Source organism: Solanum dulcamara, chromosome 11 (assembly GCF_947179165.1).
Source record: "Solanum dulcamara chromosome 11, daSolDulc1.2, whole genome shotgun sequence".
NCBI classification, from domain to species: Eukaryota; Viridiplantae; Streptophyta; class Magnoliopsida; order Solanales; family Solanaceae; genus Solanum; species Solanum dulcamara.
This window is the reverse complement of record NC_077247.1, coordinates 47,586,260-47,727,251: the sequence shown is the minus strand read 5'-3', so window position 1 is coordinate 47,727,251 and position 140,992 is coordinate 47,586,260. Positions and strand designations below refer to the sequence as shown.

At 33.6% G+C, this 140,992-nt stretch overlaps 8 protein-coding genes and 2 long non-coding RNA genes across 13 annotated transcripts; all 10 read left to right on the top strand.

Annotated features, from left to right (window-relative positions):
• The first annotated feature begins 13,586 nt into the window (after positions 1-13,586).
• On the top strand, positions 13,587-15,842 carry LOC129874760 (uncharacterized). The gene is made up of 3 exons (XR_008762955.1): positions 13,587-13,832; positions 14,728-14,769; positions 15,591-15,842. It is a non-coding gene; the product is annotated as an uncharacterized LOC129874760 (long non-coding RNA).
• A 5,121-nt stretch (positions 15,843-20,963) lies between these two features.
• Positions 20,964-23,182, top strand: LOC129874646 (uncharacterized). Its single transcript, XR_008762934.1, has 3 exons — positions 20,964-21,209; positions 22,105-22,146; positions 22,968-23,182. It is a non-coding gene; the product is annotated as an uncharacterized LOC129874646 (long non-coding RNA).
• A 19,858-nt stretch (positions 23,183-43,040) lies between these two features.
• LOC129874575 (VQ motif-containing protein 4-like) lies at positions 43,041-44,262 on the top strand. Its single transcript, XM_055949877.1, has one exon. The coding sequence runs from the start codon at positions 43,255-43,257 to the stop codon at positions 44,050-44,052; it is 798 nt and encodes a 265-aa protein (XP_055805852.1). The 5' UTR covers positions 43,041-43,254; the 3' UTR covers positions 44,053-44,262.
• An 11,544-nt stretch (positions 44,263-55,806) lies between these two features.
• On the top strand, positions 55,807-62,165 carry LOC129872921 (nonsense-mediated mRNA decay factor SMG7-like). Of its 2 annotated transcripts, XM_055947876.1 has the most exons (7): positions 55,807-56,013; positions 56,130-56,152; positions 57,137-57,262; positions 57,353-57,946; positions 58,120-58,242; positions 58,403-58,614; positions 59,847-62,165. In XM_055947876.1, the coding sequence occupies exons 3-7, from the start codon at positions 57,200-57,202 to the stop codon at positions 61,816-61,818; spliced, it is 2,964 nt and encodes a 987-aa protein (XP_055803851.1). In that variant the 5' UTR covers positions 55,807-56,013; positions 56,130-56,152; positions 57,137-57,199; the 3' UTR covers positions 61,819-62,165. The 2 variants fall into 2 exon arrangements, with proteins under 2 accessions (XP_055803851.1, XP_055803852.1); XM_055947877.1 differs by lacking the exon at positions 56,130-56,152.
• A 1,050-nt stretch (positions 62,166-63,215) lies between these two features.
• On the top strand, positions 63,216-65,737 carry LOC129873259 (uncharacterized). The gene is made up of 3 exons (XM_055948316.1): positions 63,216-63,426; positions 63,512-63,669; positions 65,244-65,737. The coding sequence occupies exons 1-3, from the start codon at positions 63,346-63,348 to the stop codon at positions 65,338-65,340; spliced, it is 336 nt and encodes a 111-aa protein (XP_055804291.1). The 5' UTR covers positions 63,216-63,345; the 3' UTR covers positions 65,341-65,737.
• Positions 65,738-65,805: 68 nt separating this feature from the next.
• Positions 65,806-90,513, top strand: LOC129873258 (uncharacterized). 3 transcript variants are annotated; one of them, XM_055948313.1, is made up of 17 exons: positions 65,806-65,893; positions 73,610-73,707; positions 74,050-74,162; positions 74,256-74,524; positions 74,940-74,988; positions 75,071-75,170; positions 83,399-83,448; positions 83,550-83,777; positions 84,112-84,255; positions 84,402-84,443; positions 84,669-84,735; positions 85,350-85,459; positions 85,561-85,707; positions 86,268-86,423; positions 88,979-89,095; positions 89,199-89,396; positions 89,941-90,513. In XM_055948313.1, the coding sequence occupies exons 2-17, from the start codon at positions 73,635-73,637 to the stop codon at positions 90,088-90,090; spliced, it is 2,013 nt and encodes a 670-aa protein (XP_055804288.1). In that variant the 5' UTR covers positions 65,806-65,893; positions 73,610-73,634; the 3' UTR covers positions 90,091-90,513. The 3 variants fall into 3 exon arrangements, with proteins under 3 accessions (XP_055804288.1, XP_055804290.1, XP_055804289.1); XM_055948315.1 differs by lacking the exon at positions 89,941-90,513 and adding an exon at positions 86,880-86,944 and having other exon boundaries at positions 89,199-89,317; XM_055948314.1 differs by lacking the exon at positions 86,268-86,423 and having other exon boundaries at positions 89,941-90,512.
• A 538-nt stretch (positions 90,514-91,051) lies between these two features.
• On the top strand, positions 91,052-94,718 carry LOC129872953 (30S ribosomal protein S5, chloroplastic). Its single transcript, XM_055947911.1, has 2 exons — positions 91,052-91,782; positions 94,279-94,718. The coding sequence occupies exons 1-2, from the start codon at positions 91,115-91,117 to the stop codon at positions 94,526-94,528; spliced, it is 918 nt and encodes a 305-aa protein (XP_055803886.1). The 5' UTR covers positions 91,052-91,114; the 3' UTR covers positions 94,529-94,718.
• A 339-nt stretch (positions 94,719-95,057) lies between these two features.
• Positions 95,058-96,015, top strand: LOC129872955 (uncharacterized). Its single transcript, XM_055947912.1, has 2 exons — positions 95,058-95,297; positions 95,476-96,015. The coding sequence occupies exons 1-2, from the start codon at positions 95,205-95,207 to the stop codon at positions 95,854-95,856; spliced, it is 474 nt and encodes a 157-aa protein (XP_055803887.1). The 5' UTR covers positions 95,058-95,204; the 3' UTR covers positions 95,857-96,015.
• A 10,705-nt stretch (positions 96,016-106,720) lies between these two features.
• On the top strand, positions 106,721-109,310 carry LOC129875103 (late embryogenesis abundant protein 76-like). The gene is made up of 2 exons (XM_055950537.1): positions 106,721-107,073; positions 108,535-109,310. The coding sequence occupies exons 1-2, from the start codon at positions 106,882-106,884 to the stop codon at positions 109,189-109,191; spliced, it is 849 nt and encodes a 282-aa protein (XP_055806512.1). The 5' UTR covers positions 106,721-106,881; the 3' UTR covers positions 109,192-109,310.
• Positions 109,311-121,924: 12,614 nt separating this feature from the next.
• LOC129873585 (dof zinc finger protein DOF1.1-like) lies at positions 121,925-122,916 on the top strand. Its single transcript, XM_055948708.1, has one exon. It carries the CDS (start codon positions 121,925-121,927, stop codon positions 122,852-122,854), a length of 930 nt encoding a protein of 309 aa, XP_055804683.1. The 3' UTR covers positions 122,855-122,916.
• The last annotated feature ends 18,076 nt before the right edge of the window (positions 122,917-140,992 follow it).

Below are 140,992 nucleotides of genomic sequence, written 5' to 3'. Positions count from 1 at the left end.
AGTCAAAATTAGATTTACTTTATTTCAGATACACTATAACCAAGTGGATTTGCATATATCTAGATGCAATGACTCTCTTGCTTGCCTTCTCCTATCTTGCTTGCCTTTCTCCCTAAGTATTTGTATTTCAGAATATATTTAGTATCCCATATACATGTATATAATGTGATTCACATGTATTTGAGATACACTGAATCTCTCGCTCGCTTCTCTCCTATTTCGCTTGCCTTTTTCCCTATGTTAAGTGTATCTGATAGTAAAAATACATGTATCTAGGTGTATTTAACTTAAAAACTGGTATAAATAATTAGTTTGATGATATGTGATAATTTCCAACTATATGAAGAATTAATAAATAGGAAAAAATACATAATTACATATATTTTACTACCATGTTTATTATTATTATCAATATTTTCAAAATATTACGTATCTTACCATTAATTAAGAGTTTCCTACAATATATAGAGGAAGATACACTTATTTAAATGCATTTTTGCTACCAGATACATTAAATAGGGAGAGAGGCGAGCAAGGTTCCTATGTATCCAGATACATGCAAATCACACTAGATACACTAATTATAAGAGAGAGTGGCGAGCAAGATGGGAGAGGGGCAAGGGAGGCGAGAGAGATTTGTTATGTATCATAGATACATGTGAATTCAGTTGGATACAATGTATCTAAAATCAATTACATCTAATTTTGATCCCATGTATTTGGAGATATGCATGTCTGGACATATCTGAATGTATCTGGACGCACAAAAAATTCATAAAATATGTAATATTGTAAAGTAGTGTGTATCTAAGTAATTAACTCATAAACTAGTGGGGTTTATGTAAGTTCTCCTAATAAACATAGTAAAAATATTTGTGTAATTAGATAATGGGAAATTTAAATATTTGTGTAATTAGATAATGGGAAATTTACATAAATATACAATATTAAGAAAATATTACCATTTATAGCAATAAATATTTTTTTTCAGTAAACACTTATAATACATTTATAATACAATTTTAATACATATTGCAGAGAACTATTTATAAAACATATATAATACAAGTTTTATAGATGGATAATATATTTATTACATATTTTAATTGATTTATAATACATTATATTAGTTTCTTACTACACAAACATAATATATATTTTAAAACACTTATAATACATTTATATTGTATGCATAATTCACTTTTAATACAAGTGTAGGTTTATCATAGTATTTCTATATATTGCTATAAATGGTAATAAATAAAAAATATCACTAAAATCGATAATTAATTTTTAAAAAGCACTCAATCAAATAATTTTTCCTTAGATAATTTCCCCATTTTCTTACTCTAAAGCCCAAAGAACCTAGAGAGATCTGACCCATGAGTGCATCGTTCAAGCATAGGCTTATATTAAGATTCCGCCCAAATGTTAACATTGGGCCTATTATGCCCTTGCAAATCGTGGACAGGATTCCCAGCCCACGAATAAACTTGTACAAACCTAACGTCTAACAACATAAATCAAGCCGGCAATGCAATAGAAGAAGAAATTTATTAGTTTAAAATTGTGGGTTTAGGAAAATGACTTCTCTATTTTGTTATTCTTTTTCTCTAATCTAATTTATGTAATATACCTTTGTTTTTGAATAGTTATAAAAAGAAAAGTTACCTTAAATAATTTTAAATAACTTAATTTTAAATTTATCCTAGGAAAATGATTCGTAGTGACACAAATATTTAACGGTTATTTTAGATTAAAATTTTAATTATTTTTTGCTTTCTTAAATTTTGTTTCTAGTTAAATAGCGACACATAAATTGAGATTGCAAGTATCTTACAACATTTTCTCATCAAACCAAACAAGAGTGTTAGATTGAGAAAGATTTTGATGATTGACAAAATGAGGAACTGGCAACTTGAAGACTTGGGAACATAAACCTTGGGAGGTTTGTGTTGAAGTTTAGGGATTAGGGTTAGTTCCTAGGATTGCAAGAGTTATAATTTGAAATCATAACTTGAAGTTGATTCAACAGTCACGAATGATTGTTGATTCATAGGAATTAGAGTTTATAATTCCTTAGGTCACATAAGTTTGTAATCTTAAATTGTTGAGGCTTAAAGTTTAGTGAAGTTGAAGTTAAACCCTACAGAGGTGTAGGTCGTGATTTTTTACCCTTTATGAGTCGGGGTTTTCCATGATAAAGTATTGTATTACTACTTTATTTGCTTTTCATAACGTAGTTCTTATAATCCGCAAAGGAATAGATAGAATATACTTGTTCTTTAGACAAATCCGGGGGTAATAAGAATTTTAACAATTGGTATCAGAGTAGGTTATCTCAACAAGAGTCTGACCATTCAAGGTAAGTTCACTATGAATTCTGCACCTCCTCTTGGACATAGTGAAGGACAACACATCAACAGACCACCTCTATTTAATGGACAATACTACTTATGGTGGAAGACACGAATGAAAGACTTTCTTCAAGCTCAGGACTATGAATTATGGATCATAGTTACTGATAGTCCTCTGATTCTTATGATGAAGAACATTGAAGGAAACAACATCGCAAAGCTCAAGGCTCAATGTGGAGAAGCCGATTATAGAATGCTCAAAACGAATGCTAAAGCCAAGTGCATTCTTGTATGTGGACTCGGACCTGACGAGTTCAATCGCATCTCTAGATGTACCACTGCAAATAAAATATGGGACACACTGGTTAATACGTGTGAAGAAACTACTCAAGTTAGAAAATTCATAAATGCAGACTATGCACTCAATATGAAGCCTTCATGAAGAATGGGAAATTACTTCAGGATATGATCACAAAATTTACTATAGTGCCAAATGAACTGGTGTCTTTGGGAAAAGTATATATACTACTGAGGAACAGGTTGACAAGGTATTCAGGACTCTGCCTAGGTCATGGGAGATAAAAGTCACAGCAATCTGAGAAGCTAAGGATCTGACAAAATGACACTAGATGAGCTTGTTGGGAATCTAAAGAATTTTGAGATGAATGTTGATAACCCTAAAAGGAGCGAAGGAAATAAAGATAAGAGCCTTGCCCTCAAGGCAATTGAAAGTGATGAATCTGATCTAGATGATGAGGACATAGCCTTGATTAGCAGGAACTTCAAGAATTTTTTTAATAAGGTGTGAACTATAAAAAAATACCTACGTTAAATAAAGAAAAGAACGAAGAAAAGGAATAAGATGGCGGATGAATCTTGAATTAGCTAGAACTAAATATGAGTTTGAGAGGGCAAATAAATGGACTCAGTCTTCTATGGTTGTAACTCAACTCAGTAATAACACACGCAGTATAAAAAATATAATAGGTTTTGAAAAAAAAATACTAACAAGACCTCTAATCTTTGTAAACTATGCGGTAATATTGGTCATTCAAGGATCTCCTGTCTTAAATCTAGAACCAACATAACAGAAAGAATTGTCATAAAAAGAACAATCATAATTAAACCACATCAAAGTAACCGGTACGTGCAAAAGATAAAACCTAAAAATAACTTACCAATCTGAATAAACAGATATCTTATTCATCATTTTGTTCGAAAAAAAGGACCCAAGCTAGTTTGAATTTCTAAATCTAACCTCTAAATTAACAGAAAAAGTGAGAGAAAGCAAGGAAGATTGATACATGAATAGTGCTTGCTTAAGACAGATAACTGAAAATAAGAGGAATCTCCTCTCACTTGTAGAAGAAAAGGGTAGAATGATAGTTATTTGGAGGTGAAAAAAACAAAAACAAGAAAGGGGTTAAATCAAAGAGATTGGAAATATAGGATGATGATGAATGTTACCAAGGATCTCTGAATCAATTATGTAGAAACAGGTGAAACAACTATATCTCGCCTATGGTGTATCTGACACCAAAAAAGATGCAAAAGTGATAGTCACCTTCTTCACTACAAAAATAAAGTTAGGTTTGGAAGGAACAAGTACAACAGTAGAGCCGAAATTGCATAGAGGATGAATTAAATCTCTCTTATATCTACCTATCAGATTGCATGATATGATATTCAGTTTGGGCCAATATGCTAGATTTCAAAAAAATTCTAAGTAACCTCACTTGAAGGTAGTCAAAAGAAACCTAAGGTATTTAAAGAAAATGACTGACTTCGGATTGTGGTATCCAAAAGGTAACAACTTTGAGCTTGTAGGCTATGCATATGCTGATTATGTAGGTTACTTAATAGATATAAAATCACCATAGATATTGCACAATTCTTGGGATCATATCTGATCTTTTGGGAAATAAAGAGGCAAAATTATGCGACATTATATTCCTCATGTGCAAAATCTCTCTGGATCAAACAACAAAGAATTTTAGGGTGAACATAGTTGTTCCCAATCATCTATGACAATACAAGTGTTATCAACATGGCCAGAAATTCAGTTCAGCATAAAAGGATAAAGCACATTGAGATCAGACATCATTGCTTAAGAATAATGTGGAAGATGAAAATCTCCATGAATTTTTATGCCACAGATAAATAACTAGTTGATGTTTTACTGAGGCACTGAAAAGGGAATACCTTGAATGTAACAGATTGGAATTGGGGATGATTAAGACCACACAAGTATCCCTTAGTAATCGGCTAACGAACATTGTATATATTGCACTCTGATTTTAATTTTATGTTCAATCTTGTACATTAATTTGTGTGTCCCTATAATGCTTTTAAGTTCAAGCTATTCATGTACCATAACGTTGTATTTGCATCTATCACAAGACAATGCCATAACAAAACTGGAGCATAATTCAGCTTTATCTAGAGATCTAAGTTATGTGCACTATAATTGTTCATAATTAAATATAAAAACAATGCAATTGAACCTGTTCCTAGTACTTGTCCCAAGAAGGTAATCATTCATTCTCTATGCTCTCTTGATTTCATTCTCTAGAAAGGAAAAATGATCCCATCAAAAGACGAGTCTTTATGACAAAATTCGTCAATGTATTAAATTAGACCTCTACCCAAAATAAAACCCTTTCTCTCAAACGACTCTCACTACTATCAAACTACTATCTCATTAAGGTCCTTTTTATCCTCTTCTTAATCTGTTTCCATACCTCAAACCCTTCTTTTTGAGGAATTTCATAATTGAGAAATCTTCTTACTATCTTATCTATTTTTGTCTGAAAAATTATGAAACTAATGTTCTTCAAGAAATTGATCTGTACTGATGGATTACTATATATGTTTCTTATTGACACTCTTGGAGCGTCTCACCTTGATGGCATCTTCAGGTTGTGGGTGAAGTTGCTTCAGTGGATGACGCCTTTACTTTGGTGCTTTATGAATTAGATGATGTGGTATGGAAATTAGGTAGTGCTAATTCTTTGAGGAAATTTGTATTTGGTGAATTTAAAGATCTGAGAAAGTCATAAAGGATGCACATTGTAAGGGAGAACACTCTGGAGACCCCAATTTAAGTGCATCTCGTGAAGGGGAATCATGGGGGACCCCTCAGTCAAACCTAGTTCTTCTATTGGGATCCATATAGATAGAGATCTAGTATTGATATCATAAATTATTATGGATGGTGCTGCATCTGGTAGTATCACATCTAGGAAACATATTGGGTGAACATGTTAGTCTACAAAGGATGATGCTGAAAAAACAATTGTTGTTCCTTCTGTTAATCCTATTGAATTGTAGATGAGAAGATTGTGGTTGATGAAAATAATATAACATGCAAAGGTGTGTATCTTTCAAAATGATCACAAAAAAAGGACGTGTTCCTCCCAAAATTATTGTTACATTCCGTATTTTTGCATTTTGGATTATTCGTAAGCTAACGATTATAAATTCAAGGACTTTTAATTTTGAATTTTAAAAGGACATGATTTGTTGTAGATGCCAAGTTATATGAATAATTTATGTGTAGTAAAATACATCTCAAGAAGGACCCTTAAGCCAAATCAAAATAGAAGCCATCAAATATGTTTTTCTTAAAGTTACGTTTCGGGTAAGCTGACTTCGGAAGGCCATAACCTCTTTATAATTTGAGAATTTGGGAAAACTCTCAACATGAAAGTTGTAGATAATTGAAATATCTTTCCAACCATAAGTCGTGGGACGAAATGTGATATCGGAATAATAAGATATAGACGTTTTAAGTCTGACAGGCCAAACTAAATAGTGAATTCGGCCCAACCCAATTCTAATTCGGGTCAGGCCCAATACCCACGAAATTAAATCTGATTTTTTGTAACTATTCCTTCATACTTTAGATCAACATAATTCTGGAAATTTCCAGAGAGAGAGAGAAAGGGAGTTCTTGAGAGAAATCCCAAATCCGACCAAAATTCAAGTCCCGAAATCCGAAGCTCATGAAGAGAAAATTGTTGTACGTCGCGTTGGCTTCAATTTGAGCTAGAAATCAGCCAATAAGGAGAAGATTTTATGTGGTGCTGCAAATTTAAGGCAATATTAAAGTCTCCTTTTCATTGTTAACAAGTTTAGTTAGAGTTTTAACGGATTAGAACGGAGAAAATAGTATTATAAACTAGTTTGGTGATTTGTTGAGAGTTATGGGTTAAAGGGTTGTTTTAGGTAGATTAAATAGATGGAATTATCTTAGTGATGATGTATAATAATGGTTGATATTGTTTTGATGTTGTTGATGAGTTGTTGTTCTTGAATTTGGAGGAAAAAGGTGTATGAAGATTGTGAATGTTCAAACCCGTTTTTGGAATTGAGTAGCTGGTAGTAATTTTGGAATATCTCATTGTGTAGACCTTCGATTTTAGATATTAAACATGTTTTGGAAAGCTAATACACGTACCTACAACTCTTATGTTTATGTCTTAGTCTATATCTGCTGTTATTAGGTCGAAAACTGAGCATGAATCATAAGACAAATTCTGTCCAGATTCTGGATTGAAAAATCCTTCATGTATAGCTGTTCGTATTTTGATGATATCTCTTTGTAAAACATAATTTTTGAGTTGATTTCTTTTGCATTGGAAACTTAAGACAGAGATCTAAATGTTTCATGAAGGTCATAAAGTCCAGTTTTACCGTTTTCATTTTCAAAATTTAGATACAACGTGAGGTACTTGACTTTCCGAATTTACTGCTTTGGTAACATGAGTCGGGTGGAAATATTCTAGGCTTATTGTCAATAATAAATCTTATTTTGTGTCAATATTTTGGATTGTTGATGTTGATTGATGATTATATGGCTGGTTTGAAAGTGGGAAAAGTGAGCGGTATAGGGGAGGTGTTGTCCAATTTTTTTTAGAAATAACCTACTAACGATAGACTACGTTTTATTCTTGTCCATAGCTTAACCATAGTGCTTAACGTTTTAATATAGGTTGAGACAATATTGGACAACATATACGTATAAACGCTAAAGGTATGTAAAGTTAATATTTTCTTCTTTTGGCATGATCCATATGAAACGAACGAATGACGTATGCTTAAATTCCAAAGAAACTCTTATTCGTAGATATACTCGGATGGCTACCGTTCTTGATTTTCAAAATTTATATTGTTATGTCTTGACTCATGTGTATGATTCCAGCCATCCTAGTTGGTATAATTCATGTTGTGGTATAATTCATATTTTAGTATAATCCATAATTGGTGTGATTAATAATGACTATTGTCTTGGTTTTCAAATGATGGACTATTTTGCTTATTCTATTAAGTCTCCGATAATGATCAAATTTCACAAGATTGCTAATGATACCTTATTCGTGCATATTGTTATGGTATTATTCACCGAGTCCTACGATAGGCCGGGTATGTTATCATGTATGGATTCTACTACATTATTCACCGAGTCCCTTACTAGAGGGCCGGGTACGTGATATGATAATATGATATTATGATGATATGACGATATGATTATGGCACCGAGTCCTATAATAGGCCGGGTACGGTATCAGTGTACACTACTCTATTCACCGAGTCCCTTGCTAAAGGGCCGGGTATGATATATATATACATATAACGATATATTGATATAATTGTGACACCGAGTTCCCTAACGGGCCGGGTATGATATATGATGATGATATGCATGTATTCATTTCATAAGACACAGGTACAGTGATTAGCTCCTGAATCTTTATTGCAGATGTGATCTCCTTTACGGTATTTTATGCTTTATATACTCGGTACATAGTTCGTACTGACCCCCTTTCTTCGGGGGGCTGCATTTCATGCTTGCAGGTACAGATACTCATTTCGGAGAGCCGTTAGCTTAGGATTCTACTCAATGAGTTTGAAGTGCTCCATTATCTCGGAGCCCAAACTTTGGGTACTAATCCTTATAATGTATATATTTGTGTATTTAGGGGTACGACGGGGCCCTGTCCCGTCATATGCTATTGTTAATCCTCTTAGAGGTCTGTAGACACATGAGTGGGTTGTATGTAGATGTTGTCTGGTGTACTAGTATGGCTTATGTTTTTGGATATTTACATTCGGAGTGAAAGCCTTGTCGGCTTACGTATTATGTTATGTTATTTTTGACAATTAAGACTCCCCAAGAAATAGCTAATTTTGGTATATATATAAGTGACCGTTTGAGACAACGTGCTACCCATATAAATTCTATATCGTGTTTAATTGTCGATTGAAAATAGATAATATGTGTGTATACGAGTGTCCAATTCGGACACTAGTCACGGCCTATGAGGCTAGGTCGTGACAAAAGTGGTATCAGAGCAGTTCATCCTCGGAGTGTCTACAGACCGTGTCTAATAGAGTCTTGTTTATCGGTGTGTTGTGCACCACATCTATAAACAGGAGGCTACAGGACATTTAGGACGTTGCCTTTCTTTCATATCTAAGATCGTGCGATAGAGCCCAGCCATAGGATATGAAATTCTTTTTTTCTATCTTTTGATTTCAGCTGAAGAACAACATCGATAGAAAAAAGCGATTGATGATATTAGAAGCTACATAATATACGGGTAAGTGATGATGCGAAAGAGGTATGGTGGATAAGGTAAGCATATTGAAATAGGATTGAAATGTAAAGTTGAAAATTGAAAGAAAAAGTAGACAGGAAAGTGTAACAGGTGCAGTTCGAGTCGGACATAAGAGGTAAGTCCATCATTTTCATACTGTTGTTGATATTGGGCGCCCTGTGTGGCTGCGATATGATATGAATATATATATGTTGAACCTGTGAGGCATTGTTGGTATTTTCTACATGCAGATTTTGGGATAGTAAGAAATACAGAGGAAACTCTGGCCAATTTTTTTTTTCAGAAATAAAAAAAAATAGAAAAAAAGAGAAAGTGGGACATAAGTTCATAATATATTTTGAAGGTTGATACCCATGAGGTAAATTTATTGTGTTGTAGTAAAGAGTTAAGAAATACCCCATGTCATCATTAAGGGACACCATTCTTATTTGGAAAATTTTATTTCGGAAAAAGCCTATTTAGAATTGATTTGAATGAACCAAGATAACTTCCAATCGCATGTTTGCCTTAAAAGAAGCTTATGTTGAAGGAAAAAAAAACATCTCATAATTAAGTTTTACTTCCATAGAGAAGTACAAGGCACTCAACAATTAGTTTGTGAATTAAATAATTCATTCAAAATTTAAGAATAAGCCTGGAGGTAAACCAGGTGCATCAAGCACTAAGAGGTCCGGTGGTGCTCATTGGATTCTAGCTTCCTTTTGGTGGTGGTTGAAGAATGCCTTATGATAATATTTTATTAGTCCTTAACCAATTAATTGGAGATGGAACTGGTGAATGAAAAACATAAACTTATGGAATATTCAGGATCATGTATTTCATGTGTTGTTCATGAAATGCTAGGATGATTCGAAAGGGATTGTGATACTAAGGGATAATTTACAAAAAGGTTAAGTACGCTTACTCCATCGAGTATAATTGACCCTTAATAAGAATCGTGAATAAGGTTAAAAAATGTTACACTATAGGATTGAGTAAGAACAGAATATAATGTGAGTATGATGAGAATCGTTATGAAAATAAGTAAAGTCTAGCGGAAAAGTGACTAAAGGATATGATTTTGAGTAAGATTAAAAGTTAGTATTGGGTACACGACAAGGGTGAAAGCGTATAAGGCATAAAGGAGTATTGTGTATATGTGACTTCACCTCGAAAAATAGTGAGATCCTTAGATGATAGGAAATATAGATTTGCAAAAATAACGGATGTATTGTGAGTTTACTAGAGGAACATGTTATATCTATTGAGATAAAGATAGCGTTATAAGAAAGCTTGGAACACTGATCACTAGAATATAAGTGCTACCGAATGGAGAATTTGAAACGATTATAAATACTAGCTAATTACTGATTAGAATGAATAGAATGTGGCTTTGAATGAATTGCTACATTAATTATATCATTTGAGTACTATTTATTAGACGAGATTTTGTACTATATATCGGGAATTCTCATCACCTTGTGACTGTGTTAAGGTTTCGTACATGGGTAATCTAAGTTATTGATGATATAAAGAAAGACAGAGATAATGTTTGGAAAAGAATCGCATGAATTTGAAAATTTGAAATGGGGACATAGAGTAGAATATAAATAGATAATGATATGGGTACACCCTAAAGGGGGAAAGTGGATGAGAAAAATATAAGTGTAAGATGAAATTAATTGACACTGCAACACGTTAAGGTGAACACCTAAACTTCATATGAGATCCCATGCTGGAACAAGTTAGAAAAATTTGAAAGTCGGCAATAAATGGAAAAAAAAAACCAAGATGATATTTGAGACAGTGCTGAGAATTATTGGTAAAGATCTTGGATAGTGTGACATCAAAAGATGGATGCTTATAAAAAGGACGAATACAACATGAGAATAGTAACAAGTAGCTTGAAGATATTATAAATAATAGCAAGGTTATACTGGATTAGAGGTTGAGATGTTGGCAACGTAATTATCGGCTAATAAGATTGGGATATACAAGTAGCAAAGGAGAGAAATCTCTCATATGGTAGAATATGAGAAAACTTAATAGTAAGTAAAGGAAGGGATGCAAGTATGACAAAATAGACAGCAAGTGAGTGTTAGTACAATAAGAAATTTAGAGCAGAATAAGCCAAGAGAAGGAAAGACTATGATTAGAATTGAATACACGTCGTACAAATTCTACAAGATTGGTTATGGAGCCTATGAATATTGGTATGCTAAGGGTGATATCAAGTGATTACTTGATAAGCAGAATAAGAATTTAGTAACCACAATGCGATTGCAATATTTCGGATACATCAAAGAAAAGTATAAGATGGTTTGAGGCAAAACTATAGAGATATAATTAGTATTGGGGGCAAAAGCCATAGGTGAGTCATGATATCAACTGAAAGAGGTAAGAGAAAATATAGGGACTGCATAAAGACTAACGTGGCGACGTTTAGGTATTTTCTAGGCTGATTTAAGCACCTAAACATATTCGTATAAAGATTGCAATAGTATATGTGGTAAGAGAAGTAAGAGAAAATTTGAGTAAAGGGGCAATAGAAAAGTTTGAGTCGAAAATAGAGAAATGACTCAAGATATTATGCCTAAAATATTGCCAGTTAAGGTAAAGGAAATTATGAAATGACTTAACCGAGACAATTAGAATAGGTGGGTTACTGGTTACTGGATGACGGTAAGGTTATAAGATGAAGGAACCTTAACACTAATTGATAACCAACCCAAAAGATCAAGATCAAGAGGTAAAAACAAATGATAGTTAAAGACCTTCAAGTGAAAGTCAGAAAGTTACACATGATGCCGAGGATTCCAGAATACGGATTGTGATAGTAGGGTAAAGAAAGAATATTGGAGTACCAAAATATTACCCTGGTGAAATTTCGATTTACTAGTAGAACTTGGAGTGCGTTATAATGAACTAAAGCGAGTCGACAAACGGAGGAGGTCTATGAACGGCATAATTAACTAAGAGAACACTTGAGAAAATATTGGGAAGCAATCAATATGAATTTTATTACAGGCTTACCTCGCACTCCACGGAAGTATGATTCCATATGGGTGATTGTAGATAGACTGACAAAATCAACCCACTTTCTTCCGGTTAGAACTACATATTCAGCGGAGGACTATGCAAGGTTATATATCAAAGAGATAGTAAGACTTCATGGGATTCCCATATCTATTATCTCAGACAGAGGGGCTCAGTTTACAGCTAGCTTCTGGAGATCATTTCAGAAGGGATTGGGAACACAAATAAATCTTAGTACAGCATTTCACCCTCAGACTGATGGGCAGGCTGAACGCACTATTCAGACGCTAGAAGATATGTTACGGGCCTGTATTATTGACTTTAGAGGTAGTTGGGATGACCATCTGCCACTTATTGAGTTTGCCTATAATAACAGCTACCATTCTAGCATTCAGATGGCACCGTATGAGGCTTTATATGGCAAGTGCAGGTCACCTATTGGCTGGTTTGATGTTGGTGAGGCTAAGTTAATCGAACCCGATATGATTCAACAAGCTGTTGATAAAGTGAAGCTTATTCGGGAAAGGTTATTAGCAGCCCAGAGTCGACAGAAATCATATGCAGACAATCGACGTCGACCCTTAGAGTTTCAGGTTAGTGATTGGGTGTTTTTGAAGGTGTCACCCATGAAGGGGGTAATGAGATTCGGTAAGAAAGGAAAGCTTAGCCCGCGCTATATTGGCCCTTATCAGGTTACTCGTAGAATAGGCAAGGTTGCATATGAGTTGGACCTACCATCTGATTTGGAAGCCGTGCACCCTGTTTTTCACGTGTCGATGCTTCGCAAATGCATTGGTGATCCTTCTAAAGTATTCCCCATGGATGATATCCAGGTGACGAAGAAGCTTTCTTACGAGGAAAACCCTATAGCTATACTTGATCGCCAAGTCAGAAGGTTACGTACTAAGGATGTGGCTTCCGTCAAAGTATTGTGGCGAAATAACAATAGAGAAGAGATGACCTGGGAAGCCGAGGAAGAGATGAAGGATAAGTATCCTCACTTGTTTTCTACGCCTACAGGTAATCTAAACCTCTCGATTAATTATATTGATTGACATATGAAACTATTTGTTGTTGCAAAAAAAAAAAGACTATTCCCCCAAATTTCTTATAAGACTTTATGAGGCGGGTTTAACATTCGAGGACGAATGTTCTAAAGGGGGGAAGAATGTTACATTCCGTATTTTTGCATTTTGGATTATTCGTAAGCTAACGATTATAAATTCAAGGACTTTTAATTTTGAATTTTAAAAGGACATGATTTGTTGTAGATGCCAAGTTATATGAATAATTTATGTGTAGTAAAATACATCTCAAGAAGGACCCTTAAGCCAAATCAAAATAGAAGCCATCAAATATGTTTTTCTTAAAGTTACGTTTCGGGTAAGCTGACTTCGGAAGGCCATAACCTCTTTATAATTTGAGAATTTGGGAAAACTCTCAACATGAAAGTTGTAGATAATTGAAATATCTTTCCAACCATAAGTCGTGGGACGAAATGTGATATCGGAGTAATAAGATATAGACGTTTTAAGTCTGATAGGCCAAACTAAATAGTGAATTTGGCCCAACCCATTCTAATTCGGGTCAGGCCCAATACCCACGAAATTAAATCTGATTTTTTGTAACTATTCCTTCATACTTTAGATCAACATAATTCTGGAAATTTCCAGAGAGAGAGAGAAAGGGAGTTCTTGAGAGAAATCCCAAATCCGACCAAAATTCAAGTCCCGAAATCCGAAGCTCATGAAGAGAAAATTGTTGTACGTCGCGTTGGCTTCAATTTGAGCTAGAAATCAGCCAATAAGGAGAAGATTTTATGTGGTGCTGCAAATTTAAGGTAATATTAAAGTCTCCTTTTCATTGTTAACAAGTTTAGTTAGAGTTTTAACGGATTAGAACGGAGAAAATAGTATTATAAACTAGTTTGGTGATTTGTTGAGAGTTATGGGTTAAAGGGTTGTTTTAGGTAGATTAAATAGATGGAATTATCTTAGTGATGATGTATAATAATGGTTGATATTGTTTTGATGTTGTTGATGAGTTGTTGTTCTTGAATTTGGAGGAAAAAGGTGTATGAAGATTGTGAATGTTCAAACCCGTTTTTGGAATTGAGTAGCTGGTAGTAATTTTGGAATATCTCATTGTGTAGACCTTCGATTTTAGATATTAAACATGTTTTGGAAAGCTAATACACGTACCTACAACTCTTATGTTTATGTCTTAGTCTATATCTGCTGTTATTAGGTCGAAAACTGAGCATGAATCATAAGACAAATTCTGTCCAGATTCTGGATTGAAAAATCCTTCATGTATAGCTGTTCGTATTTTGATGATATCTCTTTGTAAAAAATAATTTTTGAGTTGATTTCTTTTGCATTGGAAACTTAAGACAGATATCTAAATGTTTCATGAAGGTCATAAAGTCCAGTTTTACCGTTTTTATTTTCAAAATTTAGATACAACGTGAGGTACTTGACTTTCCGAATTTACTGCTTTGGTAACATGAGTCGGGTGGAAATATTCTAGGCTTATTGTCAATAATAAATCTTATTTTGTGTCAATATTTTGGATTGTTGATGTTGATTGATGATTATATGGCTGGTTTGAAAGTGGGAAAAGTGAGCGGTATAGGGGAGGTGTTGTCCAATTTTTTTTAGAAATAACCTACTAACGATAGACTACGTTTTATTCTTGTCCATAGCTTAACCATAGTGCTTAACGTTTTAATATAGGTTGAGACAATATTGGACAACATATACGTATAAACGCTAAAGGTATGTAAAGTTAATATTTTCTTCTTTTGGCATGATCCATATGAAACGAACGAATGACGTATGCTTAAATTCCAAAGAAATTCTTATTCGTAGATATACTCGGATGGCTACCGTTCTTGATTTTCAAAATTTATATTGTTATGTCTTGACTCATGTGTATGATTCCAGCCATCCTAGTTGGTATAATTCATGTTGTGGTATAATTCATATTTTAGTATAATCCATAATTGGTGTGATTAATAATGACTATTGTCTTGGTTTTCAAATGATGGACTATTTTGCTTATTCTATTAAGTCTCCGATAATGATCAAATTTCACAAGATTGCTAATGATACCTTATTCGTGCATATTGTTATGGTATTATTCACCGAGTCCTACGATAGGCCGGGTATGTTATCATGTATGGATTCTACTACATTATTCACCGAGTCCCTTACTAGAGGGCCGGGTACGTGATATGATAATATGATATTATGATGATATGACGATATGATTATGGCACCGAGTCCTATAATAGGCCGGGTACGGTATCAGTGTACACTACTCTATTCACCGAGTCCCTTGCTAAAGGGCCGAGTATGATATATATATACATATAACGATATATTGATATAATTGTGACACCGAGTTCCCTAACGGGCCGGGTATGATATATGATGTTGATATGCATGTATTTATTTCATAAGACACAGGTACAGTGATTAGCTCCTGAATCTTTATTGCAGATGTGATCTCCTTTACGGTATTTTATGCTTTATATACTCGGTACATAGTTCGTACTGACCCCCTTTCTTCGGGGGGCTGCATTTCATGCTTGCAGGTACAGATACTCATTTCGGAGAGCCGTCAGCTTAGGATTCTACTCAATGAGTTTGAAGTGCTCCATTATCTCGGAGCCCAAACTTTGGGTACTAATCCTTATAATGTATATATTTGTGTATTTAGGGGTACGACGGGGCCCTGTCCCATCATATGCTATTGTTAATCCTCTTAGAGGTCTGTAGACACATGAGTGGGTTGTATGTAGATGTTGTCTGGTGTACTAGTATGGCTTATGTTTTTGGATATTTACATTCGGAGTGAAAGCCTTGTCGGCTTACGTATTATGTTATATTATTTTTGACAATTAAGACTCCCCAAGAAATAGCTAATTTTGGTATATATATAAGTGACCGTTTGAGACAATGTGCTACCCATATAAATTCTATATCGTGTTTAATTGTCGATTGAAAATAGATAATATGTGTGTATACGAGTGTCCAATTCGGACACTAGTCACGGCCTACGGGGCTAGGTCGTGACAAAAGTGGTATCAGAGCAGTTCATCCTCGGAGTGTCTACAGACCGTGTCTAATAGAGTCTTGTTTATCGGTGTGTTGTGCACCACATCTATAAACAGGAGGCTACAGGACATTTAGGACGTTGCCTTTCTTTCATATCTAAGATCGTGCGATAGAGCCCAGCCATAGGATATGAAATTCTTTTTTTCTATCTTTTGATTTCAGCTGAAGAACAACATCGATAGAAAAAAGCGATTGATGATATTGGAAGCTACATAATATACGGGTAAGTGATGATGCGAAAGAGGTATGGTGGATAAGGTAAGCATATTGAAATAGGATTGAAATGTAAAGTTGAAAATTGAAAGAAAAAGTAGACAGGAAAGTGTAACAGGTGCAGTTCGAGTCGGACATAAGAGGTAAGTCCATCATTTTCATACTGTTGTTGATATTGGGCGCCCTGTGTGGCTGCGATATGATATGAATATATATATGTTGAACCTGTGAGGCATTGTTGGTATTTTCTACATGCAGATTTTGGGATAGTAAGAAATACAGAGGAAACTCTGGCCAATTTTTTTTTTCAGAAATAAAAAAAAATAGAAAAAAAGAGAAAGTGGGACATAAGTTCATAATATATTTTGAAGGTTGATACCCATGAGGTAAATTTATTGTGTTGTAGTAAAGAGTTAAGAAATACCCCATGTCATCATTAAGGGACACCATTCTTATTTGGAAAATTTTATTTCGGAAAAAGCCTATTTAGAATTGATTTGAATGAACCAAGATAACTTCCAATCGCATGTTTGCCTTAAAAGAAGCTTATGTTGAAGGAAAAAAAAACATCTCATAATTAAGTTTTACTTCCATAGAGAAGTACAAGGCACTCAACAATTAGTTTGTGAATTAAATAATTCATTCAAAATTTAAGAATAAGCCTGGAGGTAAACCAGGTGCATCAAGCACTAAGAGGTCCGGTGGTGCTCATTGGATTCTAGCTTCCTTTTGGTGGTGGTTGAAGAATGCCTTATGATAATATTTTATTAGTCCTTAACCAATTAATTGGAGATGGAACTGGTGAATGAAAAACATAAACTTATGGAATATTCAGGATCATGTATTTCATGTGTTGTTCATGAAATGCTAGGATGATTCGAAAGGGATTGTGATACTAAGGGATAATTTACAAAAAGGTTAAGTACGCTTACTCCATCGAGTATAATTGACCCTTAATAAGAATCGTGAATAAGGTTAAAAAATGTTACACTATAGGATTGAGTAAGAACAGAATATAATGTGAGTATGATGAGAATCGTTATGAAAATAAGTAAAGTCTAGCGGAAAAGTGACTAAAGGATATGATTTTGAGTAAGATTAAAAGTTAGTATTGGGTACACGACAAGGGTGAAAGCGTATAAGGCATAAAGGAGTATTGTGTATATGTGACTTCACCTCGAAAAATAGTGAGATCCTTAGATGATAGGAAATATAGATTTGCAAAAATAACGGATGTATTGTGAGTTTACTAGAGGAACATGTTATATCTATTGAGATAAAGATAGCGTTATAAGAAAGCTTGGAACACTGATCACTAGAATATAAGTGCTACCGAATGGAGAATTTGAAACGATTATAAATACTAGCTAATTACTGATTAGAATGAATAGAATGTGGCTTTGAATGAATTGCTACATTAATTATATCATTTGAGTACTATTTATTAGACGAGATTTTGTACTATATATCGGGAATTCTCATCACCTTGTGACTGTGTTAAGGTTTCGTACATGGGTAATCTAAGTTATTGATGATATAAAGAAAGACAGAGATAATGTTTGGAAAAGAATCGCATGAATTTGAAAATTTGAAATGGGGACATAGAGTAGAATATAAATAGATAATGATATGGGTACACCCTAAAGGGGGAAAGTGGATGAGAAAAATATAAGTGTAAGATGAAATTAATTGACACTGCAACACGTTAAGGTGAACACCTAAACTTCATATGAGATCCCATGCTGGAACAAGTTAGAAAAATTTGAAAGTCGGCAATAAATGGAAAAAAAAAACCAAGATGATATTTGAGACAGTGCTGAGAATTATTGGTAAAGATCTTGGATAGTGTGACATCAAAAGATGGATGCTTATAAAAAGGACGAATACAACATGAGAATAGTAACAAGTAGCTTGAAGATATTATAAATAATAGCAAGGTTATACTGGATTAGAGGTTGAGATGTTGGCAACGTAATTATCGGCTAATAAGATTGGGATATACAAGTAGCAAAGGAGAGAAATCTCTCATATGGTAGAATATGAGAAAACTTAATAGTAAGTAAAGGAAGGGATGCAAGTATGACAAAATAGACAGCAAGTGAGTGTTAGTACAATAAGAAATTTAGAGCAGAATAAGCCAAGAGAAGGAAAGACTATGATTAGAATTGAATACACGTCGTACAAATTCTACAAGATTGGTTATGGAGCCTATGAATATTGGTATGCTAAGGGTGATATCAAGTGATTACTTGATAAGCAGAATAAGAATTTAGTAACCACAATGCGATTGCAATATTTCGGATACATCAAAGAAAAGTATAAGATGGTTTGAGGCAAAACTATAGAGATATAATTAGTATTGGGGGCAAAAGCCATAGGTGAGTCATGATATCAACTGAAAGAGGTAAGAGAAAATATAGGGACTGCATAAAGACTAACGTGGCGACGTTTAGGTATTTTCTAGGCTGATTTAAGCACCTAAACATATTCGTATAAAGATTGCAATAGTATATGTGGTAAGAGAAGTAAGAGAAAATTTGAGTAAAGGGGCAATAGAAAAGTTTGAGTCGAAAATAGAGAAATGACTCAAGATATTATGCCTAAAATATTGCCAGTTAGGGTAAAGGAAATTATGAAATGACTTAACCGAGACAATTAGAATAGGTGGGTTACTGGTTACTGGATGACGGTAAGGTTATAAGATGAAGGAACCTTAACACTAATTGATAACCAACCCAAAAGATCAAGATCAAGAGGTAAAAACAAATGATAGTTAAAGACCTTCAAGTGAAAGTCAGAAAGTTACACATGATGCCGAGGATTCCAGAATACGGATTGTGATAGTAGGGTAAAGAAAGAATATTGGAGTACCAAAATATTACCCTGGTGAAATTTCGATTTACTAGTAGAACTTGGAGTGCGTTATAATGAACTAAAGCGAGTCGACAAACGGAGGAGGTCTATGAACGGCATAATTAACTAAGAGAACACTTGAGAAAATATTGGGAAGCAATCAATATGAATTTTATTACAGGCTTACCTCGCACTCCACGGAAGTATGATTCCATATGGGTGATTGTAGATAGACTGACAAAATCAACCCACTTTCTTCCGGTTAGAACTACATATTCAGCGGAGGACTATGCAAGGTTATATATCAAAGAGATAGTAAGACTTCATGGGATTCCCATATCTATTATCTCAGACAGAGGGGCTCAGTTTACAGCTAGCTTCTGGAGATCATTTCAGAAGGGATTGGGAACACAAATAAATCTTAGTACAGCATTTCACCCTCAGACTGATGGGCAGGCTGAACGCACTATTCAGACGCTAGAAGATATGTTACGGGCCTGTATTATTGACTTTAGAGGTAGTTGGGATGACCATCTGCCACTTATTGAGTTTGCCTATAATAACAGCTACCATTCTAGCATTCAGATGGCACCGTATGAGGCTTTATATGGCAAGTGCAGGTCACCTATTGGCTGGTTTGATGTTGGTGAGGCTAAGTTAATCGAACCCGATATGATTCAACAAGCTGTTGATAAAGTGAAGCTTATTCGGGAAAGGTTATTAGCAGCCCAGAGTCGACAGAAATCATATGCAGACAATCGACGTCGACCCTTAGAGTTTCAGGTTAGTGATTGGGTGTTTTTGAAGGTGTCACCCATGAAGGGGGTAATGAGATTCGGTAAGAAAGGAAAGCTTAGCCCGCGCTATATTGGCCCTTATCAGGTTACTCGTAGAATAGGCAAGGTTGCATATGAGTTGGACCTACCATCTGATTTGGAAGCCGTGCACCCTGTTTTTCACGTGTCGATGCTTCGCAAATGCATTGGTGATCCTTCTAAAGTATTCCCCATGGATGATATCCAGGTGACGAAGGAGCTTTCTTACGAGGAAAACCCTATAGCTATACTTGATCGCCAAGTCAGAAGGTTACGTACTAAGGATGTGGCTTCCGTCAAAGTATTGTGGCGAAATAACAATAGAGAAGAGATGACCTGGGAAGCCGAGGAAGAGATGAAGGATAAGTATCCTCACTTGTTTTCTACGCCTACAGGTAATCTAAACCTCTCGATTAATTATATTGATTGACATATGAAACTATTTGTTGTTGCAAAAAAAAAAAGACTATTCCCCCAAATTTCTTATAAGACTTTATGAGGCGGGTTTAACATTCGAGGACGAATGTTCTAAAGGGGGGAAGAATGTTACATTCCGTATTTTTGCATTTTGGATTATTCGTAAGCTAACGATTATAAATTCAAGGACTTTTAATTTTGAATTTTAAAAGGACATGATTTGTTGTAGATGCCAAGTTATATGAATAATTTATGTGTAGTAAAATACATCTCAAGAAGGACCCTTAAGCCAAATCAAAATAGAAGCCATCAAATATGTTTTTCTTAAAGTTACGTTTCGGGTAAGCTGACTTCGGAAGGCCATAACCTCTTTATAATTTGAGAATTTGGGAAAACTCTCAACATGAAAGTTGTAGATAATTGAAATATCTTTCCAACCATAAGTCGTGGGACGAAATGTGATATCGGAGTAATAAGATATAGACGTTTTAAGTCTGACAGGCCAAACTAAATAGTGAATTCGGCCCAACCCATTCTAATTCGGGTCAGGCCCAATACCCACGAAATTAAATCTGATTTTTTGTAACTATTCCTTCATACTTTAGATCAACATAATTCTGGAAATTTCCAGAGAGAGAGAGAAAGGGAGTTCTTGAGAGAAATCCCAAATCCGACCAAAATTCAAGTCCCGAAATCCGAAGCTCATGAAGAGAAAATTGTTGTACGTCGCGTTGGCTTCAATTTGAGCTAGAAATCAGCCAATAAGGAGAAGATTTTATGTGGTGCTGCAAATTTAAGGTAATATTAAAGTCTCCTTTTCATTGTTAACAAGTTTAGTTAGAGTTTTAACGGATTAGAACGGAGAAAATAGTATTATAAACTAGTTTGGTGATTTGTTGAGAGTTATGGGTTAAAGGGTTGTTTTAGGTAGATTAAATAGATGGAATTATCTTAGTGATGATGTATAATAATGGTTGATATTGTTTTGATGTTGTTGATGAGTTGTTGTTCTTGAATTTGGAGGAAAAAGGTGTATGAAGATTGTGAATGTTCAAACCCGTTTTTGGAATTGAGTAGCTGGTAGTAATTTTGGAATATCTCATTGTGTAGACCTTCGATTTTAGATATTAAACATGTTTTGGAAAGCTAATACACGTACCTACAACTCTTATGTTTATGTCTTAGTCTATATCTGCTGTTATTAGGTCGAAAACTGAGCATGAATCATAAGACAAATTCTGTCCAGATTCTGGATTGAAAAATCCTTCATGTATAGCTGTTCGTATTTTGATGATATCTCTATGTAAAAAATAATTTTTGAGTTGATTTCTTTTGCATTGGAAACTTAAGACAGAGATCTAAATGTTTCATGAAGGTCATAAAGTCCAGTTTTACCGTTTTCATTTTCAAAATTTAGATACAACGTGAGGTACTTGACTTTCCGAATTTACTGCTTTGGTAACATGAGTCGGGTGGAAATATTCTAGGCTTATTGTCAATAATAAATCTTATTTTGTGTCAATATTTTGGATTGTTGATGTTGATTGATGATTATATGGCTGGTTTGAAAGTGGGAAAAGTGAGCGGTATAGGGGAGGTGTTGTCCAATTTTTTTTAGAAATAACCTACTAACGATAGACTACGTTTTATTCTTGTCCATAGCTTAACCATAGTGCTTAACGTTTTAATATAGGTTGAGACAATATTGGACAACATATACGTATAAACGCTAAAGGTATGTAAAGTTAATATTTTCTTCTTTTGGCATGATCCATATGAAACGAACGAATGACGTATGCTTAAATTCCAAAGAAACTCTTATTCGTAGATATACTCGGATGGCTACCGTTTTTGATTTTCAAAATTTATATTGTTATGTCTTGACTCATGTGTATGATTCCAGCCATCCTAGTTGGTATAATTCATGTTGTGGTATAATTCATATTTTAGTATAATCCATAATTGGTGTGATTAATAATGACTATTGTCTTGGTTTTCAAATGATGGACTATTTTGCTTATTCTATTAAGTCTCCGATAATGATCAAATTTCACAAGATTGCTAATGATACCTTATTCGTGCATATTGTTATGGTATTATTCACCGAGTCCTACGATAGGCCGGGTATGTTATCATGTATGGATTCTACTACATTATTCACCGAGTCCCTTACTAGAGGGCCGGGTACGTGATATGATAATATGATATTATGATGATATGACGATATGATTATGGCACCGAGTCCTATAATAGGCCGGGTACGGTATCAGTGTACACTACTCTATTCACCGAGTCCCTTGCTAAAGGGCCGGGTATGATATATATATACATATAACGATATATTGATATAATTGTGACACCGAGTTCCCTAACGGGCCGGGTATGATATATGATGATGATATGCATGTATTCATTTCATAAGACACAGGTACAGTGATTAGCTCCTGAATCTTTATTGCAGATGTGATCTCCTTTACGGTATTTTATGCTTTATATACTCGGTACATAGTTCGTACTGACCCCCTTTCTTCGGGGGGCTGCATTTCATGCTTGCAGGTACAGATACTCATTTCGGAGAGCCGTCAGCTTAGGATTCTACTCAATGAGTTTGAAGTGCTCCATTATCTCGGAGCCCAAACTTTGGGTACTAATCCTTATAATGTATATATTTGTGTATTTAGGGGTACGACGGGGCCCTGTCCCGTCATATGCTATTGTTAATCCTCTTAGAGGTCTGTAGACACATGAGTGGGTTATATGTAGATGTTGTCTGGTGTACTAGTATGGCTTATGTTTTTGGATATTTACATTCGGAGTGAAAGCCTTGTCGGCTTACGTATTATGTTATGTTATTTTTGACAATTAAGACTCCCCAAGAAATAGCTAATTTTGGTATATATATAAGTGACCGTTTGAGACAATGTGCTACCCATATAAATTCTATATCGTGTTTAATTGTCGATTGAAAATAGATAATATGTGTGTATACGAGTGTCCAATTCGGACACTAGTCACGGCCTACGGGGCTAGGTCGTGACAATTATTCTTAGTCAAAGCTTGTCAATGAGCCTACAAATAGTAAAAGGAATGATTATAGATCGCCTTCTTTTGAATATCTTGGATAAAAGGCACTCTTGATGCTCGTACAACATAGATTATGAACTTTAGTAAGCGGAAAGTGCTTTGAGGCAGGGTGATTATCGATTTTGGGTATTAAAGATGAGTGAATTATTGGTTCTCCAAAAGCACAGGGTTGATCGAACAGTAACTAAACTTTTTCTTCCAAGGCACATGGTTTATCGAACCAGTTCTTTCAACACTACACTAAATGAAAAATTGACTGAAATGACAGTCATCTGTGCCATTTACCAGTATGTCATGGATCAACTACATACGAACTATGATCTTGAGTATGCATGCATGGAAAAGGAAAATACAATGCCTCAAAGATGAGCTTGCATAAATCAAGGTTGCCTTTGAAACTGAGATGCCTACTAAATTTTGGTAATCTAAAAGGTGATTTAAGCTGATCAAGAAGCATTCTCCCCCTCATGTCATGTTTCATCTTTTCTTATTACCTAGTCACTTTAGCCTTTGACTTTCCAACATTAATTCTTTTATCACAAGTGCTTGCTTCTATTTTTAATTCTGATTACATTTGTGGTGTACATGCTTTTGATGAATGTTAATATTGGGTTTAGTTTCTGATTCATGTCTATCTCTTGTATTGGTGCAAATGCTTTGCTATAGCTAATTGAGTTCTTGCTTTTAAAGTATTTGTGTGGGTGATAGTTTTAGTGTTCATGAGTGTCGAATTTGCTTCTATTAGTGTGTTGTATGCCTTCACAGTGTTTTATGATGTCAAAAATGGGAAATGCATACTTATGTATTATTTATAACCCAATTGATCTAACTTAATTCTCTAATTTGTTAACTTTATTTGTTAAACTTTAAGAAACTAACATAAACAGAGGTTGAGCTATGCACATAAGAATCAATGGTTTGTCATCATAAAAAAATAGGAATTTGTTAGTTCGAAAAAGATTTTGATGATTGACAAAAAGAGGAACATGTAGCTACTATGTACACAAGAAGTAATGCCTTGCCGTCATCAAAAAGGGAGAATTTGTTAGATTAAAAAAGATTTTAAGGATTGACAAAAGGTTGAACATATGAAAGGAACAGGTAGCTATAACATGTTCCTTTCAGACCGAATCCAACTAAGATTAGGAGAAAGTCAACCACGCGAAGCAGAAGTATTAAGGCAGAGGATGGAGAATGGATTATGACCTGTCCAGTTGCATATAGTAAGATGATTCTTGAAAGGAAAGGGAGACAATAAAAGGACAACGATTCCAACTCAAATAAGAAGAGGTCTTGCAATTCTACCATGAAAGGAAATCAGTAAAAAGACACTGACATCGACTCAAAGAAGGAGAAGTCTTGCGTCTATAAATAAAGAAAGGTTTTCACAAAGAACCTGGCGCACTTACATGGAGAGCATCAAGCAGAATGAATTCAAGTAAGAGAGAGCTCATATTTGAGAGAGTTCTAATTGAAGATTCAAGTGCAGCCAACGCAAGGAAACAAGATTGAAGAACCTGATCCATAGGCTTATGCTTTATAGTTCTTAAGTCAAGTTTGCTTGTACTACATTTTATCGAGTTGTATTTTAAAATCTTTTTAGATCAAGTGAGTAATAAACTGGAGTAGGAATATAGTTTTTCAAGTTGGGCAACTTGAAGACTTGGGAACATAAATCTTGGGAGGTTTGTGTTGAAGTTTAGGGATTAGAGTTAGTTCCTAGGATTGCAAGAGTTGTAATCTGAATCCATAACTTGAAGTTGATTCAATAGTCATGGGTGATTGTTGATTCATAGGAATTAGAGTTTATAATTCCTTAGGTTACATAGGTTTGCAATCTTAAACTGTTGAGGGTCAGAATTTAGTGAAGTTGAAATTAAATCCTTCAAAGGTGTAGGTCGTGGTTTTTTTATCCTTGATGAGCCGAGGTTTTCCACAACAAAGTACTGTGTTACTACTTTATTTGCTTTCCATAACGTAGTACTTATAATCCGCAAAGGAACAGATAGAATATACTTATTTCTTAGACAAATCTTAGGGTAAGAATCTCAATAAAGAGGAAATAAAATTTTAATCTTTTCCGTGTTTTATCTTTATTTCTCTGGTTCCCAAACAAAACACATTGAACATCATGCTATCACATGTTTAGCCAAAAATAATTTAACTGTTGAATTGAAATCAAATTATTGGTTTTTTTTTCTTCAATTGAAATTACTAAACGAGTCCTAATATAATACAAATCACATGTGAAGCTAAGTTATTCGGAATTTTTCAACCACTGATAGAAAACAAGGAACAGTGACTAGACTAGGTCTTGCCTCATGTTCAACATCAATTTGACTATCTTCCATTTAAAAGAAATAAAGAATCGAGTTGATTTAATGATTATTATTGATTATCATATGAAATCTTCTAAATGTGATATTTTCATATTTTTATTTCAAAATTAGACTAGTTTTTTTTTTTTTGGGAACAGACCCTACACGAGGCTCCCACCTCTCGTGCACAGTCAGGGGTTGAGCATCATCCCCAAGCCTTAACATAAAAATAAAACAGGAAAATACAAGGAGGGGGACATAAAACCTTACCTCCGATCCTATGTTGGTACATAAGTCGGCTAACCTACTAAGGTCGGTTAACTCATCCCCGATACAAAAAGGGCTAACTATAACTAGAAAGCAGTAAACCTATGAGAGGACTCCTCCCGATACAAATCGACTAAGAAAGCATAAATGAAGGAGACTCTCCCCTTCCATGAGAATACAAGAAAGTAACCTACACTAGTCCTCTTCAATTATGCTACGACTCAGGCATAGCTACATTGAGAAGAACAAGTATACGAACCTTCTATCTCGCATAGGTTGGGGAAATTCTTTTCATCTTTGCCCTTTTTAGTTATATCGTACCAAGTAGGTCCAATGAGTTATGCAGCAACAACAATAGCAGCTTAAGGGGGGTGAAATGATAGGAAATAAATGGAGCCATAGCAGCCAGCTTTCTTGGGGTTGTAGTTAAGGAAGCTGAGGGACAGAGTATGTGTAACATGCATTTTGTATGTGGTGCAGCCCTGACTTGACCAGCTGGTTGGGTGGTTCCAGTGTTGTCGACTGATCAGGGATGTACTTGCACATCCACAATTAAACCAAGAAAGATTTCCAAGGGTGAATCCCTGGCTTAAATGTATGTCTGAAGGTGCCTTGCACTTTGGAAGGGTCCATTGTTGCTGTTTGATATGCCTGCACATCAGCAAGTAAGCAAGCCAAGAGTTCCAGGTGGAGGTTGTATACTCAGCATTGTGTCTGTTGGTGCTCCATCTTCTTGTCTTCTCATCAATGAAAACAGTCAAGGAGTTCCAAAATACTTGGATAAAAGTAGGCTGTTGCAGGTGTTAAAGGTATACAACATGTATACATGGAGAGTTGGTGGGAGTAGGTGAGGCCCTTGCAATTGTGGCTGTTATGTCCCTTTGTCTGTGACTTTGTTTACCTGCACAAATAAGCAAACAAAGAGACAAACAAGTGTGATAGTTGTGAGGGTTGTTGCAAACCTGTAGGCATCTTCTTGTTGTCTCCACAAAAGGATTGAGCAGCTCCTTTGAGGGTATCTTATGTGCCTGCACATAACAATTAAAGGAGCAAGGAGGTTCAAGAGTTTTGGGTAGCATTGGATCTGCTGCAGGTGTTGCAGGGATGGAATATGTATGGGGGTAGGGATGCTGTGTTGGTGAGGTCCTATCTTGGAAGGCTGTTGTCTCTCTGTTGATGCTTTTCCTCTGCCAAGGTTTCCCATCAGTTGTTGTACCTACATAAAGAACATAACAGAAAAACAAAAAGCCAACTAGACAGACAGGGGTCTTGGAGTTGATGGTTGTATCTGTGGTGTCTTCTATGTAGTTGTTGTTAGTGCATGTTGATGAATCAATCCAGCAACCTACAATAATACAACAAACAACCAAAGGCAAGAAAGAATTTGCACCAGCTAGCAACAAGGAAAGGACCTCCAGGAGTGCTTTGGAGTCTGTTAGGATTTTCAACATCGCTCGACTAACGTCTCCAATTATCCGATTGAGTTGAAACTTCTTGAGATATGCACAAATAGCCCTTTCTTTAGTTCTGAAAGATTTGGTGATTTTTTGCACAAGTTGGAAAAAAGGCACCCTCTTTAGGCCTAAGGCAGCTGACTTTTTCAAGGTCGCTCGTCTAACGTCTCCAATTGTCCGTTTGTGCTGAAATTTCTTGGGGCTTATCCCTATATTATTTTCTGCCATCCTGCAAAGTTTGGAGGCCTTTGGATAGGTCCACATGGTGCAACTCACCCTGCACTTCATTCCCTGCTGTAGCTTAGTTACAGATGTTGCAGGGAAGAAGTTCGCTTGAATGGGAGGCTAAAGAGAGGTCCTAGCATGCCCTGCTGTAGACCTTGTTCTTGGAGATTTCAATTGTGTATTGTACCTGCACAAGTAAAACAACCAGAGGAAAAGTACCTCCAGGACTTCTGCACAGCTAAAACTGTGCTGTAGTTCTGAATGTCCATTGTGGGCATGTAGTTTCTCCTTATATGCTGCATGTTGTTGGATTTGTTTTGTGTTGTGGCTTGTGAACATGTTTCCAAGTATTCCATGTTTTAGTGTACCTCCAACTATCTGCAAATGCATAGAACCAAGCCTGCAAGACCAAAAACAAACATGCACAAACCTTAAATCGGCTAACTTTTTCAAGGTCGCTCTACTAACGTCTTTAATTGTTCGTTAGAGTTAAAACTTCTTGGGCTTTGCAATTACTGTATTTTCGGTTGTCCTGCAACTTTTGGAGGCCTTTTCCACAAGTTGGAAGTTCCAAATTGAGACTTGCTTCATTAAGAGACTTAAGTCGGCCAACTTTTTCAAGGTCGCTCGACTAACGTCTCTATTTATCCATTTGAGTTAAAACTTCTTGGGCTCTACAGGAGGTGTATTTGCTGTAATCTTGCCCAATTTGGAGTTCTTTTGGTGTTGCATGATGTATTTGTTGAGTGTTTGTGGTTTCCTCTGACTTCTGTTGTTGATGTTAGGTTGCTGCTGATGATAATTAGTGGCCTTCACTTCTGCTGATGTAATGGAGCTTTTGTAATTGACATTGATGTTGTTGAGTTGATGCAGGTCTATAGTGGGTTGTTGGTCCTTAAACATTGTTCCTACAAAATTAAAACCAACAAGAAGGGAACTCCTAGAGTTGAATGAGCCTCCACCTGCTGTTGATGTACTGTAGTTGCTCCATGTGCTGTTGCTCATCTGCTGCAACACCACCACATGGGTCAAAGTTGCATGATACCTGGACAATGAGACACCCAATATTAAATAGAATTGGAACTTAAGCTTCCTTTTTTATGGTTGTTGAGTGTGGATCCATGTGTGTGATGTTGTGTTGCTGTTCTTTGTTGTTGTTGATGTATGCTCTTGAGTGTTATGATAGGTGGAAGTTCTTGGAGGGTTCAGATGTGTAGAGGGCACTCCTACTCTATTTTTTACTTCTAACATTGTGATATTATTTCTACTGAAGCAATAAACAAGGGAGACTCTCCCCTTACAATAGGAAATAACTAGGTGGAATATGAAGAAGTAAAACAAAATATAGGTAAATAGTCTATTACACATTGGGAATGAGATCAGTCAAGAGGATAGTTTGATTCTTTTTAGAGTTTTCCTTCTGAAACTTGCCATTCCTAGCTTGTCCATCTTGATGTAACCTTTTGTTTTCTGTGGTAACTGCTGGAGGTTGTAGAAGTGTTGTGTATCATTGAACATGTGGCTGCATTTTGATAAGGTATCTGCAGGATGGTTTGTTTCTCTGAATATATGTTTGCATTGAAAAAATTCCAATTGTTGGACCTGGGATTGTAACTTTGTAACATATCTGTGAATGCTCCAAGGTGGCTTAAGGTCTTGTTTCAGCCACTTAGTCAATAATTCAGAGTCAACTTCCAATATCACTCTATTATGTCCATGTTGAAGACACCAAGTGAGGCCAATAGTTGCTGCCTGCACCTCTGCTTGGTTATTAGTACCCATTCCCAATGGAGTTGCAAAGGCATATATTAAGTTACCATTGTGGTCTCTTAATATTCCCCCTGCTCCAATTTTCCCAGGGTTGTCTAATGCACTCTCATCAGTATTCAATTTCACAATGGAAGATGGTGGTCTGATCCACATAACTTTGGTCACTCTCATGTCTTGTTGACACTGTTCTAGCATAGGAACCAATTCCTTCTAGCTCTGTGGCCACTTAATGTAGGGGAAAGTATTGTGTATCAGCATGTAAAGGTCCTTGACTATGGAGAATTTAACTCTAGTAGTACTAGATTTCTTTCCTCCATACTTACTTGCACATCTATTCTTCCATAAATGCCAATATACAAAGATAGGAGTGGCCTGCAACATGAGCTTCTGAGCCTCATTACTGGACTTGGCAGTCCACCACTTCATCAGTATGCTTCTCAGTGAGCAGGTCCTTTGTATTATCCCCCATGAGCTAGAGAATTGTTGCCAAATATGCTTGGCAAAATTTCCAGAAGCAAATATGTGATCTACATTGTCCAATCCTGGTCTGTAACAACAAGAACATACTGCTGGTGCTGCTCCAAACTGGACAAGTTTATCATTAGTGGGGAGTTTCTATCTCACAGCTCTCCATAGTAAGAAAGATACTTTAAAGGGAATGTTAGCGTGCCAAGTGCATCTATCAATCAGGGTCTTGGCTCTTTTCTTCCTAACTATTTCCCAAGCTGATTTAGAAGTGAAGTTATCATGTGAAGTCAACTTCCAGCAAGCTTGATCAGCTGTGTTAGAATAATGGTCTACCTCAGTACTTAGTATCTGCTGCACCAGTTGAGGAGGGGCATATTTTCTGATTTTCTGCACATTCCACTCCCCATTCTCCATGTAATCAGATACTCTACTATTGTTGAGTCTAGGTAGATGGTTGTTATGATAAGCTAGGGGGCCAATACCCAGCCAATCATCCCACCAGAAGCTGCATGTACCAGAGTTGATGTGCCAGTGTATATGCGGCTCAATATCACTTTTATTAGCCATCATGTGCTTCCACATAATAGACTGACCTTTGTTCTATTTTTTATAACAGAATTAGCTCTTTGGCAGTACTTAGCCTTTAGAAACTCTCCCCATAGTGTCTTCTTGGATCTGAAAGTCCACCATTGTTTGTACTGTAGGGCTAAGCACATATCTTGTATATTTTTCATGCCAATACCCCCTTCCTCCACAGGATAGCTGAGAGTCTCCCATGATGCCCAATGATATTTCTTCTTCTCTTTGTCCCACCCCCAGAAAAAGTTAGCTATGAGGCTTTTAATCTGATTGATAGTTGTAGCAGTAGGTCTGATCGCAAACAACAAGTGGATTGGTAAAGATTGCAACACTGATTTCACCAAAGTTGCTCTGCCTCCAAAGCTCAGTATTTTATTTTGCCAGCCTCTAATTTTGCTTATAACTTTGGACACTATACCTGTATAGTATATGATTCTCTGTCGTCCAATGTAAAGTGGACAGCCCAGGTAAGTAATGGGACCATGTGTGCACTTGAAGCCTGTGATCCTGCCTATCCTATCAATAATATCAGGATTGGTATTAAGAGGAAGCATGAACTGGCTCTTGTCCTTGTTGATTAGCTGGCCTGAAGTTGTTTCATAAACCTTCAAAGTCTTGGTAATAAGAGTCATGGAAAAGTTGTTTGTAGTAGTGAAGATGATCACATCATCTGCAAAGCTCAAGTGGTTCACTTGTGGACCCTTTCTTTCCATATGGAATCCAGTATATAGGTAGTGTTGGTTAAGATTATTCAGCATCCTGGATAACACTTCTGCTCCTATAATGAATAAGGCAGGTGATAAGGAATCTCCTTGCTTGAGACCTCTTGTTGAATGAAAAAAACCATGTCTTACCCCATTGATGATGACTGAATACCAGTTGTTAGACATGATCCTCCATACCATATCAATAAAGACTTCTCCAAATCCCATCCTTCTCATGACCATACAAGTGAAGGACCAAGAGACCCTGTCATATGCCTTAGCCATATCTAGCTTAATCACTACATTGTCCCCAACTGTGGGCCTCTTAATATTGTGAATAATCTCCTGAGCCAGCATTATATTTTCTGAGATGCTCCTACCTTTAACAAATCCTGACTGATTGTCAGAAATGAGCTGAGGTAGAATGGGAGCAAGTCTGAGACAGAGGAGCTTGGATATGATCTTGCTAGTGAAGTTGCTGAGGGAGATGGGCCTGTACTCTGACAGTTTGTTGGGGTGTTCAGTTTTAGGAAGTAGAACCAAACAAGCATGTGATATGTACCTGGGAATACAGTGACCATTGAAGAAGTGCTGCACCAGCTTCAGCAGATCATCACTAATGATATCCCAGCATGAGTGAAAGAACTTACCACTCATGCCATCTTCCCCTGCAGCAGAAGTAGGACTCATAGAAAATACTACCTCCTTTAGCTCCTCCTTTGTAGGTATGGAATGTAATAATTCATTCTGCTGATCAGTAACTATCCTTGGGATGCATTTAATCACATCTTCATTGATTTGTTTCTCCTCAGCAGTAAAAAGTTTCTCAAAGTGTGCACAGGCTGCACTTGCAATATTGTCATCACCCTGGATAGAGTTTCCTTGTTCATCACTGATTTGATGGATGAACAACCTTCTTCTTCTCCCTCTGATGATAGCATGGAAGTAATTGGTATTGGCATCTCCATCTTTGAACCAATGCAATTGAGTTTTTTGTTTCAAGATGGACTGCTCTATCTTCAAATATCTAATATACTGGGTATTTATCTGATTCAACTTGGCTCTATTATCTTCAGAATTGTCATTGATGATATTCTCTTCAGCTTGTATAACCTGTTCCTCAAATTGTTTAACTGAAGCAAATATATCACCATATTGCTTTCTAGACCAGTGGCTAAGGGTATTAGAAACTCTTTTCAGTTTTTGATGGAAAGTCCTCATTGGATTTCCATCCACAGGTCTTTCCCAGCAAGATCTTACAGTATCAATGAAGTTTTCATTTTCAGCCCAACAGTGTAAGAACTTGAAATATTTGATAATAGGACTTTCTCTTTCAGTACATTCCAAAAGGAGAGGACAGTGATCAGAACCTGTGGAGGCCAGGTGATTAAGAGTGCTCACAGGCATGGCCTCCAACCAAGCATCATTGACCATGGCCCTGTCAAGTCTCTTCCATATTCTGGCATCTGCATCTCTCTTGTTGCACCATGTGAATTGTTGTCCATGAAAACCAAGATCAGTGAGTCCACAGGCTTCTATGACACTAATGAACTCAAAGCTCTTGTTCATGTTGTAAGGTTGGCCCCCCATCTTCTCTTCAACATGAGTAATTACATTGAAATCTCCAACATGACTCAGGAAGAAGTATTCTTAGCACGAATTACGATATTTTCTTCTAAAGTTGATAGACTTGATTACTAAATCCTAACCAAACCAAATGAATATAAAACAACCTTTTTTTCCTTCATCTTTTTTCCTTATAAATCATTTTTAATCAGATGACTATATAAAATAAATAAATATGAAAATAAGATGTGATATTATAGTAATATCAGCACAAAAGAAAAAGTTCACCTTTTTTCTAAGAAAAGAAAGCAGCACTACGAAGTTTGTGGTCACTTTATTTTCTTTGTGGAAATTATTTTTTGGCTTTCAAGTTAGTGAAGAATTTGATTCATTTTTTCTTTATATTTAGTGCTAACTTTATTTCTCCTTTTGTTTCTAGATACTGTGTGAATTTCTAGTTATAATAAGTACGGTTCTCAACACTTTTTTGTACATGTTCTTTGAATACATTTTTATATTTTCCTTGGAGTGTCTCACAAATAAGTACATATTCTTAGGCATCTTGCATCTGTCTTATCATTTTTCTCTTGGCCCAATTAGCCTTCTTGAATTAGTGAAACTGTACAAGTGAATGGACCTGTGTGGTCCGACAGATGCACAAACTTTTCCAGCCCATAAACCACTGATATACAATCTTACAGGTAAATATTAAAAGGAGTGATTCAATAAAATAAGATCATTAAACGTCCGGTGTTTAACATTTGTCCGACGCAAGAACGAAAAATCAAGTTTCAGTCTTCATTCTTCAAGCACAGGTTGATATTATTTTTCTGAGACTCTACAACATGTTTTCAATTGCAATTGAGACTTTACCATTTTAATTAGGGTTCTTGGAGGCTACTCAACCCTAAACACTAGTTCATGCTGTATAATGGGTATTATATTTCCTTAAAAGGCATCTCAGAAATTCCATAAATTCTTGAGATATTCATAAAGAGATCAATATATGTCAGACTTTTCTTGATAATCAAATATTTCAAGAAAGTCTACAAATCCTTTCATGGAGATCAACTCCAAATCATCTTAGCTTGAGAAAATATGTTACTAACATCCCCCGAATTATGGAGAAGTCTTAGAATCATGACGAAAATTATTCAGAGAGAAGAATCAAGGGAATAAACAGATTTGTATCCATATTGTTTTATCAATAAAATTGTGTTTCTTCATATTTTACTTGTGATTGTAATTTATTTTCATTACTCTAAAATTTGTTGCAAACATTCATATCAAGAAGGGTCAAATAATATGAAACTCATGAAGTAAGAGATTGAAAAAAGACAAAAATATACGCAAAAATACATATACACGCACGCTTAATGCATATCATAGTGAAATAACAATCATAAAAATAATATTAAATTTTGTGATAATTTCTTTAAAATATTATTTCACTTATAATGTTAATTAACTTAAATGCTAGTGAATCAGGTCTTAGGCTTTATTGTGTTACTATTCGAAAAATGGAGGTGATTCCTCTCTATCTTTAGTCAGTCATTTCTACCAGCTCCGGCTAACTTCCTTTAGGAAGAAAAGTAAGTCTCATCGATTGAGTTGTTGATGGAATAAAGGCGGCTTTCTTTTCCCAGAGAAGAAACAATGACGATATCTGGAGAATAAATTCGGCTAACTTTGTGCGAGCAGCAACAGTAATACAAAGAATGCAAGTTTTATCCGAAATAATTGTTATAAATACCTAAATTAAAAAAATAAATTATATATAATATAAAAACATATTGCATATATGTGATATAATAAGAGTAAAATATATAATTCATAGAATTAAAAGGGGAGTTTAATTATTCTTCAAAATTGAGGAAAACGTTTGATTATTAAAGCGAAGTTGGAGAGTGGAAATGAATTTCACTCGTTATATAACATATATAAGTTGCATGTGTACAATCTTCATACTTCTATATTGTTAAATTGTTCACTAGTCAGCGTGTTTTGTAATTTGTAGTGCCGAAATCATTTTTGTTCAAACACCTTAAATGGAGACAAAGTTTAAACAATAGCCCACGAAGTTTCACATTTGTGCAAATTTTCGTATTAGAATGCAAAGTTTACTAACTACCCCTCTAACATATTCGTGGTGATAACTTTCACTATTTTAATACTCCATTATGTATTTATGATTTATTCTTAATAAGATGTTACGTTTTGTGGTTCGTCTTTGAATTGCAATTTAATTATAATATGTTGTGATACACCACTGTTCGAGATCTCCACGGGTATTTCGGCAAAAAATTAGGGTATTTTCCTTAAATCACATAGTGAAAAAGCCTAATTATAATTTATCCCAAGTTTTTTAGTAATTATCCGAATTCTCTTTTTTTCCAGATTTTTGATACATACGAATGACGCTGATACATCGTGATTTGATACATAAGTCTTTTTCATGATATATCGCTAGTTGATACAAACCAAACATTGTAATATCAATAAAACTTATGAACCAACTTATAACACCTAAAATATCATGAACACAACAAAAATAACAGTAAAACTTATGTTTTGCTGATACATTTTGTGTTTGATTTGTATCAACTAACGATGTATCATGAAAATGACTTATGTATCAAATCGTGATGTATCAGTATCATTCTTATGTATCAGCATCATTCATATGTATCAGAAGAGGGATTTTTGAAATTTTTACAAATAGTAGGAAATAATTAAAAATATAAAAATATAAGGTGTGTAATTTGATAATTTTTTCAAAAAATTATTCACTTATGTTTACACAAAATTAATAGAACCATGCATGATATATGTTTGCGAATAAATTTTTAGCACTTAATCATGATTAATTAGCATGCAATGGTACCTCATCAATAGTTTATAATAAATTTATATAGTCTAATATAAACACCAATATGGATAAAAATTTTTACCAAAAGTCTGATTCTTGCTTTTCTTTTAACACGTAAAAAGAAAACACATGAACTTTTTATCTTATTCTTAACTTTGGGGCACCGAATTTCAACGACTTTTGAGGTAATTATTAATATTTTGAAGAAAAAAAAAAGACTTTCTATTCCACTTAAACAACGATTCCTTTTGCTACGTATAATCCGTTCCTTTACATATATTAATTTTGCCATTTGCAAATGTTCCTCTTTTGGAATAATTAACTTCTTTTAATTCAAGATTAGGGTGAATATATATATATATATATATATATATATATATATATATATATATATATATAAATAATTTGACTTGACAAGGTAGAGATCTAGTACCTTAACTTTTTGTTAGTGAAAGTAATTACAATTTTTTTTATTCTGTCTAATTTAATCTTGAATAGTATGAGGGCTAATATTGTAAAGGACTATTAGAATTGACTAAATCTAGGTTGAAATTATATTTTTTTCAAATCAATAATAGATCTAAAATATAGGTTGTTGTTTGAAGCTTGCATTGTTTTCTCTTGATATTTTAATTTTGGACTAGTTCCAATGTTTTTCATAGTGGTTATTAATAAGTCGACTATGCCTTGTTTAACTACATATTCCTACTAAGATGTTTCTATTTTGAATTAGTTTTTCTTATATATATTACTAATTCAATATAAGACTTGTACTTCCATTGATAAAACCAACTATATATTTAATTCATATGGTATGACTTTCCCAATCCACATATTTTGAAATTAATTTATTATATTTATTTTTATATTTCTTCAAAAATGCTACCAACTCTAACATTACAATATTAATAAAAGCCATAATTCATTTCAAACCCGTACGTTGTGACTTGCGACTCTTAGTTTGGAAACTACGGATATGAAGAGTAAGGAAAGGAGAATAGAAGGAAAGAAACAAGAATAGACAAATCCTTTTGTTTAGTTTGGTGTAAAACAAGAAAATAATCTACATTGCCCCTCAATTATTTATGAATTTCTTTTTTAGTCTTTGTGATAGCTGACGACCAAGTACATTTATAATAAATAATTTATTTTTAAATTATTTAAAATGTGCACTTTTGATCTCTAGCTTATGAATATTCACAAATTTTCAAAATTACTAATTATTTCATCATTTAATTGCTCATTATGTGTTATGTTAATCTTGTGTTGTTACTTTATATTTCAGGATAATATACTAATAAAAAATAGTTCAAATACAACAATAACAACAACTTACCATTGCATGCAGTTCCACTAGGTGGTATCCGAAGAAGGTAGAACATACATAACACTACTACTATCTTGTGGAGGTAGATCTGTTATATTCAAAAGGTCATAGACTCAAATAACTCGTAATAAAATAATATTAAAACTAACATAAAGACGCAAAACAGATTTAACAAATAATAACAAAATCATTATAAAACATATAGAAAATGAAACAGTAACAACATCAAAATAATGTGATAACTAAAACAAAGTACAACATCTATTAAACATAAACCGAAGGGGAAAAAACAACGAGATTAGTACTAATGCTACTAGAATGAACCGATACAACACTCGACTACCTACTAATCTTTTATCATAATCTTCAACATCCACAATTACCTATTATAATCTGGGGTTATGTCCTTGATTATTTGAAGGTGTGTCATATCTTGTCTAATCACCTCACCAATACTTATTCAGTTATTCGGACAATATTTACCTGTCCTTAACCTCGCCATTGCCAACCTCTCAACCTCCTTAGTGGGACATTTGTGCATTTTCTCTTCACGTGATCGAACAATCTTAATCTCCCTTTCTCATCTTGTCCCCCATGTAGAGGTCTCTCCCACCTTGTCTCTGATTATCTTCATTTCTAATTCGTCTCTCCTAATGAGTCCACACATCCACCTCAACATCCTCATTTTCACAACTCTCATTCTCTGAAAATGAGACTTCCTAACTGGCCAATATAATTCTAATATAAATAGATCAAAATCACATAATTTAATTAATTAGCTGAGGATTAAGTATGTTAATTCATATATCAAGTCCGACACCAATGTAAACTTGCTTTTAATTATTAAAGTAGAATAATCAAAGCAATTGGATTTAACATTTAAATATCAATTCTCATAATTAAAGTCCTCCAATATACTCATTTTTATTTATTTTATCTATTTTCAGAAGTTGGAATTACTTAAAAATTGACCCTCTAGTTCGAAACTCTAATTATTGGTTCTTACTCTTCTTGGTAATAGCAGCAGCACTTTGTAAAGGAAAAAAAATATCTTAGCATAAGGTTTAAAAATAGATCCGATATTCTAGTGAGATCAGCACAAAATTAAAGAAAATGTCCATTTTCTAAAAGCAGCTCTATGATATTATAAATGGTGGTCACGTTTTTTTTCTTTGTGGAAATTCATATTGCCTTTCAAGATATTGAAGAATTTGATTCACTATTCTTTAGTTCAATGCTTGCTTTATTTTTTCTTCTTTCCGTTTTGTATGTCATGTCATATGCCAAATTTTGCATGCTCTTGAATTTATTTTGGGAGGGGCTCTAGGTGGAGACCTAGAGTGAGTCACTAAAATACATATTCTTGGGCATCCTGTACCTCACTTCGAATTATATATATTCCCTAGTGTGCTAGTTGACATTTAAAATGGAAAATTTTAGAACATGATGGAGGCCTCATTGTTCTCGTGAACAAAAAAGATTTAGGGGAATCATGTCCTAAAATTTAGACTATGACTTCACGTTTCTAGTAGAAAAATAAGCTTCAAGAGAAAGATATACATTAATTAAAGAGTCGTTTGATTGTTAAACAAGTTATTTTAGGATTAATAATAATGAAAATATAATATTAAGATTATTGATGATTTGATTTTTTAGTAACTTATTAGACTCAAAATGAGATATATCAGTGACGGAGCCAAGATTATTTTTATTAAGGAGATGTCAAAATATAAATGAGTAAATCAACAAAAAGCTAGAGAGAGTCAATATATTTTATATAAAGTAAAAAAAAAAACTTTTTTCCTCGCTACCCAATGTAATTTTTTGACAATGTGAATGACACCCATGAATACATGTAGCTCTGGCACTGGAATATAAAGGCTTAAATTGGGACAAATTTGTATTTCCAATTTTAACTGACTCTCTTAAAGGGCTTTGGAAGGAGTTTTGGTGAAAGAGAAATATGTCATTTTTGAAATCTAATCCGTGGATTAAAATCCGAAAATGTTATCCACATGAACTGCGAGGAAAAAAGTAACCACAATTATAGTGTGTACAATTGAAGGATTGCTAATCTTAGAATCAAAACTTATATCAAACATGGAATAATCTAATAATTCTGAGATTATAATTTCTTATTCTTCGTGATAAACGACTCTCAAGAGAGAATGAAAACAAGGAACGTAGAGTAATGTTACTATCCCAATACCTTGTAATAGATGATAAATACATAATAATTATGTATTGTAATAGATGATCATAGTATAAAGATTGGGGGGAAAACGCTTGCTCACATTGAATGTATAAAAATAGCGAGTGACTTTTCCCATGAAAGCCTTGATGCATATAATTATATTGATGTTTTAACTAGAAACAACGTAACTATATAGTTAGTACATTATTGTAATTTAATGCAACAATGAAAACGTGGATTTATTAACCTTTTAGCTAGGTGAAATAAGTTATAGCACACTTTAATATAGTGTAAAGTAGGGGAAAATTTTCTTTCTTAATGAGCCGGTAGCAAAATGAAGACTTTTATTTTTTTTCATGTATATATGACACTAGAAAAAGAGGTCTCTCTATAGAAATATACACAAGTATTAGCTGGATGAGATAAAGATAATTAATCCCATAATTGTAGTACGTACGAATAGATGAGCCGTTATTTTCATACGGGAAATTAGGCAATTTGTTACTTATGACAAAACCTTATAACAAGATGCAAATGAGTCAACAAAAATATGGCCAACTTGCTAAAACGTGTTTTTGAAAGGTAGTCTAGAAAGCTACTGGCTAATAATCAAATGTATATGTCAATTATTTGAGCTCACTAAAAGTAAATAAATGGTCAAGTTGACTGGTAATACATCAAATGTCCATTAAGAGATTACAGTAAATGGGGGTAGCATTTGTAATGGTGAATTTTGATTTCTTTAAATATGAATTATGCATTTCAATTTTTTAATCCTAAGAAGTCATTGCCACATTTATTTACTAAAAATTAAAATATTTTTCTATATCATTCGAAAAGTAAGTGTAGTGACAAGACATCTATGTTTATTATAAGAGACTTGTATTTCACATAATCAATTGATATTTTTAGTTTTTACTCGAATGAAGAATTATCGATGAAAGCAAAGTGCAAGTTACCCCATCTTCGTTTTCAATTCTGAATCATTAATGAGAAAGAATATAGACATTTGGATAATATTTGGTTGAAATTGAAAAACACCACCTCCATTTAAAATATTATAAATTTACTAAAATATTTTTAGAATAACAAAAAAGATTAATTATTCATTTTCTAAATTATCATTATTCAATTAATAGAATGTCACTTCCTCCTGTCATATTGAAATGATTTTTAAAGATTTAAAATATTAATTAAGAAAGTTAATAAATAATATTAATTAAATAAATTATTTACCAAAAGACCATCTATCTCTCCTCAAAGACTTTTTACTCCAATCATTTATCAGACAAGAATAAAATAAGAAAAAATCACTTATTTTAGATTTATTTAAAAGACTAGAATAAAAAAAATTAAAAGACTAGAAAGTCACTTAAAAAAAGATCAGATGGAGTAGTTAATTAAGTAATATATTTATGGATCGATTGGCTAAAAATAAATTAAACAAAATTTGATATTAAGGGCATACTCCTTTTTAAATATAAAAAAATTAAATAAGTAAAAGTAGATTTTTATTTATGACAATGAACATAAATAAGTAAACATTGAGAAAATTTAAAATTAGATTTTAGGATGGACCAGAGAGCAATTGCTTCAACATTTTTTGGTCAAATTTTGAGGAAATGCCATTTTAAAACTCAAGAAGCCTAGCTCATGTTTGTGAGTTGGGATTTGGGAATAAGAACTCTAGCCACAAGGCAAATTTGGATTAGTTTACATAAACTTGGATCAATCAAAGAAAGAATCAATAGTTAATATTAAAATTATTATAAGGCCTTTATTCTAACCTTGATTAGTGTACCACTTTCCCCAAAGCCAAAGACAATATAGAAACAAATACTGTAATAATAAAACAAGGAATTAGGACCCACCTCACATATTTATAGCAATTTAAAGTAGGCCCCTTTAAGTCAATAGCAAACATTTCAAACTTTAATTCATACTACAATTTTTTATTTCTCTCCTTTGGTCTTTCTCCGCCGCCCACTTAGGCGTTTCCAATCCTACCCTCTATTTTTTTTTTCTAAATATAATATTCTCTTTTATGCGATAATCAATTTCAATCCAATTTTTTATTTCACTTTTGGGAAAAAGAAAATTTTTCTCTTTCGTTAATATTATATTATTATTTTTATTTTTTCATTTCATAATATAAATTCTTTTTTTTCAAATAATCACCATATATAATTTTCATGTAATATAAAAAATTATTCTTTTTTCAAATTCTTTATTTAATATAAAATTATATTTTATTTTAAAAATTTTAAATAACATAAATTGCAAGCAAATATTATATAATATATAAATTAATGGACAATTTAAATAAAAGTGAAATCATTAATGAAATACGATAACACAAGTATTACATAAATATTCAACTTTCAAGATTATTGCGTTGCTTCCATAAATGGTCTATTTGAAATATCTGATAAAAATTAAAGTGATAAAAATTAAAATAATATTAGAAATATTATTAATTTGGGATGAAAATGGTATATATTAAATAATATATTTTTAAAAATGTTATATTGCATTAAAAAGGAATTACAAATAATAGAAATTTAATTAATGACCTTATATGATTTATAATATTTACGACCAAGAATTAAAACCCTTTTACTATTGGAAATAGTTTAAATATACCGTTTGTTATAGTTTTGATTCAAACATATCCTTTTCGTTATATTTTTGGTTCAAATATATTCTTCTCATTATATTTTGTATTAATTTACCTTTATTTTTATGAAAGAACACATGATGATGAGCTTAGAAATAAATAACTCTTCCCATTAAATCCATTCCTAACTCATTTCCTTTGCTTTGAGTTTTTTTTTCATACAACCCATCATCCATCCACTATTCAGCTAACTGCAATAGTTGTTTCATCAAAAAAATAATTTGATTTTATTATAATCATTGGAAGAAGCCTAAAATAAAATTTAAACTTATGATAAAAGAGTTGGGAATTTGAATTTCAAAATGATGACTAGAGCATCAAGAGAAAGAGTATAATCACAATGAACAATTAAGTAGTACCCGCCTTATGTCCAACTTTTATACAACTAAAATAATGCAATAACAATTAACATTTGTCCAGCTAAGTAGTACTGTCTTTTTAAACATCATTTCATAGATTTATCAAACATTTATCACAAACCTATCATAAAAGATGAAACATTGAGGAAACTAAAAAAAAGAGCTGAAGAAACTCACAGTTACACTAGGATAACATGGTGGTTTGATATTATGTTTGACGGGGGGGGGGGGGGGGGTTGCAAAGTAAATTGAATATTTTAAATTAAGGATGAGTTATTTATTTTTAAGTTCGTCAAGTATTTTTTCAGTTAAAAATAAAAATAAATTAGTATAAAAATATAATAAGAAAAGTATATTTGAATCGAAAATATAATGAAAGAGACATATTTGAACTGAAAGTATAACTATGAATATATTTAAATTATTTTTAATAATACAAAGTATATTTGATATATAATATAATAATCAAAAAGTTAAATAAAAAGCATGAATAATAATTCTCCAAATTTAGATAATTACTATTCAAAATCTCTATAATTAAAGTGTAGAAGGATAAAATAAAAAATGATTCGAAAGGACATTCTCTATTTTACTTTTCAAATATAGGGAATAGAGAAGGGGCGGAGATGGTCGTGCCACCACTGGCCTGTGCCTTCTCCACTTAAAGAAGTTGCCGGCATCCATGGTCGTTGTATTACTCACGCGCCGATGTAGCGCGTGTAGAAGAACTGACTCTCCTTTTGCTATAAAACATTTCTTACCAAACTAAAGAAAGTAACAAAGTGATGCAAAAATGCCAAACTTACATCTGCTCATCTGATCTCTCTCTCTCTCTCTCTCTCTCTCTCTCTCTCTCTCTTATTCTTCAACTCTTTCCTACCCCACCCCTACGCCCTAATGCCTCTGTTCTCAAGCTTCTTCTCTTATTAAGTTCACCTTAATTCAGCTAAGATTTATTCTCTCACTAGAAACAGACCCATCAATGGAAACCTTACCAAAACCTCAAGAATTTCACAACCCATGTCTTATTTCTTCTCCAGATAGCCATAGCTCCAACAGTTCAAGCTGTAGCAATAGCAGCAATTCTAACCATCACCACAACAATGGTCTTCAACACCACCACCAGCACCGCCGCCACCCAACACCACCCACTACCCCAACACCTTCTACTCCCCCACCACTACCACCACAACTACCCATCACCAGATCCGAACCGAACAACCCGTACCCGACTACGTTCGTTCAAGCTGACGCTTCCTCTTTCAAACAGGTAGTTCAAATGCTTACTGGGTCCTCTGAAACCGCCAAGGTTGGTGCTAATTCGGGCCGGGCTGAGCCAACTAGGAATCCGATTCCTCCTATTAAAACTGGAACCAAGAAGGAGAAATCCAGTTCAAAGCTGTATGAGAGAAGGAACAGCATGAAGAACTTCAAAATTAGCCCATTGGGTCCTGGGGTTGTGAATAAATCCATTTTCTCTGCTGGATTTTCGGGTTCTCCGAGAACTGCGACGCCGGAGATTTTATCACCTAGCATTCTCGATTTTCCGGCGCTGGCTCTTAGCCCGGTAACCCCTCTCATACCCGACCCGTTTAACCGGTCGCCTCACAGTGCTGCGAGTACCGAGAATTTAGATTTGGTGGCAGAAGAGAAAGCAATTGCGACAAAAGGGTTCTTTTTGCATCCATCGCCGGCGAGTACTCCGAGAGAATCGGAGCCTCGCCTTTTGCCTTTGTTTCCGGTGACTTCCCCTAGAGTTTCAGGTTCTTCTGATTCTTAAATGTGCTTTTCTTCTTTCATTTTTGGTATCTTTTTTTCCTTTTTGAGCTTCATCTGATGTATGATTTTCATATATAACCCACATAGAATATGATCTGGAATTAAGGTGGAAGCCAGATGTTGTTATATTACTACATATTTGATATTTGTATTGGACAATTTGACGAAAATGAGCAAAAAAATATGAAATGGGCAGCAAGATTTGTTTCTACACTGTAAATTTTTCATCTTTCCTTCTTTTTTGTAATAGTATATAATCCTCTGTATTCAAGTTATCTCTGTTCTGTATTCTGTATCATCAGGAAGCCATCATAATTCTTTTGATGGAAGACCTATTAAATGATATATTTTAGGTGCAGCTTTAGCCATTAATTTACTAAAATTTTCTTCTTTTGGGAGTTCACATGAGTGAACAGTAAGGAGAGAGGGTGCTATCAATGGGGATACTGAGGATTAGCAAAGGGGCCTAGCTGTCGAGGGAAGAGTAGAGGAATGGGCAAGGAATGTTGACTCTTTCGTTCTCCATAATAACTATAGGGTAAAAAGATGACAAATAAAGGGGCATATCTTAGTGTACATGCTTCTATTGTAAGCATCTGGTTATTTGAGCCTTATTGAGCTTTTTTCCTCCATTAATGAATTTATTTGACCTGAATTCGAATTAGCCGCACCTGAAATTTTCAGATATTAGATATCTAAAGCGAAAATAATAGAGCTTTTGACATCTTTTTTGTTGGAAAATGAAGAAAAGTTAAAAGCTATGAACTTTTACTAACTAAAGTAGGTTGTGACAAAGATTCAAATTTTAGCCTTTATTTGGATCAAGTTATACTTTGAGATGTTCGAGAGCAAACATTATCCATCAGCTTTTCCAGCCTTTGGAGCTGTTTGTATTGATAAAAAAGAAAAAAAATGCTTAAACAAGTAAATTAAAGGAGTAGAAAATTTGCAAGTCTTGATTGTACTGTTTTACCTAAAAATATTACACTGTTGTGTTTTAAGGGTAAAATAATGCTAAGGCAATAGCAGTGTGAACTACTTGCAGCTCGCCAATAACTTTAAAACCCCTTCACTCTCCAACTCCTAGATTCAGAATTGGTTCTTTCATTCTTTTTGTACTGTTTCATGCATGATCCATATTTGATAACTAGTGCTCCATTAGTCTCAAATTACGTGATTTTTTAAGTAATTGTCTCAAATTATTTGTCGTTTTAGAAGTTCAGTATAAATTATTTTTTCCCATTTTACCCCTTGTAGTTATTGTTTTTGAAGACTAAAAATTGGGTGATGTTGTTAAGGTTCAAATACGTAATTTATTTAAAAATTCCGCATAATTCATGTAGCACCACAGATGGAGTAAAGATTAATGCTAGTTTCTCCATTGTTCCCCAATATGTTCGTTGAAGGTCAACCAGTCACCAGTAATTTATTGAGATAGATGTTAATATTTATTTCAAAAATTGCTTTTTGGGAAGAAAAGTCTTGGACAATAATTGCAATTTGCTGGTAATGAAGACGTTTAGATATTGAATTCTGAGAATGAATTGCAATAAATATAGTCAAATATGTAGTTATAGATTACAGGTATTGATGACCTAAAGGGGCAAACAGTATCGGCCACATGAATTCTTCAACAAAAGTGGTGTTCCAAGGAAAAAAAAAAGAAATTGGGTCCACCACCAAAATGAAGTCTAAAACCAAAAAGAAAGTGTATAATTATTCAGCTGAGTATCCCTAAGTCAAGAACCACTTTTAATGCTCACTTTGAATTGCTCTCTTCTTTTTCGTAAGTCTCCTTTTTTGGTGGTCAAAAAAGGGTAGGTTACACAATGAATAGAGACATGAGAAAGTGGGAGTGGGACTTTGTCATTATGAGAAGAAAGGGGGAAAAGGGGAAAATAAAGCCAGGGAAAGTGAGCTGAAAGTTACGGAGAAAGCAAATCTAGAAATCATGTTTTTTTCTTTCTTTCTTTGAGGGTGGGGAAGGGGTTGTTTCCTCCACTGATTGTTTTTTCATTTGTTTGCTTGTTTCTTGGTCTATGTGGGTATGATTTAGTATCCTAAGTTGGGCGTCATTGAATGCAAACTTGAGAGTTACATGTGCACTGTTTTTGTCACCCTTTGGTTTTGCCAATCATTTCTTTTGTTGTTAAATGATTACATTTTAATCCGTCATTGTTGACGATTCATCTTATATTAGTTTAATTCTTTAGTCTTAAGTTTTAAATAAAAATAGGAATAATAGCTTGTTGGAAAAAAGAAGAGAAACTTCATTATATTGTAGCATGACATTTTTGACTTAGAAAGACATGGTGATGGCAGAGTCTCTCTCAGTTGTCGCTATATTCAGTTGTGTTGACGCAATTCATCTTCACGTTTTTGAACCTTACAAGAAGTTTAGCTCTATCTTTAGTACGGCGTTGAAATTTTGCTGTTTCTAGTTTTTTGTGTTTTGATCAACATTGAAATTGTGTGCTCTATGTGCTGACTTTTTACCTTAGTTTTATAGATGTAAACTATGAATTGGGTAAAAGGAAGGCAAGGTAACGTGGTGGTTCTTTCTATTTGTCTCGGACAAAATTACTGGATACCTACTAATTGAAGTAACACGTACCCGATCGATGAATTAGTCGAGATATTCATAAGCTATCTATCTTGGACACCGGTTGTTATAAGGAAATAAAATCCATCATACCTACCTTTGATTAGATAGTGACCTTGTGCATATTACTCGTCTCCTTTGCGTGGATGTAAGTGATGGCTTATTTTCCTGTGATTTAATGGTGTAGGATGGTGCAAATAAGAGATGCCCATTGCGATAAAAAGTCCGGTTTGTTAAAGGAATAAAAATGAAGGCAAATGGAGAGAAGAAATAATTTATACCCCTTCTATTTATTTTTACTTGTCATAATTGAATTTGACATAATCAATAAAAAAATAATAATTGACATTACTATTTTATCATGAATAAGTAGTTAATGTTAAAGGTAAAACGTGAAAATTATTTTTGAAATTGTGAACAAGTAAAAAATAAACATACTCCCTCCATTCCTATTTACTTGTTAAATATTTTTTAATTTAATTTTTTTTTTTACTTGTCAATTTTGACAAATCAAAAAAAAGATAATTTTTTTCTTTTTATTATACCTTTAATTTATTAACATTGAGTTAATGTCTTTGAAAAATATAGTGAGTAATATATATTTAAAAAGAATTTTTATGATTACTAAGCTTACATTTGGACATCCCATATCCGAGTATTTACTTTCCACTTAGCCTTTACAAATGAAAAAATATGTTATTTACATCTCGAGAAAAAGCAAATGTCCTCTCTAAACACTTAAATTTATACTCAAGTGATATTAGTATAATCTTTTTGTATAATATATGTCGGTTCAATTTATATTATCCTTATGTCTAATATGATAGAAAATCTTCTTTTTAAAATAAAACAAAATGTGTTGTATGAAAGTGACGGTAGAGACTAGCAGTGCAAGGTTAAAACAATTTATAGTGCTGATAATAATAACCAAGTGTCAATATGCTCTTGTATCAGTTGATTTTCAAAATCTCAAATATGAAAAAAAGTTCTCCCCAACTTTTAATGTACACGTGTGAGTATATAATATGATTATTTACAATAAATTTTCTCAAATCATATAATCAAATACGTAGTTTTAAAATCGAAAGATATTTTCATAAATATTTTCTCTCGAACAAAAGGAACATAATTCCAGTTATACATATTGTTGTTGGTCCAATACTTATCTAGTCCAAATTTTACAATTTTCATAGGAGCAAATACTTTCAAAAAGTGCAAAAAGAGAGATGTCACTCTTTTATCCTTTATTTATTAGTTGCGTGATACTACAGGAAAGAAATACACAAAAAAGAAACTTATTCAACGTTAGCTAATTAGTTGTTTGTTGATATTGTCAATATGAGGAAATTAAAAGAGCAAATACTTTAGTCTGCTTTCTTCAAGATAATAATAATGAGGTTAAATATATTATTTTTCAAAGTAAATTCTTACCCAATACATAGTCCATACCCCTTATTACATCATAACTACTATTACGTATTATTTTTTCTTTTTATTACCTGTTTAATTAGTAGTAATTCATATATAGTTACAAGTTACAACCTTCTTGTTTCCCTTTTACTTTTTCTGATTGATACGTCAAACAGATTTGTTAGTAGTACTTGTGTTATTTTCAACTTTTGGAGAAAACTGTGGGAATAGTAAGCTCTTTGAATTCAAACATAATAAGCTAATTAATTCAATTTACCTTTAATTATGATGAGTCATAAGGCAGCTTGTGGTCCCCACCTCCCCACACGGATATTTATCCAAATTTTGACAACTTCAGTCTGAATTCAGAATTCTGAATTCAAAGCCGTGCAGCATTTGAAGTGGATATTACATTAAGAACTAAAAAGTCGCCATAACCAAAATTTAAAAACACAATTATTCAAAGCTGTTATGAATGTACTTCTCTACTACTAAAAAAACATCATTTTCCTATTTGAAATTTCCTACTAAGAAATATTGAGCGGCTAATATGATATTTTGATTGAATTATTAAAAAAAATGAAAAAGGGTTAAATATATTTCTGTACTATCAGAAATAGTTTAAATATATTCCTCATTATATTTTTGGGCTAAATATATCTCTCTCATTATACTTTGGTACAAATTTGTCCTTAATTTTAATCAAATAACACTTGAAAAATTCAAAATTAAATAATTCATTTATAATTTTAAATATCTGATTTTTTTAGAAATAAATAAAATTTCAAAGTACTAATTTTATTTTTTTCTTAAAAATGACAATACAAAATGCATTGCATAATTTTAAGTATTAATATATGAAATTTCTAAATACTAATTTGAGTCTTTTTTTCTTACAAAATGATAAAGGCAGATATGTTTTTAAACAACAATGTGTTTCAACTAGTATACTGCTGTTTGTAAAAGATATAGAGTATGTGTTTCAATTTCTCTTTTTCCATTCACTAGTTGGCAGATATTTTTGATAACATCTCGAGATTATTCATCACTGAATTTTTGATAACATCTCAAAATCTAAAGTATACTGTTGTTTGTAAAAGACAATATTTTTTATTTTTATCATTTTGTAAGAAAAAAATACTCAAATTAGTATTTAAAAATTTATGTATTACTACTTAAAATTATGCAATGCATTTTGTAATGTCATTTTTAAGAAAAAAAACATCCAAATTAGTACTTTGAAATTTTATTTATTTCTAAAAAAATCAGATATTTAAAATTAAGAATAAATTCTTTAATTTTGAGTTTTTCAAGTGTTATTTCGTTAAAATTAAGGGAGAATTTGTACCTAAGTATAATGAGAGGATATATTTAGCTCGAAAGTATAACAGAAGAGGTATATTTAGCTCGAAAGTATAACGGTGGGTATAATCAACTTATTTCCAATAGTAGAGGAGTATATTTGACCCTTTCCTGTTAAAAAAATAGTAGTGTTATAATACGGAAATTAGAAAGTTTTCTCAATATTTTAGTGAGAATTTGTTTATCACCATGTGCTTTCTCAATAAGTTGATTCAGCGAAAAATGGCTGAGAAAATCATATTTTATAACACAACAAAATTTTCACTAATTTGCGGTGAAAAGGACTTCTATTTCTAGTAGCGCTCATCTTGATTTTATATTTTATAACACAAATTTCTCAATAATTTGTAATGAAAAAAATTTCTCTTTCTAGTAGCGCTCGTCCATGATTTAATGCATTAATGTTTTTTCCCCACTAAATTACCTTATAACTTATTTAATTGATTTTTTGTTATAGAAAAACTCATTTATCTAAATAAGATTAAATTTGAAAAATAAATAAACTCCTACTTTCTTAATTATGTAAAAAAAATACTTATTTTGGGAAAAATATAAAAATTAAAAACATCAATATAGATCAGAGGGAGTATTATTAAATCGTCTTTTTTAAGTTCAAGTTTTAATGTACGTAAATTTAGACAAAGAATCAAACTCGTAGTGAGAACTGAGAAGTCTATAGACTACAGTAGATATGAAAACAAAATTATTTGTTACCAAATTTACGTTTGTAAATAAGTCAAAAATCAAAATTATTTGTTACCAAATTTACGTTTGTAAATAAGTCAATTTATGTGATCAGTACCGTGAACCACATGAATCTAGTAGACGTTAACAAATGACAATCACACTTCTGGAGAGTCAACTTAGCTTGCACTAGATGTAAATAGTTGTCAGGAAACCCCCAAAAAAATCAAATCAGAAACAGGCAGATGAGACTAGTTGTTGAAAAAAATAATATAAAAAGAAGAAGAAGAAAGAAGTGAACGGTATGGGTGTGTATTATTTTGGAATCGAAACCAAAAATTCAAGCCGAACTGACAATTTTATTGTTTTTAGTTCGATTCAGATGTAGAATTTAAAGTTTTCGATAAAAATATTTGTTTTAATTTATGTAATATTGTTTGACTTGATATAAAATTTAAGAAAAGAATTTTTTTAAAAAAATTTATGGTATAAAACTTGAACATTTGTATGAAGTGAAAGGAGAATTATAAGTATTAAACTATTTCTAATTATAAAAAATTAACATTATTTTTGGAATAAACTTGAAAAGAAAGTAAGTCACATGTATTGGGACAATGAGAGTATATAATTTACTTTCTCCGTTCCAAAATACTTGTGATAATTTTATTATTTTAACATTCAAATGATTTGAATTTGGATCAATATTTTAACATGTATTATTTTTGGCTTATATTGATATGAGAAAATTTTAAATATTTTTCTATATAGTTTTTGAATATCAAAATTTAATTTTAAAATATCAAATTAGTTTAATCAAATTTAAATTTAAAATTTAGTCAAACTAATTCTCGAGAAGTAAAATATGACAATTATTTTGAGACGGAGAGAATAGTTTATTTTTTTTATTTTTTTTACATAAAAGAATTTTTTAAAGTTAGTTATTATCCCTTTTTAAGGTATTTTTTTTAATAACTGTCCATAATAAAATTATCTTTAATTTTAAATTATCCAATTGCTCTCCTCGTCTTTCTACTTCTTCTTCTATGTCCAACCTCTCCTTCTCCTTCCAACCTCGTCAGAGATGGCATCTCCGGCAAAAAAAACGACAATCAGCCATCACCTTAACTCCCATTTTCCTTTCTCACATTCGCAACACCACCAAATAGACCCAACATCATCAAACAACACATGAATCAAATCGAAAATTCATCAAACTCCAATAAACAATTATGAGCTTCGGCAAGCTCCATGAAAATCTGTGATGATCCATGTTTCCCTTTTTCTTTCATTTTTTTAATCTTAGAACTGCGTTGGGGTTTAGATCTGGCCGGAAAAACTCTCTCCGGCGATGATTCATCTTCAGTAGGATCAAAGAGAAACAATGGGCGATATGAATTGTTAGGGTGTTGTTTGTTGATCACTTTAACGTGTGTGTCGGAGAAGACAAGAAGGACATGAAGGGGTGAAGTACGGTGGTGGAGGTGGTGTGTGCACCGAATTTTTTTTTAAAAAAAGAAGTTTGATGGCCGTTTTGTGGTTGGGTGGCCTGCGTGATAATTGTTTTTTGGTTGGAGTTAGTAGTAGTTTGATCATGCGAAGCTTTGAAAAGTTGTATTACAATTATATTAAAACAGTATAAAATATATAATTGTAATACAATTTGAATTTAATATTATGAATTCGATTGTTGTTATTTCAACAAATATAATATATTTTAACAACGTAAATTAATTTAAATAGTACTGAAATATTTGAAATCACATATATTACTTATAAGACATTTGTATTAAAAATATTTTAGTTACATATTTATCATTTGCATTAAAACATGCCTATAATATGTATAATATATTGAATTCATAATGCATTATAATTATTTTTCATTTGTTTCTCTTATTATCGGTATTAAAATATATTATTGTATTAAAAATGTTGTAGTTATATAATCATCACGTCCATTAGAACGCACTTATAATTTGTATAATATATTGAATTCAAAATGTATCACAATCGACGTTTTTATTTATTTATTTATTAATGGTGTCAAAAAATATTATACCTGAATTTCAAACATTCAAGCACTATTTAAATTAATTTACATGTTAATACATTAAAATTATATTAGAAATGCATTATATATGTAATCATATAAAAAAAACTTCTAGTGTAAAGAATAGTAAAAGTATAGTGTGCAATATCACCCAAACCGAAATCAAGTATGATTGATTTTTTTTTTTATAAAATAAGAGAGAGGGGGGGGGGGGGGAGTGAGAGAGGGAGACAGATTATTAAAAAAGTTATGGTGATGGTAACATATATTCTATTTGTATAAGTGATAATTTTGAGGCTAAAATACATTGTTTATGTAAAAAAGCCTATTTTCTTCCCCCTGACAAATCTATTTGATAGCAGAAGTTCAGTCCAAACCTGGAGATAATACCACGGTCCATGCTGTACTTCACTTTGGGCCTTTGGTATATTAGACCCAAAAAAGTACGGATTATAAAACAGGGATTTCCATCAATTTATTGAGCAACACACATTCACCTTTCATTTCATTTATATTTTCTAAAATAAGAGAAAGTGGATATAATACTTCTGCTCTATGCGGTAATACTGTATAAGGCTTTGCCTCTTCACGTTAAGTAAATCAGTTCGAATTAGCGGAGGAAATGATCTCTTATCGGTTATCGCAAATTGAATATAGAAGAAAATAGTCTTTTGAAATGTTTTATACAAAATCAAATCTCCTGAATTTTCATTGGTCACGCCAACTGAAACATAAACAGCTAATTAATGGTTATTGGTCTCCTAGGTGACAGTCCAGTGACTTAAAACAACATTTGAACCATCATACATGATGCGCAAATTCAAGTCTCAAAAAATTTGTCCAATTGGGCTTGGAAAAACAAGAAGAGATGATAAACTCAAGCCCTGGAAGGAATTTGGACATGTCAACGTACAGGCCCATGACCTGGAAAGCCCATGCATAATAATTCAAGGAGAATTTTCGCATATAGCCACTCAAAAATATTTTAATTATGCTCCATAGTTATAGTTTGCTAATTACAATTCGTAGCTATAGTTATAGCAACGCTTGTATAATTCGCGCAACATTTGTATATATTTGTATAATTCGCTATACAATTTGCAGTTTTTGTATAACGTTTGTATATTTTACTATACAATTCATGCACAACGTTTGTATAATTCGCTATATAATCTGTAGTATTTGTATATTTTGCTATATAATTTGATTCGCGCACAAATTTTATATAAATCACGCGAATTATACAAAACTTAAACTGAAATTACATCTAGATGTTTGTTGCGAGCTATAATTAATTTAAACTATAGCTATGTTAGCTAATTAACTAGTATATATTTACTTATCCACATAACATTGTCACAACTCACAACACATGGACACAAAGCTAATCATGATGTTCGATAGCGTTTAGCCATATATTTAGGGGATACTAAACATGTCTTTAAATGATTTACACAAAATCTTTTCGTTTTTCTTTTGGCAGAAAAAAATAATGTTATTTTCTTATTTTTAAAGGCGCGCTTGCGTGTGTGGTGGTGGTGGTGGGGAGTGTGTGGAGGAGGAATTTGATTAAATAAAGAAAAAGAGTAGAATAAAATGTAGCTTTGATACGTCCGTTTGAACATAAGGGCAATATTAGCCCAATTTTGTAACAACATAGACATGAACGATTTTTATTATTAACGAAAGGTAAAAAATAAATTATTTTAAAGTAAAACAAATTGCATGCATCCGTTCTGATATTATGTCGATCTTAGAGCAGTAGAGAAGAGTTGCCATGCAATTCCTTTAGTCTTTCTTGAAAGTTTCAAAGGATAATTGGGAGTTAGATTGAAAAGAATTTACAAATAAATTAAAATAAAAGATATTTATGTAAACAATATTCAAATCATAATGGCACAGAAAGAACCAAAAAATATGTTGTTTGATAATGCACTAACTTCTAGAGTTCTAACCTTTTGATTAGACAAAAGGACTTTGGTTAATCATGTTATCAAGTGAAAGATATGTCAAGTATCTTTGACATGTAGCATGCTCAAAACTGTCCTTTTTTATTCTTTCTTTAATCTTCTTGAACATAGAAGGTCCTCATCAAGTTGTAACATCTCATGTCCCTACAACCCACAATAATATATATATATAATACCATAACTACTCACAATCTCACATACAAAGTATTATCTTCAGCCTAATAATAGACCAATGCACATGGTAAAGGTTATTAGTTAACTGCTTTTCTCTTTTAGGACTAATGTATTTTATAGGAGCCTGATTGAATTAAGCCCAAATCAAAATGTCTAAGTGGTGGGGTAGGGGAGTCTAATCTGATAATTCCACTTGGCAAGCCCACACTTTATCCAGCACAAAAATTCATGTTGTGTATTTTTTTATCCAATTGTAGACCAAGATATGAACCTAACACCAACTATATAGACCCTTAGTGGACCATTTTATCTTTGACTATCTGTATTTCTTCAAATTATTCTCATGAGTTGGTTGCTTCTGCTGTCAAAATTACACTGGCTTTTTCCAAGAAATTCATATTAATAATTTCAATGGAAAGATCTAGAGCCATGAAGGTATTCTAGTTAACTAAAGCATAAAAACAAAAAAGATGTCAAATTAATAAGTTAAATTATAGCTACATAGAGCAAGCAAGCTTGTTTATCCATAACAAATTAAGATTATTTTAGCACAATAAAAAAGTTAAGACGACATCCCACCAACCCACCAGCTCTCCTGAAACATACAGTTAATATTTTAGAACTTCTTCTAGTAATTAATATAATGATTAGAAAAAAGGACAAGTAGATTCATGACTTGTCTATGCAAATTAACTATTATTAACAAATTCAGGGAATCAGTTGAATTATTCATAAGCTAGGATGTTGTATTAGAAAAGTATTGAATCTAGTATAGTTTAATGAAATTTAGCTTGGATTATAAGGAATAAGATGGAGTTGCTTTGTCAGAAAACTAAAAACAGAAAAGAAAATTAACAACGATGGTGACTCAATTTTTTTTTATTTTTTATTTCTCATTCGAGCTTGATATATATATATTGAGACTCTAATTAATATAAATTCGTGCCAGGTACAAATTATTACTAATTTTATTATACGTTCAAATCTAAAACTTAAAACATGTGATTAAAAATAAAGAGCTTCTGTTTATCCCACTAAAATTCTTAACGATATATGATAACTCTACTTTTTAATACTCCCTTGAATAGATAAATATATATAGTATAAGATGCTGATGGAAGGTAGTATATAATAGATTAAATAATTGAGGCATATATAAATTGATTCAAATATATATTTAAAAGTGTGATTTAATAATCAATAAAGTCGATTAAAAATTATATATTTTTTAAAAATTCAATTGCAGTAAGGGAAAGCAGAAATGAGAGGAGATTATAAGATGTAAAATCTAACTATCAACAATAAAATAAAAATTTAATTAATCAATCAATTGATTTACTAATATTTCTTCCAAAATCTTTAAGTTTAAATCATAGGTAAAAGATTATTCAAATAAGATCATCATGAAACAGGACGTGGAAAAAAAAAAGTATTCGAGGACAAGGGGCATTTTATTCTTTTCACTCTACTCATTAATACACAGCCACCTTTTTATTTTGTCTATTTCACACAACTATTACAACCACAGTTGGCCAAAAATTCTGTTGTTTTTCTTTCTTCCCCTGTCCTACTGTTCCCTCCCTTTCCCCCATCTCTCTCTCAGCTTATCAAAAGTACTTCTTTGTTCTAACCCACTTAGTCGATTGACTGTATCTTCAATTTTCTGCTGTGAATTTCAAGTTTCAATTTCTGTTTTATCCAATTCTTGAGGTATTGTAGTGTTTCTTTCATTTTTTAAAGACTTTTTCATCAAAAAGTAGTAGCTTTATTTATGCCTTGTTTGATTCTTCTTTGCTTGACTAGTTGTCTAAATTCTTCTTTTTTAGGTTTAATTTCAAGTTACAAAAAGGTACTTGCTGTTCATTACTCTACCCCCTTTTCCTTTTTTCTTCTTTGAAGATTTTAAAATCAAGTTTTACTGTGAAGTATTCTTCTTTTGGAGATTGTATTTACGCTTGAAAGAAAATAATTCTGTATAAAACTGGAATAGTTGTTCATGGGCATGGGATAATTGAATGCATCATTTGGTGGTGATCACTGATCACTGTCAATTTCTTTCTGGAAAGTTGATTATCAGTTTTCTATTCTCTTGTGTTGCTTAAGGTATGGAGTCAGAAAGTCATCTGAAATTCTTTATCAGTTTTAGGTTTTAGTTGACTTTGTGCTTCAAACTGGTCCTTTTTGGAATTTTATAGGGCACAAGGGAAGACATCTTCCTTTTTTTTTTTTTCCTTGTACTAAATTTGTGGAGTCATGGCTACTGACTTTTGGATATTGACCCCCTTTTGCTTTCTTTTAGATGGCCTTGATATTTATGGGTGTTGAATAGTACTCCTCTATTACATATTAACTGAATTTGTCAGACAATGCACACATATTAAAAAATATTCAAAGACATAATTTGAACCATACTTTTCACTATTGACCTTTGTAAAATCATAAATATAACTTTGCAAGTAATGTGATTTATCTCCTAAAAAATATAAAACTTCAATAAATGAAAGGGCAAATATGGAAAAAGTTTCAAACATCTATCTTGAACTTTGAACAATTCAATTATTTTGAATGAAAAATCTCTCAAAAATTCAATTAATATGGAATAGAGGGAGTAGTTGAGTTAACTGACCTGTGAATAAACTATTCGAAATTCCACAAGTAACAAAATGGATGTGATGTTGCTGTGGAACTAGATAAAGGAGAGTTTAACATCGTAAGATCAAAACTAGTACGTTGCAAGTTAATTGATTTTCTCTTCATAGTTCGTACTCAATCCCCTTTTCTTTCTTTCGGTTGCTGGTGCATTTGTTAAAGAGGTACTTGATCGCTCATGTAGGTACATTTGTGGTGGTGTCATCAATGAGATATTGATTGGTACTGAAGTTTGTTCTTAGCAGTCATGGCCGCTGATTCAGCTGCAGCATTCAACGATCAGAAGGAAAAATTGAATACTTTTCTTGAGGTGACTTATTGAATCTGTTTTAAATGTTTTACTTTGCTTGTGTGCTTCTTGTGATGGAAAATTTGCTAACTTATCTCATCCATGTTGCAGATTGCAAATACAGAAAAACAACTCTTGACATCAATTTACTCTAAAGGCCTGTTGCACAAAGATGTCCAAGAATTGTACCACAAAGCCCGTGCCAGCTATGAGAATATTATTGTAAATAATTATGAAGCAGTGGGGCTTCAGGAAGTTGAATTCTCTCTGTGGAAACTGCACTATAAACACATTGTTGAGTTCCGTAAAAGGATTCGGCAGGCTAATGCCGAGAAAAAGAAAATTGAAACACAAGAAGGTGATTCAAGTGCTGTCCGAGAGATTGACAATCATATGGAAGGGCTCAAGTCATTTCTATCTGAAGCTACTGAATTCTATCAGGAGTTAACTAAAAAACTCAGAAAAAGTTGTGGGCTCCCCAGGGAACTGCTACTCTGTAAGAATGGTGGCATGTCACTTCCTCTTGTACCCATGAAGCTGCCTCAATGCCAATATGCATGCCACCGTTTTCTAATTTGTCTGGGAGATCTGGCCAGATATGGTGAACTTTGTAAGAAACCGGATGCATTTAAGTGGTCATTAGTGGCCACATACTACTTTGAAGCATCTAGGATATGGCCAGACAGTGGAAATCCACATAATCAGGTAGATTCTATGGTTAAATTCGTTGGATAGTGGAGACCTTGTATTTCTTTATGTTTCCTCTTTCGTCTTTACAACCTTCAAAGATACAAGATTGTCAGTTATTGTTTCCTGCATCAAAGTTGAGAAAAATCTGTTTCGAGGCTCTTATTATGATATTTAAATTTCATTTGCAGCTTGCACTATTGGCAACATACACTGGTGACCCCTTCCTTGCCTTATACCATTGCGTCAGAAGTTTAGCTGTTAAGGAACCATTCCCTGATGCCTGGAACAATCTTATGCTACTCTTTGAAGAGGTGATGTCAAAATATTTTCTCTTAGACTTCATTCTTCTTTTCTCGAGTAAAAGAAACTTGAAGTATATTATTTCCCTTATGATTTTCCCTCCATCTGCTGTGATCCCTTTTGAGTCTACAGGACTAAAACATCTTTTCATTGTTTCTTGCGAATCTGCAGAACAGGTCATCTATTTTGCATTCATATTCCAGTGGAGCTCGCCTTGATTTGCTAAAACCTTCAGTGTGGTGCTCCATGGATGGTATAAATCATGCAACCAATGGTTCCTCAAACAAGAATATGCCAGAAGCTGCTGAAACTGTTACCACTGGGAAAGCTGATGTATGGCTTCTGTTTGTCAGATTGATGAGTTTCTTTCTTGTATACTCCAGGTACACATCATTTACTCGCTCGAGTTATTTAAATAGGGATTTGAGATAGTCCTCCTGCATCATCTATTGTTTTTCACTTAATCCCTTTCCGCCCCATAGTTGCTTTAGTTCTATGTGGAGGAAGTTAACAAGCTCTGCTTGATTTAGCCTGCTTGTTTAACCTACTTAAAAATGTGTGTGTTTTTCAACAGTAATTTCCAAGTATAAACATTGCACTGTAGGCACTAAATACTGGTAACCGAGGTTTCTATTTGCTTTTAAATGTTAAGTTTCACTGATATAGTTACTTGCATTGCTTCTAAGAATTATTCCATGTGAAAAATTATCAGGTTAGATTGGTGCATCCACAAATCTGCTTGCTTTTGTTAAATAGTAAGCATATATAAGGATTACACTGATGTGCTGTTTTCTATTTGTATTTGTGTGAAGGAAGATTTTTTTGTCAATGGTAACCTCAGCTATTTTTGGCTCGTGATACCAGGTGCAGATTAAATAGGTATCTCCGTGGTACTCCTTTCGAGTACCTGGGATTAGTGCACCAAATATGGTGAAAATCTTCAGACTGGCATTGGCAACAGAGCCAGTCACTTTGGTTTGAAATGACGCTATTGAGGGCTATGGCATTACAGAAACAATTTTCGTCTTTTGTAGCTTCATGTGCAGTTTGTTCACCTTTTTGTTTTCTCTCTTTTTAAAAATCTTTTTTTAGTTTCTTTTTGCTATTTTGAGTGGGTATTCTGAAACACTTCCATGCCAAACAAAAGGTGAAACTATTGGTTTGGTATTTACCTCCATGGATATCATGCTTTATGTAACACAAACTGATGAAGCTGCTCCCCTCGTTAAGTAACTGTTTTCTTTATATCTGAATCAATGATATCAGAAAAAATGTAATGCAGCATCTCAATTCCCTTGTTTCAAATGAAACACTCCATTTGAAACTTACTTATTTATTTGATAGACTCTAGGCTGGTTAAATCCATGCCTTTTGAATTAATTCTCTCAACTAGGCTCGTCCTTTTGATTTCTCACATAAAACCCTTCTTCACCCAAAGTTTGCCTTTGAAGTTCTTTTTTATAACTTAATTACTAACTTTAACTTCGTTCTGGATAATAAGTTAGTGCTTCTAGATCTTGATAAGCCAACTCTAGTGGCTTCCTTCACATAGTCATAAATTATGTTAACTAGTTAGTTTTGAAACTCTAAAACTTCAGCTGTTTCTGGAATGCAGCTTGGAAGACTTTCAATCTACTCTTGCATCCACTGTGGGACAATTGGAAGGTCTGGTGGTAATGGATGATGATGAATTAAAGGCTGCTCTAGAGTCATACCAGTTAATGGATCCAACAAGAAAAGGCCCTTATCGTGCTCTTCAACTTGTCTCTGTTTTCATCTTTATTTTCCATAGCCTGACTGAGAGCGGGAATGGAGTGGATCCAAAGAAAGATAACAAGCAGCAATCTGCATTGACAGAGCTGGCAGTAGCTGCTACTTTTATTTGTGCTGGTCGCCTTGTCGAGAAAGCTGCAACAAGAAATAACACACAAACTTGCCCCCTTTTACCCACTGTCTGTGTGTTTGTAGAGTGGTTAGTGAACACACTTGATAGAGCAGAAGCACATGCAAGAGATGAAAAGGTCCAGAGTGCTATGTCTTACTTTTTTGGTGCTTTAGCTGATCTTCTGAATCGACTTGATCCTTGTGAGACTGAACTTGCTCCAGAAAGTACTGCTCTTTGGGAAGACCATGAACTGAAGGGGTTTGATCCCATGGCCCATGTTCACAAGTCTTTGGACTTCATGAGCCATTTGGAATGCATAGATAATTTCACTATTAAGAGTGTGTGTCGTTCACGGCGTATCTTTCGTGGAGCAAGTAAACTGGCTCATAGATCCAGTCACTTAAGAAAATGGATCTCTTGTGATAAAACAGGCAAAAGATTCCACATCAGGGAGTCAGAATTAGCAGATAAGGAAAAGTCAGGAGTAGCTGAATCTGGTTCAAGTCTTCAGGTAAAAGAGTCCTATCAGAATAATTGTGGAATGGCAAAGGAAAACGGAGAGATTCAAAATCACCCTTGTCTCAGCAGCCAATCCATTACCACAGATGAGGAAGAAGTCATTCTCTTCAAGCCCATCACAAGACATAACTCAGAACCAATATATACATCAGGCACCTTATGTGATCAATTCTCCATCAATGTTATCAATGGAACTGCGACTTCTGATGAATCTTTGCGCCGTGCTACGTCTTTGATTTCTGAGCAAAGCAGTCCACAGAATGATATTTTCAGTTTTCGTCCCGAAAGTACAAACTTGAGGTACAATAAGCCACTCAAGCAATCTGCAGCTTTCCCGGCCGGACCTCCATCTCTGAATGCTTGGGTCCTTGAGAAGGAAAGTCCAAGAAATGAGAGGGGGGTAAAGGATTTAAATAGGCAGCAGTTAAGCCCAATTGATGAACTATCTTCTGAATCTTTATCGGGTCTCTCCTTAAAGGAAACTAGAGATCACAATGTTCGTTCCATGCCAGTTTCTACAACTATGTATGATACTCCTCCTCCGTATGTCACTCCAGTGCCCTCAGCTCCACTGTTACCGGAAGATGCATCTTGGTTTAAGGGAAACTCATCAGTTTTCCCTAACAAGAGTGCATTTGGGACGAAGGAAGGGGACGGTATTCTTGGCGCATCGCCAGTGGGTGGATACTCAAGTCCATCTACAGTTCGTGGACCGCTTGATTTTGTTGCAGGTGCTCCCGGCTTTATTGAGGGGTACCCACCATTACTTGGAATGAGCTCATCTGAATGGCTGTATCACTACAGAAACAGTCAAAACTTCGAGCGAGTCAGCAATCCGGTATGGCCTGTTCACTCAAATGCCCCAGCAACCTATGGAAACCTGAACGCGACCAATCTTACAAGGTTTGATGTCTTGGATCAGTGGGGAAATCACTTGGCTTCTAGTCCCATGGTGTACTTGGAGAGCCCGCAGTTGCATCCAAGTCCTCCCCTTGCCTATGGTGCAGAAGAAAGAATAATCGATAAACATTTTCTTGGTTACCAAAGAGCATCCCCGTATGTATGTGGCACTGGAATGGACTTCAGACAGGAGCAGCCAACGCTTCTTAACTATCTCAAAGAGAGAGAACGGCAAATACCACCAGAGTCTCAATATAAAGGTCCTAATTTTATGGGAAACTAAGCTCTATGAATACTCATATCTATCAGGCATTTTCCACCTGGTTTGCCTTAATTCTCAACTTATAAATATATGAATTGCGGCATCACAAACTTTCTAAGCGTGAAATATGTGCCAGTTTAGATGGATGAAATATAGAAATGTATGCATTCAATTGGTTGTGAACTGAGAAAATGCTTTCAAGAATGTTGTAACTTTTAAAATTGTTGAAGATGAATGCACTTCTCAATTTGTATAGTTTTGTTTTTGTTGAAAATCATTTGCAGTGAATGGTTATATCAAAGAATTGTAGAACATGAGCATACTGACTGTTGTTGGATTACACTGGATATATTGTTGTTTGGTGAGCATATTAACTGTAATCAAAGATTTAACTCATTTCTCTAATGTTGTCGTATTGGTTCAAGGTAGTGGCGGAGCTACTTATTTTGTGTATATATATACGTTATTGAATCCCCTTGAGATAAATGTGGCATACTTTGCTAGAATTCCTGGCTCCGGCATTAGCTCAAGGAAGATTGGATCTAAGGAAGCAACAGTTCCTGTATATGAAGTTTTTTCTTTTGGCTTCAACCTTCAATGTTATGGCAGACATGTTTTTACTGGCATCTGTGTATTTTAAAAGGCTTTTTGGGGTCGACCTCGGGTGGGGCGTAGTAAAACGCACTGGGATGATCTGTGGGGTGATCTTGAGGTGTAAGTTCCAGGGCGTATGCTTAGGCATTGGGCAGTTTTTAAGCTTTCCTAATTAATATTAAAATTGTTAAAAAAGCTCCTTGAATAAATACCAAAAATACAAAATTCAACTTGTTACTAAGTTTAAAAACTTAAAAATCAAAATATTTTTTTATTCCTGGTCCGAATTTTATTCCTTGTCTTCACTTTTCATCGGTAAAGGGGGGAAAAATGATCATTATGCAAATTACAAAGCAAAAGTGCAACATTCTTCATCACTTACTCTAGTTTGGTGCTTCTATAGGTTCTTTCTTTGCTTGTCTTTTTTTTTTTTAAGAGCAAAGTTATATATATATATATATATTTTTTTTTTAAAAGACGGTCTTTTTAGATGAGAAGTTTTGAATATAGTTTAGTTGATTGTTGATTAATGTTTTAAGATGAAGGCAATTTTATGTATATTTTCATCTTGTATCAAGCAAAATGCCTCGTTTTACGTTGGCGCCTTTTAGAAAAGGTTTCTGGACTTTTCTATAACCTAAATTGTCAGAAACATTTGGTACTTGCAACACGAGGTATTTAACCAAAATATTTAAAGTTTAGCCACTTTTTCATACTACAAAATAAATTTGGACAAAAATAATCCTAGCTAAAACACGCAAAAAACTCAAATCTCACTTGTCAAAGTTTTGATTCCTCAACACCTTATGTTGGGCCAAAGTTAGTTTGGGCCGAGGTGTAACTGATCCAATTTACTGGTATTCCCCTCGAGATTCCCAAATCTCCTTCATTATATTCTTCCTGTTTTTGGAGTTTAAAATCAAAATCAGATCCCATCACTCAAAAATCACAAATATGGAGTCGAAAGAATCAAGCAGAGAAGAATTATCATCAGCAAAAGCAGTTCTTGTTGGAGCTTTGGCTACAGGAGTCAACGTCTGTACAATTTCCCCCTTTACGATTCATGCTTCAACTTTAAATTTATTGATTTAAGTAGTTGATTTTTTTTGTTTGGATTCAGGCTCCTACTTGGAATACGCTAAAGATCGCATTTTTTATGCTTGTTGTGTGTCTTGCTGTTATGTTGGGGTTGGCTTTTTCCTCAAGTGACTTCTCTTTGACTCTCCATGTTGCATTCCTCTTTTTAATAACTGGAACCCTTTTCGTACTTCTTAGCAGGTATGTTGCGACTTCTATCATTTGATATCGGTAGCTTGTATTACTTCTTTTGCTTACATGTGAATGTATTATGTACTTCAAAACTGTTAACTAAGTTTGTATAATTCGATTACTGGATTTTGGATAAATAAGTAAAGAATCCTTACTTTCCCTGGTGAGGTTGACTAGATTCCCGTAGTACCCGGAGTAAGTGATAAACTATAGAGTTCCAGGACCATACGACTGACCAGTTGATTCATTTGTTGAATTATTTCTTTTGAAAGGAAAGTTGATCTCTAGGAAAAAAAAGGTTTTTTGTAGACTCATTAGCACTTAGTGGATGAATGATCTGCATTAAGGTGTTTCATCCTCCTGTGTATCATCTTTATCTGCAGAGAGAGAAGTAATCCATTTTCCTAGAGAGATAAACTGGAAAATAGTACTGTAGACAAACTAAACATTAGTCGGCTGACATGGTCATGTTGCCTTTTGGCAGTTTATTAGATTGTTCGGTAATGCATGTCGGACCTTCTTGTTGCCTACTACAGTAGTAAAAAAGTTAAGACTGAAAAAGCTTTCTGACTTGATATTCTTTTGTAGAAACTTTAATATTCTGTAGTTGGGATTATCAAGTTTGACATCTAAGAGTCTTCTGAATTTCATCAATCCTTTGGTTAATGGTTAGAAGGGGTTTACTTTGTTGAGATTTTTGGAAATGAATTTAATATGTTGATTGAGTGTGGCGTAAAAAAGCATTCTGATCTTTGTGAATGAAGTAAAGGACAAACCTTTAAGTTATAGATTGAATACTCCTTCGACTTTCAGCTTTTAGTTTACAATTCTAGGTTAGTAGCTGATCAAGTAGCTAGTTTACATTCTTCCATCATGTAGTTGGTTGAATCCAAATTATTTCATGCTCTCACAACTTGTCAAAGAAAATAGTTGTGAAGCTTATGCTAGCCTTAGAATCTTTCTGCATGTGAGTGTAAGCAGTCTCAAATCATGTAAAAACAGTCCTTAGCTTCATTCAGTTTTGGAACTAATTCTGGCCCCTCAGGCTTTGGTGTAATAGCGCAACATGTGATGTTTGAGTTAGACTCACATCACGAGTTCAACACCTACAACAGAAAAGAGCCTGCTATTTAAGTTGAGAAGGGTAGGGGTAGGATCACCCATCATCTGTCGAGTTTTGAACTGTGTGCCACCGGCTCTCAGGAACTTATCAATTATCAGAACCAAGTTATGGAACTCATTTGGTCATTACTTTTTTGATAAGTAACTTGTCGAGTCATTACAGAAAACTGTGTAACATTATTTTATGGTTTTCCCTATGTATTAGCTTTCAACTTTTCATGGTATTTTGACGTTAGAAAAACCGCCATCTCTCTCTTTTCCTCCCGTTTCCCACTTGCGCTGAGTGCCAGACCTACTTTTGTCTGCACTCGACAGTTTGTGAAATTGCTACTTACTCAACTTAACATCCAGTTGCATTGTTGCTCAATTCAAGTTTCACTTAATCCTATGAACTACTATTATATTCTTCAATCACACGACAATAGTTGAATTTAATGCATAGTTTTTTGTTTGTCCTATAGGTTTCTAGCAGAGACTGGGTTTGTTTCCATTGAACATCAAATGGAGGAAATAGGCTTAGCACCCAGAGATGAAGATACAAGCAAGAAGACGAGTTGAAGCTTTTAAAATCAGATTTATCATTACATGATGACTTTTCCATTAAGATTACATTTTGCACGTTACAATCATGATGATTGAAAGCTCAACCTTGACCTATATATCTTGTCGGAAAAGCAAAAGACAAGGCGCTGTAGATCTTGTGCTTAATCTTTGCCATCCTCAAGGTCTTGTAAAAACAGCTCTTTCAATGCTCCTTTGGTTCTTTCTCCTTCGACTTCCCTTTTTTCTTCTTAATGAAGCAGAAACACGAACAGCAGGGAAGCTGCAACAAGAATTTCATTTTTCTCTTGTTTAGTCTTCACAAATGTTACTGAAAATCGTTATGTATATATGGGGGGGCTTCATGCCCTTGATCTGTATTCTCTCTTTTATTTATTTGTCCTGTGATTCTATTCCCTATTCCCTACAGATATGAAGATGCCTTCTTGGGAGAATGATTCTATTCCCTATTCCCTACAGATATGGTGATGCCTTTCTTGGGAGTCATAAGCTAACCAAGTTGATGTATGCCTGAGGGAAAGGGGTTCCTTTTGCTTTCCTTTCTTTGAAGGTAAGACTACTTAATGCTAACCAAAATTTATTTTTAAACAATGCAAAAAGTTCCACTTCCCTTCTTCTCCTTAGTTACTTTCCAGCTCCATTTTTCTTTTTCTATTGGGTTGCCAGTAAAAGCTCCATTTCCCATCTAACAAAAAAGGAAGGCCACATTAACGAATGCAAATGTATCAATTGTTTTTTTACGCGGGAAAACTACACAAATTGGACCCAACCCAAATTATTTATCGGAGTTGGATCCATGACCCAAACTATTTATCCGTCTGCCCCTTTGTTCTATTCACTAAACCATTGCTTCTTCATCCTAGTTACCATCGGAGTATATATATCTACTCTAATGGTATCTATATACTTTGATGGTATCAAACAGTAATTGAATAGTCTTTTCATTGAAACACTGTCTGTTATATATATATACTCTAATAGTATTAAAGAGTAATTAAATAGTGTTCAATGCGAATTAACAGTTAAAAACAGAGGGTTATGAAAGTAAAATGATAGTTGCTAGTAAATATTTTCCTTTTTTGGGATACAAGTATTCTTTTCCCTTTTTATGTTGCTGTATTTTTTTTGGGCCTCTATGGTATTGACGTACACGGTAGCCAAAAATATCCATTATTTACATAAAAAATAACCAAAAATCATAGGAAATATATAGTGACTATACAATATAGTTTGCCAAAAGTCAGAGAAAGTATACACTGATTATACAATATTGAGTACTTATACATGAGCTATTCTCTGAATATACATTATGATACATTCTATACATGAAATATATACTAAGTATACACGAATATACATGAATATACCGAATGACCATTTTTTTGATAATTAAAATGATCAAAAGGCCCCATCTACTGTAATTATCCCTCGGTTACTTTCCTCATTTATTGGGCCTCCAATTTGAGCTAATATCAGTACTCTTTTTCTGAAAGTCACTTACGAACCGACTGTCCGCCTCTATTGCACATATAAATAACTAATCTAGGGAAGCTGTTACTAGAAAAAGATGTCTAACACAATTTAGGAAAACAGTTGAATTTCACATTTCAAACCTCATGATACTGACCTGAACATATTTGGGACTTTTGAGTACTTTGCAAATGTTGGGCAAGTCTTAAACAGTAGCCCTAAAGTGGTTAATAATGCAGTTAGCCCATCTTTTTTTAATTTAACCATCAGTTATTCAGAACTCACCAACCCAACTATTTTGGGTTCATGCTGGGTAGGCCAACTAATGAGGTAAAACACCCTTACCAATGTTCCCTACCAAAAAAAAAGTTTCATTCCAAAGGCTCAAATTCGAGATCTGATTAAGGGTGGATGGATCCCAATCTTACGACTTCTATCAAAATCTGCTTTATGCTTAATGCATATTGTTGCCTCTATGGAAATTAAAAAAAAAATAGGCTCGCCTTCCCGTTTCTTTTGTAACCTTCAACTAACGTCCTACCAAAAATAAAAAAATAAAAACCAAAGATGATTCCGAGTCTAACTTATAAATTTATTCTCTAAATTCAGACAGATAATATGTTTATCTTTAGAAAATAAACTTTTCAGATTTAGAAATGTAAATATACTTTCCAAATCATATATGCGTTGAAAAATAGAAAGAATAATCAAATAAAGTAAAATAAGCGTGCTGCATGATGGATGTCTTTTAGTTTCCAACTAGTAAATTTGCCATTTCATTGAGACAGACTCGGAAGTAAACACTTTGAGTAATTCCTAATCTTTTTTCTAAGAAAAGACACCGTACATACTAGTTTTATTGGTCTCTAGTGAAGCTATGTCTCATGTTTACTAAGGAATTGATGTATGCTAAGTTACCTATTTATCCAGATAACCTGAGAGTCCATTGACATAAGACTGTTTTAGAACAAACGTTGTATTCAGATGTGGCTATTTATTTAATCAAAAACAGTCTTTCTAAGGTGATAACTTATCGAATACGTCATTTATTTTATTTTATGGCGTAGTTTAACAATCAATATAGTTGTACTGAGACGATTAAGATTAGAGTTGGAATCCCGAATAGAAGAAAATTTAAGTAATTTCTTGTCATCTATCTAAAGCTTTGATGGACAAGAGTTATCACACACTTTTACTTATGGGAGGATGCAGGTGGTGGAATAGCCGAGGGACGTGCAAGTTAGTCTTGTTGAATATTTTTGGTGGGCACAATCGGTTGCTCACAACTTGAATCTTATTATTGCAAAGTAAAGGACCCACACCGGTCTTTCAATTTTTACATTCAATATTTCTTGTACTCACACTCTAGCAACTCTCTTTGATGCTCTCTTACTTCTCACTTGATCACTAATTTGTTGCTTGCTTCAGTAACACTCTTTACTTGAGCACTCACTCTTATCTTGAACACACATACTTTATTTTAGCTCACATACATCATAAATGAATCACCTCTATTTATAGATCGTGATGAAAGAATCTAGCTAAAGCTATTTACTATTCTATTCTAGAATGTTCCTCCAACTACTTAATTCTACAACTACCCTTTCTAGAGTATTTCTAGACTTTTCTCACTAGAACGCTCATTCTAGAGATCTTCCTTCATTTCTATACAACTTATGGATATTCTAGATTCTTCTTTGACTTGTCTTAGATATTAGTCAAGTTGGTGATGAATTTTTAATAAGTCCTACACCACCATTACCCAAAAGAGTTGTCCTTGAGCTGAAAATTATCGGTAATTAATATTAAAAAAAAGGATATCGAGTATAGTATTTAATATTTAATGAAAAATATTGAAATATAAAATACTCGTACCAAAATTCTTAATTACGTGGGAAATCTGTAGATTATATTATTAGTTTAGAATACGTGCTTTGCACGAGTGTCTCACGTCAATCAATAACATTGTTATTATATAAGAATAAAATTATTAAAAAATAGTAATTAATGTTAAAATAAATAATATATCTATCTAAATTGTAAGAATTTCATATAGAAAGATTAAAAAGTTATTTTTGAAAAAATGAACATCTTTCTTTAGTATTTTTAATTCTTTTATTTATATATTTATTTTGTTTACCATAACTTAAATAAGATTTAATTCCAAATAAACTAAACCCAGACGATTAGTTTACCCATTTTTTTTTTAATTATTCAATCATAATATTTTTGAAATAATCAACTGTTGCAATTTAGAGGAGTTGCCCCCCCTCCCCCCCCCCCCTTTTCCCCCCTTATATAGCAAGTCAACGTTAAAAAGAAAATAAAATTCGGTCTCATTATTGTAGTAAACAACAATATCTTTTTTTTTCTTTGTAAGTGCAAAGATAAAATGTCTTTAAATATTAATTTTAAATTCTTAAATGTTAGGCCTTTTAATACAATTCAAATAATGAAGGATTTAATAAAATTTTAGTCAATTTTAAAATATTACATATTAAGAGTTCTTACCTATTACAAATAAGCAAAGATTTAATAGTTATACTTTTAATTAATTTTAAAGTTTCAAATATTATGTTAATTTTAAAGTGAGGATGATTATTAAATGACAATAATTTGAGAAAAATAGTAAATGATAATTTTTTTTATTGTAGAGTCTTTTAATGAATAACAAAAAATTCAATCAATATTTCTAAGACCCTTCATGCTATGTGTTTTGCACGTTCATGTGTATCACATTAATTAATAATAATTGTATATAAAAAGAACAAATTATTGTGTGTATGTTACATTATTAAGTTCAATACTTTAAAAATATAACGTAAAATTTTAAGATAAAAAGTGTACTTCAAGATATATACTTCTGTAGTTTTACAAGAAACGTAAAAGTGTACTTTAAAAATATTCTAATTCCTTTGATAACATTGACAATCTTTAATTAGTGAGATTACGTATATTGAAAGATATATAGAGAATAATACAGTAATCAATATATGTTTATAAATTGGTTCCAAATAAACGAAACGAAAAATAATAATTTCTAAATATTAGGAGTTTAGTGCTAATAAATTTCCTACTTATTCTCAAATTAAATCTTTTTTTATCATGAGTTAAAAATTTATATACGATATTTAGAATAAGTTGCATGTTTGTGTTAGAATCCAAAGGCCCTATGTTTATCTATTCTTATTAAATTTTCCATTTTTGCGACAAATTAGTAAAAACGTGTAGTTCTATACAGTAACAAATACTTGTTCGTAGGATGATTGTAAGGGTTAAAATTATAATAAAAACTTGTTATTTTTTTTCTTTTTTATCACGTCAAATTTTGTTTTAATTAAAATAATAAAATAATAATTTGAGAAAAATAGTAAAAAGACGATTTTGTCTAAAAGGGAGTCATTTAATGAAGGACAAAAAGTTCAATCAACATTTTAAGTGTCTTTATGCTTTTAATATAGTACTAGTGTCTATGAACGTGCTTTGCATGTTACTCCCTATCAATTATCATATAAAAAGAACTCTGATGATTAATTCAGAGTCCCATCTCGACACTCGACACTCGACACTCGACTCGGGACTCGACCTCGACACCCGATACTTGAATCGGGAATCTACTTTTGAATCAAGGCTTGACCCTGACTCCCGACCCATTTTTCGATCTAACACTTGTTCCAGGATTCGACTTGAGATCCGACTTCTAACTCGAGACTCGACCTCGACATCAGATTCTGGATTTGACTTGCGAATCGGGATTTGACCCTGAATCTGACCAAGGATCCGATCCTAACTTCCTACATAGGATCCGATTCCAACTTTTAATTTAGGACCCAACTTTCGAATCAAGACCCGACCACGAGATTCAATTTTCGAATTAGGATCTGATCTCGACACTCGACCTCGACGATCGATTAAGGACCCACTCCGATACTTGACCTGGGACTCGACCTCGACTCTCTATCTGAAATCCGACTCTGACACTCGACACAAAACCTCACCCTAACACTTAACTCGGGACCTAACCTTGACACCCCAAAATCTTACCTCGATTTTTGACTCGGGATTCGACACTTAAATTGAGATCTGACCCCGATCTATCCGGGATCCAGGAGTTGGGTCTCGAATCATCTTGAATTTAGAAAAAAAGGTTAATGGCGAATGGTTGTATTTCATTGAATTATTGATTGAACATTGCCTTTATTGAAAGACTCTATAATAGATAAAATTATCATTTACTATTTTTCTACAATAGACAAAATTGTTATTTACTGTTTTCTTTAAATAATTGTTATTTAATTATTATGCAAATATGTAGGACTTTGAAATTAATTAAAGTTATAACTATTAAATATTTATTTCTTAAGGATATAAAAGTCGTTCTATATTTAATGGATATTTTGATCGACCAATATAATCAAACGTGTAGAAATTCCCTACTCATAATTTACTTGAAATAGATTTAAAATGTTAAGCTCATATTATTAATAGGATAATATGTATCCTACAATTAAGGTAAGGCTGCGTACAATAGACCCCTTGTGGTCGGGCCCTTCCCCGGACCCTGAGCGGGAGCTTAAGTGCACCGGGCTGCCCTTTTACAATAAACTTAGTCCTAATAGAAATATGTTTTGTTTAGTTCTAGTACAAAATTACATTTATATCCATTAGTAATTTTTTAGATAAAGGAAATTTTAACTTAAAAGGGCAAATAAGTAAATCAACTTTTAGTTGATATTTTGGTTAATCAACATTTATATTCGTGCTTTTATAATAATATAGATAGATAGGTAGATATAGATATTGATAGATAGATATAGATTACATAGATAATAATTAATTAATTATTATAATGATATAGATAGTTTTTTTTCATTTGGGTAATGTCTGGAGGGGTAAAAAAAAATGGTGAGATAATTTGTTCATAGTCACGTAACAAAAAACCAATTTTAGATTTTTTTAATTCAATAAATATAGGTCTATTATCGAAAAGGTTAATATGCATAATTTGTTAAAAGACAAAGTATATATGCATCACTTTCTTAACAAGCGGCTCTAAATCGCAAAGTTGAGGGTACATTTACCCCTTTTCCCTTGTTCTAATAGTAAGTAGGCTGGTAGTCTAAAAAAGATGATAAATACTCCATACAAAATTAAAACACTGATAATGTAAATATTTTTTTTTACTGTTAATTTTTAGTTCTAAATAAAACTAAAAGATGATGTTGTTTCTTGTTGAGAATTTATGAGTTTTAAGCATCTTACATGGAATTCAGTGTAGAAATAGCTTAGAAACAAAAATGGTATTTGCAGAAATTAATGAATGATTGTCCAAGTGTGAAAAAAATTATGGGATTACACTAGTATGTTATTATTGTTTTTGTCCAATTGTGAAAAAGTCTAGGGCAGCCCGGTGCACTAAAGCTCCCGCTATGCGCAGGGTCCGGGGAGGGCCCGACCGCAAGAATTAAATCAAATTTAAGAAGGTTCACTAAATTTAATCGTCACCTTTTTTTGGTTAGAAGCTTTGGAGGTTAAGTGTTGTAGTAAACACTGTTGTCTGTTTGTCACCTAAAAAACTCATACTTGTACAAACAATTAATTTCATTTTCCTCTTTTGATTCTTTCTTAGAATTGGCTTGTATTTTGACTTTGTCTCTTGTATTCATTCACACCTTATTTTATTTTTCTTTCTTTCTTTATTTGTTGTTACTATTAAAAAGGTAAAATATTTTTGGATAAAAAATCTCAAATTACTTCCTCCTAACTTTCGATGACAAAGTGGAAAGGAACAAGACTCAACGGGAATCTTTTTTCTTTTTTCTTTTCTGTAAATAAATAGAATAAACAATGCGTATGAGTTTATTACAACAACAACATACTCAGTGAAATGCATATGAATTTATTAAAGATTTTTTTTTTGATAAAGAAAATGTTAAAAAAAGAAAAATGTGGCACTTATTTACTCTTTAAAGCGTAATTATAAGAAGTAACACACACGTTTATATCTTTAGACATAGGCACACCCATATATTAAAAGATACTATAAATTCGATAAAATAGAAATAAAATTTCAGTGATTATATAGGTTGGTTAACAACAAAATATGTTTCTATCCCCCAGGGACAACATTACCAAAAATAGAAGCTTTACACCAAAAAGAACAAAAAGAAAGAAAAAGGGTAAAAAGTTAAAAATAAAAGCAATTAAGGGTTAAATAAAAATGAGAGAAATAAAATGAAAAGGGAAAACAAGCTCTCTCTCTTCTTTTCACCCTTTAAATCCAATATATATAATATATTTTCAAAAATAATAATTATTAAATATTAAAAATTAAAATATCAAAAAAATATATTTTCTTTCACTTTTGCATGGTATGTCGTCACTTACTAAGTTACTATACTTCCTTACAGAGGTTTTATCTTTTATTTCCACAATTTCATTCTCAATTCTACTCTCATTCTATTCAACTCTCTCTCTGCATTCTTCTTTGTGTCCAATTGTTCTTGCTCAAGTTTTCTTTCCCTTTTCTTTTTTGTGGTTAATTAAGGCTTTGCTTTTGATGATCATGGCCAGTTTAGAGGCTCACCGCTTGTAAGTTTTACGTGTTTGATCTCTAGTTAATCTATAGTATAATCTACTATCCTTCAGTTTTATTTTATACTTACATTTTTAATAATTGATACTCTTGATAATATTTGCTTGTCTACATTTATTTGATTTTGGTTGTATGTGATTTTTCCTTTTGTTTGACTGTTATTGATAATGGTTTTCCCTTGATTTGTTTGTGTTTTTCCAGACTTGAACTTGCCATTCTCGATTACATGTCTAAAAGAGGTTTCCATCAGACTGGTGATGCATTCTCCAACGAAATTCGTACTAATCAAAATCTTGTCGGTAAGTAACTCCTTTTAATGAATTTTATTCTTTTAATCAGATGCTAAGAACGGATCTATAATGAATTAAGATATGTGTTTTACTAATGGTTTTTGTTTACCTGAAAGAGTCGTAAAATTCTTATGCTTAATTAGTTTAGTAATTCTTACATATGACCATATGGTGGATTGTCGGTCATGTTGTTCTTGAAAATTGTGTTAATACATTGTAATTACATAATGTTGGATGTTTTTATTGTATTAATTGTCCTTTACTATGTTAAAGAGAGATATGTTGATGGAGTTGGAGTGATTTGATATCAAGCTTTGGAGTAATGTTTTTTGATTTTGGGGTTCGTTTCAGCTATCAATTCTCCTCAAGAAGCATTTTTGCAAGTGTGGTGGGGTAAATTTTATGAAGCATACAACTCTAGGTTTCCTGACTTTCCTGTTTTCAATGTCGAATCCTTTGATAAGGTGTTACCGATGGACCTTTTCTACGCTCTGTTCGTTCATGTTTAACTGGTATGAAATAATTGCTAACTAAAAGTTTGATTTTTAAATTCTCAGGTTGCACAAACTGTGAAAAACGTTGTGGGTGATAACTGTCCTGCAAATCAATCGTATGCTTCCGATCTTACGGGAGCAAACATATCTACTGTGATGCCAGAATCCAGCATTCCTGATATTATGGACCCTAAGCTTTCAGCTTTGTTGTCATCTTTTGATGCCAGTGATGTATCAATGAATTTATCTCCTCAGAGAGACATGACATCAGGCTTACACTTACCTGAGATGAGTGAAATGGGTGACATGCTTCCATTGGCAAGCAATACTGGGTAATAACATGTTGTGCTTTTTTTTTTTTTTTTTTGAGAAAAGTAATAGCTTTGTTACGTTTATTGTTAAACTGTTTATTTTTATTCTCCTTGATTGATGTGATATCATTGTCTTAAGCTTCTAAAGCTACAAAAAGAAGATTGACCAAAATCACGATCTTATTTTGTCTGTGTCATGCTATTAATTATGACCTTCTGATTTATGAAATGTCAAGAGTTTCTTGGAAAACTTGGCTATTAAGGAATGCTTGTTAGTCTATTACTAGAACCAATTGTTTGGCCTGTAATATGAGATAGATTTTTCACATTATCTTGATAGTCCAAACATTTTTTGTATATGAAACCATTGCGTTGTTTATGGAGTTTGCTTATCAGAATCTTCACATTTTGTATGTTGTATGTTCATATCCTTCAGCTATCAAATGCAGCAAATGCCAACTGTTCCTGCAGAGTGGAATGCAAGAGTATGTTTACATTTCCCCATACATTTGCAAAATTTTTAATAATAATTAGTTGAAAATAATTGACAAGTTTTTATTCTTCCAGGTGTCACCCGGTGCAAACTTGGGAGGACCTGTGCGAATGGAACCAAATCTTCATGCCGCTACAAACGCTTTGCCTGATTTACCAGAACTTTCTGATGCGGGTTTGTGTTGTAATTTAGGTTTAAATATTTTGCATTTAGTTAATTTAAGCAATGTTGAATGTTTGAACATTAAGATAATATGCAAAAACTTTTAGCATAAACAGTCCATTAGAAGGATAAATGTGCATATATTGAGGATGACTAGCTCACCTTTTAATGTGTAGCAAATTAAAAGATGCATTTTTGAAAGATGCACATGTAATGAGATTAAGAATGTTCTGTTTCTACAGATATATGAAAATGTTAATTAGGTTTTGCTAATATACTTGTTAGCTATCAGTCCCTCCTGGAAAAATTAAACACTCCTCTGTTCTAGTAGGAAACTAATAACAGATGCTCTGCTGCTCTTGCTATCAGGCTCTTCAACCAACTGCATCTGAATGCATCAAACTCTCCTTCCAAAAAAAGATGTTGGTATTTTGAGAAAGTTGCTACTTTGTTAGTTACTATAATTAGGAAAGGAAGTCGTGCGAAGCGAGAGGGTCACCTATTATCCTTTGAAAAGGATGAAGAGGCATGAATAATCTGTTACTTCTTGATAATACTGAGTGAGCCTTTGGTGCTCGTGTAATACCAGCTTTATCCATGAGTACCTCCTGAGTGTATTGTGTTGAATAACTCTAATACAAACATTTCAAAAGGTATTAAAAGAGTATTCAATGATAGTGATTGCTTTCTCCCAATTATTAAATGCTTGTTGCTATTTTGTGAATCAAATAAAGAGTTGGGAGAAAAAGCTCTTCTTTTGATAAGGGGGAGAAGAATCTCTTCAAGAAGTTGTTATTTCTTTTGCTATTGGTGGAAAAAGGATGCAATACTATTGCAGTGCACAGGTCAAAGCGTACCATGACCATTTAGATGTGATTTTGTGTATCTAGCTTTTACCCATAAAGTAATGGTACAGTGGTGAATTTGCATCGGGAGCATGAAGCTTAAGTTTGAGGCTAGAGTTACATCTAGAATGAATGAATGATGCATGATTGAAGCTATAGTGCTGATGTTTTTTTAATTCTGGCAATACAATTTATCCTTGTTGTGTGGTACACTAAATTAAATTGAACTCTTGAAAGAATTCTTAATAGATTATGAAGGTAAATCCACATAGGGACGTAGAAGAGTCACAAGTTGTGATATGGTCCATATCAGTTAATAAAGATTCTGTTAGAAGATAGTAATATTGCTTGATACAAAAGATGAAGCTGGTGAAGTGCATGGTCAGTCTCTTAGTTAAAATTCTATAGGCTAAGATTCCTCACGGTCATATTAGGATAATTGACCATTGTGGCTTGAAGTAACCTTTAACAGACAGGATAGGTTTATTTGGGTAAGTGATTTGTCTTAGATCTTTTTGGATTAGCTATGTGCTGGATCAGAATGCATATGATTGAGGAAGTTTCTGTAATTCAAGATTCAGTTGAAAGGGAAAACTGGAGTAATGATTTTTCAAGGGATGGGGAATACCTTGTTGGCCTGTTGAGTATCTCAAGGTGGATACGAAGGAGACTTGTAAGAGGAAGAGAGTTCCCTAAGTTGGTAAAAGGGAAAAAGATCACATTTCAGTCCCCTTGAATTCCATAAAACTTACCAGTCTTCTCTATTTCAAGCTCAGAAAACACAGGTCAGACTCCATACAGAAGTTTTTACACAGATACTTGATCTATGTCACTTCACTGCCTGTTAGTCAATGGTAAAGAACCAGCAAGAATGGTTTAACTGCTGCCAAAGACTTCCCAACTCTTCCTTTTATAACCGTGGTGTCCGTGCCAGCTTGTGCGCACCTCGATTAATTCCACGGTGTACCTGCTACCTCCCAAGATTTCTCAAGTTGGGACCTGACTTTTGTGTTGTTAAGCTAGAAAGGATCAAAAAGGAAACTCCTGTCACAAAATCCGTCCTTCATATCTTGTCATGTAGCTGATCTCTCTTTCAAACAAGCTCAGATAAATGAAGCTCAGCTTGAAGCCATCATAAAGTGTCTAAAAGCTGTTGTCCTTAAATTTGATCAAGTACTACATTTTTCTATGAAGTATTTTCCAGTCAAGGTAACTTATTTCAAAGTTGACTCGTCTGCGAGTAGTAATAATCATTTAATTGAGGTTGTCCTGATTTTACCAAGGCCCAATTAGAAGCTCAAAGTATGTCTACGTAAACACTACTAGTTGTCGTTGTGAAGAAATACATAAACGTCCAGTTAGGAATTCTCTCTTTCCCTTTTAACTATTTTAAGGAGTGTTAAAAAATTAATGGAGTACACACTAAAGCGGAAACTTTTATATTTTCCTCTTATACAAGTCTTAATAAATTTGCTTAGCCAGTAAAGGCTTAAATAAAAGTTATTCTGTGTTGGGAAGATAATTGCTTCTTCTCCTGCAAATTGTGCGACAACTATTGTATTGATCAATAAAAGTCATAATGGATTTCAAAGTGACATTATTTGTGATTAGCATGATTGAGATCATATATTCAAGGAAATGGTCATAAAACAAACTTTTCTATAATGCCCTTCTGATATTCATTTGGATTACTTGTGACACACCAATTTTATTCACAAATCTCCAATCATCCTCTTTAGCATGAATCCCATTATGGGTGATAGGAACAGTTAGATGCAGCACAAGGTGTCCTCAAAATATCTCATAACTAAAAGATCCTGAACACCGGCATTCACTGCATATCTTCATAGGATTTTCTCATTCATCTTAAGAGATCATTTATCCTACCATCAATCTACAACCCTAGTCCTAATAAACGGGGCCTACTTTCTTCTTAAGTTTGTTCCAAGTGATCTTGAACCTGTTGCCTTACATGTAAAGTAAGTTTCTTGTTCTTTTAAAACTGAAGTAAGTCATTCTCGAAAAAAAATTAAAGTAAGCTAACAACACTTCATATTGTTTTTAAAATGATATGGCGTCTTATCTACTTCTTATCATTTCAAAGTGTTTTTTCTCTTAACTTTTCTAGTAGTCTTAATATGGTAATCATGTTAGGACCGAAAATAATCAATTGTCATGCAGAAGCTAGCAAAGTAAACCTCGGAAGATGCTAAGTAAAAAGGCAAACAAGAAATATACCAAATTTAACGTGGTTCAATAAGTCAACCTAATCCATAAGAGGAGATGAGTAATTCACTATATAAAATAGAATACAAAATATCGAAAGAAAAAATCTTACGAAATTCACTCAAAAACAAAAGAGGTTCACATAAGTGATAATGTAACACTTGTGTCTTACAAATTTTTCCCTCGTGCGAAACTCTCAAAGTCCTTATGGTGACTATATTGTGGATGCTGCTAAGTTAGAAGGGATGAACCTCTATTTCTAGAGTCATTCACCTTTCTTCAAGAGAAAAGGCTGGCCAAATATGGGAACTTTGTGTTTTTCTTATTGAAAAAGAAAAACCCAATTATGGTAAGAAAATCAGAGCAAACATCCAATAAATCACTCAAAGCATTGATGTTTGATGAATCGCTAGTATGATGTTTACTATGGTTCTTTAAATAAGTGCTTCCATAGCACATCGGTGGACCTTCTTGCCCAAATACGAGACAAGTAAGGATGTTCAACCTCCAAAAAGAAGTGATGACCTCGGTACATCTTTAATTTGCTATTGTTCGAGTTCACATCAAAGGAAAGAAATGAGGATGGTGAATTGATGACTGTTGTTTTAGCCTTTGAAAGGGCCTCATGTAGAGCTAACATGACTTGCTATTACAAGTATGTCCAATTCAAGATGGCTAAAGTGGGGGACTATCATATGAAACCTTTCCCAACTACCTAATATAGAAAAGATTCTCCAATAGCAATTTTTTCTATGTGATTCTCTTCCTAACCTAGCCAGGCCACGTAAGCACTTTTAGATGGAAATGACATGGTGGTTTAGATTTATAAATGTGGCTTGCATGGGTCTAAGGTGGCTCTTGTTACTTAGTTATCAAATAATAATTAGTTATTCAACTAATTAGGGTTGTTAAGCGAGCCACATTTCTTTGAACATATGACTCAACTCGCTCAACCTTAGCCTGTTTATTTAACAATTCTGGCATGTGTAACCTTAAGGCCTACTAATATTCTTGAAAATAATTATTTTGACATAAGTATAAAGTGTACTAAGAGTTCTCCTTGGTATCACACCTATAGCAAACAAAAATCATTTATTTTTTTGATCATGTCAAAGTATTTTCTTTTTTTGATAAAGCTAAAAAATTTATAGTTAAAGTATTTTCATTCATAATAATGACCAGAACGATCGTATACAAAGGTTATACCAAAAAATCAAGCCTCTACAAAATATGATTCTCTACAAAATTCACCCAGTACTCTCTATATAACAAGGAACTTTTTGTTTACACCAAAAGAAAATAAGGGAGTGTAGACTAGTTCTCAACTGCAAGAAACTCGACTCTACACCTTCAAAAGCGATCTATTTCTCTCTCTCCAAACTATCCACATTAACGCAATCGGAACCACGTTCCAGGCCCATCGGTTTCTCCTCCTTCTCCCACTCTTCCAACTAAGCATCAGTTCTTCCACAGTTCTTGGCATTACTTAAGGAGTGTTAAACCATCTAAACATATCCCACCATAATCGCATGGAAAACCAGCAAACAAAAATCATTAAATATTTATTAATATGAAAATATTTCTTGATTTGATCTAAAATATGAATTTATGATACTTTATGTGTAAGTTGTATGAGTTTTGTTTGAGCTTGAACTCGAGTTCAAGGTTGTTAGTTTACTTGTTACTATATTGAGTCATATTTGTCTACATAATTTGTCACAACCCAATCTAGACCCTAGACATGACACGGTGATTAGAATTCCGATGGAATCCAACCAAGCCTCTTAGCATACATAGCATGAAATCGAAAGTAAACTATAAATGTGGAAGATAGTCTCAAACATAGAAATCTCAATAAAGGAGAATTCAAAACATAACGTATGAAATGAACAAAACAAACTCGTCATGTCTGGCAATGCCTCTACTATATAGACTGAGGCATAGGACAAGCCCTAGCTCACCCAAAACATAAGGAAGTACTTAAGTCTGAACATAAAGAAATGATATAACAGGTTCGCCTTTGAATCATGAGGACTCACCAAAATAAGCAAACCCCGAGTACGACATGTGCTAACCACGAGAATGGAAAGGAGCGTTGTGACCTATATTATGAAACAATATAGACAAAAGTACGCGTTAGTACATGAAATGTACTAAGTATGTGAGAAATATGCATAACGTGAATAAAAGAACATGATAAGCATGAACATGAGATGCATGATCAAAATTTCTTAAAACGTGAAGTAAATCATACAATCATGAGATAACGTCAACGCATCATAAAAACATCATTAAGAACTTGTAAGAAAGCATAGTCATTTTGTGAGATATGGACCGTAACCAACAGTAAAACCATGTGAGCTATTGCATGGAGTCCGGTGTAACTCCTACACCGAAAAAAGAGAGGCTACTTGCCAGGGTAAACTCCGTATCATTATCGTCATGAGCTATTGTGGATTCACTAGCTAAGTGCTTGTTTGACTTAGCTTATCTAAAACAACTTATAAGCTGTTTTCAGCTTATAAGTTGCTTTCAGCTTATAAGCTATTTTAGATAAGCTAAACCAAACATGCCCAATTATTTTTTGGGGTTTATTTTAAGCATAAAATGGTTTAAGTTGGCCAACCAAACACTCAAACGGGCTCTAAGTCGCATATGACAACCTACGGGGGCACATAGTTTGGACTAGATGTTGTCACTAGAGACTCCCTTACCAAGCCTCCACCTCAATCCCTCTCGGTGCTAAGTCAAATCCCAATGGAATAGATAAAATCAATTATCAACATAACATTAGGAGACAATAAATATATATCAATCCACATCATAAAATTATATAAGAGTAGCTCCTTTCAAGTCATGATTAATAACATAATTCATATGGACAATGACATTTCTAAGCATTTAAATCATGATTTCTTTCATATTATGAGAAAACATCACATTTCATTGATACATACTTGAAAACATCCTTGAAACATAATTCATCACTTTCATAAAACATTATTAAATCCTTCATTAAGTTCATGATCATAATTCATAGTTCATATTGAAAATCATAAGCATAATGCATGCGTCCACGTGAAATCAATTGAAAGCCATGTATCTTAGTAAATTCATGCATAATAAAGTAGAATAACATCAATTGAATTGAAATAGAAAGGACGCATAAGATTTGACAAAATTGAAATTGGGTGAAATTGAATTGGAGAATTGAGATCTTTTGAACCCAATGGATGAAAGGAATCCATTGGTGAATTCCCACATACCTTTGTAATCAAAGCCCTTTTGCAAGCTTCTAACAGTGGAGACTTGATACCCTAGCCTTGACTTGGAGAAGAAACCTTGGGAGAGAACTTTGAGTGCATTTGATAATTTTTGGGAGATTAGGAGGGAATGGGGAGTGTTTGAACTTTGAAGGGTTTGGATAGTTATAGGACGTTCAAAATAGTCCAAAACAACGTAGTTTAGGAGTTAAACGAAAGGGATTTGTCCAAAATAACCCTGACTTAAAACTGTCGGAGTGACCTACGATTAGGACTTACGGGTCGGGACTTACGGGTCGTAGGTCCTTAGATGAGGCGTCAAAAGGCCCTTGTCCAAAATTGACCCAACTCCTACGACCCTTGTCCTACTAGTCGTAGGTTGTTCTAGGAGTCGTAGATCACCTTCGTAGAAATTATGTACCCAAAATAGTAGCTACTGGAAATTGCACTTTGACCTTACGACTTGTGTCTACGGGTCATAGAAATACTTACGGGTAATCAAAGTGGTTCATTAAATCAGTCATAAATTCCAAGTCTCTGAAGTTGCCCTACGGGTTGTCCCTATGGAGCGTAGAATTTTCTACGGTCCGTAGGACCCTCTCGTCAATTGACGTCCCATACTTGGTGAATTTTCAAATCTCAAAACCCTTCATATGACTCCTCTCTACTGACCATAGGACCTTATACGGTCCGTAGGTTCAACTCGTAGGTCAATTTCACCCTTAGTCATTTTTCCCAACTCCTCAGGCTTAACCTACAACTGCTTTTACGGATCGTAGAACTTTCTACGGTCCGTAGGACCATCTCGTCAACTGACGTCCCATACTTGGTGAATTTTCAAACCTCAGAACCCTTCCTACAACTCCTCTCTACTGACCGTAGGACCTTATACGGTCCGTAGGTTCAACTTGTAGGTCGATTTCACCCTTAGTCATTTTTCCCAACTCCTCAGGCCCAACCTACGACTGCTTCCTACGGTCTGTAGGTGCGCTCATACAAACTTGCACCAAAAGAATTTTCTGCAATATTTCTTTCCGTTTCGACTTTCAAACTTCTGAGGTCTTACAAAGTTGAGCTCTATTCCAATTTGAAGTTAGTTTGATATTTGAGCTTGAGTTTGAACTCAACTTTATAATACTAGCTCAAGGATGAACAATTGAGCCCGGCTTGATCAAACTACACCTGTGATATCTATCGTTGATTCCCATTCCCTGTGATTATGGCAATGAGAGATTACCTTTAGTAAAATCTTTACAACTAAGATTTTATATATGACACACTTCCCCGTTAGTGTAAAGATGCATGTTGCTGGTTAAGTAAGAAAAGGATGAACATATGGCAACTTAGGAATACGATCCACCAAAGCAAGTATGTGGCAAAGGCATTTTGTAAAGTTCTTAAAATAGAACTTTGATACAATGCACTTTCCCTTTGCATCTTTTTATCTTTTGGTTTTTGACGATGATACTCTGTATGTGCAAATTAATTTCCATCACTTGCTGACCAATTTAATTATTGTGTGTTCTAGTTCTAGTTCCAGTTTCGTTTTGAAGTTCGATTCATTATCAATTGGAAGTTGTCACAGCAAAAGACACTAAGCAAACTAACATGGAAGGATGTATGAAATAAGCAAACAATCTTTGAGACTTAGATTAGCAAAATGATCAGTGTGATGAGTGCTCTTCGTTGCATGTTCTCTTCAGAATAACCACCATGAGAAGTTCTTGCAGTGATCATATAGTAAATCTGTTGACATTTTTATGCACTTTTACATCTCTTTATCTTTCGTTTTTAAATTTTAAATTTCCTTTTGATCTTCCCTTTGCATTGTACCTGTAGATATCCTTATCTTTCCTTTTTAAATTTTGAATTTCCTGTTGATCTTCCTTTTGCGTTGTACCTGCAGGGAATACCAGATCTCTCCAACAAGCATCTCATCAAGGATGGCCATCTGTTGTGAGTACCCTGAACTTTTGCATCAATAGAAATGTATAGTCCTTATGGTGTTTAGGTTCCATCAACTTTTAGTTCATTCATTCCTTTCATATTCAACCCAGGGTATTAGCTCAATTTTCCCCGGCATTAGCCATCAAGTTGTACGTCCCAGTATAATGGTGCCAACTCAAAAGGAACAGTTCCCGAGAACTGCATCCTTCCCTCAACAGAATGTTTTACCGAATGTGGCAGTTCCAACATGGGATAAGCTCATACTTCCTGCCCCTGCCAACTCCGGTGATTTCTTACGCATGCTCACTCTAGCTGACTCGAGTGTAAAAGATGCAGGAGTAAGTTGAATACTCAAGTTACCATTTCGCTCCTAGGGATTGTAGCATGCTGCAATTATTTTAGCCGTGCAATAGACCATGGATTGGTTTTCAGATTTTTCTGGCCTCTGAAATCACTTTGTTAAATTAATAGTCAAAATAAGTACTGTACCTTAAAAACTCAACTTTAAAAGGTGGAACCTATGTAGTAGAAAGAAAAAAGAGACAAAAAATTTCAAAGTATTTGCATAGTCCAACAATCAACATATTTGGGGGACAAAATATAGTTTATCCTACTATACTGATGTGATCGAGATATTTTTCCTGCCTTACTTTTTCTTCTTCTGGTGAACAGATGCTTGGTGAGACAAATCAAAGAATCCCTTTACCAGCTGACCAGCTAATAATAGCTCCTGTAGGAGGAATTACGAGAAGTTCTGGAAAGCAACCTGCAGTGCAGGAGCAAATAAACCAGCTCGGACGGCAGTCTTCAAATAAGGTTGGGCTTAGATCATAAAGGCTGTCGCAAGTAACTGACTTATTTGAAGTTCTTCAAATTTTATCAATATTTTAGCAGTACCAGAATTTAGGAAACATGTGCGCCCCTATTTGGCTTCTAATTTCTTTACATGTGTTTTATATCAGAGTGGCATAAAGAGGAAATCTCCATTGAGTTCTTTGGCACCTGTAAGATCATTCTTCTGCATCTACTTCTTATGCTCTTCATGTGCTGGTGATTTCCGTTTCACTCTGTCGCTGATAGACATCATCATTTTTGAGGATTGGACCTCCCTTTCTTAGTTTGATCGTGTCTTTGTCACCTTTATATTCACTTGGACGAATGCGTATGAAATGTCTATATGGTCTTCATCTACTTTATTCTTGCTCATTTAATATACTCCTAAGTTGTAGGTTGGGAAAGAGAAAGCTACTGTCGCTTGGTTTGCTGCGCCTGCACACGCTCAAGCTGAATGGGAAGGTAGGTGACAACATGCTTAATGGTTCCTAAGAAGATTAATATTAAAAAGGTTGCAATTTATATAATTGACAGTTGACAGAAATAATTAATCCTTAAATAACTGGTGTCACCTTTTGTTAGGCTCTATACTCACCCAGCTAGGTTGTGTATCTAATCCTAAGATGTTGAAGAAATAACTTTACCCAAGAGAACCCAATCGTGCAGGTTTTATTAGCATTATACCCTGATTCATTCTTCCAGATGCCAGTAGTGTTTTAGGGACTATACTGGAACCTTCATTGCACATATATGAAGGCGTATGGTTGACCTTTGATATATGATATTGTACTTTGTCATAAACCTCTTTGCTTAAAAGCAAGTAGTGTGTGGCAGCTTCTCACGGTGACAAATAGATGGTATCATTTGTAAGTTTCTCTTGTAAATATTTGCAAGATCTTACATTTGTTCAGTATAACTGTTTCTTAAAACGAAAGAAGACAAGAATGTGGTGTCACATCTAGGTTTTAAGATTAACCACTGTAGCTTCTGACTTTGTCAGGCTCTTACCCTGATGGATAAATGGCTAGTTATCTCATATCAGCACAAAGGATGATTGACTTCATATTGCTTTGCAGGCAACTCTTTTAAAGCGATTAGTAACCTTCACACAAAAAATAGCAAGCTCCTATGTTGCCACTTCAATTCAAAAGGAGAGTTGTTGGCTACTGCTGGACACGACAAGAAGGTTTGCCTTATTAATCTTCAACAGGATTCTAGTTGGTCAAATGGGAGAGCACTTATCTCAATTTCTCCTGTTAACGAACTTGTACTGCGATTTATGCTTAGGTTCTGATTTGGGAGTTGGGAACTAACAATGTTTATAGTGGAGAAGCTCATGCTCATCACGTCACAGATATCCGTTTTAGACCAAACTCAACAGTGTTTGCAACATCTTCCTTTGACAGAACTGTGAAGATATGGGATGCAGCCAAGGTACTAGCTCTATTTGCCATTGCAGATCCTTGGTCGAATGAATCTTTCAGTTACTTTTCTTTTAAGCTGTACGGCTCACAAGTAGCAGTCAGCACAGAGTCAAATCACCAGGATATATATTCATTAGTTCTATGATTTCGTTGTTCTTGGTCCACATTATTTCTTCTGATTTTTGTGTTGATATTATCCTGATTCTTTTACTTGTAGTTAGACAAGAACATATGTATTTTCTTAGCTGCTCAGACAATTGTAAGGTGTCATTTATTGCCACATTCTTTACCTCTGTCGTAAGGATACTCAAAAGATTTATCACAATTATATCAAATTTCAGCATCATCATGTTATGTTATCTATAATACATTTCATTTGAGTCAATATTTGATGAACTTGCTGTTACTAAAACATCTTATGACGTATTTAGACCTTCAGAATCTTTCTTTTTTTTTTCTTCTGGTTATCTGGATTTCTCACAAGCTGACTAATCTCTTGAATTGCTTCCTTTTGATCTGTCTATTACAACCGTGATACTGTACATATCTCACCACTTTGTCATTATCCAGCCAAGCAACCCTTTCCAAAACCTTGACGGGCATTTTGAGCATGTGACGTCATTGGATTTTCATCCAACAAAGTTGGACCTCCTCACTTCTTGCGATAGCAATGATGACATCATACTGTGGGATGTCAGTAGGGGTGGTTGCAAACTCATTTTTAAGGTTGGTGGCTCTAGTTCCTTCCCTTTTTTAAGATATTGATAAAGAGGTATCTGTCATGTTCCGACATGGTATATTTGGATTGGGTGTCACGAGCCGACACAATATTATTGGATTGGGTGTCACGTTCCGGCACAATAATATTAAAGGAAAACAAATTAAAATGACTTAATGCTACCCAATCTCAAATAACTCATTTCCCAAAAGAGCGTGATGTGGAGGCCTGAGTCTTCATGTGTAATCTTGATATTGTTGACTGGTTATGTAATTGTTCATTGTGTTGTCACTTGATCTTGATCTTGTTGGTTGTCACCTGTTAAGTGCTATGGTTGATTTTTCGCTATTACTCTATGCATATTGATTACTATTTCGAGTAGGCCGATGATACCTACTCAGTACATATTGTCCTGTACTGACCCCTACTAGTATTTTTCTTCGCTTTCCTTTTGTGGAGTGCAGCGAGTGTACCAGCAACTTCGACTCGACCTCAGCTATAGCCAATGTCCAGCTCACCAGGTTCCAGGGTGAGCTATTCATTCTAGCTCATGTTGGATTCTCTCAGGCATGGCATAATGTCCTTAGTTTTCAGACACATTAAGTTATTTATTTATTTATTCTAGTGTTTGATATTTTCAGACTTAGTGTTTTAGAATTAGATGTCCTTGAGTGATGACTTTCAGGTTTTGGGAAAACGTACATAATAGACTTAAGTGGTTTTATTATTTCTTACTCTCATAAATTGAGTTTCCGCATTATTGTCATATTTTATAAGTTGGAGTTGTATCGTTGGTTCTCCCACCGAGGAGGCTAAGTGTGGGTGCCACTCATGGCTCATTTTGGGTCGTGACACCCGATTCAATAATATCGTGTCGGAACGTGACACCCGATCCAATAATATCGTGTCAAAACGTGACACCCGATCCAAATATATCGTGTCGGAACGTGACACACGATCCAAATATATTGTGTCGAAACGTGACACCTGATTCAAATATAATTAATTTATCATTCTTTATTATTACTTTCCACTTTATTAACAGTATTTCATCAAGCCTTCTTTATTCAAGACATCACTTTTGATAGGAAAAGTTCAAGATTATCACGGTCTTGAGATTTCAGACCAATCACAACAACATATCAACCATCCAAACTACGACAATTAAATGCATAGTATACTTCACACATTACTCAATGACTATCAATCGCTATTAAGAATCTATCAATGATATAGAATAAAAACCATAACCTACCTCAACCGAGGAACCGAAGTCAAGCAAGCTAATCCATCAATGTTTTTCCTTTCTTCAATGGCTTGAAACATTTTCAATCTATCAAGTATACAATATTCGTAAGCAAACGAATCGTAGACACCAACATTATATATATGTTTAACCTAGACCCAACAACTCACCAAATTCTATAATCAATTTCCTAAAACTCAAGCCAAGGGTTAAGCCTCAATTCCCCCAATAACATAAATCTAATGATTTTGATATAATACGATACACCTAACATTTAATTACCTATCTCAATATATTAAAACTTGAATTATAATGTGATAATTAAATAAAAATAACTAAAGGCGAGACCAACTGCTAGAAATAGTGGCGACGCAGATTTGAAACATATACAGGATCATAGTTTTCTTTTTTTCAGATTCACCAAATATGCTCATAATGATTCCTAATGATTAGGCCATAGGATTATATACCCACCTTTCCTACTATTTCTATCCACTTCTGCCAAAGTAATCTTAACATAATATATCCACTACCCAAACAATATAGTTAAATATATTTTGTCCACATACTCAATCATTGGTTTGTATATTCATAAGAATATGAGATTTCTCAGATTCGTACCTGGATTCATCGTTCATGTAAGTTCTCGTCTTCTCTCTTTTCTCTTTTCAGTTATGCTTAGTGGTGCACAAATAAAATATTAAACCCTATTCCACTTTATTTTACTAAATATGAGATAAGTGGTATAGGGTATAAAATAAATTATCAATTTAGTCCACTAATTAAATTAGTTATCCAAAGTTACCCCTCAACTAATTAACCGTAGTTTATTAAATAATCCAAAATACCCATTAAAAATTTACGGGATGAGTATTTTTTGAAATAAAAAGCTCTAGTACTCAAAACAACCTAATGGGTCATTACAGTATCTCTATTTGATATACAAAATTTGATAGTTAACTTTCTTTTATGTTTCCATTTCAATTTGGTGATTGCTTAATTACTTGATTCTAAATCATTGTTGAATCTTCTTTTTCATGACTTCCTGCATTTGATTGTGGGAAATGTTTTTCTCATTATTCTTCTTCAGTCTGAGCAGTTTCAAGGTTTTCAAGATCAGCAGTCGGTCATCATGTGAATATACATACAAATAGATAATTTAGGAAATAAAAGGGTTTCATAATGTTATTTGAACCAACATCTGTATCACATTCAACGATCTATTATTCAGTGTTCTAAACAAAGTGGTTTATAAAAAATTTGCTATTATTTTATTCACGACAAAATTGTATTGATTAGCTCTTGGTACAAATGCAGGGAGGTAGTAGACATGTTAGATTTCAACCTCGACTTGGAGACCTTTTGGCAAGTTCTACCGGAAATATTATAAATATTTTTGATGTCGAAACTAGCAGCATCCAAAAAAAGTTACAAGTAAGATGCTTATTCTTGATCATTGATCAAACTTGTTTGAAAATTTCTTATCTGTTGCATTACCGTATTGTATCAATGTGGTTTCGATTTCTTTGATTTATAGGGACACGTCAAAGACATCCGCTCAATCTGCTGGCATATGAGTGGGAATTACCTGGCATCCGTGAGTGAAGATAGTGCACGGATATGGTCTGTTAGTGAAGGAAAGTGTTTACATGAATTGTGCTCTGGTGGCAATAAGTTCCAGTCGTGCACTTTCCACCCAGGGCACGCTCAAGTGTTGGTGATTGGTTCCTTAGAGGTATGCTTAATACAATGTGGACATTTTTTACTGAAGCTTTGAGCTCATAGTATTTAAAAACAAACTTAACTTAAGATGCTCGGATGTTGAACCATTCTGAAAAAGAAAAAAAAAGAAACAAGGATTCTCTCTTGTTCAGACAAAGCTAAGAGCTGGAAAAGGAATAATAATAAGAGGGTAAGAATATGCGACGTCTGCAGTTTTGGGTTCTGGTGTCATAATAATGTCTCAAAATGCTCATATTGATATGAGGTTTGCTTCCGAGAGTACTGCTGTTATTTCTGCTATTTTTTCTTCTCAAGAAAGAAAATGATGATTGCATATTGATTTCATCTGAACATTTTTGGCTTTCCTACTTGTGTCTGATCATTCCACGGTGCTTAATGACTTCTTCATTGAGGGAAATTCAGGAATATTAGATCTCCAAACTTAGTTATTGGTGTGTCAGATGAAATCTTCATATTTGAGGTGTATTCACATGTATAGTCATTGACTTTCCTTTCTCCTTTTCCCTCTGTCTGATACCTGTCGAATGTTGTTGCAGTTCCTGGAGCTGTGGAATCCTATCTGCCATAGCAGCATAACTCAGTCATATAGTGCACATACTGGTATAATTTCTTCACTAGCAAATTCACCTTCGAAGGGAACCATTGCTTCAGTGAGTCATGACCAGTGGATCAAGATATGGCGATGATGTTTCTTTGTGGATCAAGATACAACAGCCATTCTTTCTTCATTCTCTTATCCAAATTACATCAATATTTGAATCACCACAGGTGCATTTGGGACCAAGGACAGTACTCTTGCCACATCACCAAATGTAATGAGTTATTCGAATCAGTCACCAACTTTCGACCATAGTTTCAAACTCTTGTGCTCTATTTTATCATTTGGAAGTTGATATTTAGTTATATACATGAAAGCTAGGCTGTATCAGTGACTGAACTCCTCCTTGTTAAGCCACAAAACTTTCATAGAGCTTCTGCGACCTTTTCTTAGGTATCAAGTCCCTGAACTGGCAGTTTCCATCTGATGCTTTAATCTTAAAAGTTCTGTTCATTTGATTGTTGGCCAATTATTCGTGAGGTACGGACTTTTTGTAAATAAGAAACTTTGGAGACATGTAAAATTAATACCATTTAACACTAATTTAAAAAGAGTCACTCATATCCTCAAATAAAAGGCTCAAATGTTAACCTTAATGAAAGAACCCATTCAAATATGTCAACTCTTACGGGTGACTGAGTTGGTGTAGCAGGTAGTATCCTATAGAAAAGGTTAGGAATTGATTTTTCTGTCAAGGCCTACCCAATTGAGCTCGGTATACCAAGCTTGTCCAGTGCAATTTACATTTCGCGTGAAGTTGGTAAGCTTTTGTACATGAACAGGCTTATTCATTTGCGACAAAAATGATCAAAAAGTATCATGTCCTAGTGTAATTAATGCACTTATATATCCTGCTATCACTAATCATAGATAATATCTTTTAACACATCCCAACTTATTTTCTGCAACAATTTTTCAACTATATCTCCAAAATTGGCCAACATACGTCATTTTTACAAGCTTACATTCATGAAAGGAGGCCCAAAGTTAGGCCCAAATATTAGTGTAGTAATCCTATCTCAACTCGGCCCATCTTCCTTCTTTATCCAAAGGATAAGATTACACTCTCTACAGCGTCTTCCCCTTTACTTCGCCATTGATACAAAACAACAATGGCAGCGTCTTCTCTCTCCACCTTCTCTTCCCTCTCTCTACGCACCCCATCTCGCTTTTCTCCCTTTCAATCCCAACCCCACCACACATTCTTCATCACCAAACCCATCCACCCACCATTTTATCTCCTCTTAAACCCAACAAAATTCGACCCCATTAAACCCAATTCCACAACTGCTGAAACCACTTTCTTTGACAACACAGACCCAGAAGAAATTTCCACTTATGATCCTCCAGAACGTCCTGAAGACTTTATTGAACCACCATCTTTCGATGACGGTCCAATGGAGTCTGAAGAAGAAATTGCAAAAGCTTATGAAGAGCTTTACGGGGCAGCTTATAGTGGAGAGACTTTTCTTGGGAATGACATATATGTAATGGATTCTAAGGTGAAAAAAACTACTGCGTTTGGGAAAATCAAGAAAGAAAAGGCCAAAGATGGGCTTGACGAGAGAGTGGTGCAAGTGAGGAGAGTTACTAAGGTTGTTAAAGGTGGAAAGCAATTGCATTTTAGAGCTATTGTGGTTGTGGGTGACAAAAAAGGGCAAGTCGGTGTTGGAGTTGGTAAAGCTAAAGAGGTTATTGCTGCTGTGCAAAAGTCTGCCGTTAATGCTAGGAGGAATCTCATTACTGTGCCTATGACTAAGTACCTGACTTTCCCCCACAGGTAAATGCTAAATTGTGTGATTTCTAACTTCCAACTATGTACTTTCACAGTTTCACTAGTTAAGTTTTGACATAAATGTAGGATTTTGTGTAGTTCTCAGCTAGATTGGAGGCTTGAAACTCCATAAATTGAGCTAGATGGTGCGAATTTTTGTTTGTAGACTCTGATCATCACTGTAGAACCATAAATGCCACAATTGTCTAGTCAATGCATTTAACCGCCAAATCTTTTAGTCTTAGTGGTACAGGCAGGAATTTTCTCTACATATTTCCAGGTCTCTCAGTTACTTCTTATGGTTGAGAATAAGAGTAATAACCTAGAGATCTCCTGTTCGAATACCAAGTATATCACTCAGCCCAAGCCTTTCTGCTCTAGCCTTCCTAGACATATTCACTGAACTTTTGTTTGTGGATTGTAGCAGGTGCCAATGAATTAGTTGAGGTGCTGGAACTGCAGACCTCTATTCCAGTGTCATTAAAAATTATGAGAATTGAGGTCCATTTTATGCATTTGTTCAATTCAGCTAGCCTTATGGCCAAGGTAGTAGAGTGTGGACAAGTTTGAATCTTGTGGTGAACCAATCCTCGTAAGGTGGAGAAAGATAGAGGTGTAGGGGGAGAGGACATTATCTATGAGTTCAAAGATGCAACACGGCTGATTATTCAGTTTAAAAAATAGAGTAGGTCTGCTTCCATGTATTGACGATGCTGGATAGTTCTTTCGTTTTTTCTTCTTTTTTTTTTGAAGTAATTTTTGCATAGGTTTTCATTCTGTCATGGTTTTCTTGTGTAACCAGAAGTTGGCATGATCACAGGTTTTTGCTCAGAAAAAGTCACCAATGTTAGTTGTGCCTCTTGAACTTAAATATAACCAATAAATGGAATCATAAAGGATCTTTTAGATCAGTAGTATATGGTTCTTGTCATGGTTTTATTTGATTGATATTTCCTCTGTGCAAAGACGTTCTTATGTGGTTTGACATTCCTTTTAATGGACTGAGCCAAAGACAACCAAATATAAAATTTTCGTCTACCAGTAAACACTTTTGGAATCAGGCTGTCTCTAGTCCTTTTATGGATTGAGCCAATTCATGTACACCTCAACCATTGGTAGGATCTGGCCCTGGTCTCCCATGATTTTCACCAACTTCACTACTGCTAGGCAACACCCATGGGGTGTAGACTGGGATGCCTAATAAGCTCTATTTTAAGTATCCGAACTTAATCTAACGTAATGGTATTATGACGAACCTCTCATGTTGTTGACTCTATCAAAATGAGATGTGCACAAGTGTGTGTTATTGGTCTGTGTTTGTTTTCATTGATTTAATAGGTGACAAAAAATGTACATGTAACCCACTATATCATCTGTCTAAAATATGTGAAAGTCATAAATGATTGCTTCTCCTCTTCAACTTTAAGGAAGGATATTCAGTGAAAAAGTCAAAAACGTATTAAGTTGGCCTTATGCAAATTTTCTCTCTTTACACGCTTCTTTACTTTCTTCTGAAAGATCAAAAGTGTGAATTTTGATAGATTTGTTTTGGTATGTGTGTGTCACCATTTAGACGGACATATTAGCAGGGAAAACTACTAAGTTTTGTAAGTTTGATGGAAATTCAGTAGATTTTTAACTAGCTTGTCAATCTAAATAAATAAATTAGTCATCAGTGATTCTAGCCTCTGCATCTGAAAGAGATCAATTATTCCCTGGTTGCATCATTGGCTGTCAATGTCTTTTTCTGAGTTACTTCGGTTGGAGAGGAGGGTGATATGGGGAGTTTCTTTCCTTTCAGGTCTCTTTCCTTTTGTTTAGGTGGTGTTTGTTTTTTGGAAATTCTATTCTTTGAAGAATTGAGAAACATGCATGTTAATGAAAGTTATGACTTAGCAGTAGTGCTATGTTTAATTATGTTGAAGACAGGCTATAATGTTAGGATGTGTATTAACTATAGAGCTGAAGTTTGTTTCTTGTCGTGGTTGCTCCAGCACCTCTATTGATAAATCTGGAGGGGATGGAATACGTTTGTATAAGAAGTCTTTTATTTTATGTTCCTCTTTAATTTATTATCGTCCTAGAGGTGGGGCACATATTTGCAGTCTTTTGATGAGAAAAAACTGATTCGTCTAAAGGTTTTACCACATCTTGCCTTGAGGAAATCTTGTTTTAGCATTTGCCTTGTCATGTATGTAGACTGTAGGTGAAAAAAAATAAATTGAATTAGGCAGTTCATTGTGAAAGAATTAGTATCTTGCTATTGGCAATCAATGAAGTGGCCGATATTCATATTTCAGTAGAGACAAAAATGTTACAAGATTTCCTTATATTTATGCAAGTCTTGGTGGGTAAAGTTACTAGTACTTGTATTGGTTGAAGATAGCACGTGGAATAGTCTGCGAGTTGACGGACCACCACCATAATCCAAAAAGAAAAAGAATCATGTTGATACTGGTTTTTAAGTTAGGGATCTAATATTGTTGAACAACTAAATTGCAGATCTGATGGAGACTTTGGAGCAGCAAGGGTGATGCTTAGACCAGCAGCTCCTGGTACTGGAGTGATTGCTGGTGGTGCTGTGCGGATCGTTCTTGAAATGGCTGGTGTTGAGAATGCTTTGGGGAAACAGCTTGGGAGTAACAATGCCCTCAACAATGCAAGAGCCACTGTTGTTGCTGTTCAGAAGATGAGGCAATTCAGTGAAGTTGCTCAAGAACGTGGCATTCCTATGGAAGAACTCTGGAAATGAAGATCTTCCTTTCTTCCTGTTACTTTGATTTGTATCTTGAAGATTTTGTAGAAAAAAGAAATGCTTCAACTGGGATAGCTGCAGATGCACCATTTAAGTTTTCTGCAAGTGATTATTTGTTAATTGTGTAAATTCAAAATGCAGCCTTCTCAAACAAGATCTTTCTTCTACAATTCATAATTTCACAGTACTTGGTCTACATATTGCCTGGACCAATGTCACATTGGTAGGGGCCTTAAAAATACTAGTACTATTCATCCATTTGGTATAGTTTTTCAAACGCCCTCCATAGTACTTTAAGACACAATTTTGAGCACTTTTTAAGGTTCTGTTCCATCTTTTAAAAAAACATGCTGAATATGATAGTAGTAGTGTAGATAATATCAACCTTCGCACGTTATAGAAGATGTTACTAGTAATTTTTCAAATAAAAGATCCACCGATGTAATCTTGTAAAATGATCTTAATATGGCCACACTGTACACGTGTCCAACCGTAAACAATTATGTGGCACATAGACCTCTAAACGTGTCACTCTCAAGAGACCTCAAGCCTTTTCCTTTATGTACCAAATTCTCGAGTATACGGTGACGAAAAGGATCGGAGGTAAAACCTTAGAATCATCTTCAGTGTTTGCATTAAACTCTAAAAAGCAAAAGTTGCAAAGGAAGCATCAATGGCGTCCTTAAGCAAAAAATCCATCTTCAATCTCTCTAAAGCCTTTCCACATCGACCCTCCGCTGTCTTCATCGGTCGTCAAATCTGGAAGGTGAGTCTTCTAAAGATAAAACTACATGTACGTACCACAAAATATAATGAATATGTTCCGGGATATGAAATTTATCAAATTTACATACATTACTAGTTGATGAAGTGGTCAAATTAGATTTTCAAACAAAAAACGAAACATATGCTAATTATAAATGTTAAAATACTATGTATTAAAGGGAGGATATGTTGCTACAACAGAGGAGCCGTGGGAACAAGAGTGGTGCAGGAAGGACGTCAAGAAATTCTACGGGACGAACAGTGATGAAACGGGTGGTAAAGTATCTGAAATGGCTGATAAGGCGAAAGAAGTGAAGGATAAAGCCACTAAAACAACTCAAGATGCTTGGAAAGCTATCGAGGATACTGCTGAAGAGTTGAAGGAGAAAGTGGTAGGAGATGTAGATCCAGAGTATGTTCAAGAGGAAATTGTGGTGGAAGATGAAAAGGAGCTTAGGAACAAGTTGGCTAAAGAACCAGGAGGAAAGCCTGTCGATGAAGATAAAGGTTTGAATGTGAATTGGAGACCCATTGTTGAGAAGAAACCACAACCCTCTTGAAAATCATTTTCTCTTCTCTCCTGTTTAGGCTTCTTTTTTTAATTTTAATTTTGTCTTGAGAATAATAAAGTACAAAGGACTTGTTAATTAGTAGCTAGCATGCTTGAACTTTGTAATCCACTAGCCTAGAGTTTGAATAATCAGAGACCACAGTACTGAAACTTATACGTCTCTTTTTCATTGTATTATCCACAACACAAGCATCGATCTTATTAAAATGTTTTCTTATAATTAAAATTAAATAAACTTAGTAGTCAGCCGAATATCTTTTTTAAAGTCTTTTTCCCCCTCAAATTTCATGTCCAAGGTTAAATGAGGGAGTAATAAGAAGTTGATGCAAGTCTAGAAGAGTTCATAGTGTTGGTACGAATGATAAATTTGACAGAGAAATGAATTTTATACCACATGTCCAATCTCAGACGACGTGTTATAATTGTAATGGGTGGTTATGCAAAATTATGAAGTACAAAGTCCAGTGGCGGAATTTGAATTTGCGAAGCGCATTATTTGTTTAGAAATCACGCGGATAATCAACATATACTAGGTAATCGGATAATCAACCTATATTAGTTAATTAGCTAATATAATTATAGTTTAAACATATATTAGTTAATTAGTTAATATAATTATAGTTTAAATTAATTATGGTTAATGGTAATTAGTTAATCTAATTATAATTTAAATTAATTATATAATTACGGTTCGAGTTAACATTTAACGATAATTATAATTTGAATTTTTGTATAATTCACACGATTATATAAATGTTGTGCGCGATTATATAAGTGTTGTATTTGTAAATGTTGTGCGCGTTGTATAATTCGCAAGATTATATAAATATTGTGCTCGATTATATAAATGTTGTATTTGTATACGTGTGCACGAATATAGTTTGAGTTTTGTATAATTCGTACAATTTATATAAATATTGTGGGCAAATCGAATTGTATAGCAAAATATACAATTACTATAAATTGGATAGCGAATTATACAAATGTTGTATAGGAATTCTATAGTGAAATACATAAAGCGAATGATATAAACGTATACAAATATTGCGTAATTATATAAATACTGCTAAAATTATAACTACGAATTATAATTAACAAACTATAATTATAGAACATAATTAATATATTTTTCAATGGGTACATTAGAAAATTCTCCCTTTTTTTGGTCAGTTAAAGAGTTGGGGTGTGAAAAATTAAATTCACTTATAATAGTTATATCATAATAGTTATTTTTTAATTTTAATTTGTTTGATCAATTTTGATTTGACACAAAATTTATTTTAGTTATTTTTTTAATTTTAATTTGTTTGATTTATATATTTTTTTACTTGCCACAAACAAAAAAATAAAGAAGATTTTTGAACGTGTCATTTTAATTTGAAGACATATTAAATATATCAAAATATATTTTAATTTTGTGTTGATAAAAAGGTAAAAGATTATTTCTTTTAAACGAAATAAAGAAAAAAAATATTTAATTTATGTAGGAAAAGCATCGGACTACCTTCGCTTGAGGTGGCTCCGCTCAGGTACACGTCTGGGGGTGTAGCTCGTTGATAAAACATTGTAATAAGATAAGATTCAATTGGATATTTACGATAAATTATGTGTATGGCAACAACATGACGATATCCTTTTATCGATGTCTTGTCTAGTCTCAGTTGTAAAACTTTAAATTGAATCTACTCGTTCACATCCTTAATTCATCCTCTAAATAAATATTACGTAGTATTTAAGATGCATTTTTGGGATTTATTAGTAGAAAATCGATTGGAACAAACGAAATAAGTAAAAAAGTATCTCAGTGGTTACATAAATTAATCATCGAATTGGATCAATAAATGGGTGAATTTTAAGATCGTGCATCAATGGATCATCAACTTCGTTCAAGAAAAGCCAAACGTGTAGTTATTTTTACTGACAACAACGCCACTAACGATTCACCCAACCTATTGAATTATGACTATATCCGCTATTCTGATATTAAAATTCGATAAAGATAAAATTGGAGCAGTTAATTTTTTTTATTTCATTTTTTTGTTTTGGACTCCACAAGAATTTGTTGATATTCCCGATTAAATCTTCTTGTTACTAGATTTTCTATAGAAAAAATTATAGGAATAATTTGTTATTCCTTTCCTCTACAGAGAAATCTTTCTTCCAAGGCACACCATAAAAGCCATCTAAAATGGAATAGGCCCGCTAATACGCCCTTCGAATGTGTTTTTCGGGCAAGTTGCACTGGTGTGATTAAAAGTACTACGAGAAAGTCAAAATTTCATTATTTTAGCCCTGTAAGATAAAATTTATGTACACTAATTTTGTAAACGGTAAATATCCTGATTGTATGTTTTTCGTTCTTATGAATATATGATAAATTTTATTCAATATCAACTTATGATAAATTTCATTATCATGGGTCTACATTTATCTCGAAAGCCGTATACTAAATTTTTATTTTGAGTTGGTAGGTCCTGAAAACCTCTTTTAATTACAATTAAATTATTAATCAAGTTCATAAATCAAAAACCACAACTCATGAGCTTCTTATTAAATTCTTAGAAGTTAAAGAGCTTAAAAATAAAATAAAATATAGTATATTGTCTTAGATGTTTTTCGCTTTTCTTTCGTTTTAATAAGTTGGCTTATAAACTTCTCTTATTTATTTATTTTAGATGAAAAAGTTCTCATTAGTTTTTTTTGTTTAGTCAAATTACTAATTCACAACTCGGGACGACAATATGTCAGCAATAATATACCTTCAATTGTATAGTTCTACATTTTCTTTATAAGAAAATCTTTTTAACGTGTAAGAACTAAAAGCTAATAATCGCGACGTCATTTTTTATGGAAAAATTACTTAACTATACATCTTTTTTTATCATATTTGTTTTTATTTTTCTATCTTTTTAAAAATATTAAAAATCCCTTCTTTTGCTCTCATCATCCCCTTTTTCAGATACATCAATTCAAAATATCATATCCATAATTTTCCTTCCTTTTTTAACTTCATAAATATCTCCACGGTTACATCTATTAATCTAATTTTGAATTTCGAATAATTTCTCTTTCCAATTAATGATTTCATGATATTCAAGAGATAGATTTCTTTCCATCACTTCAGTTTTTTTCTTCTAGTTTTTCACCTTAAAAAATTGTTGATAATATGGATGAATGTAGACTTTTGTTGTTCATTTTTTGTTAGGTTCACATTTTAATTTATCTAATTGGATTTATTTCTTAAATTAATGTATAATGCCTTCATTTCAACATTATGATACATTACATTTGAATTGTATTTTCGAGATGGATAGATTTATCATGATACATTATTATTTATGTATCTTGTTTGAATTGTTAAGTACTGTATTTCTACTAGATACATTAAATAGGTAATTGTTGTTCATAAGATGTTACATTTGAGATAAGATACATTACAGTGTGGTAGTCACTATGTAATCAGATACATTTATTATAAATAAATTTATGTATCATGTTCAAAACTCATATGTATCAGAAAAAGATTAACAACAAAAGAACAAAAAAAATTAACTAGTTATTCTATCAATGGTGTGTCATATACATATATATAAATATGATACAAACTGATATTCTTATAAAAACATTAGTATTTATATATCAACCATTATATTTGATAATTAGCATGTTTAGATTGACTTATTTTTAAGCAGCTTATAAGTTGAAAACTGTTTATAAGTTTTTTTAAAAAAAAAGTAGGTGTAGGCCAACTTTTTTTTGACTTATAAGCTGTTTTCAATTTATAAACTGCTTAAAATAAGTTCATCCAAATAAACCTAATTATTTATTGGGGCTTATTTTAAGCACAAAATGACTTTAAGTTGGCCAGTCAAACACTAAAAAAAAGCTGAAAACAACTTATAAGCAGCTTATAAGCCAATCCAAACGGCTTCAATGTCTACAGATACATAACCTTCTAGTTGAATAAATTAAGGTATATGTATCTGATAGTAAAAGAATAACAAAATTTGCAATAGTTATATATCAAATACATAACTTTGAACATGATACATACTAATTTGTGTTTTAATAAATTAAGGTTATGTATCAAACTAATATTTGAACACAATACATTGTGCATGATAAAAATGTAATGTATCATGATATTAAAACGAAGATATGATACATTAATTTAAGAAAGTAAAACAACTAGATACATTAAAAATCTGAATCTATATATATTACAAAAAGATGAACAACAAAAAATCGAGAAAAAAATCAACAATCTGATTTGTTGAAAGCAAAAAAAGTGATGACGAAATCCTTTTACACTTTTTTCTTTGCTCTATACCAACTCCCATAATTTTTTCACTTTCAACAATGGTGCCATCCATGGATCTTAACTCAAAGCCCTTACCAAAGACACCATCAACTCGACCTTTTTCCCTTTTTTTGGGACTTTTTTCCGCAGTCGATTTTCTAAGTCGAAGATGCATCCTTCTCCAACTAATTGGGTAATCACAATACTAAAAGATAGAACATTATCTATATGTATCAGAAATTTGTAGATGAAAAAGCTATAAAAAAATAAAAATTGATAACTGATCAATAGGAAAAAAAATGGATGATGAAGAAGAAGAAAATTTGTTATGATTTGGGATAGATTAGGGAGAAGAAAAAATGAAATTTGAATTGTTTGAAGTTCCTAAAATTTTGAGAGAGATTGATATCAATTTATTTTGAGTGATTTATGGAACTTACATTTAATTTTACCTTTTATTTCATTTTTAAGCTCAAAAGACAAGTTCTATAATGTATCAATATTTATATATCCGGGTGATTGTTATGTATCCGGATGGGATAAATTTGAAGGGATTTGCGACAGAGCTAGAAAATTCGTTAAGGGATGTCAAAATATAAAGTAAAAAAATAAATATTGCTACACAATCTCAATCAATTTTTACAACCTCTTAGCCACTACGCTAAACCTTCAACTTATGTTAAGAGTTGTCAATATATATAAAAAACTAAATTTTGACTTACTCCGCCCATGCTTACACTATGTGACTCCTAAAAGTTATACTTTTTTTATTCCATATGTACAGAATATGTTTCACTCACTTTCTCATAAATTGATGGATAAATAATTTTATGAATTAATATTTTCTTATTGTTATATAATAACTTAACTTAGTAAATAACAAAGTAATTAAAAGGAGATATATTGAGAGGAGAAATGAGAAACAGAGGAGAGAAAAGAGTAATTGCAGTATATGTATTATATCTCTAATCTTCTTCTTGTTGATTGTGCACATTATATAGGAAAAAGAAAGTAGGCAATGTGGACTAATTGCCCAACTATTCAAGACAACTTGCCCAACTATTCAAGTGGTGGGTCCCACTTGATAGTGACATCCAATTTATAACGCTTCCCCTTGGATGTTAAAAAAAATTCTAGTAAAAATAAATAAATATATATAGTTATTCTAAACCTTCATAGATATTGTGCCTCGTTAAAAATATTACTAGGAAAAATCCAGTGGGAAAAAACCTAATGAAGGAAAAAGAGTACACACATCTGATAATACGCCTTGATTGCTGCCTCATTAAAAATATTACTAGGAAAATCCAGTGGGACAAAACCATAGTTAAGGGAAAAAGAGTACAATGCGTATTTTACTCCCCTGATGAAAACTTCATTTGATATTTTGGAGACAACTCATTCCAATCTTATATCTTAGCTTCTCAAAAGTTGATGTTGATAATGTCTTTGTGAATAAATCTGCAAGATTATCACTAGAACGAACTTATTGTCATCAATAACACCATTCTTTTGAAGATCATGTGTGAAAAATAATTTTGGTGAAATATATTTCGTTTTGTCTCATTTTATGAAGCCACCTTTCAATTGAGCTATGCATGCGGCATTGTCTTCGAATATAATTGTGGGTACTTCAACATTATTTTCCAAACCGCACTTTCTTTGATGAACTGTATAATCGATCTCAACCACACACATTCTTTACTTGCTTCATTAATTACTATTATTTCAGCATGATTTGAAGAAGTAGCAACTATAGACTACTTTGTAGATCGCCATGATATAGCAGTTCCTCCGTGTGTAAACAGATAACCTATCTGAGATCGAAATTTATGAGGGTCTGATAAATAATCTGCATCTGAATAACCAATAAGGTCTGCGCAACCTTTGTTAGTATAAAACAAACTCATATCAATAGTACCCTTCAGGTATCGCAAAATGTGTTTGATACCGTTCCAATGCCTTTGCGTTGAGGATGAACTATACCTTGCCAGCAAATCAACAGAAAATATTATATGAGGTCTGATTGCGTTAGCAAGATACATAAGTGCACCAATTGCACTAAGATATGGTACTTCAGGACCAAGAAGTTCTTCGTCCTCTTCTGAAGGTCGAAATGGATTTTTTTCCACTTCAAGTGATTGAACAACCATTGGAAAACTTAATAGATGTGCTTTGTCCATGTAAAATCTTTTTAAGATTTACTCAGTGTAGACAAATTGATGGACAAAAACCCCGTCTGCTAAATATTTAATTTGCAGACCTAGACAAAGTTTTGTCTTTTCAAGGTCTTTCATCTCAAATTCTTTCTTTAGATACTCAATCTCCTTTTGGACCTCTTCAGGGGTTCTAATGAGATTTATATCATCAACATAAATGGCGAGTATAAAAAACTCTGATTCCGTTTTATTAATAAAAACACATGGACAAATAACATCATTAATATAGCTTATATTTATTAAGTATTCACTTAAGCGATTATACCACATGCGCCCTGATTGTTTCAGACCATATAATGATCTTTGCAGTTTTATTGAGTATATTTCTCGTGACTTTTTACATGCTGCAGACAATTTTAATCCTGCTGAAATTTTTATGTAAATTTCATTATCAAGTAAATCATAAAGGTAAGTTGTAACTACATCCATTAGATGTATTTTAAGATTTTTATATACAGCTAAATTGATGAGATATCGAAAAGTTATTTCATCCATAATCGGTGAATATATTTCTCTATAGGTGACTCTGGGTTTTGAGAGAATCCTTGTGCAACAAGGCGAGTCTTGTATCTTATAATTTCATTTCTCTCATTTTATTTCGTACAGAAACCCATTTATAGACAACTGGTTTTACACCTTCTGGAGTTTGGACTACAGGTCCAAAAACCTCACATTTAGCAAGCGAGTCTAATTCTGATTGAATTGTCTTTTGCCATTCTGGCCAATCACATCTACGTTGACATTCTTCGACGGATTTAGACTCAAAATTTTCACTATCTTGCATAAGGTTAATTGTAAAATTATATGCAAAAACATTATCCACCGTAATTTTCGATCGATCTAGATTTATCTCATCACCCGCAGAAATTATTAAAATTTCTTCATTCACTTGAGTCTCGAGCTCACTGATTTCTTCAGAAATATCAAGAGTACGCAAATCTTGACCTTCTTCAGGAGGTTTTTTTGTAGTATTATTTTTTACGCTTCTCTTTCTAGGATTTTTATCCTTTGAACCCAATGGTCTACCACGCTTCAGGCGTGTTTCTGATTCAGAATCTATGATACTAGCAGATGGTCCTTTTGGGACATCAATTCGGATAAGCACATTCACTGCAGGGATATGTAACTTAGTTACTGGTGGCAAATCAATAAATGCATCTGGCATTTGATTTGCTATTTTCTGTAAGTGGATGATCTTCTGGACCTCCTGCTCATATGTGTGGGTACGTGGATCAAAATGTGATAGTGATAAAACTTTCCACGCAATTTCTTTTTCTTTTTCGGTTTCTTTTTCTCTCCCCCTAATGGAGGGAAAAGTGTTTCATCAAACCGACAAACTGCAAATTGAGCACTAAATAAATCTCTAGTCAATGGTTCAAGGTATCGAATTATGGAAGGTGAGTCAAACCCAACGTATATGCCCAACCTTTGTTAAGGCCCATTTTTGTCCGTTGTGGTGGTGCTACAGGCACGTACACTACATAATAAAAAAAATTTAAATGGGCTATATTGGGTTCATGACCATATACTAATTGTGACGAAGAGTATTTATTATAATGTGTCGATCTGAGACATACAAGTGTTGTCGCATGTAAGATAGCATGACCCCAAACAGTAATTGACAATTTTATTTTCATTAGTAGAGGTCTTGCTATCAATTGTAGACGCTTCATAAATGACTTTGCAAGGCCATTTTGAGTATGAACATGAGCAATATAATATTTAATTTTTATCCCAATTGATAAGCAATAATCATTAAAAGCTTGGGAGGTAAATTCTCCAGCATTATCAAGGCGAATGGCCTTAATTGGATAATTTGAGAATTGCGTCCTTAATTTTATTATTTGTGCCAATAATTTTGCAAATACCAGGTTGCGGGATGATTAGAGGCACACATGAGACCATCTAGATGATGCATCTATTAGAATCATAAAATCTCTAAAAAATCCACTAGGTGGATGAATAAGTCCACATATATCTCCATGTATACGCTGTAAAAAGTCAGGAGATTCGATGTCGACCTTCAGGATCGATGGTCTGACAATTAATTTGCCTTGATAACAAGCAGCACATGAAAATTCATCATTTGTAAGAATCTTCTGGTTCTTTAATGGATGTCCAGTTGAATTTTCAAGAATTCGCCTTATCATTATTGATCCAGGATGACATATTCAATCATGCCATAACACAAATGTATTTGGATCAGTAAACTTCTGGTTTACGATCATATGTGCTTCAATTGCACTAATTTTTGCACAATATAGTTCAGAGGACAAATTTAGTAATTTTTCCAAAATATATTTTTGGCCAGAGACACTCTTGGTTATACCAAGATATTCAATATTCATTTTATTTAGTGTCTCTACATGATATCCATTTCTGCGGATATCTTTAAAACTTAACAAGTTTCTAGGAGATTTAGAAGAGAATAGTGCATCTTCTATAACAATTTTTGTCCCCTCAGGCAGAATTATAATAGCTCTTCCGGAGCCTTCTATCATTTTTGAATTATCAAAAATTATAGTAACATTAGCTTTTCTTCTAAGCAAATTGAAATAATATTTATCGTCTTTAAAAATAGCATGAGTTGTTTCACTATCAATTACATAAATATTCTCTTGATTTATCATTGATCCAAATAAGATTTGAGGCATTTTCATATTTTCTTCAATAAGAAATAAAATAAGTATTAACACATGGTATATTACACAAATTTTATTTATTTACATTGACTAGGAAAATACAAACATCATATTTAATATAGATAAAAAGAAAAATATTTACATATTATTAGTCCTATCAATATTCATATTTTTGTCTGAAAAATGAAAGAAGTCAGCTACATCAAGGTGCATAGGCTCTATATTATCTTCAGAGATAAAGTTTGTCTCTGAATTATTTTCTGCCATTTTCAGGGATGCCTGATATAGCTGAACAAGACGCTTTGATGACCGGCAAGTCCGCGATCAGTGCCCCACACCTCCACATCTATAACATATGCTTTTTGAATTTTTCTTGGGTAAAGCTTCAGGCTTTTCACTCTTCTTTTTATATTGCTGATTATTTTTCGGTGTCAGCCGAGCATTATGATTAAAATTTCTTCTTTGACCACGATCACGACCACGACTTGGGCTATGACCTCTTTCTCGTTGGTTATATTTTGCCTGATTCACTTCAGAAAATGGCAAAGAACCAACAAGCCGACTATCATGATTTTTCATTAATAATTCATTGTGGTGTTCAGCAATCGGAAGTTGAGAAAGTAATTCAGAATATTTTTTAAACCCTTGTTCATGATATTGTTGCTGCAGGAGTATATTCGTGGGTGGAAATGTGGAGTATGTTTTTTCTAGTTTATCCTGCTCAGTGATTTTTTCTCCGCATAAATTTAACTGAGCTATAATTCTAAACAGAGCAGAATTATATTCAGTTATATTTTTGAAATTCATTAATCTCAGATTTAGTCAATCATGACGAGCTTGTGGAAGCATGACCAACTACAAGTGGTCATATTTTTCTTTTAAATTTTTTCACAATTTAATGAGGTCTTTTAATGTGAGATATTGTAATTTTAGCCCCTCGTTAAGATGGTGGCGGAGAAATATCATGGCTTTAGCACGGTCTTGATTGGATGCCGTATTGTCATATTTAATAGTGTCTGCCAGACCCATTGATTCTGAATGAATTTCGGCATCAAGTGCCATGATGAGTAGCCTTTTCAAGAAATGTTCAGAGTCACAAATTCAAGTTTTGAAATATTTGCCATTTTATGACAATAAAATTAAATAAAATTATTTTCACTTTTTGTTACCTTGAAAAAAAATAGCTGAAGCTTCATGCTGATAACGTGTTATATAATAACTTATTTTAGTAAATAGCAAAGTAATTAAAAAGAGATATATTGAGAGGAGAAATGAGATACAAAGGAGAGAAAAAAATAATTGCAGTATATGTATTATATCTCTAATCTTCTTCTTGTTGATTGTGCGCGGACTAATTGCCCAACTATTCGAGACACTTATTTATTTGTTGTAACTTTTACATTACATTTCACATTAATGAATAGTAATCGTTTTTAATGATTTAAGTGACTAACAGTGTGACGCTATCCATGATAGTCAAAAAATATGTCGGCACCAAAAGAGGTTAGGTAAATGCTCAAAATTGTGTTTTGCATCAACTGTGCCAAATATCTTGTAATAAAAAAAAAAGGAAAAAGGAGGGTCAATTGCATCTCTGCATAACACCAATCACAACTTGTGCGTCGTGTAACAATTTTGAATGTTTTCTCTATACGTGGCGTTTACAACCAAACGTGTCACACTATTAAGACGACACCAATTTCTTCATCTTTTGCAACTTTGTCACTATAACATCAAAGCCATTTGCCGAATGAAAATTTGCAAATTGTGCAAACCCGTATCACAGAAACTGCAATAAATCTCTCACAAAAAAAGAAACTCTCAACCTTAAATTTTTCTCATAGCAAAAAAGAATGGCAGCGATGTCAATCACTACAAACGCCATTTTGAACCTGTCAAAGGCACTTCCTCGACCCTCTTCAATTTTCCTTCGCCGCAATGTCTCCTTCTTTAACCCTTCGAAGACTATTCCTCAAACAACCTCTCTTGTTATTCGACACAAAATCTCCCATGTCTGCTTCTCATCTTCCCCTAATCAATCTGAGGTATTATTGTAGTAATATTTTTGTTTCCTTCATTTCTTTATGGATGTATCTTTCATACGTTTTGACTGTCTAAATGAAGAAATTAGGGGGGAAATGCGCCTCCTCTAATTCACTTAAAATGAAAGTGAAATAGAACCACTTCAGACAATCAAATATACCCTCTCAGTTTTAATTTGTTTGTTCTGCTTTTGACTTAAGCACTAATTTTGAAAAAAATAAAAGAGACTTGAACCTTTATGATCTTATATTTAAAATGTGTCAAATGTACCAAATGATTTTTAATCTTCTCATTCTAAACATGTTAGGTAGAAAATTTGATTGAAGAGACAAAAAGGTAGTGTCAATTGTTTTTTTAAAACCGACTTAAAAGTAGTAGGACAAAGAAATGGAGTACTTGTTCAATTATTAGTCTATTGTAATTAGGAACCGATAAACAGCACTAAATTGATAAATTCAATCAAATCGGAAAAAAAAAATCTGATTAGTGGTTTGGTTTGACTTGGTTTGGTGTTAGAAAAAAAAATTCGATCATTATAGGTTGGGTTGGTTTTAACTTAAAAAAAAGTCAAATCGAATTCAAACCGACCCGATTATAGATATATTACTTTTAAATTATTTTATACATAAAAATATTTATTAAAATATAATTTATAAATATTTTTTAAAATTTTTTCATAATTTTTGTTTTTTTCTTACCTTTAGATTTGGACTTGAGAAGCCATTTAAATAATATACAAAAAAAAAAGCTCATCTTATAAAGTTATATTATAAAGTTAAAACTTCAATGTTCTGCCTTCATTTTATATATTTTATATGTTGATATTTTGTACTAAATTTTTTTTTAAGAAGCACTTCTGTGCGAGAAATAAAAAAAGCTCATCTAATAAAGTTATATTATAAAGTTTATATGTTGATATTTTGTATTAGAAATTTTTTTAAGAAGCACTTTTGTGCGAGAATATCGAGAAACTCTCGAAAAATTGATATCGAAAAATTTAATTTTTTTATTAGTTTGATTTATAAAAAATCCGAATCAAACTTCTTTGTTACCAATCATCTCTAAATAGATCTAGTCACTTGCAGTTACTTTTGAATCAGATCGTATAAATATATTTTTACGCTGTTTTGTCGACTTTTTTTCACTTTATTTGTAGCTATAAGGAATTACTCAGCTACCTCTGAAGTGGTCTAATAGTGTAAAGAAAAAAATTGATCGTCGGGAGCTGAGCTTTTCTTTTTTAGTGTTTTGCTAGCTTGTTACAAAATCGATTTTACAACTTTAGATCAGTGGCCCCCCTTAATTAAAAAAAATAAAATTAGTGCTCCGATACCATTTTAAATTATGTTGGAACATTATACATTTCATTTTATGTTTGGAGGACTCAAATGTATTTTCAATTTATGGAATTATACTGTGTGTATGTTGTTGGACTCAAATGTTTTTCTATTTGTGTTTTCAAGGGACTCCATGCATCAGAAGATTTAAAAAGAAGGCAAGACTTCGATAGAGGTGTTAAAGAAGAGAAATCTCCTATGAGGGAGATGGCTAATAAAACAAAAGACGATGTGAAAGAGTCCATGGATGAAACTAAGCGGACAGCCGAAGACATGAAGGAGAAAACGAACCAAAGCGCAGAGAGCATTAAGGACAAGACGAGCGACATGGCGGGGAAGGTGGCCAACAAAGCTAAAGAAGGGAAAGACACGGCAGCCGAAATGGCACACGACACTACAGAGAGGGAGAAAGAGCGAGCAAATGACATGAAGGAAAAGACTAAAGACACTGCAGGGTCCATGGCTGACAAGACGAAAGAGTACACAGACGATACAAAAGAGGCCACGAAAGAAGGAGCGAGCAAAGTTGCGGAGACAGCACAGGCAATAGCTGATAAAGCTAAGCAAACAATGCAAGATGCTATGGGAGCGGCAAAGGAGACGACTCAGAAGATTAAGGAAACCGTTGTCAGTTCGGACGATGACAGGAAGTTCGCTGAGGATTACATGGAAGATCATATGGGTAATAGGAAGGAAGATACGAGGGAGAAAACTATGGATGAAGATGAGGTGGAGCAGAAGAGGAGGCGTGCAGGGGGATCTGGTGATCACAAGAAGCATTGAGACGGCAAGTGGAAGTTTAAATTGAATAATTTAGTGAAATGTTTTTTTTTTTGCTAATATGTTTGAACTTAGTTCCTTTGCTTGCTTATTTGTAATACAAGCACGGACATATTCACTTAGCTGAATTTGCTTCCCCCAACCCTGCTTTTCTATGAGATTTCGGCTGGCCTAACGGGCGAGTTGATTCGTATTTGTAGGGAAGGCTGAATATTTTGCGGGTTTAAGCCCCTCTAAATCTGCTGAAATTTTTGCGGGTTTAAGCCTCAAATCTGTTTCACCCCATTGTCATTCTTACTTATTATGCGATAAGGATAATAAAATGTTAAAAAGGGTAGTACTTAATACGATAATACCCTAATGGACAGCATGATCATGACCCTAATCAAAATGCACTTATGGCTCTACCAATCGATAGACTCGATATAAATAAAGTATGTTGCGAAATTATTCCTCTTTTTATCTTTGAAGTGATCGCCTCATAAAAGGTAAGGATAGTGTACAATGTCACAACTCCCAGTTACCGGTGAAGGCAGATAGCATCCCCTGGGCCTTCTTTATCAATTGATGTTGTTGGGCAGGGCTTACCTCTGTAGCTTTCGTCTCTCTTTCTGGGCTTGGGCTAAGCAAGGCCGCGATGACAAATTGGTTGCTCAGTCCAACTCCTTGACGCTGGTAATCATTTTGTTTAATTTACATAAATTTCATAATATTAAGAGTTAATTATAAGAGTTAATTATATTATTTTTCTACTCTTTTTTAAATTTTAAAAATTTATGGATTTCGATACAATCACTAGACGTTCGAATACATCAAGCAGACCTCCGGTATTCATTCGCCCAATCTTGTTCAATTCCATCCAAGCTCGATTTTGTCTGAATCTTCGTGGAAGATACGCCCTCTTCCACTGCTGACTATGAACAGTTGACAGCTAATGATTTCTACTTTACTAAGCCAGTTCGGTAAGTTAAGGTCCATGCTTGAAACGAAAAAAAAAAAGAGGAAGGGGAAGGGACGTCCGCATGCACATGGAAGGACGTATCCGAGAGGGGAGTGATGTCATGGGGATGGACATCTGGATACGTAAAGAAAAAGATGTGTCAGAGAGGGGAGGAATGTATTCACATGGAAGGACGTATCCGAAAGGAGAGTGATATGTCACGGGGATGGACATCTGGATACGTAGGAAAAAGATGTGTCAGAGAGGGGAGGAATGTATTTTAGAGGGCAATAGGGATGTATTGAAAGAGATTTTTTGAAATCTTTTAAAATGAAAGAAAATTTTAGAAATTATGATAAAATAAGATATGTATTTTAATATTTTTTTCATAGTTTTTTGGTATACAACCTCGGCATAGGCAATAATGTGACAAAAATGAAAAATTGCCAAGTACTTACAATTTCTAGATAGAATTGGCATGTTTTTAATCAAAAATTTATTTGGCAAAATAAAATCTAAACGAATTGGCATTTAATAGTCATTTATATATCCATCCCACATCAAAATAGGGAAGTGAATTGTTTTTCTTGATATCACGCCCAAAAGTAGAAGGAAATATACTTTAATACCATTAAGTATATAGTTGACCTCCATTCAATTTTGGAGCAAGCAGAAATTTTTTCGTGAAAAATCCATCTCCAATGCCAACCCAAACCGCCTTCAATAGACTAGGATCCTTCTAATAACAACAGAAAATTAACATAACAAGAAGAGAATAAATTTTCTCATATTTACTACATCATAGCATCACCACAATTAAGAGAGATACATACGCCTGAATAGTGAATAACAAAGCAAATTTGTCTTAGGGACATGAACTATTATGCTATCACGCTCGATATCAAGTTTTTTTTTTTTTTTTTTACAGTGTTTAACATTGCGTGATCTTGATATACATGATTCCCATAATAAATGTTGAAATTGAATATTAAAACAATTGCATTGATTGAATATGAGTTATATCCCAATTTTTTATATTCAATATTGATACATAACGGATATCAATTTTGGCTCAAACAAACGCATATAAATCAATATATTTCAACATAAAATTATAAAGGTATATTAATTTACTAGATGAATACGGATCAATGAATATCGATATAGGCAAATGTATATAAATTTATTGGGAGTTTTGGCCATGGCTTCTTGGGTCTATGTTACAAGAAAATAATTAGGAGTCATGCATGGTGCTAACTTTTTGACCGAAAACGTATGAAATGATCATTTTGTACTAACTTCTAAAAACAGGCTATTGTATACGAATTATATGTGTTAATTAGCGTACGGTGCCAAATTCCCGACAAAAAAAGGCGGGGCTGAAGTGTGGACTAGGAATGGCAATAGCGTGGCTAAAATGGAGGTGAAATTGGAAAGTTAGCATTTGACATGAACTCAAAATCAAATCATCTTTATCCAAAAAAATAAATAACTCAAATCATCATTTGGGCAAAGATTAATTTGAAGTTAAAAGTTTGTGAAAAAATATGTGTTGGTGAAATTATAAGATTACAAATTATAATTGAAAAATAAAATGAAGAAATTAACTTCACTTCTTGGCTGAGGCGCGGATATCTCACTCTCTTTAAGGAGATTCAAGCCCACTGCAGTAAATCGTTTCACTGGTCCAGCAGTAGTCCTCTTGACTTGTCCCCTCCAGGATACAACAGCCTTATCACAAAAATGTAACTCAACAAACTCTGGACAAGAGTTGAGTTTAAAGCTCTACACAAAGAACACCTCCATTCAACTAATAAGAACTCTCTTTTTTATATAAACTTAACTCTCTCAATTTTTTCTTCTCTTATTCTTATTTCAAAACAAAGAAGACCTCTCTATTTATAGGAGAGAAAATCATACAAAGATGAAAAAATAATAGAATGTCATCATTATCATCATTTAGTGTACCATTATGATTTAGTGCACCACTTATTAGTGATAATTAGATTTAAAATACATAATAATATGATTTAGTGCACCACTTATTAGTGATAATTAGATTTAAAATACATAATGGAATGATTTAGTCTTGCATTAAATAAAGATGATAATGAAAGACATTTTTATGCACTAAAGAAAGAATAATAAAGATGACATTAAATGTCATCAATGGACAATTGCTAAAATTGCAATTTAATAAAATGTTAAAATGTTCACACACTAACAATCCCCCACTCATTTTAATATTGTATAAGAGAGTTTATCAGCTGAAGGAAGATTACTATACATAATGAAAGTGTGCTCTGCATTGAACCTCCACTTAGTGAAACAATAACTTTTACTCCAGAGTCGTAGTGGTCTCAGACTTGAACTATGACTGCTTAAGGGACATAAAATATTACTGCTCACACATAGTAATCAAGGTATTGTCACAAGCTTTATAAGCCAGCACATTACGGCCTTGTGCTATCCCAATTTTATGAGTGCTTTTGAGAATAAGCCTAATTCTCATAGGAAACGGCCTACTTCCATACTCACATAGGTGAAATCTATCAAGAGTGCTCCTGTAAATTTAACACTCCACCCATACGGGCTACAGATTTTCATTAAGAGTTATTTAAACTCAACCTCCTCAATTCACTACAGGAAACAATGCACTCACATCATAGGGAGGGAATAAAAATAGTGCATTTTTTTTCACAACAAGTCATCATATGATTCGTTTTTCCCATTGAACCTGGTTATAGGATCTCTAGTCTCCAAGTTGGGTTTCCTCATATATGACTCATGGATTTATAGGCTTCAATCCCATCCCCCTCGATGTGCTCCAGACCTTTTCTCTTGTTAAGGCCTTAGTAAGAGGATCTGCAAGATTTTCACAAGATTTGACATAATCAACATTAATGGTACCACTTGTCAAATATGATCTTACATTACTGTGTTTCCTCCTTATAGGTCTGGATTTACCGTTGTAATAACGATTTTGAACTCTACCAATTGCTGCAGTGCTATCACAATGAATTAAAATTGGAGGAATTGGTTTTTCAAAATAAGGTATTTAAAATAATAAATCTCTTAACCAATTCGCTTCCTCACTAGCTGAAGCTAAAGCAATTAGTTCAGCCTCCATGGTAGAGTTAGCAATTATAGTTTGTTTTTTTGATTTCCAACAAACAGCACCACCACCCAATGTAAAAATATAACCAGTGGTAGAACAGGAATCACCTGCTAGAGTGTTCCAATCTGCATCAGAAAAGCCTTCAAGTACAGCAGGATATTTTTTATAGAACAAACCACAAGTTTTTGTTCCAATTAAATATCTCATAACTCTTGTTATAGCATGCCAATGTTCATTACCTGGCTTGCTAGTAAACCTGCTAAGTACTCCTACTGCATATGCAATATCAGGCCTAGTGCAATCAGTCACATATCTCAAACTTCCAATTACGCTAGCATATTCCTTTTGATTTATCACATCAATTTCACTTTGAACAGGAAACAAGTGTACACTTGAATCAAAAGGAGTTAAAACATGCTTGCAATCAAGAAAGTTATATTTTTTTAAAATTTTCTTAACATAATGTGACTAGTCAAGGAAAATTCCATCACATGTTCTAGTAATTTTTATTCCTAGAATAAAATTTGCCTCACCAAGATCTTTCATATCAAAATGGCTTCTAAGAATGTTCTTAGTATCATCAATAACATTCATATTCGAGCCAAAGATCAATAAATCATCAACATATAGGCAAATAATAACATGTGTATTATTCCAAGACTTATGATATATGCACTTATCACACTCATTTGTTTTAAAATCATTTTCAATCATGCAGGAATCAAACTTTTCATGCCATTGCTTTGGTGCCTGTTTCAAGCCATATAGGGATTTAGTAAGTTTACATACTTTGTTTTCTTGGCCTGCTTCAACAAAACCTTCAGGTTGTTCCATATAAATTTTTTCATTAAGTTCTCCATTTAAAAAAGCAGTTTTTACATCCATTTGATGAATATGCAAATCAAAAATTGCAGCCATAGCAATTAAAAGTCTAATGGATGTAATTCTTGTAACCGGAGAAAAAGTATCAAAAAACTCTAGGCCTTCTAGTTGCTTAAACCCTTTAGCAACTAGTCTAGCCTTATATTTATCGATTGATCCATCTGGTTTTAACTTTTTTCGTAAGACCCATTTGCAACCAATTGTTTTACAACCTGGTGGTAAATCAACTAACTTCCAAGTTTTATTAGAAATTAGTGATTCCATTTCATCATTTACAGTCTCTTTTCAAAAAATAGAATCATACGAAGATAAAGCTTCTTGTAAAGTGAAAGGGTCATCTCCAACATTAAAAACATAAAAATCAGACCCAAAATCTTTTTCTACTCTAGCTGTTTTACTTCTTCTTAACTCAAAATCATCAATTTCTTTATTTTTTAAAATGGAAGAAGAAGAACTAGGTAGTGATAAAATATTTTGTTCAATTCTTTGACCCCCACTATTTTTAGAATCAAAAGGAAATTTATTTTCATGAAAAATAGCATCACCTGATTCTATTACAATATTATCTTCAAGATTAAAAAATCTATAGGCTGTACTATTTGAAGCATAACCAAGAAAAGCACAAGTAGTAACTTTCTTACCCAATTTTGTAACTTTGGGATCCATTAGCCTCACAAAGGCTAGACAACCCCAAACTCTTAGATATCCCAAATTTGGCTTATGACCTTTCCACAACTCAAAAGGTGTTAGTTTAGTCTTTTTATGAGGCACTCGATTTAACACATAACACGCAGTCAAAATAGCTTCACCCCAAAAATTCAAAGGTGCATTTGACTCAATAAGCATGGCATTAGTCAATTCAACCAAAGTTCTATTTTTCCTTTCCGCTACACTATTAGATGAAGGTGAATAAGGAGGAGTAGTTTCATGAATTATCCCCAATGATCTAACAAAAGAATTAAACTCATTTGACTCATATTCACGGTATCTATCACTTCTAATTCTTTTTATTTTCTTCCCAAACTGATTTTCAACCTCATGGAGAAAAAATTTAAAATTTTCAAAAGCATCACTTTTATTTTTTATTAAGTAAACATATGTAAACTTAGAAAAATCATCAATGAAAGTAATAAAATATCTATTTCCTCCACGAGTTAAAATTCGTCCAAGTTCACAAATATCAGTGTGAACTAATTCTAATAAATCAGTTTTTCTTTCAACTTTAAAATGAGGCCTTTTAGTGATTTTTTCTTTACTACAAGCTTCACACTTTTCAAAATTCTTTTTAATCACTGGGATTAATCCTAAATTACTCACGATTCCAACATAACGATCATTAATATGACACAAACGAGCATGCCAAAAATTAGTAGAAGAAAGCATGTAAACAGAAGTAGAAATTTTATTCACTTCAACATTCAGTTTAAACATCCCATCACAAGCATACCCCTTTCCCACAAAAATACCTTTTTTCACAATTACATATTGATCAGATTCAATAATTTGTTTAAAGCCTGCTTTATTAAGAAGAAAACTAGACATCAAGTTTTTTCTCATGGAAGGAGTATAAAGTACATCTTTCAAAGTTAATATCCTTCCAGAGGTAAAACACAATTCGACATCTCCCGTTCCAAGCACTTGAGTAGTATGAGAATCACCGAGCATGATGGTTTTGGGCTCTCCAAAAGGAGTATATTTTTTAAACCAATCTTTGTCATAACAGACATGACGGTTTGCACCAGAGTCAGACCACCATCCATCAACATTCTCAACCATGTTTATGTCTGTAATCATTGCCACAAAAGGCTCTTCGGTAACGTTTGCCTGAGGTATAGGACCACGTTTCCGGTATCTGCAAAATCGAGCAATATGCCCACTCTTGCCACAGACAAAGCACGGTCCTTTATCATAAACTTGTTAATTTTGTGCTTGGCTATTTTCACCATTATTTTTCTTGTGAAGTCTACCATTATTTTTCTTGAACTTTTTCTTCTTAGGCTTCAAAGAGGTATTTTTGTTAGATTCAGGAGTAACATATTTTGAAGTAACTAAATTTACCTTCGTTGTGATGTTGCTCTCTTCATTTTGTAAAAGTGCATCTTGGCCCCTTGCCTCCTCTTCCATGCGGATTTTCTTTATCAAAGTCTCAAGAGAGGTTTCCTTTTGTTTGTGGCGCATAGTTTTTTGAAGCTCCTTCCATGAAGGTGGAAGTTTGTCTATTATGCCACAAACAATAAGGTTGTCTCCAATTTTGACTTCCTCGGACCTGAGCTCTCCAACGATCATTATAAAATCTTGAGCTTGGTCTATCACTGATTTATCATCCACCATTTGGAAACGAAAAAATCGACTAGCAGCATATTTTTTCGCTACAGCTTCTTCGGTATCATATTTACTCTGCAATGCTTTCCATATTTTCTTTGCACTAGAGTAAGTTCTATCATAATAATCATAAAAATTATCAGATAGACAATTCAGAATATAATACCGACACTTGTAGGAATCATTATTGTACTTTTCCACTTTCTCTTGATGAGAAATAAGTTCATCGTTATCCATGGAGAGGATGTCAACTTTATTAGGATTTTTTTAGTTAACACATATGAAACATTGAGAAGACTTAAGTAGAAAAGTACTTTACCCTTCCATCTCTTGAAATGATTACCATTAAACCGAAATGGTTTGTTTAGATCTCCCATCTTGATATCCGCGGATTTTTCAATTGTAGCCATATTGAATCTCCTTAAAATTGTTGGTGAAATTATAAGATTACAAATTATAATTGAAAAATAAAATGAAGAAATTAACTTCACTTCTTGGCTGAGGCGCGAATATCTCACTCTCTTTAAGGAGATTCAAGCCCACTGCAGTAAATCGTTTCACTGGTCCAGCAGTAGTCCTCTTGACTTGTCCCCTCCAGGATACAACAGCCTTATCACAAAAATGTAACTCAACAAACTCTGGACAAGAGTTGAGTTTAAAGCTCTACACAAAGAACACCTCCATTCAACTAATAAGAACTCTCTTTTTTATATAAACTTAACTCTCTCAATTTTTTCTTCTCTTATTCTTATTTCAAAACAAAGAAGACCTCTCTATTTATAGGAGAGAAAATCATACAAAGATGAAAAAATAATAGAATGTCATCATTATCATCATTTAGTGTACCATTATGATTTAGTGCACCACTTATTAGTGATAATTAGATTTAAAATACATAATAATATGATTTAGTGCACCACTTATTAGTGATAATTAGATTTAAAATACATAATGGAATGATTTAGTCTTGCATTAAATAAAGATGATAATGAAAGACATTTTTATGCACTAAAGAAAGAATAATAAAGATGACATTAAATGTCATCAATGGACAATTGCTAAAATTGCAATTTAATAAAATGTTAAAATGTTCACACACTAACAATATGTTTTTTTAAAATAAATATGATTGATAAAGTGGGTTTGGGTAATTACTTACGTAAAAAAATGGATATATTTTGCAAAATTTTGAATTATTGACCAAGTTTTAAATTTTAAAAAAATAAATTGAAGTTGAAGTTCTACATTTGAGGTGAATTTGGGATTTGAAATCAGAATTTTAAGTTGAAGTTTTATTCATAATGGGATACATAAACACATTTAAAATCAAAATTTAAAATCACGATTTCAATTATGTCTAAATGACACCTAAGGCCTGTTTGGATAAGTGATACGAAATCACGATTTGAAATCAGATTAATTTGAATTTGAAGTTTGATTTGATTTGTATATGCAATTAAATTTTTAAATTGTATTTTTTTCTCATAGACTTTTTTTGAAAAAAATGGAATTTAAGTTATAATTTTCTCAAGCTAAGATCATTCTCTTAAAGGTGAGATAGGAAAGGGAAGATTATGGAAGAAGGAAATGGACATTAAGATTATTTTCTTAGAGGTGAAATAGGATATGGAAGATTATGGAAGAGGGAAATGGACATTATAATTTTCTTAGAGGTGAAATAGAAAAGGGAAGACTATGGAAGAGGAAAATGGACATTAAGATTATTTTCTTAAAGGTGAAATAGGAAAAGGAAGATTATTGGAAGAGGAAAAAAGACATGATGTTTTCTCCACGAGTAGTTCGTTGGGACAACTTCCAGAGGTTACCTCTAATCTCCTAGTAAAATTCAGACGAATTTGTTGCTTTGTGAACTTGTATTTTCAAAACAAAATGAAGATAAGCCCAATAACATTGGGCCTTAACTCGTACCACAATAAGTTGTGGTGACATCATCAAGTGTATTTGGAATGATAAAATTTTATTTTTTAAAAACAGAAATTTAATCATCTTATAAGTTATAATGTAAATTAATTTAGACTTCAAATTTAAACCCCTGGTGCCATCTAAACAGAAGTCTATGTATATAATATTGAATTAGCAACCTCTAGAAATAGTCCCTTACCAATGTCTATCAATAGTATAGTAACTTAATGAATCTCTCTCTATATATATGCCTATGTGCCTTTAATATATATGGTTTATTAAAGATATATACGATGTAGATTTAAATATGTGTATAATTATAAATGGTGATTGGGTAGTAAGCTACATTGGTAATCTTCACGTCACAAATAATGAAAAAGCAAAATTACTAGCCCTCCTATAGGGTCTCAAACTAGCGTTAGAAAGAGGCCTCACACCGCTGGAAATCAACAGGGATTGCAAGGATATTATTAGCTATATTAATAACAATCATTCTCCTTACGAAAACATCTTATGTGATTGCAGGGAGCTAATCAGGAGGCTGGGGAATCCCCCAATACGCCACAGCTTTAGGGAAACTAATCAGGTGGCGGATGCTTTAACTAGGGAGGGCGCAATTCTACGACAGGCTAACTCCCTTTTTTTGTATGAAAATTTCTCTTATGTTTGTTTCAGATAAATTAGCAGCAGGCTCGAATACTTGTAATAGGACTAAGTTTTGTCAAGGTACAAATTTTTGTACATCCCCTCCCCTAACTCCCGTAGTAATAGGCGTCTTCAACACCGCCAATCCCACATGATGCATATTTATGATTAATATATAAATCCTGTTTTAACCCCCGCCAAAAAAGTGTATGGGTGTATTTATACAGTTTGGGGGCACTTGTAACTTCAATTGGTAATGCTTTCTACCACATCCATAGGTCCTCCGAATCTAAAGCTATGCATTACGTTACGTGCTTAAGTGGCAAATAGTATAGTACTATTCTTCTAGCTGCTGGGACGGAGCCAGCGTGAAGTAGGGGTTTATCCGAATTATTTTGGCGAAAAATTATATTATTTATACATCATTAAAATTATTTTATATATATATATATAGTAGATGTCGAATCCATTTAAACTAGTTCATGTATTTACTTCTTCAAATTTTAAACACTCTATGTAAAAATCCTGACTCCACTGCTCTAGGGTTGGCTCCCTTCTTTTTGGTCCCGAGACTATTTTATGTACGGGTGACAAAATAAATTCACATAAATATGTTCCATTTAAATTAGGTGGGTTCTTAATATTTTGAGTAATGACTCATTTCACCGCAAGAAAATATGAATTTAGCCACAAAATTTTTCAGCAATTCCTAGTTAATTTATCATTAAAATCTTTTTAGCATATTAAATTTTCTTATAATCGGTAACTAAATGAAATCAATATGTAAATTTTATTGTTTAAATAAAATTTTATTGATTGCTAATTCCTTGATTTAGTGGTGTTTGTTAGCTCATTTAGTCAAAGACTAAAGAGTCGTTTGGTGTAAGGGATAAATATAAATAGTCCTAAAAAAATAGTCTAGAGATAAAGTTTGATGTCTTATTTGGTTGAGAAATTTAAGATAACTTATCCTACCATTTATACTATAGTGATGGAATAAGTTATTCATATAAACCAAACGACCCCTTAAAAGTAATCTTTAGCTAGCGGGTCGTTATAACCCATTTTCATTAACTTTTACTAGCACGTTTTCAGCTTAACCCAATTCACACACTTGACATCCCTAGTTTTTTTGTGTGTAAGATAGCATCCCATTCTGTTTCATGTTATGTGTGTAAATTCAAATGGGCACAAAATTTAGAAATATTTAAAATATCAAACTTTATGAATATAAATATGTGTACAGCATACACAAAAATATGTCAACTGATAAATCTTTCGTCATGTCATTCACATATTTTATGTGTTTAACTTGCTATCATCTAACAGACATTTAAGATACGCATAAGTTTTTTTTTCAAAATTTAAATTGATAACTATCTAATAAACAATTTATTATATATTCAATATTCAGATATTTAATTAAAATAAATCATAGTTTTGATATCTAAATAAAATTTATTTATAATTAATGCAAATATAAATAATATAAATATTACTAATACACTCTATTTAACATTATTTTTATATATTTTACCAAACGACCCCTATGTTTAAAGAAATTATTGATAGTACTTTATTAAGCCTTTTGATAAACATCTCTAGACACATAGCAAGGAACTCTCCATAAATAAGAAAAGAAAGGAACTTTTTCCCCAAATTATTTAATAATTCTAAAAGGAATAAGTGTGATTCTTCATTTTTTTTCTTTGGGTAGTTTATGTCAAGTCAATCGAGTTGCCAATTTCGGTGTCAATAATCTTATGAACAATGGACGTGGGTGTATCAGTCTTTAACTTTTTGATAAAGCATCAACATGTCAGAGTTACAATGTTCTTCTTGAAGAGAGAGAGAGAGAGAGAGAGAGTGCAATTAAAAATCTAAGTGGAGAATCAAAGATGACTAAGCTGACACACCTAACACAACCCATTTGAAAACAATTAACCGCCACCTCCTTCCGGCCTCTCTCTGCCGCCGCCGCCGCCTTCAATTCCTCCCCTAGTGGTCCACATAAAAATAACACACCTATATATAATATCCTATTGCTACTGTACTTGTTTGTGTCATTGATCACTTGTCCATATATAAATTCTCTCTCTTCCTCTCTCTCTTATGAGCTAGGAGTTTTACTTTTGATGTAGAAAGCAATTAAAATTTATTTGTCGTTATTGCCAAATTCTTGTCTGCTCAGAGTTTGTTGAACTGAAAATTATGGCTTCTTTCCTTTATTTGTTGAGACGAGATTGAACACAAACGAAACAGAAACAGAACTTAAACCATACCTCCTTGATCGGTCCCATCTCAGTATTCTCCTCACTTTAACTGAACATTCATATGTAGACACGCACGCCTATTTGCCCCCACCCCCTCAATTTACCCCTTACTCCAACCATTTTTTTTCCTTCTAACTTTGTCTAAGCTAAAGATAAAAAAAGACTAGGAGTAAAACATTGCCCCTAGACTTTGTCTTAGTGCAACCTCCGTACACAAAGTCCATCACTATATTTATTTTACTGAAGAACCAAAAAAAAGGCAGGCAGGTGGTGGTAGTTAATATTAATTTCCTTATATCTGTCTTTTTAATGCTTCTTTTCCTCATTTTTTGCAAAGTTGTAATAATCTACTACTGAGATTTTTTTGGGATTTTTGTCTCTTCAATTTTAGTTTCCTTATATATGTGATGACATAATTTCAAATGAAGCATTGACCATATAAACGTTGCCAAGAATTGTTTGAGATTTAATTACAAGCATATCTCTAGGATTGAAAGGTTTGACTTGCATGTGCGCAGTTACTAAGTCAGATTTTGTCATCTGTACAAGAAGAAGAGAAGTTTCAGTATAAAAACTCGTTGAAATTGGTTTCTGTTTTTTTCTATATCACTACGGAAAAAGGGAAAAGGTGAGATGGAGGAGCAATTTGGTGGAAGATCATCAGGAGAGAATGATCGAAATCAGCAGCAAAGGAGAATGAAGATGCCGGAAAACATCTCATCAGCGCCACCACAACCACCGCCGCAGAAATGTCCTCGTTGTGATTCAAACAACACCAAGTTTTGCTACTACAACAACTACAGTTTGACTCAGCCTCGCTATTTCTGCAAGACGTGTAGGAGGTATTGGACTCAAGGCGGAACCCTAAGGAACGTCCCCGTCGGAGGTGGTTGCCGAAAGGGTAAACGAACGATGAAGGCCGGTGGCAGCGGTGGTGTTAATATTAGCGGCGGTTCATCTTCATCAGCTGGTGAAAATTCATCTAGATCTAATCATCATCAAGTACTACAACCGCCACAAATAGCGAATTTATCAGCAGCTGCTGCTGCTGCTTTTTTCTCAGGTAACAATTCGAGATCTCAACCGCCGTCACTTCCATCGATGAGTTCTCTGTATGGTGGTGGTGTTGGTGGAGGATTTTTGTCTTCTTTAGCTGCCATGCAATCAATGAGTCAGTTATCACAAGGTGTCAATATTCAATCTCAGCTTGGGGTAATTTCGGCCAGTAATAACAATAACAACCAATTTGGTAATTTCAATATTCCAACTAGTACTCCTCCTAAGGTTCAAATTAACCAACAAATGGAAAATACTGGATTTTACCAAAAGCCCAATATGGAATCATCTTTTTACCCATCTGATCAAACGTTGCAGTTTCAACCTACAAGGCCTTTGAGTTCATGGACGCAAAGGTTCATCAACAACAACAACAATAATATTTGGCCGAATAGCTCAGCCAGCAACAGCAGCAGCGGAGGTGCTAATGATAGCACCACCGCTGCTGGTGCATCTCTCAGCCCGAATCAGTGGCCCGATCTTCCGGGGCTCGGCCCATCTCCATGAGATTTTAGGGTTTCTTCCCTCTTTTTTTTAATCATACCGAATTAATAGTGTTTCGTCCATGAGATTTTCCTGAACTTTGATCTATCTTCATTAGAAGGAAATGAATGGAAGAAGTTTTTCAACGGTAATTTAATTTCTGCGTTTTTTGTTTCATGTGAAACGCAGAAAATATACTACAGAGAGACATGAATGGGGGAAAAGGTTAAGCTTATCTTAGCTTAGCTAAAATTGTTGTATGATGTATTTTACCTTCTTATAGAGAATTTCTGGATTGGGTTAGGTTTGTATTTTTCAAACTTTTGATCTCAAAAGTTAAATGTGTTTGTATGTTAGAGCCTTATCTTTTTCTTCTCTTTTTTGTTGCTTTAATTCAGCTTTATTAATGTTATTACACTATCAGTTACGTAGTTAAAAAGGCATAAAAACACTTGCTTTTTTGCTTTGTTATCCCTTTGTTATATTTTAGAGTTTGTAGAATGTGAAAAAGTCTACAAAAAGGAAACAACCATATGTAAAGAGAGAATGTTATTTGCATGGAGATGGGAGATTGGTGGTGAGCTCAACTCTTTGGCAAAAAGTTATACTTGGTTCCTCTATACCCTTTTTTTGCATGTGCCCTCCTAAACCTTCATTTATTTTATTTTTCCAATCAAATTGATCAAATGAGTTTTGACAGAATTCAATGTATTCAAATTTTATGTGTGTTTCCTTCGTGTCTTATTTTATATGATAGTATTTTGATTTGATAAAAAAATTAAAAAGAAAAAAAAATTAAATTTGTGGTCTAAATTAAACTCCTCTTTAATGTTGAAGCTGTAGAGAGGTGGGTTGTTAGTTCCCTCTAGAACATTAATAAACTTGCATGCATGATCATTTAAATTGTTTAATTTAGCTATTACAATAATTATTGGCTTATTCAATGTAATGATTTTGGAGTTTTTGTGGCAACTGGCAAGTTTCAATTGCTAAAGTCCTTTAGGGCTACTATATATATATATATATATTCTGCATTAATTAGACTTATTAGCATGCGCTAGCTTAGCTATTAGTTACATATACAGTAGTTAAGGAGTATAGTTGTACTGGTTTGAATATTTAATTCATAATGGCATGATGAATTGAAAGCAACACGCACACATTCCCTTTTGAAATCATCAAATGGATTTGGTAGATGGGGAAGAGGGGTGGGCATACCTGAACCAAAGATTAAAATTGGACACGTCAGCTATGCACCTTTGAGATTATATTTTTTTAAAAGCAGTATTATTCCTTTTGTTTTAATTTATCTGATTGTTAATTTAATACGGACTTTAAGAAAGTAAAAAAAAAATTAGATTCTCTAATCTTGTTCAATTAAATATATGTAAATCAGTATCAAAGTATTCTTCAATAAAAACTATCAAAAATTGAAATTAAAAAAGTATCATAAAGAATGTAGAGAATAGTATTAACAAGCACATTAGGTTAAATTAATAAAGTTAGTTAGAAGTACATGATGAATAAACAAAGGTAAAGTAATTAAATAAATTAGTTTAATTTAGGGCTGCGGTTTTCGAGCAAAGGCATATCTTTGGTCTGCCATGGGTTTAGATCTTCCTCAGAGAATATTGGCAGGTTGGAAATGAAAATCTCTTGGGTCTAATTAGACTTCTTCACTGTGGGATGATCAAATCTGTTGGGAGAATAACCCTAATAAATTTATTTATTCTTTTAATTTTACGTTAATAATATATTTATATTAAAGCAAAAAAGTATTCTCTGACTATCCACTATGGTTTCCTCCTATTCGAGGGTGATTATATATAAACTTGGTCATTATACTTTCTAATGCAAACATATTACTCGTTTTAATTGATCCGTCTCAAATTATTTGTTTTATTTTTTGGTTACATCCCATTTAAAAAACTCTAATTAAGAAGGATTTTGACTATTTTACTGTTATTTATTTCTTAAGACATCATCTTCTTTTATTAAATATTTATTTTATTGATGTGTTTGTAATATTAGAAAACAGTACTTCTAAGGATATAATGGAGAAAAATAATTAATATCGTTTTGAACTTTTAAAATGATAAATAATAAAAGATAATTATTTTAAAAAATCATAATAAAATATAATTTAAAACAGAAGAAATAGGTGACCTTTTTTTTTTGTCTAACAAAATCATAATATTTCGATATTTATGCTAATACAACACAACATATATATCTTTAAAATATTTATAATGCACAATCTAATTCGAACACTAAAATTATAGTAATTTTTTTCATAAGAACTAGGATACTCCACTATTTGCGGATCCTATAATTAAATTGGATGATGGTACTACAAGAAATTCTCCACTAGCTGTTAAATTTCATTTAACAAAAAGTTTGGAATATTTTTAGATATTTGTAGGAATTAGAGGCGGCATAACTAGCTATAAAAATATAGCTCGTCCAATTCGTTCATTTGAACTCGTTATTGATCTTCTTATTAATTATTTATTCTATTTCATATTAACTGAATTTCAAGATTTTTTTTTTTTTGTTCAAAATAGTTAAATTATTTAAAATTCAAGAGAATGTTTGAATCTTTTTTCATATTTACCCTTTGCATTAATGAAGTTTTGTAATTTTCTAGGAGTTAAACTACCTTACTTACAAAGTTATATTCCAATAAGGGACTATTTGTATTTATGATTTCACATTTAATTATCTTTATGAGGCTGATTAAATAAAAGGGTAATAGAGGAAAATATAATTCAAATTTTGTCCTTGAATGCTTTTCTTAATATGTGTGCATTATCTTAAAAAATCAGTTAATATGAAATAGAGGGAATAATTTAATTTATTTTATCTTAATTTATTTCAGTTCATTAAAAATTAGATATGTAGTTCAAATTGATCCATAGAAAATTTTATTAAATTATTTTTTATAAGATATTTTATATATATTATTTTTTGGAAACAGCCTCTGGCAGAAATGTAAGGTAAGGCTGCGTACAATAGACCCTTGTGGTCGGGCCCTTTTCCGGACCCTGCGCATAGCGGGAGCTTAAGTGCACCGGGCTGCCTTTTTTTTTATGTTATATATAGTATAGGTGTTGAAAATTTATAAAAGAGGAAATAAAACAATTAAAACTTAATAAAATTTGTGTGAATTAAGTTATGATCCACATTCATTTCAGCCCAAATAATTTTTGAGCGGATCACTAACATGCTCATTATTAACTCAACCAATTTTAATATGCATTTATATCCCAAACCGTCTGTTTTTATCTCTAACAGGAATAAATAAAGTTGGCTAATAAGATGACTCAAAATTAAGTCGATCAAATGTGTTTGAATTGAAAAACATTTTTTTTCAAGGGTGCATGAGGAATCTAATTAGTAGCTCAGTTGAGAAATTAAATAGCTCATTAACTGAGCTTTCATTTTATTGGTAAAAATTTGATTCTTCTATCTTTTGATCTCCTCTCTATTTTCCCCTCCCTTAATTTTTTTAAAAATAAAAAAATGCTAGCATGTAAGGTACAAGTTCGGTATAATTACTAATTTAATTTGGTTCAAATTGGATAAAATTTCACTCAATAATTTTGAACATATAATAAATTTAGAATCTATGATACATATTAAAATTTGAATCTGCTATTTTAATTAAGTTTTATATTGGAACAATTTGTTCTGGAATTGGTTTCTGGGAAACAAAATGTTCAATGTGTTATTACTAATATTATAAAATTCACAAAATTGATTGCTACATGTTCTAAACTTCTTCTTTTTTTGGTCAGAAGGAATTAGTTATATTATGATTAAGTAACGGTTCCCCTGTAGTAACGGGGGGGGGGGGGGGTTGAGTTAGTTATAATAGTTAGTTTCCAATTTTAATTGTTCTATTAAAAGTAGTTCCTACAATGTCTGACTGATAAGCATTATTCGCACACACTGGTGGAACTTCATAAAATATTGGAACATCAAAAACTTTCATCTGTAGTCCTTTATTAGCCAAGGCATCAACTTCCTGGTTCTGCTCATATGCACCATCCTTGGATTTTTCAGTTATTGCATTAAGTACCTGCATTTCAAAATCACATTTTCAAAAAGCAACCGTCCCTTAGTTAGCATATTGATGATTTCTGTTGAATCAGTGTTCACTATGGTTGGGGTGAGGTTCTTTTCTATGATTAGCACTAGCCCTGTTTTGAGAATCGAGAATTCGGCTAAGGCTGGATTGGTGATAGGAGTTTTTTCTGTGAATCCAATTATCCAGTTACCACTATGGTCCCGAATCACTCCTCTCAGCTTTCTATTCCAGGATTTTCTATAACTGAGCCAGCAATGTTCAATTTATAGTTATCCATGGGTGGTGGTTCCCATTTGACCTGGATCACCAAATTGGTGGTTCCTTTCTCTTCATGCTCTACCACCATTAGCTGGAATTCTGTAGCTCTACTAATGGAATTGGTGGCATAGATCTTATCCTTCTTGTTATTAAAGAGATTGTTGTTTCTAGTAAGCCAGATGTTCCACAGGCAAAAAAGGATCAGAGTTTGCCAAGGGAGGGAAGGATTGAACTATTTGGCATGATAGAATTGAGGTCAAAAGGGGGAGAGTTTTGGGAGTGTTGAAGAACTTCTGTCCAGAAGGCCAGTGCATTGCTACACTTGAAGAAGATGTGATTGGTATCCTCTCTAGGGTCATCATAGTAATGGCAGGATGGAGGGATGTTGAGTCCTCTATTGTTAAGAGAATAGCTGGTGGGGAGCCTATTGTGGTTGAAGAGCCATAGGAAGGTTTTGATTTAGTTTGGAGTTTTGATTTTTCAAATACAGTCAAACTCCATGTCATTGTGATCACACCTCTTCATGGCTTGGAGTGAGCTGTGATTGTAGGTTGCTCTGGTGGAAAAGACTCAATTATGGGTGAGATTCCAAATAATAGAGTTAGATTGAGCACTGGTGGAGAGAAAGAGGAATCATTTGATCATATGGGGGATATTATCAGGAAGTTGGAGGGAGAGGCTATCCAGATTTCAGAATCCATTTTGGTACATGTTAGAAATCATGACATTTTCTTCCTCAGCCTAAACAGGGCAATGGATCATACTTTTAATAAAGTTGGAGAGTGGGAGCCATCTTTCATGAAAGAACTTTACCTTATGGCTTATGTGGACAAACAATCTAGTTGCTTCTCTGCAGTCCATCCAACCATCTTGGATGTTTTTTTAGGTTCTTGAGATGACCTTTATGGGTCTGTTAAGAACGTTGTAGGTGAGATATTTACTAGTATGGATCTTACTCCAAGTATTGTTGGGATTTTTTAGGGTTCTCCAAGCCAGGCCTGCAAAAATGGCTCTATTCTTAATCTCACTTTTGTGAAGGCCCAATCCTCCTTCATCCTTACTTTTAGTAATGGTATCTCATTTTATGAGGTGGATTTTCCCTTTTTTAGCAATGGTACCCCAGATAAAGTCCATTTAGATCCTGTTAATGGTGTTGGTAGTTCTAGTGCGGAGCTTAATATACTGCATGACATGGGAGGGGATACTGCTTAGGGTAACTTTGGCTAGGATGGTGCGGCCAATATTTAGCATCTTTGTTTTCCAACTTGCAATCCTACTATTCATGTTATCAATAATGTATTGAAAGTCACTGGAAGTAGGTCTTTTGTAAAAAAAATAGGAAATCCAAGGTATTTACCAAAGTAGTTGGTGTGCTGGATCTGGAGAAGGTCAGAGCACATGGTTCTATTAGTAGTGGTACAGTTATTGGAGAAAAGGATTCTAGATTTTCCAAAGTTAATTCTCTGGCCAGACATTGCATTGAAGTTACAAAGGGTCCTATTAATGGTCATGCAGTTTTTCTGATTAACCCTTGAGAAAAGGGTGAGGTCATCTACAAAGAACAAGTGAGAAATCTTAAGACTACTAGTAGTAGTTTTAATGGGAGTCTGGTTCTTTGAATTGACTTTCATGTCAATGTTTCTAGAAAGTCTCTCCATATAAAGGATAAATAAGTAAGGTGATATAGGGTCAACCTATCTAATACCTCTAGAGGGGTTAAACCATTTAGACTTGCCTCCATTGATAAGGATGGAGATTGAGCTGGTGCAGACACAGGACATGATGAGGTTGGTTAGTTTAGGAGGGAAAGTGAAGAAGAGGAGAGTGTCCCTGATGTAGGATAATTCTGTCAAAAGCATTTTCTAAATCCACTTTAAAGATCATGTTAGGGTGGATCCCTTTCATTTTCCTGAAGTAGGAAATGTATTCCTGGACAATAATAGTATTATCGGAAGCCTTTCTTTGAGGGAGAAAGCTGGATTAACTTGGGCCAATAATGGTGGGGAGGAAGGGTTAGATTTTATTGGCAATGCTTTTAGTGACAAGCTTGTAGATAGTGTTGCACAACCCAATAGATTTGAAATTCTTCAAGTTAGAGGCATTGTGGCATTTAGGAATGAGGCAGAGAAGAGTAGAGTTTATATTGGTAGGTATAGTGGAGTTGGCAAAGATTTCCTTGCAGATTTTTTTGTTTTTCCTTTAACAATATCCCAATATTTTTGATAGAAGAGAGGATGGAGACCATCAGGAGTTCAGATTACCTCGGGGGGGAGGGTGTCAATAACATCTCCCATAGTGTTGGACAATCCATCTAAGGGACTGTTAGGGATAATTTTTTCGAGGATGGAAAGGAAGTTGTCAGTTTTATACAAGCTTGTGAAAAATGAGGTGATGTGGGAATTGATAGCTTTCTGGTCCTCATAGGTATTGCCCACATAATCTTTTAAGAAGGTGATTTTATTCCTCCTCCTTATGTTCAGGATTGAGGTATGGAAGAATTTGGTGTTAGAATCTCCCTCACTAAGCCAGTTGATTTTGGCCTTGGCCTTCCAAAGGTTGTCCTCAAATTTAAGTAGGTCGTCATAGTCCCTCAGGAGATCAGATTTCAGGTTTTAGAGGAAGCTGGAATAGGGGTAGTGGGGGACTTCAGGATACCATCTATTCTAGCAAGAGTTTTTCTCATTTTTTGGTATATGTTTTCAAAAGTTGATTTATTCCAAGTGGTGGCCTCTTGCTGGAATAATGAGATGGCCTAGCGAAGAGCATCAGATTGGCTAAAAGAGTCCCTGACAACACTCGTGAAGGAAGGGTGCCCACACCACATGAGCTCTATTCTGAATGGTTTAGGAAGGACATTTTTTATAGCATTTGTGAGGTAAATAAGGAGAGGGGAATGGTAAGACTTGGTTCTGGGTAGATGGGTCACAGTGGTTTCAGGGTATTTCTTTATCCAAGAGTCATTTGCCACAGGCCTATCTAATCTTTCAAGAATGAGTTATCCTCTATTTCTATACCTTTTATTGGTCCAAGTAAACTTACAACCTTTAAATCCTAGGTCGACCATTTTACATCTATTAAGATAGTCCCAAAATAACCCAGTCCTAGCATGATTGATGTTAAGCCCACCTTATTTTTCTCTTGCTCTAAGGACTTCATTGAAGTCCCCTCTCATTAACCAGTCTTCATTATGGTTATTAGCTAAAAAAAGGAAAGGTTAGGAATGAGGGAGTATCTTCAAAAGGACATGGATTCCTTGGGAGGTGATGAAGATGTTATCTAGCTTGAGGAGCTCCTTCTTCCACATTATGACAATCCCACCGAAGTGATTATCTGCAGATGACTGGATTTGGGAGTCAAATTTGAGCTCCTTGGTGAGGTGCTCATCCTCACTCATTTTGGTTTCCAAAAGCACAACCAAGGATAGCTTATGCGTTTTGACCATTATGTCACATTGTCTCCAGAATCTGGAGCTATCTGCTCCCCTTGTATTCTAAATTATAAAGTTTATCAAGTTTAACTGAGGTGGTGGTAGGTCCAATAAGCCTTTCCCCTTTTCCACCTGGGCTAGCCTCTCCACTTCCTTCACTAGGTTCAGATCCACGATAGCGGGGATCTCTCCTTTCTCATCCATCAAGTTCAATATGCATAAGGCTAAGGTTTTGGGGCAGAAGGCTATTATTATTGTGTTGTTGGGTTCTTCAAATTCTTTGAGGAAGAGCTTTTCTTGGACTACTATTTTGGAGGTCTATTCCCCGAATAGGGTTAGCAGTTCCTCCAGTTCTTGATTGTTTTTTTCTTAATGAGTCCAGTAATGAAGGTCTCTCCCTTTTTATGAGTTTTCCCCTTAACTCCCCTGCTCCATCTTGATACAAGTTTTGGGTAGGTTGCATTTGTTGTTCCTAAGGCATCCAAGGGAAAAGGGTGGGCTTAGGTTGCTGGAGAGATATGGAAAGTGTGGGGAAGAAGGGGAGGTCCTAAAAGGTATGTCTCATGAGCGCATTGAGCTCTTATATTATCGAGGAGTTGATGTGGCCCAATAGGAGCGTTTGCCGTAGCGTTTGCATCCAGATTTGTTTTACAGTTCTGTTATTGCATGGTCCATTCCTTCTTTGATTATTTGGGCCAGGAATGCAGGGTATCGAAGGATTAGTACTACTGGTTGGCCCTTGACATTCAAAGAGAGAGTTATGTATCGGTCTTGAAGTACAAGCTCCAACTACGAGGTCGGGGAGTGACTTGGTGGTAGGGTTACGGTTGTGAAAAAACAATAGTTCCATCATTGGTGGGGTGAAGGATAATGTTGGTGGTTGGTTTTGCACCATTTTCAGGAGAGATTTTCTTCTTCGTATAGTGATTCTAAAAACCCATGGAATGGTTGAGGGCATTACTAAAAGGAGTAAAGAAATGGGGAGTTGATGCAATGGCCACAGTCATATCGACAGAACCAGTGTGATAATTGTTTTCTCTAAAATAGGAGATACTCTGAAGAGAGAAGTTTGATAATTTTTCTATGGTGAGACACTTGTTAAAGAGGATTTGGATTATTTGGGCAAAGAGAGCAATAGACTTTTGGTTATTGGGCACCTTTTCCTTCGAGGATTTAATGACTATGGGGGTTATGGATTTAGCAAATCCAATTTGGATTTTTTTGATCTTCATAATTAATTTGGTGGGAGAAGTAGTATCAGTCATTATGGCGTATTTATGGGGTAGTTGGGCTGAAGCCTTTGGCCCACAATTATATGAAAGATTATTGTTTTTAGTTTTCTTTATTTTGTTAATGGTATTATTCCGTCCATCTCCACGTGATTGGCTGGGAGAGGCGGTGGTAGACGAGTTACCGGATTTTGGATCAAACAAATTTACCTGTTGTGGATAGGTCCTTTCGAGTTCGTTGATTGTGTCTTTTTATTTCTCCACTGCTCTTGATTTTTTATTTTTTTTGGAAAGGACACAATTTGTCAATTCATTTTCTTTAGATCTCGAATAAGCGTTCACTATTGGGCACGTTCTATAGGCAATGAATTTGAGTGCATACAACTCCTTTGTGAATGACCTAGTTTCTCACAACCAATACACAGAATTCCCTCTACTTCGTACACTATATTTTGCTTATGACGCCCAATTATTACCTCTGTTGTTAATGGTACCTCTAGTGGTACTTATACGTAGATGCGAGCATATCGGCCTCTTAGAGTGGCTAAAGTTGAAGAGTCAATTTTTAGGAGTGCCCCTAGTTTCCTCCCCACTCTTTCCAATATTTATTTGTTGTAGAACTCGATGGGAAGTTATGGTAATCTAGCAAAGATCGCAGTGTGGGTTAGTGTTGAGATTTTTGGTACGAAGTTTGGTTCTCATTTTTTGTCGGAGAAAAAATGCCCTGTTATGAACCATAGGCCTCCATGGAGAGCAGTCTGTAGATTTTCCACTTTGTGGAATTTTGCTACAAAATAGTCACTGCGCAAATTAATGAGGATGAGTGCTTCAGACGGTTTTAGATTTCCATTAACTTGGTTCTCAGATAGGTGTGCGGCATTCTCCGTCCAAATACCTTGATTACTAATGAGAAATCCCAAGGTTGATATATTTTTTATTTGTCTTCTTCAGATAATACAATGGTATCCATTGGGTCTTGTGACCCTTCGTCTACCATGTCCTCTTCTATTGGTGTAGTGTTGAGTTAAGAAAACAATTTGATCTAACCATAGTTAGATAGTTAAACTAGGTTTGTTAGAAAATGGTTAAAAAGCTAGTTAGGAAGTGCATTTATAAAAGTGTGACTAAGCTGAAAGTTGTTACTGATTAAGTTGTATAAATATTCCACATGTGATAGATTAAAGAAAGAAATTTAATGATAATGAAGGTTGGTTGCAGTTTCTTTTTCTTCTTTTTCTTCTTTTTCTTCTTCTTTTTCTTCTCTCAAGCTCTCTTCATGTAGTTAGAAGATCTTTAATTCTGAAGATCAGCATAGTATTAGATCACCGATCAAAAGTTATCACTGTCTAAGTGATTGGATTGGTTGATCGAGCAGCGATTCAACAAAAGCTTGGTGATTAGAAGAAAGTCATGTCGGAGCATCATCATCAATGGCAATAGAAAATGCATTTGCAGCTCTAAATACTGTTGTAATTGGAAGAAATGCTGCAACTGGTCGAGTTGAGATCAATCATAATCATCATCTATATCTTCATCCAAATGACACCCCAGGTAGTTCTCTCATTTCTCTACAATTCTCTAGTTCAAAAAACTATGCTCTCTAGAGTCGATCTATGATTCTAGCATTATTAGGCAAAAGTAAGCTAGGATTTATTGATGGTAGGCATACTAAGAAAAAGTTCAATGCATTGTTACACGAGCAATGGGAGAAGGTTAATATTGTAGTCTTATCATGGATCATGAATGTTGTTAGAAAAAAATTGTTGAGTAGTATAATATACGCTTCAAATGCTCACAAAGCTTGTCTTGATCTAAAGGAAAGGTTTGACACCGTGAATGGATCGAGAGTATTCTATATGCATAGAGAAATTGTTACTCTGACTCAAGAAACTATGTCAATTTCTGATTACTTCTCTAGGCTGAAAACTTTGTAGGATGAATTTGATGCAATCATGTCTTGTCCAGGATATAGTTGTCCTGAGTCACAAAATTATTCTCAACATTATGGATATCAAAAACTTCTACAATTTTTAATGGGCCTAAATAAAATATATGCTCAGTGTAGGAGTCAAATTCTGATGATCTCTCTTATTCCAACAATCAACAAAGCCCACTCTATGATCATAAACTATGAAAGTCAGAGATCATTGGTCAGTTCTTCACAAGCATGTCAGATTACTAAATCATTAGAAGAAGCCGCATTTTTTAGCCATAAAAGAGGTCCTAGTTATAACTTCAGAGGAAATAATGGTACAAGAAGTGTCATAGGATTTAGAAATTCATATGGTGGAAAAGGCACAAGTAGTAGAAGTAGCTTTCTAAACTCAAACTCTGAATTTTAATTTTTTTTGTCCAGCCTTGGCATTTTACATCAAAGTTCCTATATCTACACTCCCCCGCAGAATGGAGTGGTAGAAAGGAAACACAGGGCCATTTTAGGCATAGCTAGATCTCTTAGGTTTCAAGCTGAGGTTCTTCTCAGATTCTGGGGAGAATGTATTACCACAGGTGTTTATATCCTAAATAGCACACCTTCTAAGATGTTGCGCTTCAAATCCCCTTTTGAACTCTTGTATGGTCATCCTCCATCTATTTCTCACTTCAGAGTGTTTGGTTATCTTAGTAATGCCTCTACAACTAACTTTTTAGATAAGTTTGCCCCCAGAGCAATCCTAGGCATATTCATGGGGTACTCTTTAACTCAAAAAGGGTACCTCATCTATACTCTTCACTCCAAAATCTTCTTTGTTAGCAGAAATGTAGTCTTTCAAAAATCTTTATTTTCATTCCTTTATGCTAAGTCTTGTAGCACTCCACTTTTCCCTGTCATAGAAGTTTCTAGTTTAGATCATATCTCTCAACCTTCAACTTTTTCACACACTCAGCCTAATCTTGTCCTTCATGGTCCAGTTCAAGGGGAGCCTCCTTCTAAGCCTCCTTCACCCTCTAGTTCTCCTAATTCTCCTATTCAACCACCTCCTTCTGTATCTCCTCCTGTACTCAGAAAGTCCTTGAGAGTTAAACATCCACCAACTTGGCTGACTGATTTGTGACCCCTAGTTCTTCTACTTCACAGTCTTGTGCCTATCTATTATCATTCTATGTGACTTGCACCAATCTGTCTCCCTCCTACCAACATGCTTTGTCTGTATACACCTCCATTCCTGAGCCCACTTTATTTAAACAAGTATCCTAAGACCTTTTATGGATCAAGGCAATGCAGTTAGAAGTTGTTGTTCTAGAGGATAATCACACCTGGTCTATAATAGATCTCCCAGCTGGAAAGAAACTTATTGGTTGCAAATGGATATATAAGGTCAAATACAAGGCATCAGAAGAAGTTGAAAGGTATAAGGCAAGATTTGTGGCTAAGGGGTGCTGGTTTAGATTATTCTGAAACATTTTTTCCTATTGCTAAGATGGTTACTATCAGGTCACTTGTAGGCCTTACTGTGTCTAATTAGTGGTACATATATTAAATGGATGTACATAATGTATTTCTCAATGGTGACTTGTTAGAAGAGGTGTATATGTACATTCCTGAAGGGTTTGCTCGACATGGGGAGTCTATGAAGGTCTGCAAACTTCATAAGTCGTTATATGGACTTAAACAAGCTCCAAGACAGTGGAACAGAAAACTTAATGATGCTCTAGTTCAAATGGGATTCACTCAGAGTCACTTTGATTACTCTCTATTCACAAAAGGAACAGATGGAAAGCTAGTAGTCATCGTAATATATGTGGATGACTTAATAGTTACTGGTAATAATCAGGACATGATCATTAAAGCAAGGGAAGATTTGAAAAACAAATTCAAAATGAAAGACCTTGGAGAACCTAAGTTCTTCTTGGGAATTGAAGTGTCTAGATCATAAGAGGGGATAGTTATGTGTCAAAGGAAGTATGCTTTAGAATTAGTGGCAGAAACTGGATTGAGTAGGGCAAAACCAACTAGTACACCACTTGAAGTAAATCAAAAACTTACTTCTGTGGAATATGACAAACATATACCAAATACAGGAGCAATTGAAGATGAAGTTCTAGAAGATCCAGCAGCATATCAGAGGCTGGTAGGAAGGCTATTATATCTTATAATGACTAGACCTGATATAGCATTTGTAGTTCAAGATCTCAGTCAATACATGCATGCTCCTAAGAAATCTCATATGGAATCTGCTTTGAGGGTAGTGAGATACATCAAAGGAACTCCTGGACTTGGACTGCTAATGCCAGCAAAAGAAACCAACCAACTCTATGCATATTGTGACTCAGACTAGGGTGTTTGCCTTGAGACTAGAAGATCAGTTACTGGTTACCTAGTTAAGGTTGGTGGAGCTTTAATATCTTAAAGTCTAAGAAAGAAGAGACTGTGTCTAGAAGCTCAGCAGAAGCTGAGTTCAGAAGCATGGCAGCCTGCACTGCAGAACTTACATGGTTGATAGGTCTGCTCAAGGAGTTGGGGATCCAAGTTCAATAACCAATAAAGCTAATGTGTGACAGCAAGGTTGCTATTCAAATAGCTGCAAATCCTATATTCCTTGAGAGAACTAAACACATTGATGTTGATTGCCACTCGTACGAGAAAGGAACAGTCAAGGAATTGTTAGAACAAATCACATGCCTACTGCAGAACAACTTGCAGACATTCTCACACTAGGAAGGCATCAACATGAATACTTGTTGAGTAAACTAGGACTTCGAGACATATTCAAGCCATCAGCTTGTGGGAGAGTGTTGAGTTAAGAAAAAGGGCTGATGTAACCATAGTTAGTTAGCTAAACTAAGTTTGTTAGAAAGTAGTTTAAAAGTTAGTTAGGAAGTGCAGTAACAAATGTGTGACTAAGCTGAAAGTTGTTACTGATTAAGTTGTATAAATATCCCACGTGTGAATGATTAAAGAAAGAAATTGAATGAGAATGAAGGTTGGCTGCAGTTTCTTCTTCTTCTTCTCTCAAGCTCTCTTCATGTAGTTAGAAGATCTTCAGTTGTGAAGATCAACATGTAGGTTAGTCATAGTTTAGAGTACTAACTTTGTCGGTTAGTACATCCTTGAAGGATAATTGGTGACCCTCTTTGGTAGGGTCGAATTTGTTCGGTGGTTTCAGTGGGTCTGACGATGTCGAAGATGATTGTCCTGTGGATTGATGGGTGAGCATGGCCATTTACCAAGAGAGGTTTGGTCTTCTAGAGAGAGAAAAAATCAAAACAAAAGGGTTTTACGTGTTCTAAACTTCTAATGCAACTATAAATGAGATGTCTAAAAGAGTAAACGTTTATAAATGCTGCTTATTCTCTGACGAAGTCACAGAATATAAAGTATCACAGCAAGTGTTAAATTTAAATATTTGAAATAACTGTATAAAATTTTATTAGTAGATATGTCAATTGTAATTTTCAAAATAAAAGGTATGTATTGAATAATTTGGAACGAATTGAGTACTCCCTCCATTTCATTTTACTTTGTCCTATACAAAAAATATATGTTATATTTTATTTGTGCATTTTAACAAATCAAGACTTTTATACTTTGAATATTTTTCGTACTCTATCCAATATTAAAAACTACATAAAATAGTAATAGTCAAATAAAGAATTTCAAAATATCATTGACAAAGTGAAATGCACCTCTAATTTTAAAAAAAAATAATTAGGAATATATCAGGTTAAAGGTGACCAAGTAATATAAAAGAAAAAGAATACTTCACATCGTTGTTGTTTTTTTCTTAAAATGTGTGGCACCAAAGTTGTTCTATTTGTGATTTACTAGGAGCTAATTACGTAGATTTTTCGGGAAAAAAAAGTATTTACGTTTGTAAATGATGATGCTCTGACATTAAAATATTATTGCCATTTGAATATGATAGATAATTTCTGCAAAAGCACTTTGCCATCTTTAAGCGGAAGCAAATTGTTACTCGAACATTTAACTAATCTTCCTCTTTATTAAAAAAAAAAAAATCTCTTTCTTTATGCAAGATAATAATCGTGTTTTTAATTGCTTGTTTAAAAAAAAAAAGTTTGAAACGTCATCGTTTTTACTAATAAAGATTGGATCTCATTCTCGTCAAGGAACACTCTTTGCTACACTTGAATTAGTAGACGTGACGTTCAAAAGGGTGAAATGAGATATAAAATCAATACTGTGTTTTTTTCATCAGACTTTGAAGTTCGAACCAAGAAAATAAACATTTTAAACAAAATTTCAGTGATTGTTAATCCTAAGATTATATTTGGTGAAAATTTTATAAATGTCATATTTAATGTAAGAAATTTTTGTAAAACGAATTTACTGTCCTTAAATTACTCAATTTTTTAAATATAGAATTTTATAAATGACCAGATATATCAATTCTTGATTTTCTCCATTTAGTTGAACTCTATTTGGTTGTTATCAATCTACTAATTAATATCTAACTAATAGTATCAATCTAGATTATTTTAGTTTCTCTTTCCTCCTTCTTTCTACGATATTTTTTTTTATTGTTTTGAAAATTGATATTATTTTTTTTAATTTAAAAATCATTTTTTATATATTTAATATTCTTATTACTTAAATATGTTTTATTTTTTTAATCTCTCCTTCATATTCTCACACAATTTTCTCCCTTAATGTACCCACATTAGTTATTTTTTCTTTAATTTTTTCATGCATATTTTTTCTTCTTCCCTATTTATCTTCAATACAAATTTTATGTTTAAATTAATTTATTTTTTATATAAATTATGTAAAGTAACAAAAAAAATTCAATATAAAATATGGTAACATTCATTCAATCTTGATTCAATAAGGAGATAATAATATGAAATCTTAATTATAACTAGTATCTAGATTGGAACATTAGTTTTGAAAGACACTACATACACAAAGTAGTAAGAATTAAATATTTTGAAATTCAATTTAGATACCAATTGCATATTTTGTTACACTTAAGCTATCCATATGGATATCAATTGGATACATCATTAACTAAATTTAGCTTGGCTTACTCGGTTGAAATCTTAATTATATGTTGTATTTTTAGCTGGATACTAATTAGATACCAATTTCATACATGGTTAGACTTTTCCAGTTGGATATCAGTTGGATATCAATTGCATGCATTGGTGGGCTTAATTTTTCAAGTGGATGTCAATTGGATACCATGTGGATGCCAAATGATTATCAGCATTAACCAGTGTTAGTTTTTGAGTATACATTTGAAAAACAATGCATACACAAAGGATTAAGTATTACACATAATAAATATTCTGAAATTAGAATTCATTGAGTTAAAAGACCAAAACATCAAATGTGTGTTTGTCACAATTAAATAACTAAATTAAAATAAAAATAAATTATGACTAATTTTCAGCAAGATAATTTAAATATGTCTTCTTGTTGTGTCCCTCCCGACGACATGTGCTGCACGTAATATATAATTTCCTCTATTTGGAAATCAACATATTTTTCCGTTCCATCATAAATTTAATATATTATATAATACCAAATAGAAACAACTTTTATACACATTTTATACCAGATTCATGCAAATGCGTATACATTTTATAACAAAATAATACCAATTTCATACAAATTGTGAAAATACCTATATAACGACACAGTCTATCAAATTTTATACCATTTTAATACCACATATAACTATAAAACAGATATCAAAAAAATAATAACATATTCTATAACTATACCAAAATCATAAATGTAGATAAATTATAGATTAAATATCAATTTTATGCTGATTATAAATCATATCATATCAACTTCATATCAAATTAGTACAAACCGTAAAGAAAATTAAAATTTTACCATATTATGTCAATTACATGCCATTTATATACACAAAAAAATACATTGCATATGAGTTTGTGACAACTATAAAATTCATACCAAATTAATGACAACTACAAAAAAAAAGAATCAAACTAAATCTGTACATATTTTTCACATTTATATTCAAATAAAAATATCATTTTTATGTCAGTACATAAGTTTGGACTAAAAAAACAAAAATATATCAAATTCATAATAATTTCATACTAACTTCGATAACAGGGTATTCATACAAAAACTAAACCAAGAGCAGCAGTAATTTCAAGTTTACATCTTCCAATGTGCAATAATGAAGTTAAAAATAGGACGATTTCCAAGGACATAAAAACACTTCGATTGATTACTGCAATCAAATCCCCATATCTACCAGATTGAAGATTCGATCTTGATGCTTATGACACCTTAGTAAATTTGCAAATCAAAAATAGCGTCGAGGGTATGATTGTTGGTGGCACTACAGGTGAAGGTCAATTGATGACTTAGGATGAACACATCATGCTTATTGGTCACACAATCAATTGTTTTGGTGGATCAATCAAAGTCATTGAAAACACAGGAAGCAATTCCACGAGTGAAGCAATTCATGCGACAGAACAATGATTTGCTATAGAATTTGGATTAGAAAGTGTTTTGAATTAAGTTGAAGAGAGAAGGTGAAGTAGAAAGAGAAAAAAAAACTAAAAGTACATGAAAAGGGTGAAAAATTTAGGCGTAGGTTATCACCAAGATTACAGTGATTTGATTTGATCCCTTTAATGTGCCGTCAGATTGTATTCATCTCTCTCCTCATAATTATATTTTATTAATTATGATCTAAATAAAAAAATTATAAAGAATTTAATTTAAACTAATTTTAAATAAATAGAGATATGTTAAGATCTGAGAATAAAATATTATAAGTTGAACATACTTAAAACTATATTTAAAACTTGAAATATTGACTCTTAAATACATGTATAGTGTAGTGTTTTTCCATTTTAATTGTTGATTAATTTTGTTAGTAAGCCAAATTAAATGACCTTAATTGTACACAGCAAGAAAGAATTGTTTACTCTTAATATATCAGGTATCCCGAGTTCAAACCTTAAATATAAAAGAAAGAAACTTTGATAAGGAGCGCTTGACTCTCGATTGAAGTTCTACGATTTACGAATCTAAATTAGTTAGACTCCAATGACAAAAAAAAAAGAAAAAAAGAATAGAGAATAGTTTGGAGAGAGAAAATTGAAGAGACTTGAAAGGGACATGGTCTATCGGGTCTGAAGAATCTATCTATCTTGAGTGGAAATTAATTTAGTGGTGAAGGGGTATGCATATGGTATGACACATG

Bases quoted from the DNA above. Each gene is read 5' to 3' on its own strand.
- LOC129875103 (XM_055950537.1), top strand. From the start codon at position 106,882: ATGGCAGCGATGTCAATCACTACAAACGCCATTTTGAACCTGTCAAAG. The intron at 107,074-108,534 runs GTATTATTGTAG...TGTGTTTTCAAG, and splicing joins CTTCCCCTAATCAATCTGAG to GGACTCCATGCATCAGAAGA.
- LOC129872955 (XM_055947912.1), top strand. From the start codon at position 95,205: ATGGCGTCCTTAAGCAAAAAATCCATCTTCAATCTCTCTAAAGCCTTT. The intron at 95,298-95,475 runs GTGAGTCTTCTA...TATGTATTAAAG, and splicing joins TCGGTCGTCAAATCTGGAAG to GGAGGATATGTTGCTACAAC.
- LOC129873258 (XM_055948313.1), top strand. From the start codon at position 73,635: ATGTCTAAAAGAGGTTTCCATCAGACTGGTGATGCATTCTCCAACGAA. The intron at 74,163-74,255 runs GTGTTACCGATG...TTAAATTCTCAG, and splicing joins ATGTCGAATCCTTTGATAAG to GTTGCACAAACTGTGAAAAA. The intron at 85,708-86,267 runs GTACTAGCTCTA...GTCATTATCCAG, and splicing joins AGATATGGGATGCAGCCAAG to CCAAGCAACCCTTTCCAAAA.
- LOC129872921 (XM_055947877.1), top strand. From the start codon at position 57,200: ATGGCCGCTGATTCAGCTGCAGCATTCAACGATCAGAAGGAAAAATTG. The intron at 57,947-58,119 runs GTAGATTCTATG...TTTCATTTGCAG, and splicing joins GTGGAAATCCACATAATCAG to CTTGCACTATTGGCAACATA. The intron at 58,615-59,846 runs GTACACATCATT...TCTGGAATGCAG, and splicing joins TTCTTTCTTGTATACTCCAG to CTTGGAAGACTTTCAATCTA.
- LOC129873259 (XM_055948316.1), top strand. From the start codon at position 63,346: ATGGAGTCGAAAGAATCAAGCAGAGAAGAATTATCATCAGCAAAAGCA. The intron at 63,427-63,511 runs GTCTGTACAATT...GTTTGGATTCAG, and splicing joins CTTTGGCTACAGGAGTCAAC to GCTCCTACTTGGAATACGCT. The intron at 63,670-65,243 runs GTATGTTGCGAC...TTTGTCCTATAG, and splicing joins CTTTTCGTACTTCTTAGCAG to GTTTCTAGCAGAGACTGGGT.
- LOC129873585 (XM_055948708.1), top strand. From the start codon at position 121,925: ATGGAGGAGCAATTTGGTGGAAGATCATCAGGAGAGAATGATCGAAAT.
- LOC129872953 (XM_055947911.1), top strand. From the start codon at position 91,115: ATGGCAGCGTCTTCTCTCTCCACCTTCTCTTCCCTCTCTCTACGCACC. The intron at 91,783-94,278 runs GTAAATGCTAAA...ACTAAATTGCAG, and splicing joins TACCTGACTTTCCCCCACAG to ATCTGATGGAGACTTTGGAG.
- LOC129874575 (XM_055949877.1), top strand. From the start codon at position 43,255: ATGGAAACCTTACCAAAACCTCAAGAATTTCACAACCCATGTCTTATT.